Genomic DNA, 144,179 nt, shown 5'->3' on the forward strand with positions numbered 1-144,179 from the left:
GTAACCAAACATTTGATTTCAAACTAGCTAGTTATTATTGTGGCATTTCTTTCAATTTGTATGTAAAATATTGTAACACCTAATTTTAAGGACCAATTCTCACTATTAACTAGTTGCTTATTAGCATGCATAAGTTTATTATTAATTTTAAAGCACATATTAATCTGCATGACCATATTTATATTCTCTTAATCGTAGACCACATCCCAAGTTTACCAAACTACCTTATTAACTATCAATAAGCAGAAAGAAATATTTATAATGTAATGATTTTTTGGTTATAAAATACTAAAATGGCTCAAATTTAGCTTCCAAAAATCCCATAGCATGTTTTGAAAGGGATAACAAGCATTTCTGACAGAATCCCACAGCCGATTCTTCAAATTCTTTTGAAGTTTGAAAACATGTTGTTCACAACAGATGCTCTAAGAACAGCATATGACAAAATAAACTAGCTGGAACTCCAGTCGACCAAAAACAACATCAATCTAACAGGATACATCTTGAGATTCAAAACACAGGCACTGGGCCACTCTGCCATAATATCTGATGACAAAAAGCAGCCTATTTGTCTCTAAGACACAACATGAGCAGTTCGACATCAAGGGGGAAACCAGATGGAGACAATTTTACCATAAGGTCTCTTTTAATCTTAGGACAGAACCACAAAACTCTGGATGGTGGTAAAAAGCAAAAGGGGCTCAAGAAGTTTGTAACAGCTTCCACATTATAATTTTGTTGTCTTGTTATGTAACTTAATATAGATTGAAACCTATGAAAAGCAACACAGAATTATTCTTATGACAAAGCATCCCCTCGATCTAAAATAGTTTGCCGAACAAATAGTTTCCACTGTCACAGACCAAACAGTGGAGAGTGTTATGATGATTGCTGGCGATTGTTTATCTGCAAGTAACCTGGACATCTCACCATTTGAGTCACAACTATTAACACTGGAGTAAAGTGATGGATACGAAATGGATAAGGAACTTCAGAGTGATCCGCACCATCTCTGCGGCTGTGGACGGGGACACCGGGGACAGCTCTCTGACGGACAGGAACAAAGATATCCAAGAGGGCTAAAAGACAACAGACGAAGTAGATATAACTTGCATAATGCATATACAAAGAAGTATTCAACATCTCAATCCAGTATGCGTATCTATAATTAACCAAATCCATACAAAAGGGACAATCTTAAAAATGTACCAATGTCATATCTAATGGTATTTATTTAAAAAAGGAGAGATAAAAGACATTTGAAAGCAGATGTTTTGAATGCATTTCAATGGTTTGAAGTACATTTTGAAGTCCATAATAAATATAAAGAGGTCATAAGGTCCAGAGACCTCCATGAAGACGGAAGGTGACTAAGCAAAGTTAGTTTCTGACTTTATTTATAATTACAATCTCATGTTTATATGTGTGGGTCAAAAAATTATTTATATGTTTTGATCCATTGGCTCTAAAAAAAAAAGTTATCAGCTTAAGTCATTTGTGGATTAATGCGTATTGGAGATGTGAACCGTTTCAAACTATTCAATTCGATTTGGTGAACTGGTTCAAGAAGATCCGGTTACATCGAATTATTCATTCATGAACTGGATTCCACAAACTGCTTTGTTTTGAACTCTCTCACAACATACATGGAAGAGAAGACAATGCTGAATAAAGACGTAGTTTTTGCCATTGTTGGACAAAAATGTATTTTCGATGCTTAAAAATATTCTAACTGACCCTCTGATGTCACATGGACTACTTTGATGATGTTTTTCTTACCTTTCTGGACATGGACAGTAGACCGTACACACAGCTTCAATGGAGGGACTGAGAGCTCTCGGACTAAATCTAAAATAACTTAAACTCTGTTCTGAAGATGAACAGAGGTCTCACGGGTTTGGAACGACATGAGGGTGAGTCATAAAAGACATAATTTCGATTTTTGGGTGAACTATCCCTTTAAGTCTCCAATGATCCAATTAGAAGTGGTCAAGTAAGCTTAACTTAATCAAACCAGCACTGCATTTGCATTTCCATTTTCCAATCCATTCTAAAGCATCCCAGACAATAATAAAAGACCGCCCACTCCCCTGTCAATCAACCATTTTGCTAAAACAAGGGCTCTGTGTGGCCAGTTATGTGTGGCTTCGAAAAGTCCAGTTGTTTGTGATCAGATCATCCAAGACAGATGTTAATCTGTTAGCATTTTCCTGGGCTTAAATTTCCTTCAAGAAGTTCCTCTTTTGGACAGTCTGAGTGGGCTTGCTTTTTCAATGGAAGAGCAGGCCGTCAAAGGTCCTCCTCGGCATGAGCTCACCCACTATAAGGGAATAAGGGAAACCACAAGCACCACTGGCTGCGATGGGGTCGGTCAGACCCCGCACAAAGAGAGAGCCTAGCTGGACGGCCCTAGGGTCCACAACAGGGCTCTACATGGGGGAGGGATTATAAGATGATTTAAGAGAAAAAAAAAACCCAAAACACAATAGTTTGTAAAGGTGTATTCAGATTACTCCAAAAAAAAAAAGATAAATCCAGTCATTCCAAAATTCCAAATGGTACGGAGTTTCATTTACGGGTGAAAATGTTCCCCAAGCAGATTTCGATTGTGTTCAAGTGGGTTATGATCTGCATTGACCAGCAGAAAGTTTCTTAGTTTGAAAGTGACTTCTGTGTGACACTTTTGCTACACTATTGACAATAAACAATATACCTTTTTTGTAATGCTGTCAAATGATTAATCGCGATTAATCGCATTCGAATTTAAAGTTTTTGTTCACAAAATATATGTGTGTACATTGTATATTTATTATGTATATAAATTTATATTTTTATATTTTTATATAGTTTATATTTTAAATATATTTATATATAATATAAATTATATTAATATGCATATATACATGTAAATACATTTAAATATTTTCAAAATATATGCTGTATGTGTGTGCTTTTATATATACATAATAAACATACACAGTACACAAACATATATTATGTAAAAAAAAAAAACTTTTATTTTGGATGCGATTAATGGCGATTAATCGTTTGACAACACTACCTTTTTCCCTACAAAATTTTTATGATGTGACCACACCTTACAAATTTAAAAACTATATTCCATGTCTTTCGAAGTCATGTGATATCTTTGTGTAAGAAACCAGCACGATTAGGAGTTTCGAGTAAGGGTGAGTTTATTATTTTAATTGCTAAAGTTACCAGCACATATTTTGTCATGTTCACATTAATTACGCAAATTCGTTGTGATGGACAACAGAAATCTGTTTGGTTTGAAAGTCACTTCGATGTGAGATGTGCTTAATGCATCACTACATTATCAACAAGGGAACTTTATTTTTATCTAAAACCCAATTTTTCAGGTCTCTTCCAGAGTAATATGATATCTTTGAGTGAGAATGAAAACTAAATGCAGGTATTCAGTACAAACTTTATTTCATGTTCGCATATCTGTCACAAGTTTGACCAATCGATATTGGTAGGCACATTTCTCGTAACCAACCACAGGGCTTACCGCAATTGAAGCAGATGGACGAAAGAGAATGTTTCAACGTACGAAATACAAAATCTCAATTAATTAAATCTAAATTTTCCCATTGATTTTAATGGATTAAATTAATGGATCCATTATGCTTTTTTGGCAGTGTTTACCTGACATTCCAGCTTTCATATGGAAAAGAGCAGCTGGGACATTCTCCTAAACTTCTCCTTTTGTGTTTTAGCGACGAAAGTAAGTCATACAGGTTGGAAATTACACAAGTTAATGATTACAGAATGTTTATTTGTGAGAAAACTGTTCCTTAAAACCAGTTTTTTTAATTAGTTTGGCTTTTAATTCACCACACCATTAAATCCTATTGTGTTTTTCAACTCAGGTTGCAGGAAGGCAGGGTGTGACCCTGCAGAGCTCACCTGAAGTGGCTGTGTGAACAAGGGGATGTTTACAAAAGCCCCAGCCACCCCCCCCCCCCCCCACACACACACACACAACCAAACTGTCCGCTGGTCACCTGGTCCCTCGCCCCCACCCCACAGGAGATAAGAGACGGACCGATTAGCTTCCGTGACATCAAAACGTAAAACTGGCCTGCCACCTGCTCTGCTCTCAAACACAGCTTAGACTAAAGCAAACAAAAGGGGAGGCTGGAGATAAAGCCGAAGTGACAGCAGCGACCCTTCCAGACGCACAGATTGAGAGCCAGGCCACTTGAAATATTATGCTGTTTACACAGGCCCTACTTCCTCCTCAAAACCATGCCTCTTCAGAGAAACGAGAGCATTTCATAACATTCACTTTTATGCATAAGGTTAAGAGAGCGGGATGAAGTAGACCGGATTTGATAATACCACTTAAAAAGACACGTAAAAGTCTTAGCACCTTTAAAGCCACTAATTGCTCAGTGTGGAAGTCAATAGGCCTCGGGACAATGCTGATGCCACCCTGCTGCAGTAAAGTATAGAGTGGGACAAAAAACCAGAACAGCAGCTGCTCTGCAAGCATTTCAACAGTGAACAATGAGAGCTGCTCCAGCCAGATGCCTGAAGGACCGCTGGACCCCCTGAGGACACGTTAATGGCAAACTACAGCCTTGTGTTCAGGCTCTGCACCTGTGCCATACCTTAATGCACATCTGCTCAATGTTACTACTGTAAACATTCACGCATGACAAGACAAGGCTTGTCTGAGTCTTGTGTGGTATTTCAATGAACTTTCATTTTTTTATTTACTAAATAAACATTGTGGGCTGTGTGTGAAACCAGCAGTTGAAGGGTTGGGAATCAAGAACAGATCCTGTTTTTCAAAACTGGAATTGAATGATTTGGATCTGCTAATGGTTCCTGAATGGCTGCATTCATCCAAACGGATAACTGTATTGAAGCGCTTGTACTAGTGCTCCACGCACTGTTGCTGAATCTACAGGACAATGGTTTGTAATTGTATGGAATTGAATGATTCTTGCTCTGATTCAGTGTATGATGGACTCGTTAGACTTGTCCAGAACTGCTCAAAACTCAATAAATAGAAATGACTCAAAAGTGTTTATGGTAAGGAACCAGTAATAGAACTGAATCACATGAAAACGATTTGTCTTAAGTGTTTCTGAAAAATAAAAAGGATCTAGCTCTGAATAGAACTGGTTCTCACAAATCAGTCTCAAATTCATACATACATACCAGAAACGAAGTCTCATCAAGGCTGCGTTTATTTAATCAAAAATACAGTAAAAACAGTAATATTGTGAAATATTATCAACATTTTAAATAACAGTTGTCTGTTTTAACATATGTTGAAATGTAATTTTTTCTGGAATGCAAAGCTGAATTTTCAGCATCGTTGCGCCAGTCTTCAGGCATTATTGTTTTGCTACTCAAGAAACATTTCTTCTTATTATTAATGTTGAAAATAGTTGTGCTGCTTAATATTTTTATGGAATCCACGATACATCTTTTTGCCAAGATTCTTTGATTAAAAGAAAATCCTCTGGGAAATCCTCTTGTATTTTGATCAACTGAATACGTTCTTGGTGAATAAAAGTATGATTTCTTTCAAACAAAAACTGTATTTAAATATATACGAGTTGGATTGTTTCTCAAAATGACTACAAGAATGTTTGAATGTTTAAACTGGAATAATAAAATGCAATAACATCCTTTACAGATGCTGTGTAGTGGCATCCTTAGCTTGCATTTACATTCCCTTACTATGACAAAGCAACACGGGGGGGACACAGATTAGACGGGGGTAATCAAGCAGCCCCTGGAGACTCTCCTGCCATCTGTCTGCCTCTTACAGCCTCCTAATACACCCCCCCCCCCATCCCTTTTCACATTTCAGGCAGATGTGACAGTGTAACTCCCAATGGGAGACAACAATGGCGTGTGTAACAGGTGCTCCCATCACCCCATGGCACATGGGAGGCAGGAGAGCTATACACACTTTCATCTGGACAGCGGCAGGCTGTCGCCGCCGCGCCTTCAGCACACACACACACACACACACACCTCTGGGTCAGCAAGTAACCCGACACTGGTTGATGTGCGTGCCCTCTACACACACAATCCCTCAACGCTATCATTCATCGCCCAACACACTGTGGGCAACACAACCCCAGGCATATCACTTCACTTGAGCCACAACATAAACACTTGGGATCATATATAAATAAATACTGTGGCCAAAGCGTACAATAAACATTCATCACAAAGCCTAAAAGATACAGAGTCAGTCTGGGTGATTGAAATGATTTGCTTGAACCACATTAGCAAAAGTAAATAAACATGTATCTGTAAAAATACAAATACAACTTAATAGTTCATTTGTATTGTCAACAGCTTGGCGTTTCTCAAGTCAAGGATGAGATATGCATCAGCATTTGAATACAACAGACTGGAGGGATTCACACCAGACGCGAAAAGGGCGGCTGTAGACACAGGAGGATCTGTAAATTAGGAGGTGGCTTGCTGGATGTCTCCCAAGAGGCTCTAATTTGTCCCTCTATCATCCATTATCTGCGCGGTGGGGAGGGCTCTCAATCCAAGCGCTGAGAAACCACAGGCCGCCCTTGGCAGCCGTGTCTGAAATAGCACACATAGTAAGCTTAAATTAGGGTGGGAGCTGAAATAGCCCTGTGGTCGCCGGCGGGGACGACTCGGAGCCTGTCAACAGAGCATCGCTCTCAGGTTCAGACCACAATTAGAGTCGTGTTAGAGAGGAATGTCGCAAAGCAACCAGAAATCATCCCTCCAGTCTCTTTCCCCAATTTTTTTTTTCCAAATAGCTTAAGAATATGATGCATCTCTCGAGTAAAAGGACTCGATCTGTTGCATTTCCATGCATGATTTGACATGGCTTACAGTGTTTATCATCTAATGTAGCCATTTTAGATGGATAGTTTACTCAAAAATGTAAATGTTGTGTCATCATATACTCACCATCAAGTTGTTCCAAACCCATAAGACTTTGGTTAATCTTCAATATACAATTGAAGATATTTTTTATAAAACCTGAGAAGTTTTTGTTCGTAGACTGAAAGCCTATTCCATCAAATCTTAGAAGATCCACAAGGGTCATAATGACCTTTCGAAGAAATATGATCATTTTATATGATGAACATACTATTTATTTTTTGTTATTCTTAATTTTGATCTTTTATTAATATACAAACATACTGTACATACATAGAGCACATCAACACAGAAGCCTGTGCATGCCTTTATGCCTTTTGGGTCTTCTAAGTTTTGGTTGCATGGACTTTTAATGGAGGAACAGAAACCTCTCAGGTTTCATAAAAATATATCTTCATTTATTGAGAAGATTACCCAAAGTCATACAGGTTTGGAACAACACGAAGATGAGTAACTGATGACAGATTTTTCACTTTAAAACAAGGCTTAATGTTCTGAAACTGAAGGGATGGTTCATCCAAAAATGAAAGTTTTCATATTTCATATTTCATTTTGTTCATATCGTTCCAAACCTCTATGACTTTTTCTTCTATAGAACTTAAAAGAAGATATGCAATGCCATATAATGTTGATTTAATAATTAATTTATTTTCATTTTCAGGTGAACTACCACATTCACTGTTCCTCACTGGTGGAATGGTTTTCCCCAATCCCAACCCTACCTGAACCTCTCGCTAATTTTCGAGAAGCAGCTTAAAAGTTCCATAAACACATAACTGTATTCTGCTGATGCTGACACTGACTCAAATTGTTTTATTGAAATTTTATACATATACATTTATACAATGGTAAGTGATGAATGAAGTTACATTCCGTCACAACAGAAGTCAGGTTTAGTGGGAGGAGTCAAACTCAAGTTTGCACCTAGTAATATAACCAACTGCATAAATGGATGTAATGTAAAAAAAAAATAACACACATGACCACTATTGTTTTCTAAAAGACTCAGTTAAAATGGGTGAGCATATGAGTGTAAAAGCAATTCTTTCAGACAAGCAGAGGGATCTGAATCTGACACAAACAGCTTAGATATGCATCTATGTCTTCCAGGGAAAGTGCCTTGCCTAGATCCAGGAACAAACAGTGTTTTTATTCAACAAGCAACCTGTGAAAATCACACTCGAGTATACACAACAAGCATCAAGTGTCACCTGTACACAATGCAAGGGTATCTGAGCTGCCTGATAAGGACTACACACAATAAACAGCATTGAAGAGACACTGCTGAAACTCTTTTGAAATGCAAACAGGCCACATCATTAATAAATAAAGGCTAACGGAGCATACGTGGTGTGAAAGGACCTGAACAAAGCCATTTGTTTATATTCCAGCGAAAACCTCAGTGGTCCGTGGCATCGATGATGAAAAGTTTAAACACACCTGAACGGTGACGTGGGCTACGAGACAAATCACAGCAATCAAAGCACTGTCAAAGGGCTTCAGTAAACTCATACAGGTCAGAAAACACCTGATGTTTGGACTGCTTTCACCTCTGGGTCCATCCTAAATTACAGAGCCATCAGACCACTTCCAACCCGATCTCATGGCAATTCGTACATTTTTCACAAGGTGGCTTATTCGTATGAATTCGTACGACCACACTCGTACAAACTCATACGATTGTTGCCAAATCGTACGTATTTTACGAGTTGCAGAATTCGTATGAATTTGTACGAATGACCTACACCTAACCCCGCCCCTAAACCTAACCGTCACTGGGGTCGTTTAAAAATCGTACTAGTGAGGTTGTACAAATTCGTGCGAATAAGCCACCTCGTAAAATACGTACGAACTGGTCGTGAGATAGCGTTGCCACTTCTCTGTCTTTTGACCCAGCTCAGAAATAAATTTCAAAATCATGTTGAAAGCTTTGTAATGCAGTGATGAAATTAGCAATGCAGCAAAATGCAGATCAAACCAAATGGCATTTTTATTTTTATCCCATCTGTGTAACGTGATCACTGCGGAAATTCAAAAGAGCAAAGAGAATCCGTACACTTGAAAACAGAACATAGATTTCTTAAGATTATCAGAGGATTATTTAAGGCTGAAATACATTTTTCACATTTAGAGGCATCATACGGTAAATGACTGAGGACTAGACTTTCAAGTTGATAACAATAAATGAATGCAGTTAACAATAAATCAATGCAGAAACGAATGTCTTGTTGTAAGGAGATGCATGACGAATCAAAACAATATGTGATTCTTAAAGAGCTCAAAATATTAACTATGACTGATATCTTCAATCTAGATGGAATTATTTAATAAAGCTACAAAACCATAGTTGGTGCCCTTCAAATACTACAGGACATGATTTTCTCTGGAATCGGTCAACTCTGACTGGCTTTGACATTCGGCAGTTAGAGTAAACACATGCAGACTGCAAATCAGGGTAAAGGTTATGACGAGCAAATATGTAGAACATAACTAATGATATACGTCGATGGTTGAGAGCTTTTGGAGTGAGTCCTTCAGAGGATGTCCTGCAAAGACGAACCATTCTTTGACTGACACAGTGTGACCAGAACAATCTATAAAACAGAGAGAGCAGTCAGTATAAACTGAGAGTAACAACGCAAAAAATCCCTTAAAAGCGGCACAGACAGGGCATTTGTGCAATAGGCTTGTATGTTAAGAAATAATTTGACTGACACAGCCTTTCCAAAATTACAGTGTAGTCTCGAGTGTTTGAAATCTGATATGTTTTGTCCCCTTCAGTCTGGCCCTTCTTTTCAACGGCATGTTCACCACATATTTGCCCACACCACAAATATTGGACAGAAACAAAACAATTCCCAGAATACCACAGAGCAAAGGAGATTTATTTTCTGTTAACGGCACAGTAAGAGGACAGCCTACATTTCTGTACATCAACAAAATGCCTACGTTAAGGAAAAATACAAATCATATTTAAATTAAATCTTGTTATTAAAAATTGCCTTTTTTTTCAGTTTAAGTAATTGTAGTATTAAAAATATTATATTTCAGTTAGATGCCAAAGCAGGATTTAATTCCCATGAATAACTTATATGTAACATTTAAATTTCATCCCATCTTTATTTCAACAGATGAGTTTATTTAACAACAGCAAACACTGCTGGGAAATATTTGTAATACTTTTTTGTAGACTACTTTATTTATAATGGAGAAATCCACATTAGATCGTAATGTAAACAAGTTATATCAGTGGCAAACAAGTTACAACATAACAGAAACGCATCATACATGTTACTGCACTCCACGACTCCATCATATAACACGTTATAGATCAAGAAACCCCCTGCCCTTGTGTGCTTTTCCATCGCTGCCTGAAACAAGGAAACACTTAGCAAAAGTACAAACAAAGCCATGTTATTTCTTGTGGGTCTGATGCTTTTGTTAAATACAGTGGGGTCCAAAAGTCTGAGAGGAAATGTTTCCTTTTTGCATTTTCTCTCCTTTTATTACTATTTTTAAAAGACAAATTACATTATCAACCAAACTTCTAAATGTCAATATACCATAAAAATTCCATAGGGTAAATTTTAGATCTCATATTTTCAATGTGTCCTCAAACTTTTGTAGCCCAAACGATTTCATATGATGCATTTTTACATGTCTTTTTTTCTCACTCATTAGAATAATTAAAGTAATATGAATAAACATTCTAAAAACACTTGTGTGTGTGAATGCTTGGAACTTCACTGTTGCAGTGACGCTGTCAGTAAAGATATTGGAACACTAGTCCTTTATCACTTAAAGGGGTCATAAGATGCGATTTCAAGTTTTCCTTTCTCTTTGGAATGTTACAAGCTGTTCATGAATCGATACAATCCCTAAAGTTGCAAAGACTAAAGTCTCAAACCCAAAGAGATATTCTTTATCAAAGTTAAGACTCGTCCACAACCTCCTGAAACACCTCGTTTAAACACGCCCCCACATGTCTATGTCACTATGTGGGATGATTTGCATAACTCCACCCAAATGTTCACGCTAAGAATGAAGGCATACATTTGATTCTCGATGTAGTATTGTTGTTTTCGGCGCCATGTCGTGCAGACACTGTGTGTTTCATTGTGAAAGTGAAAATACTTTGTTTGCCCTTTCAAAAGAAGACACAACTAGAAATCAGTGGTTAAGTTGTATTTACAACACTGTTCCAGAACAGTTCAGCCCAAATATTCATATATGTGCAGTGCATTTTACGGAGGACTGTTTCCTGATCCTGGAGAGAAGACTACAGTGCTGCCGCTTCTGACTCACAGCCTGTAAGTACGTTTACATATGTAAAGGATTTGCACTGATGATTCAAACATGAGTTTTGAGCAGTGTAGAGTAGCGCTTGTTGTTTGTCATTTTTTCCAATCACAAACACAGACATGGTTTTATGTATATGCAGCGAGATGCAGCGCAACGCGTAAAAAAGACAGTATAAGTCATAATAATCAGTAATTATGTCGCCACTAGTTGCAACAAATGGCTCGTTTGTAATGGGTTTTATTGTTTTTGTCTTGTCGCACAGGTGTTCTGACCAGGACATGCATAAGGGGCATAACATTTCAATCACATGCTTGATGTATTCAGACAATCACAACACACTGGATAGCTGGCCAATCAGAGCACCAATGAGCTTTGTAAAAAAAATTATGCGTTTCAGAAAGGCAGGGCATAGAGTAGAAACAATAAAGTACAGTATGCAGAATTTTTTTTTTTTTTAAACCTTAAAACGCATAAATTCATTATAAATTTCATATATCAAATATTGAAAATCAAATATTTCATTACACCAAATAAACAAAATAATGTTCTTTTTAGCAAAAACGCTCATATAAGAATAAGGACACTTATACTTGAGTACAGTAGGTCAACCCCTAATCTGATATGGGATTATTTTTATTGGTATTTTAATTAATTAATTAATTAATTAATTAATTTTATTAAAATTAGATGTGATAAAAACTTTACATTTAAGTTTAGCTTTCCCCTCTCCACATTTCAGTTGTTTATGCTATGAATCATACCTGCATAATATAAATAACAGATGTGTTGTCACATTTGGCCAACGCGGGATTTCAATGTAGCCTACATGAGCAGCACAAGTTTTGGGCCAATTATTGATTTTTCTTCCTCTTTTAACCAAAGTTTGTCACATAAACAAAACCACTCCAGGGAAAGGGGCAGATGGTCCCTAAAGGACGATGGCACGCGACAGTCCTCAAGCCTGTTGAAGGGTTCACTCACCCCTCCTGCTCTCTCTCTCTTTCTTAGCCTCGCGCACACAAACGCACGCACGCACGAGCAACACACTCAAAACTCTATCAAGACTGTTAATCATATTCAGGACAATAGCTCACGTACACCAATACAGTCAGCGGCAAACAACAACAAATTAAACTTAAGTAATTTCCTAGACTGGATGCATCTTTTTCGCTGTACGTTGTAATGTTTCTTCTTGCTTGTTGCTGCTTTTTTTCCTGATAATGAATGCGCCACCCGAGCCACGCGACACATCCATTGTTATTTTAATCAGTGCAAGTCCTTGCTGCGTCATGATGGGGAACCTACTCTTACTATGGTGTGTCCTTTTCCTGAACACAACATAAGTATTGACATGCATGATGCCATTACACTTTCATCACCTCCGCGTCTCCTGTTGTGTATATATGAGGGGTGAAAAAATCTCATTGAGCATCATTCGCGCTTTACTTAATTTGACCGATCGATTCGCAGACACCATCCCACAAGACGTCACTGCTCGTGTTCCCACGGTCACTTACTGCAGCTTCCCTAACCATATGGCCCAGCAGCGGCATTCATGTGCGCGCTCGTGCTCCCAGTCTCGTGTGGAGAAGTCTGCGCGTGCGCGGCTGCGCGGTGCCCGGGGAGGCAGTAGAGACATGCAGTTGTGATGTGAAAAAACGCCATTTGGTCGAGAGCAGATGGTTGGCTTGGGGGCTGTCCGCGTCTTCAGAGAGAGTCCCCGAGGGCTCCCCTTGTATTCAGAATCAATGAAAATTAAAGCGCAAAGAAAGATGAAGAGTCAGACCTCGAGTCCAGGCTTTGTTCGTCGCGGCTACTGGTGGGCAGGAGTTAAAGTACAACAGCCCCCTATAGAAACACTTAAGTTAAACAGTCTCCCCATAGTCCACCTTCAGAAAAGAGGAGGAATGCGAGAAAGGAGCTTTCTGCTTGATTTAACCAGGACAGAATTGCGTGGCATAAATTATGCTTGAAAAGAATAAGCGAAGTGGGCATAAATCTGAGGGCTTTTCAGGGACGCTTTGCTGGGGTAATCGGGAAATGTGTGCAACGTCAGGTCAAAGAATTGTGGGTGAAAGTGTGATGATAGCTGTGTGACACGGTTCCGCTCTTATTTATGGCCAGTGGTTCAGTAACTAACTGATGAGTGTGTTGCTATGACACCTGTCGCACTGCAAGTAAAGGATTTCTTCAGGAAACGCATTCGATAATTAAAAAGGCATTTCTGTATACTTAAACTAGGAGTTAATTACTTTATGAGCAATTTTCATCAAGTCCCAAAACCGATCACGCGCACTAGTGCGCGTAACTGCGTCACTGATGCACCATTGTTGCATTCCTCTGGAGCGGTTTTAATTAACGCGCTAATGAAGACCACCCTCGCGCATCCACACAAACAAACGCTCGCGATACAGAGCGTAAAAAATCGAGATCTGGATTCATTTAACAATATGAAAGAATAAAAGAACGCATCGGGAACTTCCTCGTCAAATTAAACGCAAAATAATTGATAAAACACCAAAACAACAGAAGCTGCTAGGTACTTTTGTCAGGGATGACGTGTAGAGAGGGGAGCTCTTTCTCCCCGCAACATTGTGAGGGGAGCAGGTGCTGTGGGAATTACCATACAGCTGAGCACAGAGAGAGAGAGAGAGAGAGAGAGAGAGAGAGAGAGAGAGAGAGAGAGAGAGAGAGCGCTCATTCTTCCCTCACACAATAACAAAGTGCCTTAATGACAGCCACGCGAACGACACACACCAGTACCGCGGTTACAATCCAGTTTAGAGAATTTACAGAGTCACCAAAACTCAAACCACTGAAACGAAGTGTTTTAAAACACTGAGAAGGTTCATTCTTGCTTTACAAGACCTAATTATGTGAGGCACCCAATTATTGTTAAATCTGAAAATCGTTTGTGAAAGTTAAATGTTACGGAAAAACCGGTTAACTGCAAGTTACCTTCTCAAAATTGTAAATATTTTATTACTGATATTTATTTATATAAAAAAATGAATATCATTTTACTGTAAAATATGTTTTCGTGGTAGACCTTATTTATTCAATTAAGAAATATTTATACACACGCATAATCACGAGGCAGTTATCTAAAATAGTGAATGAAAATAATGATTGTTTGTTATTCTGTTTTGCTTCTTGTTATTTACTTCATGTTTGCAACATTTCGGCCTCCTATTTTTATTTATTTATTTATTGGAGCATATTTTACAGTTATATACATTTTAAAATTTCAAATTTGTTTGTGTAAACATTATACAATGACTTTTTAAAATAAATTAATCCAAAAACAGAAAAAAGGGTTAGCACCCTAAAACGTGTTAATGACTATTACACGACAAAAGACACATCCAGTTTTCCTTATGAAGTCATGATGCAATGAAAAGCCCAGGGGAAAAAATACTGCACTTTTGTCCTGTTATTAGGAATGCGACATTCCTGCAATGTGTGATGCAATTTGTGGTTTAATGTCAGAGTGGGATGTACAGGATTCTCAAGGTTGCTTATTTTCCTCTATGCAAATTAGTCTCTCTCTCTCTCTCTCTCTCTCTCGCTCCCAGTGGCAAAGAGTTGCACATTTTACAGCTCAGTGACCATTTGCCGATATTTTTTTTCTTTCTTGGGGGGTTGGGGGTGGTGTAGATTGAAAAGTGCTCCTTTGTGACAACCAGAGCCAGATTGGGGAGTAGCTCATTTGCATCTCATTACCCTAGCAGGCGCTGCCTGTATATAACCGGCTGCAGGAGGACTGGGACATTAAACACGCACAATCCAGTCAGTCTCTCACATGGAAACAAGAGCACGGGAGGAAAGTTTGGATCATTTCCAGCCATTTGTATAAACGGGAAATAACCGATAACCGTGCGCCTGGGGTTTCTGCATTTTTTTTTTCGGCTTCCTAAAGAATCCGCAAGTGGACTGCAAACTTTTGACAACTTGGAGTAATCATTTTCTGAGGGAATTTCCTGTTCGTCCCCCTTTTGTGCATTGGGGTTTCCTCTTTATATTCGTATTTGGGATTTAATTGCTTGATTTATTTATTTATTTTTTTAACCAAGAGGGACTTTGATGGGCTTGCACGAGCAGATTAAGTGAACACAGAGCATCAACCAGAGCTGCCTCCCACTGAGTGGAGAACTTCGGGTCTCAATGATTTATTGAGACACGGTCTCATACAAGTGCCTGGCCCGTGGAGCTTAACATAGTTCAGATCCTCTCCACCATGGGACAACTTATGATAGCTGCTTTGCTTTGTCTCATGATAAGCCAGGTAATTAAAGCGTCTGTTTTAATGTATCTGAGCAATGATCTCACAAGAGATGTCTGCTGCCTTGTGGTGGCAACTTTTAGTAACGAGTCCAATTTCAATTTCTTTCCAGGGGTTCTCTTCTGGGGTTTTCGAGTTAAAGTTGCAGGAGTTTCTTAACAAGAAAGGGGTGTCAGGCAACGCGAACTGCTGTAAAGGATCCGCGTCAGATACTCAGCAGTGTGAATGCAAAACCTTTTTTAGGATTTGCCTGAAACACTACCAAACCAATGTGTCTCCAGATCCTCCATGCACCTACGGTGGCGCAGTTACACCAGTGCTCGGATCAAACTCCTTCCAAGTTCCCGAGAGCTTCCCTGACAGCTCCTTCACTAACCCCATCCAGTTCCCATTTGGGTTCACATGGCCGGTGAGTAGATTAATGTTTAACTTTTATACATTATATTTTATATTTGGATACATATGTACGTTTAACTGTGGTTTATAGCATGTTTAACATATAAAAACCTAAAATAATGACGCATAAGGACTCAGGATGTGGGTATTTAGTGGTGTTGGCGGGGTGGGAAAAGTCACATTCCCTGGGTTGGAATATAATTGTCAGCTCAGTGTGAAATTCCGAAACCTTTCATTTTACTGCAATAAGTAAGTGTGAAATGGGCGAAATGAGGCTTGAATCCCCAGTGCGATCACACCTCAAGCCCTTCGCATCTCCCGTTATATGTAAAACAGCGGGGAGGTGTGGAGGAATGCGCTTCCGCTTGTCGATTAAATTCATATTAACGCTGCTTTTTTATATTTCAGGGAACTTTTTCGCTGATTATCGAGGCGTTGCACACCGATTCCAACGACGATTTGTCAACAGGTAAGGAGAAAATGCAGTGAATGAGAGAGAGCGTTTTAAGCCATCACTAGTGTGCGGCAACGAGATAACGCTGAAATTAAACCGTCCACAGAAAACCAAGAGCGTCTGATCAGTCGTATGACCACGCAGAGGCACCTGACCGTGGGAGAGCAGTGGTCCCAGGACCTCCAGGTTGCTGGGAGGACAGAGCTGAAGTACTCCTACAGATTCGTTTGTGATGAGCACTACTACGGCGAGGGCTGCTCGGTCTTCTGCCGCCCCCGAGATGACACTTTCGGCCACTTCACCTGCGGAGAGCGCGGAGAAATTATCTGCAACTCCGGATGGAAAGGACACTACTGCACAGAATGTAAGTAGAAAAGGATATATAGCATTATTTTGCCTGCATTTGAAAAGAGTTAGTGCGCATGTTTTCGGTGTTTCACAACAACAACAAACTTCGTCGCTATGGTTGCAACAGGCGTTTGTGTGATTCAAATGAGGGACGTTGACCAAATAATGGCACGCGTGCCATAGATTAAATGTAACGCCTGATTGGTTACTTGGCAGAGCGCTCGGCGCTGATTGGCTCAGAGCGGTGAGGTATTGTTGGAAGGGGGCAGCTGCAGAGTGAAGGTAGACAATAGAGCAGCTGTCCTGCACTGGCACCATGTACACCAGCTGTCCACCCTTATCTGCGCCGGCTCTGGGTCGTTATGGGGAGGGGGTTGGATGAACAGAGTGAAAAAGGGGACTTCTGACCCACAGTTAGGGGAGAAAGGGGCTTTTGTTTGGGAAGCTTTTGTATAAGTGCAACTGTGTTAACTAGAGTGTCCTTCCAATGGTAGTGAGAATTTTTGTTGTTGTTGTTTTGTTAAAAAAGTAGCTTGGTAAAACCGGGCTGTTACTGTACTGGAATAATAATTGTGTCAGAAAAGAACTGGTATTAATAAATACATCTTTTTTGTATAGCAATCTGTCTTCCCGGATGTGATGAAGACCATGGGTTTTGTGACAAACCTGGTGAATGCAAGTAAGTGAAATGAAGATGGTGTAAGTGAAATGAAAGGTGTTTAACACCTTTTTTTTTTTTTTTTGATCACGACGGAAGCTAACAACATACTAACAGTTCCTCTGTGATGCTTTTAGATGCAGAGTGGGATTTAGTGGGAAGTATTGTGACGACTGCATCCGCTATCCGGGGTGCTTGCATGGCACCTGCCAACAGCCATGGCAATGCAACTGCCAAGAGGGTTGGGGAGGCCTCTTCTGTAACCAAGGTGAGCCTTTGACACCGTAAACTAAGTAGTTGATCAAGTTGTTGGAGTTGTCCATTGACACTAGATGCAGCAGGAGACTAACCCACATGTTTTATTATGTGTTGCAGATCTCAATTACTGCACACATCACAAACCCTGCCAGAATGGGGCCACTTGCACCAACACGGGCCAGGGAAGCTACACCTGCTCATGCAGACCTGGCTTCACTGGGGACAGCTGTGAGATTGAGGTCAACGAATGCTCTGGCAGCCCGTGCAGAAACGGAGGCAGTTGCACTGTGAGTTGCAGCAGATGTATTTCATTCTCTGTGTATGACTTGAGTTTTTTCAGTGTCATAACTTCTCTTCAATCCTTCCTTGGATTTTAAAGGATCTCGAAAACACCTACAGCTGCACATGTCCTCCTGGTTTCTATGGAAGAAACTGCGAGCTGAGTGCCATGACTTGCGCCGACGGCCCTTGTTTCAACGGTGGACGCTGTGCTGACAACCCTGAAGGAGGATACTTCTGTCAGTGTCCCGCGGGCTACGCTGGTTTCAACTGTGAAAAGAAGATTGATCACTGCAGCTCCAACCCTTGCTCAAACGGTACTTTGAATGCTCCCATTCGAACGCCTCAAATGCTCACTGTGGGTTGTCTGAATCCGTTGTCTCATGCCTTCTGTCCTACTTCTTCTCCTCCAGGGGCTCAGTGTCTAGATCTCGTGGACTCGTATCTCTGTCAGTGTCCTGAGGGTTTCACTGGAACGCACTGTGAAGACAACATCAACGAGTGCGCCAACTATCCCTGCCAGAACGGCGGCACGTGCCAAGATGGACTCAACGACTACACCTGCACCTGCCCGCCTGGATACACAGGGAAGAACTGCACCTCTGCTATCAACAAATGCGTCCACAACCCATGCCACAATGGTGCCACTTGTCACGAGAGGGACAGCCGCTATGTGTGCGCTTGCATCCCGGGTTACGGAGGACGTAACTGTCAGTTCTTGCTCCCAGAGAACCAACAGGGACAAGCCGTTGAGGGAGCCGACAAAATATACTCTTATGATGAGGACGATGGCGGGTTTCCTTGGACGGCGGTTTGCGCTGGGATTATATTAGTGCTTTTAGTCCTGATCGGCGGCACCGTCTCGGTCGTCTACATCCGTCTTAAGCTACAGCAGAGGAGCCAGCAGATCGATAGCCCTAGTGACATCGAGACCATGAATAACTTGACCAACGTCTGCAGCCGAGACAAGGACTTTTCCGTAAGCGTCATCGGATCCACGCAACTGAAGAACATCAACAAGAAAGTGGACCTTCAGAGCGACTCCGCGGGCGGGGAAAAAAACGGATTCAAATCTCGTTACTCGCTAGTGGATTACAATCTTGTTCATGAGCTGAAGCAGGAGGACGTGGGAAAAGAGGACTCGGAGAAGAGCGAAGCAACAAAATGCGAGCCTCTCGATTACGACTCTGAGGAGATGCACAGAAATCATTTAAAAAGGTAAATATTGTTGCGTATGGATTTCGGCAACTAAAAATGGCCGTTGGGTGTTGTTACCCAGTACTAAAGTTGCTTCTTTTTATTTTCAGCGATCCTTCAGAGAGGAAACGTACAGAATCTTTGTGCAAAGACACAAAGTACCAGTCAGTCTTTGTTTTATCAGAGGAGAAGGATGAATGTATTATTGCAACCGAGGTAAGTTGAGAACCACGCTTGCAGTCATGAGAAGTTAAGCCCAGTTCACACCAAGAACGATAACTATAAAGATAACTATAACGATAACGATATTAGTGTCCACACCAGCGAACGATATCGTCTGTTTATTCTGAGCGCACATGCGTCTGCCACTTTAAATCCTCGAGCTCGTTACAGCAGGATTTATTCTGATTGGATGTCATTGTTTGTATCGTTCATCAGCTGGAAAAAAAATCATTCTGAAAATGATTCCAACGATATCGTTTCTCTATGCCTTTATCGTTATAGTTGTAGTGTGGACTCTGCTATTCTTTAATATTAAGAACGATTTTTAGAACTATATCTTTATCGTTATCTTTATAGTTATCGTGCTTGGTGTGAACGGGCCTTTAGTCTTCAAATCTAGATTTCTGAATGCTAAATTTATGCTGTTCTTGATTTAGGTGTAACACCACAACGGAGCTGTAGCTCGTCTCGTTCTACAGGGGGTTTTACTCCAGTAATGCTGCTGAAACCAGAGGGAAGGTTTCCTTCATGTGACTGCTGCTGTGAAACTTATGTTGAAGGTGATATTCAGAATGAGCTGGTTCTCAACTGAATTAAACACAGTGACTGCAGGAAAGGACGTTGGGCCATACTGGCCCAAGTTTGTTTCCCAGGAACGTGCCAAATGGACTCGCTGCACTTCCTGTAGGGACGGTTTTACCTCATTGCACTATGATGGGTTTTATTTTTAATGTATTTAACACACAATTGAATCGGATACTGTGTATGCATCTGCACTGACTGCAGTGTGTATCTGGAAGGTCTCTGATCATTACATGGATCAGAAGAGGGAAAACACTGCCATCAATTATGTTTGTGACTGATTTGTTTTTTGAAAGCTTGTATTTCTTTTATTTAAGCGTTATCTGTGACCGGCGTGTTTGTGGTTTCTTTTTTCGCGTGTGTGAAGTCTGATGTAATTTAAAATCTTTTTTCATTTTGAAAATTTGTCTATTGTAAATAAGGCACTTCGGGTCGATGTGACTGTTTTCTAATGTAAATGTATTTAAACATGCTGTCAAAATGTACAGGAACTGTTTTTATGACCGTTGCCCATGAAAAAAAAAAAATCACCTTAATATTTTTCCAAATAAATCCTGTATGAAATATCAAGAAGATATTACTGAGTTAATCTGTTAGCCATCTTTGAGTCATTCATCTCCAGAGTTATGTGACAAACTGATTATGTTTTTCCTTTCTACCTCACTAAGTGAGACAAAGACACACCCGGTATCACAAATTACAGCCTCGATCCTAGGCAGGATATTTTTGAAATGTAAGAGCTCTTTGACAAAAACATCTAAACCATTTTTAGCAAATGGCTTGGTTGAAGTTTCATTTAGGCCGACCAGCCATGCTCATTATGTGAATTACACAGAGAACACGAGCACTTCCTTAACATCCTAATGTGAATTAAATATGCAGTACTTTCATTTTTACAATTCAAAACAATCTGCAAGCCAAACTAGATATTTAAAGATGCCATTAGGTTTGTTTTGTTTAAGCAGACAATTGAACAGCTTTATGAAGTCATTCTACTGGTGATAGGACACTTCAATTAAAGGAAAACATAGTATTTAAGAAATTGCAATTCACGTGCAATGGCATGCAAAAGTTTGGGAACCCCCTTGCAGAATCTTTGAAAATGTGAATAATGCTACCCATATGCTTCCATACATACTAAATTTATACTATTTGTTATTTAGTACTGTCCTGAGTAAGATATATTACATGAAAGATATAGTCCACCAGACAAATATATATATATATATATATATATATATATATATATATATATATATATATATATATATATATATATATATATATTAAGCTAATAAAATTAAATTGCTGGAATTATTAAAATATTCAAAAGTTTGGGAACCCATGGATCTTAATACTGTTTGCTGTTACCTGGATGATCCACGACCCTCTTTCTGTTTTGTGATGGTGGTGCATGAGTCAGGTAACAGCACACAATTTTAAGAACCAAGGGTTCCCAAACTTTCGAACGGTGTTAAGTCTTGTGGACTAAATGTAATAAATCTTAAAAATTACATACATATTCTATGTAAAATATCTTACTCAAGACAGTACTAAATAGAAAATAACATGCATTTGGTATGATCTCTCTTATTTTGTTAAAATTATTCACAATTTCACAGATTCTGCAAGGGGTTCAAAAACCTTTGCATGCCACAGTACATTATACCATGCTTTTAAAAATGAGACAAGATAATCAGCCAACCATTTTTGTACAGAACAACTCTTAGAAACATTAGCAACTGTCAACTTACACTATGCTCCTATTTTTATTTCATAGATCATTTACCTTAATTCTGACTATGTTTGAAATAATATAGCAGCTAGGTTAAGCATGTCAGTGTTGATATACAATGGTCTAAAAGTTCAATAAAGATTGCTTAAGTTGTTTAAAAATGTAAAAAGTAATTAATTCCTATCTTTCTGTGTCTGATATTTTCTTTAGATCAATAACTGTGAAAGTTAGCAGTGACTTGAGCTCTATAGAATGTGACCAGTCTTTGGCTGTGGGTTCAGAGAGGATACATTCGCTGGTATTACCCAACTGTTGGACAGTTGCTTTCACATGCCACGCTAAGCTTTTAACTTAACTTTTTTCACTCGCACAATAGGATTTCGCTGAGTTGGAAAAAGTCAGGAGATAGGCCTAAATCAGCTCTTTTGTTTCTTCATTCAGTGTAGGCCTGACACACTGCTCGAATATCTTCTATCAGATCTTTTTCAGTTGAGTGTTTTCAACAGTGTTTGGTGTTTTATTCATTAGATAGGCTATAATCTCGGTTAAAAAAAAAAAAAAAAAGCACAAGAACATTCAGAATATTTGAATTCTATATGATCCAATGGCAAAAGTCAAAATCCATGATACAAAAAGATGAAAGAAATATTGAGAGAATGATTACAGTCAGAATCAGAATTGTTAAAGACAGATGTCAAATTTGTCATCATCCACGTTGCATTAGATACACTCATGCAGCAGTAAATAGTTCACCTAAAATGAACATTTCTTAAAAACTACTCACCCTCAGGTCATCCAAGATGTTTAATACATAATAACACTTCCTCCATTGAAAACTTTATTTATTTTATTTATTTTTTTTATTTTTGCTGGAGAATTATTAGCAATATTATGAATATTTGTTTCTTATAAACACACAGCTTTTCACATGATGTTAACTGATGGACTGGAGTGGTGTGGATTACTTGTGGATTATTGTGTTGTTTTTATCAGATGTTTGGACTCTCATTCTGACGGCACCCATCCACTGCAGAGCATCCAAATAATCCAAATAATTCAATGCTATATTTCTCCAAATATGTTCAGATGAAGAAACAAACTCATTTTGGATGGCCTGAGGGTGAGTACATTTTCAGCATTTTCATTTTTCACTTTAGCCCTTTAACCAGTTTTCTGAAATGTAATAAAATATAACACAAAGTATAGTGTTATAAAAAAATAAACATATATTAATAATTTGGATAGATTTACAATGTATGAAATGCACCGTCACAGTCTATCAACAGGGCCTTTGTTAAATCAAATATTGGTGTTGTCCAGGTCAGTGTACTTTCAGAGATCTGTGCATATATGACCTTTAACGATGAATAAAACATGCATTGTTTCAGTGTACAGTTTGTAATAAATAGTTTTGCACCTTAATGATGAAACCTGAAGGTCTAGGTGTTGTAAATGCTGGATAGCTCCGCCCACAGTGAAATCCCATTGGTCAAAAAACAAACAAACAAACAAACAAACAAACAAAAAACCTTGTGAAGCCAATCCTGTTTTTTCACTTTTTGTTCATTTAATTCTTGGCATGTTTTCTGTTTCTGGCTATATATTATATTATAGCGTTTCTATGTGCTGTTTAACCACAGACGCTTTGTTCTGTTCTGGTTATTATGTCTTTTATAAGCAGGACGCTACCATGAAGTACATTAACATGACAAGGGAAGATTTTCAGCTGAGCTTGGTTGTTTAAGTGTTTCCACGTCACGGACAGATCTCGTCACAGATTATAGCTTCTCTTTCTGTCGTATAGTCGCTGTCTCTCTTCTTTGTTCTGGGAAGCGATGAGTGATGGTAGTGTACGGCATGCCTCGCAATCGGCCAGTATCTGCAACCTTACTTCTGCTTGGCGTGGTCCCTATAAAGCTGTTTTCTGCTGCCAGTCCCTTCAATGGCAAGTGAAATTTTGACAGATTGCGGTGAGAGGGGAACACGAGCATCTGTAAAAGGATTTGGCCACAGGGATGACCCAACTTTTGTTCAGGCGTACTGGTCACCTGTCAGTCCTCACAATGCAGAGCCGCCCCCTTTCAGCTCTCACAACCTGGGCCCTTAGATCTCATTTGCTTTGGTAGAGAAGCGATTCAGAGTCCCTCAAGGAAAGTTTCGGGGAACAAAACGGTTTAATCCAGGACAATTGAGAGCAAACAAAAAGAAGTCAGTGGGTGGAAGAGCCACTGTTGGTACACAGAATCAGTGAAATGGACCAATGTGACATCTGGAGGACAACTTTCATCCTCTTCTATCAAAGCTATTCACCTTTTGTGGGCGCACATACTCAAACAGAAACTGCTTTAAAAAGTGAGCTTTTGCTGGATTCATAAAATTCAATAAAAAAAGATTTCTTTATTAAACAATCATGTGGGAAAGCACATTTTTGGATAATCTAGTAAATAAAATAAACTTGCACTTTGATTATTTTGTCATCTTATTTGGAACTTGATGGACGAAAACCAGAAGACAAAGGTTATTCATTACAAATTAATGATAAATGTGACTCGAAACAAAAACAGCGGCAAAACATAATGATTCACAGAGTAAAAACATTATAAAACAGATAAGGATTTTTAAATACAGCTAAATTCTGATTTGTTAAAGCATATTTGAAACACATTTCCAAATGAGACAATATATTCCAAGGGGTAAAAAAGTTGTATCCATGGGGAATGGTGTCATAAAATGTGGATTTTACAGTCAGGTGGATGAAGGCGAGCAGTTGAAGTATAAGAACGACTGCTGATAAGTAAGCTGATTTATTGAATATATTGAATATATTGAAGTACTGTACTTGCAGATAATAGAATATTAATGAAATAAAAAGACACTTAGAAGAGAGTACACCTTCTTAATACACTCAAGTGCTGTTTTAAGTGCTACTTGTCATCATTTCAAATTATAAAAGTTTTACTGTAAAATACATTTTAAATTGGTATATTTTAATAATCCTCTGTCAAGCTTTAAAGAATTACACTTTTCTGATATGTTGTACTTGATACAATGTTTGACTGTTGTGTTATTCAATAATACATTTCAAATGAATATATTTACAATTTCTAATTCTATATTAAATATCACTTTTATCAATATATGATAACATATATTTAAAAATGCACAACAGACATGTTTCAATAGAAACTGCATTATGTAGTTTTGCATGTAAGTATATTTTAGCATTTCACAGCATACTTGTAATTTTATAATGACAATAAAATAAATTATGAAATCACACATTAATTTGATATAAATTTGAACTATGTCCAAAAACACTACATTCAGTTTCTGCTTAAGTATATTCGTTTCAATTATATTATTTCTGAAATATATTACACTTTTGAAAAGTATGCTAAAATGTACTTTCTTTTTCACTTAAGAGTTTAGATACATATGAAGATGAACTTATTATCACTTATTATTATTTTTACCTGGAATGTGCATTGAAAAAGTAAATGGCCTGAATATGATTTAATGTTGATTTAATGCAAGTTTCTTATCTTGACTTGTATGGGGCACATATTTTCAAATTCCTTCCATCAAATGGTAGACTATATTCTGTCATATGGCAAAAAAAGGTTTGTTTTCATAAGCTGAAATCTCAGAAATTGTACACATTCTTCAGGACATGTGTCGAAATCCCTCCGCGCTAGAAAATCTTCAGGAATGTGTTCACTTCGAACATGTGGCGGTCCCATTGATGACATCTGACCCAAACATCTGACTTATCCATTGACACACGTTTAGCCAAATGGACCTTTTCAAATGTCAGCTATTTATGGAGTTCAAACTGGCTTTGGGTGTTTGTGCAAGCCACACAATGTGTTCAAATTTGAAGGTTTGATGAAAGGATTTATTTATCTTAAACTCTACCCAGGTAGGTTTAGAGGACACTTCCTGACCTTCTCCATTGGGTCCCAAAAGTGCCCCTTGACATTGCCCAGGAGAGACCACCCAGCCAGGAGAAGAAGTGCACCTCGGGCCCTGGAGATCATCAATCACTCTCACTCTCCATCAGGGACCCAAAGACCTCTTGACTGATGTGAACCCTGTTCCGAAATAAAGCCACTGATCTGGAGAGGGTGGCGTCTTTGTTTTTAAAACACACAGAAAGAGCCTTGCTTGTCACAGCTGAAGAAGAAAGCAGCCGCCAGCTTCACAAGCTCATTCACTTCTCGAAGGCAGCCACTTTCTGATAATTACAAAAACATGAATAAATATATGCCAAAAATGTGTTTTTGATGTTTTTCTGCTCACCAGCCATGTGTGTATTTGATAAAATTACAGCAAATCAGTTATATTGTGAAATAACATTACAATTTAAAATATATTTAATATATTTTAAAATATATTGTATTCCTGTGAGTGAAAGCCGAATTTTCAGCATCATTCCTCCAGTCTTCAGTGTCACATGATCCTTCAGAAATAATTCTGATAGGCTGATTTGCTGCTCAAGAAACATGATTATTCTTATAATTATATATATATATATATATACGTATATATATATATATATATATATATATATATATATATATATATATATATATATATATACATATATATATACATATACATATATACATATATATATACATATACATATATACATATATATATATATATATATATATATAATTATGGGTAGATAATAAAAAAAGAATTATGAACGAAATTCAAAATGTCATCAAAAAAAGAAAGTAATGCAAAATATTTCTGATAATAATGCGAACAATTGATAACAATTGATATCAGCGTATTAGAATGATTTCTTAAGGATCATGTGACTCTGAAGACTGGAGGAATGATGCTGAAAATACAGTATAATGACTAATTTATTAAAAAAGATATACAGCTATGCTAAATTGCAACATTACACAATATTCATGGTTTTTTTTTTACTGTGTTTTTGATCCAATAAATGCAGCCTCGGTGTGAGCATAAGAGACTTTATTCAAATACATTAAACAATAATAAATTATTCAACATTTGTGCCTTGTAGTGCATAAGTTAGGTAGGTAAGTAAGAAAGCAAGCAAGCAAACTAATAAATATTCTTATTAATTTATATATTTAATTTTGGGGATACAATTTGTCATTCAAGAATACCTTCTCAAGCTCAAAAGAGGGTTAGGGTTAGGCAATGTTCATGAAGTTTATTATTAGCAAAGTTTATTATTAACATCTGCTGTGTCTTCATATCTAGTCCTGTGGTGACTGGGGCATTGTGGACGATAAAGGTCAAAGTGCCTTTTAGCCCCTGCGCTCCTCTCTTCTCCTGGAAGGGTCATCATAGAGCAAGTATACATGATGCTGATGCAGAGACATGAATTAATAATAATAATAACAATGTGCAGCCCAGGGCAGGCATCACAGTCCAGTTCACATGCATTTCAACACATTCAAACATCATTTGACTGCATTATGCAGCAGCTTTATTATTGCTGCTCCTCACCAATTGTCTTGCATCGGCTATCAAAAATGGTTATATTATGCATGATATTGAAAAACAGATTGGCTGTCTATGATATGAAGCTCACTTCTGACAGTTGTTGTGTGGCAACAGGTCTGGAGGCATGGCAATAACTTCCTCTGCATCGTGGGAACTGCTTGTAGAAGACAATGATCGGATTGACAATGGTGCATACAAAGGCCACCTTTGGGAGAAACCATATCCCAGGGCATGCTGGGAAAGAGGAGCAATAGCAGCAGATGTTGTGAAGGCTACAAGCGACAGATGCCTCTAAAGCTAGCATTCAACTCATTCGAGTGGCGCACATATCCCAAGTCCAGCATAAAAAAGAATTAGAGCAGGGGGCGAATGCAACACACACACACACACACACACACACACACACACAAATAAAAGCAGAGGAGTTTCTGCTTTAAAAGACAGACAGCAGTAAATTGTGCGGGGATTGGTGTTGTTGTACTTATAATTGTTTCAGTGTGTTCTAAACTAAATCTATCTATCTATTTATGCTTTCATACATCTTTTCCCTCCATTATATTCTAGTGCCTGTATTGTGCAATATTTAACTTTCTTTGTTTTTTAGTTTTTTTGACTGTTCTTGAGTCCCATGTGTGATGGGTTATAATGGTTTAGTTCTTTTTGAGGAGTTGTGAGAGTATAGAGCAATACTCTTTGTTATCACAACCCTCTAAAATTAAATCAAAACTGAATGACAAAAAACACATTTAAAATCAGAGCCGAAGAACGATAGCTACTGGCTAAACAAAGCTGATCTATATTAAACAGGAAGAGAGAAACTGACACTTGCAGCTCTGCCTAATCCCAGGTCATGTTCAATTGGCCCTGGTGACATCTCTATTGGTAAGATTTTCATGGATCAAGAAAATAATACAGCTGAAGCCACCCAGTAATGACATTAGTGCCTTTAAGAAGAGCACTTCAATATGTCCACCAGTGCAGAAGATATAAATATGCATATGCAATATGCATTCTCCCATAAAGATCTCAAAAGCCATGCAGGAAAGACAAGGAGACACCAACAAATGCAAATGAAGAGCATGTGAAATGTAGTTGTCACAAAGAGTTAATAGCTATTTATTCTTTATGGCTGTTATGTGATGACGTTGGGCCTGTGTGAACCAAACTCAGGAGTCACAAGCAGCTGCTGGTCTTGAATATGAAGATCCATCAGTGACCTGTGAAGGTCACAGTATAATGACTTCAAGAGACTTCAGTTGAAGTATAACTCTCAAAGCTCAACCGATGGGATCTGAGTCTCACCGAAACACAGAAAGTCCACTGTACAACTCAAACACTTTGGCTTACCAGCACCAAATCAGTGTCAATCCATACGTGGCTTGCGATTGGCTGTTGAGAGGGGAGCAGCGGTGCACGACTCTTCTGAAGCGGCATCAAGCGTGATATGTGGGAATGGACAAGTGGACTGACGCCTGATTAATGGCCGCAAGCGCTGAATGCCTGCTCTCTTCACATGATAATCATTTCCAATGCCAGACGGGGAAAGTTGAGGATGGTAACTTTCAGAACAATGAATGACAATTCTTTAGAGCGAGGGACAAAGGAGGGAAGCCGGCTAACAGGCTCTTGCACAACACTTGGACGGATTGGGTGGAAGCTTTGTGTTTACAGAAAATGGCCATATAGCAACATGTTACTGTGATCCTTTTTACATTAGACTTTGTTTTCAATTCTTTTTGTGCTTATGAATAAATATTTGAGTGGACTGAAGCCATAACACGAGGATGATGGGTGTGGGATGGGACTCTTGGCCACAAACCATCAACCAAACTCAAGTTTAGACAAAGGTAATATATATAAAGTGTTGTTTTTAGAAGTTGGCGTCTTGTTACTTGTTGCTGTCTACCAGGGGACGAGCGTGATTTCACCAAGTACAACATGTTCCTGAATCAACATCCTTGTTGATCCTAGAACAACATTCCAATCAACCAATCAGAATTGAGATATAACTTTCAAGGAATTATCTGTTTTAGGCTTATGATTAGGATTAGGTGCTTCTACACTCTTGTTAATCAGTTATCATTTCCCACTGATTTTAGGAATAAATTATCGGTAGGGTTAAGTTTGGGGTAGGGATTGGGTTAAATCTATATTTTTGGACAATAGTGTTGATCCAGGAACATGTCTTACTTGGCAAATTCACGGCGACCCTAACCAGGGCAGTGAAACATGCACAATGTTCATCTAAATAAATATTTCTGATGTATCCTAAATGAAAAAGAAAATCCCATAATGCACTGCAACAAAGTAAAAAAAAAAAACCATCCAAAGAAGATTTTTGTATGTGTTCAAATAAAGGGTGCATTTATTTAATCAATTATACAGTAAAAAAAGTTACATTGTGAAATGTAATAAAGATAACTGTTATATATATATTTTTTTATATATATATATTTTAAAAACGTAATTTATTCCTGTTATTCCAGTCTTCATTGTTACTCGAGGACATAATACTAATATGCTGATTTGGTGCTCAGGATACATTCTTCTTCTTCCTCTTCTTCCTCCTCTTCTTCTTCTTCTTCTTCTTCTTCTTCTTATTATTATTATTAAAACCCACAAGCTGACCCTCGGACACGCTACACTCAACTAACGTTACATGACCCTATCTAAAGTAATTTTCACCTCTTTGAAAACTTTTGTTTTCCTCCTTGAAAAAAGCCATCATGGCAGCCAAGGAGCACACGATTGCACTGATAAGTCTACCGTGCAAAAACGCAACACGTTTTTATTTTATTTTTTTATTAATGATCTTCAGTCTTCACGGAACTTCGCGGGGTTTAACCAGACAGTTGCACGAGTTCCATCAATCAGATACATCACTGTGGGATTGTTTAGGATTGTGGGTAATGAAGAACTTATCCAAGACATCGTGAATAAAAGGCATTTATCTCAAAACAAGGTTAGTGCCCCATGAAAATTTGCCATTTATATGAGCTATTACTATAGCTAAGTACAGCCGTAGCTGGTTTTAAGTCTACCATGTATGGTTACGTTTTTATGGCTTATACCCCAAATGTCAATGCAGAAATTGTAATGAATTTTTACTTCCAGCACCAGCTGTGGGCGGGACTGTGATGCTCTATATGGGATACATAAATGTTTTTTTTTTTTTCATTTTTTGGGGTAAACTACTCTTTTAAGATACTCCCTTACACGATGATGGCAGCAAGGCAGTTGACTAAATGAACTCACTCATTTCCTCTTGGTCTCTAGGTATCTCATCCTCTCATCCGGTGTGTATATGTGTTTGAATGTGACTAGTGAAAGAGCGAGCCGAGGCCTTTTGCTCCAGACGGCCTCCTCCTCAGTCCGGGCCGCAGGTCTACAGGCTGCTCCAGCACTACAGCGAACAGATGGTGAGCACAGCCCTATAATGGGATGACTAGCACTGCACCATCCCTGCCCTGGTAACTGCTGGCCTGTGCTGGCATTTTCTCATCCTCAACCCCCTCCCCACAGTGACGGCAGCTCTGAGATCCAGTATGCAAATAAGCAGACAGAGAAGGCCTGCTTTCATCTAAATATGAAAAGAATGAGAGGAGGCCGCTCACAGGGAGACTGAAGAGCACAAGGGGGGCAGGGCCCAATCTCTGCTCCTCCCTACAGACTTCATTGTGACAACACAGACTTAGACTAGACACAGTCAAACACATTAAAACAGTGACGGGTATTTACAGTCGTTTCCCAAACGTTTTATTTCGGCATATTTAGCATAATCGTAGTGTTGTCTGGAAACAAAATACATAAGATTTGCTGCTTGCAGTATGACTTACTTTCAAGACGTCATAATACAGGGCAGATTTTATACAATGACAGTGTCAATGCATCCAAGACAAGAAAGAGATAAAAACACACGCAGTGACATATTTGCCAAACTGCACATCTGAAAGTCTAAATCTGCTTTTAACAATCAGATCAATTACAATTGGACAGGAATTTGTCATAGCTCATACATACATGCATATGAACATATACACTGTATATACAGTATGAATGAAACTGAATACATTTATATAGTTATGCAACGAAACTGAATCAATACAGAACTTTCTTGAGCAGTATAATGACACCATTGACTTGATAGAGGTTCTTTACAGCAGAATTTGAAATGTTATACTATTGTGAATCTGCTGGGAAACAATCTGTATTTTATAAAGTGCTTTAGAAATAAAGCTGACTTTCTGACTTGGCATGTATGCATACTCAGTGTGTGTGTGTGTATACGGTATATATTATTGCTGGGCAATGATATTATTTTTAAAATCAAAGATTAATCACATTATTGTCTCTGATTAATCGCAATTAATCACATTGTTATGCACAAAGCTACAAACTAATAATGCATTCAATGTAGTGTATTGTGCACTTTTTTCATTTAAAAGTAGGCCTAATACTATATGAACGTGTAATAACATTAGGTTTGCCTTAAGGTACTCTCTCCCTAAACGTTAAACGTTCTTACATAAAATGTTTTGACAGTGTACCTAGAAAAGTTTATTTCATATTCTGGTTCCACTTTTGAAATCTCTAAAGTTTAATTTTGAATTGTTTCACTTCTTGCAGGCTGACAAACAGCAATGCTTCCTCTTGTGGTAGAATAACAGAGAGTTGCTGATTAAGATGGGTTATGCTGAGAAGTGATAGCAGACGAGCAGTGTTACTGCTGCAGGAAACTCTGCCTGTTTCCTCCCTTGAGTCCCAGAAACACAGTAAAAACAAAGTCATTGATTTGTGTATGGATAAGAAGATCATCATTTTACACCCAAACATAATGCATGCCTGCTTTTTTTACATCACACTCTATTTAAAATAGCATTTTGATACAGAAGATTGTTTGAATCTTCCTAAGATAATGCAACAGTGCTTGTGTAAAACTCACTCAATGATAAAATAGCAAGGCTGTCGGTGGTTGCCAGGGTGTTGCTGTGTGGTTGCTAGGGTCAAATGGCCCATCTCAAAGTCTCCATTATGTTCAGATGTTCAGTTTATCATGCAGGTGAAAAGTAGTTGTCAACCAATAATTTTTTGATGGTTGATACTCATGTGTTGATGCCGATGACGTTGGTAAAAATAACATTATTTTGTGTATTTGGTTTAATGCACGCAAACATTTCAGCAGTTAACATAGGCCTGTGTGTCCCGTATTTCTGTCGACTGAACCAGATGTGCCATTAATTATTAATTTATCAGTCTTTTGCATGCCAAAGTAAATTTCTGCATAGAAAGATTATGCCAAATAGAAGCAGAAAATCATGCTATAAGCACTTTCATAAGATCGCGTTAGCCTACAACAATTAATTTGTTGGCTATTTTAGAAATGTGAATACAACAAATTCATGACATGGGTTAAAAAAAGAGGCTAATAAGTAATTCACATATCAAACAAAATTGCGTTGCAGAAAAATCCTTTACATGCTAAGTTATTCAGAAAAAAGCAAGTTGTGGGGAAGTTATGGCCTAACGGTTAGAGAATTGGACTTGCAATCGAAGGGTTGTGGGTTCAAGTCTCAGGGTGGCAGAAATTGTAGGTGGGGGGAGTGCATGTACAGTACAGTTTAACATAGCCTATATATGCCATTATAACTTGTGTTTAATTTTTCAATTGTACGAATTATAAAATAAAACGCAAATTATAATTGGGCCTGTTGTAGGATTTTCCTTATTTTTATATTTTAGATATCCATCAAAATGACTCGCCAACTACTTATTGGATGTACCTTAAAGAAAAAATAAAATAAAATGTAAAGAGAAATGCACGGATTAGTAAGCTAGTTATTTAAAGCTTACTATATATATATATTTTTTTTTTTATCAGGTCTGTGACAATTCCTGTTCAAACCGCAAAAGCAGAAAGCATTTGTTTTCTTTATTTTATAAAAGCACCACGTGTTGTTGATATTGTGAGTGCACACAAATAAAACAAGCCCCTTTAAAGTTTAGAATGCGATACTTCTCTCACCTTTATGAACAAAATGACTGTGTATTAAGTTGTTTCCACTGTTAGAAAAAAATGCAAGTGATCGCGCATGCGCCTCCATGTCCTGCAGAGCGCCCTTCAGCTCTAACTCTCCACACAATCGTCTAGGTTAAACATTTAAACTAACATTGTGATATGCTTGAACTGTTTTATATCTATAGATTTTATTTTAGGAAAGTCATAATGATTTGAGAAGGCTAAATTGATCAAACATATAAGCAACAACAACATCTAATGGACAAAAAAATGCTCCAAACATTTTTCTAAATGTACTTTATAAAAAAACGAAACAAAATATAATCACTTTCTTAACTATTCACAAACAGCTTGTAACACTCAAAAGAGAAAGGAAAACTTGAAATTGTATTGCATCATACGACCCCTTTAACAACACATACATAATAATTTGTGAAATTAAATTGACATTAACAGTTACATAAACAGCTGAACTCTCCTGTCCTCATCTGAATCACAAAGAAAAGGTTTATGCAGTCTACAAATGCAAACTTCAGAAGATCTCACAGCTGGACTCGCATGTTTGCAAGGCCTGTGAAATTAAGTGTTTATTCGATTTTCAAAGATTTGTTTAAATGATTTAAATGTTTACTGAATGCTGACTGTAGATGAGAAAATATTATAGGTTTTACCTTTCTATTACTAATAATATAAAACTTTAATGTGTACCATTTGCTCTCTTTGTTCGACAGTTCTGTCTAATAATTTATTAGTCAAAAGTGTTAAACAGAGCATTAAAGCCACGAACCAAATCAAGCAGCTATGAGGAGAATCACAACATTACAAATTATTATTTGAAGAAAAAAAATTAAATGAAAATCCGACAAAAAGAAAATGCTACAATAATGTGTACTTAATGGCTTTAGTGAGAACTACAATCCAATGAAGTGCTGTGATTGACATTAATTGAATATATAATGATGGAGAAATATAAAATGATTAACTATTAAAGTATTAACTTAAGTTGTTTCTTGTATCTTTAGAAACAATGTATTTTAAGTTCATTGTTCAAGTTCAAGTTTGTTGTATTTTAAGTGTAGGAACCTCAATTATATAATTTGCGGTGCTTCATGGGAGTGGGCGGAGCTAAATATCTCTTGGCGCGCTCTCTTTGTTGTGTCTGACTGGTGGAATATTCTTTACAGCATCATGGGTAATGTAGTTTTTCACCACAAATTCTGCTATTAAACACAATTACATATATCTATATATAAAAAAAGTTGAATTGATGTGAAAAGATGAGTTCAAAAAAAGAATGTACAAATGTTTATCAGCTATTGTTAAAATCTATTTCCCTAAGAAAAAAATGAATGGACTTTGTGCTTCCAGAACCCGATTTTTGTGTTCTATAGGAGCTCTGACCAACTGGTGCTGCCAAATCAGTGCGGCCAAAATGCATCGACATCAGCCAAACCAAAAAACGCATTGGTTTATACGATAATTAAAAAAGGCCAAATATCCTTTTTCGGTCCACCACTAGTAAAAAATCACAAGTGTGGTCACTTAAAAAAGTAATAGCACCCCTCTTCTCAACTAGCTGCTAGATTTGAGGTATTCCATCTGTAGTTCAAATTGTGTTGGACAACATCAGTTTTAAATTGGAGGTAGTGTTAAAAGAGCGACAGTTTACAGAGAGAGGAACATGCAGCAAAAGCAGCAAGCTTTCACTGATGGCAGGGCACCTTTTGGTATGCGACCTTCCCTCTGCGCTGACATTCTCCACCAGGCCGAAAACAAACAGTCCCATCACAAAGCAGCACTGTCAGAGCAGATCAGCCTGCCACGTTCCCCAGCCCAGCCGTTTGTTCTCTGGGACCTCTGCTCGCTGTCAGGAGGGATGAACGTTAACGCTCCCAGAGGTCCGGCGAGTGCCACTGACAGGGGGTTTCTGCCTGCCCTGCCTAATGGGCACAGGAGCTGGAGTGCCTCTGCGGCACAGGGAGCTCTGCATGCCCGGATTTGTCATTTGTAAGATTTAATTTGTCCAAGAATGAGCCGGAGTCAGAGGTCAGTCGGTTGGAGAGCCGACCTGCTGACAGGTTGACCGTTCACATGGGGCTAATGAGAGCAGCTCGGCCAAGTGAACGGAACAAAGGCAGACGGATTACATGGACTCATTTGTTGACTGGAATCAATAACACCGGACTCACATTTCCTCCTATACTCAGCACCAGAGGACTCTATTCACAGAACATCACACACAGGCTTTTTCAGCGCAAGTGTTACACGCATATTTTTTCACTCTCTGCACGCATGGTGGCTCACACGGCAGTGGGCGTCATCGATTTTATGGCTCTTTCCACTTGGGTTGCAGCATTGTCAATGGCGGGCATAAGTGGGGTCCCCCTTTTAAGTGCGTCCTTCTTTTTCCACTTGCCCACTCACTATTTCAGTTTAGCTTATTTTCTTTGGCTACTGACCATCACTAACAGGCAGATGACAATTGAGCCAAGAGCAACAGTGAAACTAAAGTCATCAAACACAAAATGAGTGTGTGACCTGAATGAATTTATGAACAAATCTCTCAAAACCTGTTAAGAACATGTGGCATTTCATTTCAAAATCAAAAGGAAAAATAAAGTATATTATAATAAATAATGAATAAACGCTTTTACATATTTGAATTAAAAAGTTTTGTTTGCATTTTAAATGTAAATTTTCAAGTATTTTTGTTTGTTGTGTTTTTTGTTGTTGTTGTCATTTTTGTTTTGCTTTTGTCAAGTTTTTATTTTATACATGCATATAATTATTGTTAATTTTTGTTTATTAATATTATTTAAATGAAAAGGAGAAATGCATATTTCAGCATTTTTAATAAATTTTTCATATATCTTATTTCAGTTAATGTTTATTTTATTTAAAACAACAAATTTTTATGGTTTTAGTTTAAGTGAACTGTAATAATCCTGTAATAATCCAAACAACATACCTTTAAAATAATAAAAATTATAAAAATGTTATTTGTTTATCTGAATGCCATGTCATTAACTGACATCAATGAACCGTGAACAAAATATTTTCTTTAAATCTCAGAGGGACTTCAATACTTATTTTATGTCAAAAAGGTTTGGCTGACAGAAAATTAATCGCGATTAATCGCATACAAAATAAAAGTTTTTGTTTACATAATATATACATGTGTACTGTGTATATTTATTATGTATAGATAAATACACACACATACAGTATTTTGAAAATATTTACGTCTATATTTATATATTATAAATAAATATATTTACTATATAAACATAATATTTTTTTCCTGAAATATATACATGCATGTGTGTGCATTTACATATACATAATAAATAAACAGTACACATACATATATTATGCAAACAAAAATGTTTATTTTGTATGTGATTAATTGCGGTTAATCGTTTGACAGCACTAAAAAAAAATGTAACTAAAACTTCTCGAATTCTTTGTGTGCGCATTTGTTCCAGAGGAATGCCTCTGATATTTTTTAGCCTGATGAGGTCTGGCTCAAAGTTTTACTGAGGAAGTGCATCAGGACCTAGAGGAAGCCCTTGCCAGTATCCGCCCTCTATCTACTGCACAGGGAAGGGGAAAAAGAAACGCTAATGTAAACACAACCACAGCCATAAACTGTTTGATTGAACCTGACACAATGTAGAGAGTGTTTACCTTTCACTCGTGAATGGTGATTGATTTTTATTTGCTTTAATGACATCATTATTTTTGTACTGTTGTTGCTCTCCTGGTCTGAAACGAATGTTTTTGAATCAGAAAATCATTTCAACAAGCCGAACCATGACTTCAAACCTGAACACAATGAAAGAGGAACTGAGAAATGCTATCTGGGCTTTTAGAGGTCTCGCTGCTGGTAGTGTTCAGCAGGCTTCACTTCACAGCAGGGAGGACTTCACCGTGCCAGCAGTGTGTGCCAGCATTGTCAGCAATGTCAAAAAGAGAAAGAAACGGGGGGGAAAAGACAAAAGTATTATCCTGACTGACTCTGGGTAAGAGTTTAAAAGCATAAAAATTCCAACAAACAATGAGCAGAAATGTGTGATTTTTTTGTTTGCTCAGGATTAGTGTTATTGTCACCGAACTTGTGCTGCTAAGTAGTTTCAAAATGCAAAATAAAGAAAGAAAGCCAAAAATATCATCTTGAGCTCTAGAAGCTAATTATTTTCCATATACTACAAAAACAAAACTACACATATGCTAATTGTACACTGTAAAAAAAAAAAAAACATTTTAAAGTTGTAAATAAAACTATTTTGTAATGCATGTTTTATACAAGAGAGTACCATTTCAGTCTTACCTCAATTTCTGAGAGAAAAGTGTTTCAAAGCCATTTTTATTCCAATGTACAGTAAAAAAGTGTCTTTTGTGCATGCCAGAACTTTACTGTAATAATACATTGGCAATGTTTCAGGCATTATGGCATATTGGGGCATCTAAGTCACAAAACCTTTTACTTGTTTTCACTACAAATCATAAAATGATACATAATTATATTAAAATTACAAGTATTTTTATCTGTTGGGAGTACTAAACATGTCCTACTTAAGAAACTCTGATGATACACCCATGTGGAAAAGGTGCACTTAACTGTATTGAATGTGTACATTCATAATAATGTTTTGAGCAATAAGTAGCATACTGTAAAATTAAAATATTTATGTATTTTTTTAATAATCCTTTGTCATTCTTTAAAGAGATACACACGTCATGACGTGTCGACTGACTAACAGACTTAAGTACATGATTATAATTTGAGCTGTAATTAAAGTTAAATATTTTATTTCAGATTATTTGGTGTACTAAACTGCAACTTCAGCATCACAAATGTGCAATTACAAATATATAAATATATAAAATGCATGATTAAATTAAAATGTATTTCAGATTGCTATAAAAGCTTTTTTAGTACATTCAGCAGTACACTTTTTTTTAGTTACATATGAGGATGCACTTAAATGGGTCAAAAAGTACTCTTATGATTGTGTAATTGTATTTAATATGTAAACTATAATGCATTTTGTTTGAATTGCAAGTAGCATGCATTACGTATCACTACATTCAAATCATTACATTCTGTTCACACTAGGCATATTCTTTTAAAGTATATAATTTCCTTATTAAGTACTCTTTTTAGGAGTATGCTACTGTGTACTTCTCTTCTTGAAGGGCATGCTAACAGAATGTATCGATCGCAGACATGTTTTACTGTTTTCTATCTAGTGACCGTGTAGTGAAGTACAGAATCAGTGGCATTTGTCACATTTAAGAGGAACTTCCCTTTCTCTGATGGTATGTGAGCTTCCAAACCACTGGAAAGCACCCAGACGCTAATGTGACTACTGGAGGAATGCATGTTGAAAATGGGTTGAAAATAAGTTTAAGGAAAAGACCAGCTTCCTAAATTTCAAGGCATTAGTCATGAAGTCCAACGTGTACATATTATTATCATGGATTTCAGATTTAAACATCCTAAATGTTGGACGAAATAAACGGTAAACTAAAAATTAACTGGTTAAATCTAAATTAGCTGGTTTTAATCAAGGCAAAAATATTATTTAACACAACTGATAAATAAAACCTAAATAAATAAAACCTGATAAATACAACCTAAATCCATTAATTTATACCAACAAACCGGAATTTTATGGGTGTAATCAGGAAGAAAGAAGGTGACAATTACAGGTCACTACTTTGTGTATGAAAACAAATCAAGTGATTTATCACTTTACATGTCAGTCATGTGGTCTGTCCAAGTGACTGGTTCTTTAACAAGCTACAGAGTGGAGCAGATTTATCTCGGCTATATGTACAGTACATGAACAGACTGCAATAATGTGCATGGATAGATGTCTAGAAAGCTGCACATTTCCAAGGGATTTTCCCCCTAACGGGGGTCTGCCCAAATAATGGGTCAGGAACAAGACAGTTTCCTTGGAATCTGTGCCCATTGACAATGAAAAGAATGAGCCTTTCCTTACTGTGGCCATTTCCCTCTCACATCCTGAGACCACCCTTTCCATTCCAGGTTTGTCACAGATTTAACTCTTTCTACCCCCACCCACCCACCTAAAAAAATTAAGTGAAACAGACAGACAGCTTTAAGAAGTCTGTTATTCACTAGTACTGTCAATATATTAGACATATATTGGCCAATATTGACTATTTATTGTGCAAGCTCATGTTTAATGTTTTTACATTCAGATTTTTTTTTTTGCCATAATCTGCCACTAAAATCAAACCTTTAAAACAATTGAATAATACCGTTGAATTAAATCTTTAGCAAAACTCAGAATATTGTGCCTCAGTGGTTCACAAACTGTATTTCAAGTGGTCCATACATTAACTGACTGATAAAACATTAGAAATAAAAATATAAATAATTATAATTATTATAAATGGCAAAAACGGCTTTGAATAAATAAACTTGTTAATCAGTGAATTAGCTGATTATGTTAACATTTTGAAAAGCAGGCCAATGTTAAACTTGGAAAGCCATATTTTTATTCAATCAAATAATCCTTCAGTTATCATATCGACGGCTCAATAAGACTTTTATGCAAACACTAATCAGCTCGGCTGAGCTCAACCACAATGAAACTTCGATCTGATGAGGTACAGTATGTTTACATGCACTATTGTTTTGTCAATCCAAATGAATCTGATCCAATTTTAGATTCTGAAATTCTGCTCATATGAACCTAAATGTTGCATGCATGCAAATCAGACACAAGAAGTTAACAGGGAATTAACTTATAGATCAATATTCCTAGGAAATGTTCTTATGAAAATGTTGCCAAGTTATTATTCCCATTATTACACTTTTTTTTACATTACATGTCACCCCAAGGCCACATTAACTGCAAATTAGATACAATGTGTGTAGAATGAGCATACACACATATTGGATTGAAAGTTAAATAGTGAAAATCGTCTTTGTAAATCAAAGAAAAAAAAAAAAAGAAAAAAAAAAAAAGCCTGAAACCTGACTTGAAATGGTGATGAAAAAAAAAAAAAAAAAAAAAATATATATATATATATATATATATGTTTTTTCAAATAAATTTCTTTTCATGTATATTTTTTCAAACATCTTTGTCCTGGTGTCTTCTACAGAAGACAGCATAAATTATTAATACAATTTATTTTTCCCCATTTATTTATCATGCTCACAAAACTAATCATTGTTTTTTTTTAATGGTCCTCTAATGTTTTTTTTTAAGTTTTTTATGGAGAACATAATTTGTACATAAATGCATGATCACAAAAAAAAGGTCTCCACCAATGATCTCTTTAAACAATGACCTACGACCTGTTCTTTAATAAATTAAATATAATAAATATATAAAAAAACTTCAAATACATCATTTTAATAATTTAAATTTTAACTATTTTTAACTTTTTATTTTAAATAATAACTTTAAAATGACAACCCTAATATATCTATATATCTATATATATCTATCTATCTATATCTATATCTATATATATATATATATATATATATATATATATATATATATATATATATATATATAGATATATATATCTATATATATCTATATCTATATCTATATCTATATATATATATATATATATATATATATATATATATATATATATATATATATATATATATATAATATTGCTCTTTTGAGTTGAAGTACAAAAAGTACACAAAACAAAGTTGTGTGAATTCCTGACAAAGTGGGAGAAAACATCTTTTGGAGCAGGTCCCACTCTCTGGTCAGTTTGCTGGAGCTGGCTTTATAAAGTGGACAGTTTAATGAAGTAGCAGGCGAGGGAATGGTGGGGACAGTTCTCCGCGCACAGATGGCCCTTTGTAACTCCTGACACCTGCCAGCTGCCTGCTCTTCAAACTGATGGTGCTGGGGGGAGAGGGACAGCCTCTCTTCTAAGCTGCCTACAGTGGCTGAGGTTGACCCCCTAACCCCTGGTGTCAGACAGGGCCAGCCAATGTTTTCTCTCTTCCCAGTGGGTCTCCAGCTCTTGTCTATGCTCCTCACAATCCTTGCAATGGCCTGGGATCCTGCCTGTTTTGGCAGCCCTTTGTAAATGTGCCGAGGATTAGATGGCCCGTGTTTCTGAGTTCATTATAGACTTGATGAATCAGTTCTCATAATATGAGTAATACTGATGCTGCCATACCAGCACACTGCAAAGAAAGGTATTATTAGACATTAGAAAACAGATCCTGGATGCTGATTTGTCATGCAGTATTTTCCAGTTGTGCTGACCCCTGTGAAAGTGTGTACTTGTGGCATACTTCAAATCTTTAAAGTATACATAAAAGAACGTATTATTGAAATAAAAGGCCACTTAAGTGAATGCTCTCTGCATTTTTAAATTGTTTTATTTGTAATGTGAAAAAGTACATTTGAAATCATTCTGTGATAACAGTCTTTTATTGCATTTTAAGAAGGAACTTGCTTTGCAAATTGTTGCTGACGTGTTTCTTAAAAGGATGTAGCACAATGTGAATGAGTATGTTTTAGTCTGACTGTTACATCTGACACCTGGGACTGAGAAAGATGGATTGCTGTTTGCAAGGTAAATTGGGTAATTGCACTAAATGGTAGAAAGTGTTTTCCTTGGCAAGTGTTTGCTGCTTGTTTTTAGATATTTGCTGAGGTTTGCTGAGTGGAATCATTTAGAAGAGGAGATTTCAAATAGTGTGAAAGTTACCTAGGCAAATGTGGGTAAAGTACATAAAGTAGGTTTAAGTAGCACTGAAATGTTTTTAGACTGCATTTAGACTGCAAAAACAAACGGTAATATTGTAAAATACAATTACAATTTTAAATAACTGTTTTTAATTTGAATATGTTTTAATATGTAATGTATTCCTGTGATGCATTACTCCAGTCTTTAGTAATCATTCTAAGGGTACGTTTACATGACAAGGATAGTTCACTTACACACGAGATCTAGTGACTGAAAAAGAGCTGTAGGTAGAACTTGATAAGTTACTTTTTTTAAGTTTAATTTTCTACTTTTTTTAGATAAGTTTACTCTTGGCTTAGTATAGCTATTCAGAATTACTAACTCCCAGAGTGCATTGCGGCATGAATAAATTATGCAAATGCTTTGTTTTACCGTTTGTTTTTGTTGTTGGTTTTTTTCAATTTCACAAAAAATGTCTCACAAAAAAAAAAGAGAAAATAAAATGGTTATTGATTAATTAAAAATAATAAAGTTTACTTGTTATTCTTGTGTTTTGCGCACTGAATGATGAAGTCTCTGTGTGACTCAAGCATGGTCGATTGCAACAAATATTCAAGATTCAACTTATATTTGACACGGACAAGTTATATGACATACAACAAGCAGTGAAATGGAGGTCTGGCATAGTCGCATAGTCTTTTAGGCTGCAAAAAAATAATTTAAACACACAAAATATATACCTAAGATGATGTGCAGAGATGTAAACAATGTGCAGCGAGGATGAGTTGCATAGCTAGCTCATCTCAAAAAAAGAAAGTGCAGTGTGCAGAGAGTTATTGGGTAACCCTACACTACCATAGTCTCTAAAGTGCAGTGTGTTTAATGTCCATGTTTAGCAGTCTGATAGCATGAGGGAAGAAGCTTCTTCTGAGCCTCTCCATTTGTGCCATCAGACTGCAGAAGCATCTGCCTGACTGTAGCAGATTAAACAGTGGGTTTCCAGGGTGGATGGGGTCTTTGAGGATCCGAACAGCCCTGGATTTACCTCTCCTGGTGTGGATGTCTTGCAGAGAAGATAGATCAGTTCTGGAGATGCTCTCAGCTGAGCGCCGAGCTGTGTCCATACCACGGTGAAATGCCTTTCAATAGAAAGTCAATATACTTTCTATTGCCCCGATAGTTTCCAGGTGAAACCTTGAATTTTCTGTGTCTTAGGTGGTACAGTCATTGTCTGGCTTTTTAAACTTAAGCTTGAATGTGATTAGTCCAGGTCAGGTCCTCAGAGATGTGTACCCCAAGGTATTTGAAGCTGCTCACTCTATAGATATTATGGCATTATATCAACCCAAATAAAAGCTGGGTGTTTATGAAAAACAATAAAATTGTAAAAGATCACTAATCAACATGGAAAATAGGCTAACTAATGATTTAATTAGAAGTTAGTTCACCTTCTAAAAGCAACCTCATAACAAAAAAAGTTTAGTTTAATTTTAAAATCACCATTATAGTGATTAGTGCTCTCTTTGGTTGGGCTCTTGGAACCTCATTTATATTATTATAATTCTCTTCCTATTGATGCAACAATGCAACATGAAATCACAGTTATGTGGTTTCAAAGGAAGGGAAGTAATACCCTTATAATTATTACATTATTACTTCCTTTTCTCAACACCAATGCTCCAAACTCCATCCCAGTAGCAGAATACACACCAATCGCCATAAAATATCTAAGAAAAAGAAACAGTTGGCATGTTACTTTGCAGTGTAAAGAACACTAGCCTTCGCATATACAGAACATAGACCGAGCACATAACATGAATCCACAATCTGACATTTTTATAGTTTACTTGGAAATAATAACACTACTGTTTTCAAAAACTTGAAAAAAAGAAAACTGCTTTAAGGCGAGACACTGCAGGTGAATAGGGCAAAAAAAAGAGAAAAAAATTAATAGTTATCACCTTACTTACCCAGTTGATTGATTACATTGATTATTGCAAACATTTTTTGTATTACAAGTTTTCAAAAATGTTATGTTTAAATATGCAAATGAGATGAATGAAATATGTGCTAATTTGCATAAATGTCTAGTACAAAAATCTGAACACTAGATGAAGTCAGTTTCAAAATTTTTGTTTATTTTTTTTGACATATTAGAGTCAAATGTTTTTACAGAGGGAATTCTGGTTATCTTTTTTTGTCACTCCGTAATTCAGAAAATACTTTGAACAGCCAGAAAACAATATATTTTCACAATTTTGGGGGGAATAAAATGTTGTATATAATTAAGGAAAATATATATGAACAAATCCCTCTGTAAAAACCTTCAGAAAATAGACAGGAATAAAAATGTCAAGTTTGGTGTGTGTAAGTGCTACTGAAGTGGAGAATTATAGGTCAGTATTGAAGAAAAAACTCATTTTGAGAAAATGGCCTTTAAAAATATGTATTGTAATTGAAATCTATTGACACAAACAGATAAAGTGCTATAAAAGAAACATGTCTTTTGGATGTTTTCCTTCCACTAGTTTGAAAAAGCACTTTATGAAAACCCAAAAAGCCCAAAACCACAAAATTGACAGGTGCTTGGAAAAACAGTGTTTTTGCCTGCAGTGTCTCACCTTAATACGTTTTCAGCTGAAAATGTTGTCATTGTCTTATTATCGATGTTTAATACAGTTGTTTAATACACTGCTTAATATTTTTGTAGAAAACCGTCCATAATCTATTATTTTTCAGGATTCTATGATGAATATGAAGTTTGTTTAAAACAGAAATGTTTTGTAACATTATGAAGCAGCAGATCTACAAAGACAGCAACTGTCCTACTGAAAAGTGCCTTATTAATTACTGTAAGGTAAATATATTATTAAGCAGAGTATTGAGTCTATGCTATATCAGTTGTGAGTCTGGTCTCCTGTGTGGTTCTCATGAGGAATGCTATTAGTGTCACGTGTGTTTGTGCTGCTTGAATCAGTCACTTATGAAGTTCAACTACTGAGGTTTGGATGCTACTGTAGTTATGTGGTCAGCTTCCCATACAAGGCATTGGAAAGCTAGTTATCCGTTTCGGTTTGCCTATGCAATAAAAACACTTTAGCTCCAGTGAACTACTGTAAATTTCATCACAAGACTGCATTTCATTAGCAGAGACTGGGGATCTTTCAAAATTCAGGCAAAAGAGAACAAGAAGATACGCAGCTGGCCTAACAAATGCATTGCAACCCATTAAAAACACTTTGAACACCTTAGCAACTGCATAAAGACACTCTGAAAACAACCCACAGCATTGTGGCGACAAGTTTTACACTCTTGTTTCACATTGCATTTACATGTATTCATTTAAAGGGTTAGTTCAGCCAAAAATGAAAAACTAAGCCATAAATTACTCACCCTGAAGTCATCCTAGATGTAGACTTTCTTCTTACAGATGAATTCAGTAGGAGTTATTTTAAAAATGGTCTTTGATCTTTCAAGCCATTTGATGCAACTCAGTGGATGTTGCACTCCATCAGTCCAAGAGAAGTTTAATAAAAAGCTCATCCATTAAATAAAAGTGTCTCACATGGCTCCAGGCGATGAACAAAGGCCTCTTTAACCCTTTAAGCAGATGCTTCTTTGTTCTATGAAGTCAATGCAAATACTTAAATCTAGTTCCTAAGATCGATTTCCAAATATACTGGAAAAAAATAAATACAACTGAAATAATAATAAAATATAATAAAGTAATAACTACAAATCAGCAGCACATTAAAAAATAAGCAGGCAAATGGATAGTTGTGCCATTTGTGTGAACACATATGGTGTTTGAATGAAATGTAAACCAGCATATAAACATTTGCTCTCGTTTATGTTCATGAAGATGCTGTTACTCAAGTGCCTTATAAGATTCTGTTGTATCTTTTAAATATTTACTTTGCAATGTTCACAATGAATATTTATTATTCCTATAATGTCTGGCGATTATGTACTTTTATAAATCATGACTAACAATATCATGCATATACGATACTTTACAAAAGTTTACCATTTTGGCACAACTCTACATAAACAGTTCGTAACGGTTCAAAAAAACACTTTTCCTGCTGGCACATGAGGCAGGGTGAGATCCCAAAGGATGTGTGACAGGCCAGAAAGATGTGTCTGAGTCTGTAAATACTGGCTACTTGAATTACATCTTCAGCACATGAAGGGCTGGGAAGTGATGTCAGGCCCACAGCTGTCACTGCTGAGAAAAAGAGAGCAGTAAAACATGGGCTAAAAGACATAGGGGCGAAACTTTACCTCATTAAGATTCGTTTGATGCATGAACGCATGGAAACACGCAATGATGGAAGAACCAAATCTTCTATCAAGAGTCATTTTAACATCATGGTAACACAGTAGCTGTCAAAATAAAGTTGTTTTACTGGAAAATCAGATGAAAATTAAAAATATTTAAATATTGAAGAATTATACCTGTATTTGTATCATCAGTAAATTAAATATATTTGAATAATAATCTCATTTAATTACAAATTACTCATATATTAATACAACTTAGGTAAAACATTGACGAAATATAATTCTACTGTTAAATATAACTCTACTATTAAAATGGCTCATATTTTTACTATTCCATATGTAGTGTTCAAAAGTTTGAGGACAATAAGTTTTAAAAAATATATATTTGTACTGACCAAGTATACATCAACTTAATCAAAAGTGACAGCAATGTTACAAAAGATTTCTCATTTTTATTTTTATCTACATTAAAATTGAAAAGTGTAATGATATTTCATTATATTACTATTTTTTCTGTATTTTTGTTTGAATCAATGCAGCCTAAACTGTAAATTATGGTCATTTGTTTTCTAAAAAAAAAAAAACATAATTTTTTACTGTAATTTAAAATAAAGAAATTTTTTTTTAAAATAAAAACCATTTAAAAAAATTCCCTGTATGCTAATTTAACCTGATTAATAAATTTGTAGTAATTTTCTTTTTCTTTTTTACAAACAAACAGTAAGTAAAAAGAAAATAAAAATACAGTATATATATATATATATATATATATATATATATATATATATATATATATATATATATATATATATATATATATTAATGAAAATTTCTCTAGTTTACATTTTTGAAGTCACACCACCCTGTTGGCCCAGATATAATGAGCATGTTTAATTACAGAAAGATGCAATTTTTCATGTAAAAGTTTCCTGCAGCTCTTCACATGTCACCTACCAATGATGGAGCTTTTGTGGAGAATCCCAGTGTATAATGGTTTGGGATAAAAGTAGGACGGGTGATAATGGATGTGGCTCTTTTGCTCCTCTCAGAAGGGGAACGTTTAATCATTGGGCTTCTATAGGACTGCGGTGTGTTGCCAGAGACAGCTGGTTAGCTGCATCCTTTTCTGCAGATCCCATCATCTTCTCGCTGTGGGTCAGAGTAAATGAGTTCTCCCAGAGGTCAAAGGTAGCGCTCCCCTTCCCAGGAGTCCACCCAGCCAGAACAACATTCCCTTGAAACAGGAAGGGAGGGCATTGTCCATATGTTGTCTTCACTCACAGGGCACGGACCTGTTAGGCTGTGACGTTCAGTTAAGAACTGTGAGGTGTTTGAATCCATACCTTTTAGGGAAGTTGAAATGTGATATGACATTATTATGTCAGCCTTTGTATCCTGAAGGATAAACTTGGCAGAAAAGCTCAAGTCAGTATCCATATGCTGGTTGAACAGCCAAAACCAGGCTCTTTTTCAAAACCTGGTGAGCAGCCATTCTGCCGACTACCTACATAGACATCCTGTCCGTACAATAAAAGTGATTTAACACACAACCCACATCGGCTTTTTCCATTCATTTTCCCATTGGGATTTTAAAGAGTTATAAGCCATAACTAAAGCAAACAGCTGAGAGGTGAATCACAACATTATAAACTGTGATTTGTAGCAAAAAGTATATGTAAATCAAACAAAAATACAAAGACTTTAATTAGGAAAAGAACTACGATCCCATTAAAGGGTTACTACACCCCAAAATTACAATTTTGTCATTAATCACTCACCCCCATGTCGTTCCATGTCATTCCCGTAAAAGTTCAGTTCGTCTTCAGAACACAATTTAAGATATTTTGGATGAGAACCTGGAGGCTTGAGACTGCCCCATGGACTGCCACATAAATAACAGTGTCAAGGTCCATTAAAAGGTATGAAAAGTTATCGCCAGAATACTCCATCTCTCCATATATATACCAATACTCCAATACTGTCCATATAACTGTAAGCTGCGTGTGCTCTTCTGTGTCCTCCGCTCCACAAGGAAGCGCTGATTTATTTAAATCACAATCACAATCCTTGTGGTGCGGAGGACACAGAAGAGCACACGCAGCATGATAATATGGAGTAACCAGAGCAGAGCATTGACAAAGGATTGAATAAAGTCATTATTTTTGTTGTTTTCTTTGCTTACAAAAAGTGTCCAGGTCGCTTCATATAACCCAGATTGCATGTCTGATGGCAGATGGAGTATTCTGATGATGACTTTCCATACCTTTTAATGGACCTTGACACTGTTATTTACTTGGCAGACTATGGGAGAGTCTCAAGCCTCCAGGTTTTCATCCAAAATAACTTAAATTGTGTTCTGAAGACGAACAGAGCTTTTACGGGCTTGGAACAACATGGGGGTGAGTGATTAATGACAAAACTTTCATTTTGGGATGGAGTTACCCTTTAAAGGGGGGGTGAAATGCTAGTTTTCACTCAATATCCTGTTAATCTTGAGTACCTATAGAGTAGTACTGCATCCTTCATAACTCCAAAAAGTATTTAGTTTTATTATATTCATAAGAGAAAGATAGTCTGTACCGATTTTTCCCAGAAAAACACGATCGCCTGGAGGCGTGAAGTGTGGGCGGAGCTAAAGAGTCACGAGCGCCAGTAGGCTTTTGCGTTGAGGGCGTTTGGAAGCTCTGACAGCTGTGAAGGCTGAAACTGAACGAGAGCAGCAGCAGCAACGACTCGCTCCGAGCGGGGCTCGAACCCGGGTCTCCGATGGGAGGCAGACGCACTAACAAGGAGGCAGAGATATTTGAAGCAGTTTTACTCACCACCTGTGGTTCCAACACACAATCGTCACCCTTTTTCGTTGGGATTGCATCATCCTTAAGAAATAAACGATACGCAATCCGTCGTCAAACTGGGCTTTGTTTGTAAAACAAGCATTTTAGAAATGCAGGGAACAAACACAAACACTTGCACAACTCCGTTGATGCTCTGTAAAAATAAACTCCATCCACTGGTCCCTTAATGCTGTTTCTCTTTTGGTAATCTGTGCAGGGTTGTCTTGCACTGGCAACCATAAACACACTCCTTTTGTGACATTTCGTGACGCTCTCGCTCTGATCAGTGAACATATGTTGTGCTCTCATTGCTCTGCTATATGGGAGCGCGCGCTCTTCCGGGAGAAGTGCCTCAGGACCCATATAAGGAAATTCCGCTCCATCTAACGTCACACAGAGCCATACTCGAAAAAAACTTTCCGAAACTTGTGACAAACCGGAAGGAGTATCTTTGGAACAGAAATACTCCTTCAAACGTACAACTTTATTTTTGAAACTTTGTCCATGTTTAGCATGGGAATCCAACTCTTTAGCAGTGTAAAAAATTCAGTATGCATGAAATAGCATTTCACCCCCCCGTAAGCATTGCGAATGATAATTCATTAAAAAATATCAGATAAATATAAAACTATTAAAGATTAGATATATATAAACAATATTTTTCACATATATTGCACAAATTATAGTAGGTCTGTCTTTGAAGGTTATCATCAGATGAGTTATCATTAAAAATCAAATCACCTATATGGAGAAAATGAGTGGTAATTTTACTTTCGGATCCCAACTGTTGCACTTTAAGCATAAAAATACACAGAACACACAAATAGTAAGTAACTTTTTTTTTTTTTACTACAGGTGCTGTTCATATAATTAGAATATCATCAAAAAGTTTATTTATTTCACAAATTCTATTCAAAAAGGGAAACTTATATATTATATTAATTCATTACACACAGACTGATATATTTAAAATGTTTATTTCTTTTAATTTTGATATTTATAACTGACATTTAAGGAAAATCCCAAATTCAATATCTCAGAAAATTTGAATATAACTTAAGACCAATTCAAAGAAAGGATTTTTAGAAATCTTGGCCAACTGAAAAGTATGAACATGAAAAGTATGAGCATGTACAGCACTCAATACTTAGTTGGGGCTCCTTTTGCTTGAATTACTGCAGCAATGCGGCGTGGCATGGAGTCGATCAGTCTGTGGCACTGCTCAGGTGTTATGAGAGCCCAGGATGCTCTGATAGTGGCCTTCAGCTCTTCTGCATTGTTGGGTCTGGCATATCGCATCTTTATCACAATAACGCAAAGATTTTCTATGGGGTTAAGGTCAGGCGAGTTTGCTGGCCAATTAAGAACAGGGATACCATGGTCCTTAAACCAGGTACTGGTAGCTTTGTCACTTGCAGGGGCCAAGTCCTGTTGGAAAATGAAATCTTCATCTTCATAAAGCAGGAAGCATGAAGTGCTCTAAAACTTCCTGGTATACAGCTGTGTTGACCTTGGACCTCAGAAAACACAGTGGACCTACACAAAGTCCTTGGCAATGCCTCTGGGCAGCTATTTCAGACTAACAAGACCAGGCTCCTATCTAAATGAATGGGCATAGAGTCAGAACTGCATTTTCACTGGTCACCGGGACATAAAAACTACATGTATAGAAACGGCAGTAAAATATGAAAAAAAATTGCTGAAAAATGTTGATGACTTTTCCCAAAATAAGGTTTAAAACGCCTTTTCCCCCACATGTTATACTTTTACTATGCATGCACAAGGGTTCCTCAACTGTGCGCATACGTCAGTGGAACCAGACAATAAGCTTAAATGTTTTCCGGCTTGACTGTTAAAAGCCGATGATTGGCTTTCAAGTGGGAGGGGTGGGACATGTGTATACAACTGCCATCTTTGCCATTACAGGTTTTCCTTATATAGTTGTATTGAGGATTGAGGAAGTGGCATGTCTCTAATAAATTGTCTCTGGTCAACACCAGCAGATGACATGGCACCCCAAACCATCACTGACTGTGGAAACTTTACACTGGACCTCAAGCAACATGGATTGTGTTCCTCTCCTCTCTTCCTCCAGACTCCGGGACCCTGATATTCAAAGGAAATGCAAAATTTACTTTCATCAGATAACATAACTTTGGACCACTCAGCAGCAGTCCAGTGCTTTTTGTCTTTAGATGCTTCTGATGCTGTCTTGTATATGTCTGTGCGTAGTGGTTCTTGAAGCACTGACTCCAGCTGCAGTCCACTTTTTATGAATCTCCCCCACATTTCTGAATGGGTTTTGTTTCACAATCCTCTCCAGGGTGCGGTTATCCTTATTGCTTGTACACTTTTTTTCTACCATATCTTTTCCTTCTCTTCACCTCTCTATTAATGTGCTTGGACACAGAGCTCTGTGAACAGCCAGCCTCTTTTGCAATGACCTTTTGTGTCTTGCCCTCCTTGTGCAAGGTGTCAGTGGTCGTCTTTTGGACAACTGTCAAGTCAGCAGTCTTCCCTATGATTGAGTAACCGACAGAACTAGACTGAGAGACCATTTAAAGGCCTTTGCAGGTGTTTTGAGTTAATTAACTGAATAGAGGGTGGCACCAGGCATCTTCAATATTGAACCTTTTCACAATATTCTAATTTTCTGAGATACTGAATTTGGTATTTTCCTTAGTTGTCAGTTACACATAACTTACACATAACACACTAATAAGCTTCTAATATCCAAATCCGTTAAAGGATTTTTAGGCTGCATTAATTATGTTTCGCACCCCCGCCACCCCCCCCCCTCCCCCGACTGAGCCTGCTTTCCCCCAAAGTTTTTTCTCCATTCTGTCACCGATGGTGTTTCGCTTCCTTGCTGCTGTTGCCTCTGGCTTACTTAGTTGGGGTTTACTTCATTTCCAGCGATATCGTCAACTTGATTGCACAGATACTATTTAAACTGAACTGAGCTGGATGATGACATCACTGAATTCAACGATGAACTGCCTTCAACGGAAAATTTAGTGTTTACTATTGTCATTTGCATTATTGAAACACTATTTTCCCATTTAACACTAGTAAAGTTGCTTTGATATAATCTGTATTGTTAAAAGCGCTATATAAATAAAGGTGACTTGACTTGATTAGTGTCCGTCCACTTTCTCAGCACCCTTGGCTCCAGGTATTCTTCCATTGACTTTTTTTCATAGGGATTTTTAAAAGTCTTTATTAAAGAATCAAACCAACCAGCTACAAGGTGAATCACAGTTTCTGAAAATAAGCAAAAAAAGGTAATTGCGATCATTCAAAATGACTTTCCCTATGGAGAAAATGAATGGGGTTTTTACTTCCAGAGCCTGAATATTGTGCTCTGTTGGAACGGAGCCCTAGACTATCAGTTGCTGCTGGCCTGATCGAATGAGCATCAGTACCAACTTGAGCTTTAACATCTCCAAGTCCTTGTTTCGGCTGCCATTCCCCTTCAGCAAGACAAGCGTGCAGCCATGAACAACATCACTCCTCACCCACCAATATCACTCTCTAGAGAGTTTACTCTGCATTATTGTTAGAGTAAATTTTATTCAATTCCATCAACAACTGGATTCAGCGGCAATGTCCCAGAAGCAAAGAGATGGAGCCATTTCTATTGTGACGGGGCAACAGGTGAGAGGCAGGTGCCCAAGCTACAAGCCCACTGCTCAAATATGAATGAGTTTCTCCGTTGTTTAACTGCTGTCTTGTGGTTAGAGCAGTTTTAGTGCCAAAGAAATCGAAAACCCGGGAAAGTATTTATTGGCCATCTGTCCACTCAATATTCATGGAGTAGAAAAACTGTTCATTTAAACCTAATGGGGTTAGTTGTTTAAATATTGATACTCGATCGCATGATGGGAGGTGAACTCTTTAAAATGTTGAGATCTTTGAAGTTTGCATAAAATGCAAATTCACCCTATGAGTTTTCTTAATGATCTAGTGGTTTATTCATCCATGCATAGTGTGTGATTGATTTAAAAAAATCTTTCTAAATGTCATAACTTGATCTTTTGACTTCTCTGTATAGTGACATATTCCTGACTTGTCCAATCATTTCATCCACTGAACTCCACCTCTTTAGTACATTTGACCATAACTCAAATCTCATCGCATTTAGATCTGCCTCTTGTGAAAAAGTGTGAGTTATTGGATTTAATGTGCTCTCAAGATTATTATTATTTTTTTTAACTGTAATTGCAGATAAAACAAAATGCTACTTCAGCATATAAGAGAGTTAAACACTTTTTTTTAAGTGCAATTCGTAATAATGTCATATTAAGTTTTTAAAGAACTTTAGAATCATGTTTTAATAATCATTTGTCATGCTTTAAAATAGTACTCTTATTTTGATGTGTTGACATACTAAAGCACATTTAAAGTACTTGATTAGAATTTTAAGTGCAGTGTGCTATTCATTTAAAGCAGGGCTGTCGGTTGATTACAATTTTTAATATAATGAATTAAATGTTGTGGTGATTAATCTAATTACACAAATTGAATCTGGTTGTGAAAATACCCCTAAAATATAATTTTAAAGCCATTATTGTGTTAAATGATAACATTAAACTTTAAAAATTAAGCTACAGTGCACTTGTAAATCCCATACAGTGCACTTTTAAACCCATTGCACTTGTGCAATTTTTATCCTAGCTGCTAGTTATCATATTATATTAATACCAGACAAAAACTCATAAGGTGCATTTCTGCTCCAATATATTAAACTTAAGAAACATTTCAGGCTACATCATTTCGCCCCCGCTTGTTTGTTAACAGTCAACTGTATGAAATATAAGATGAAGATCATATCTGGGGCGAGTGCGTTATTTGTTAAAAAATACAATCCGTTATTTTTTTCATAACTAATTAATTGAATTAACGCGCTAAAACAACAGTGCTAATTCAAAGTAAATATATTTTAAGTGCACTAAATTAAATTTTGAAAATGTGTTTACTATATTTAAAAACATGATAAGCTTTGATATAAATGATATTTAATTCAGTTTATCATACATACTGGCCCATATATCCAGCAATACACTTTAACCATATTTCAAAGAAAATAGCAATCATTATGAATTTACATACGAAGATATGTTCAAGTCCTACTTTGTAGGTTCAACTAATTGAAAGCAATTACAAATATTATGCAGTGTCCAATGACATTACATTCAGTTCAGACTTATTTCTTTAAAGCACTATGTTTCTGTAATAAGCAAGTCTACTCCATTTAAAAATACGCTGAAATGTACCATGCAACCAACATTTCATGAACTGAACCTCCTCACTTCTTTTTGATAATCTGTTTCCCTCGATACAGAATAAAAGATCCATCACCTTCTGTTGCGTGCACCTTTAGGTCTGGACAACTCTGGATTACAGTAAAACAATTTGACATTAGCCAACCACAGCCATCCAAATTATCATCATCATCATCATCATATCCTATTATTTCTAAGATGTTCTGAATGGTTTTAGCGTGTTTCTATCCAGTTTCTAGGGGGTTGCTTACTAGACCAATTTCATAGTACTTAGGATTGTTGGTTTATGCATTTCTCAGCATATGGGCCTTAACAAACATTTCCAACAATTATTATTATGTAGGTTAAAAACCAGCGGCTATGTAAAATCTAAGTCATAGCATTAGTTATGCATTTTGGTATTTATTCTGCATTTGAAGTCTTCGCATTGAAAATATTCTTGCCCGCAGGATATTATGGCTTGACATAATTTGGCTAGTCCTAAAGCCACAATTGCTTATAAACCCACCGAATGCACTGGGAATTTGTGTAGAGGGTTAAAGAGCTGGATTTGTGAATCATGTAAAGGTTAGCCAGCTCCAAAAGAGAGGGTCGCTCTTCTCATGCACCGCATTTGAACTCTGTGACTCTTTTAAATTAATATGCATGCGTTTAGCAATTCAAGGAGGCACTTAGGCCTATATAAAAGGCTATAACTGATTTTTAAGAAATATAAGAGAGAAAGGTTATGATATAAGGTTATGGTATAGGCTTCTGAATGTTAGATGCCAGCAAAAAAGGCAAACACTGCAATGTCCACTAAAACTAAAGTAGCTAAATGATTTCAAATTCATATCTGCTTTGACCCAATTGTGATATTTGGATAAGAAAAAATCTTTTTATCCAATGCATTAAGCTAGGCTTCATATAATGTGCTCGGAACCTGAAAACAGAGTCACTGCGCCCTCGTGTGGATGGGATCAAATATCCAACAGCTTTAGAAAAGTGATCCGATGGTGTCTGGATCTAGTTACACAACACAAACTCCAAACAGCCAGACATCACCAGTGACTCGGTCAAAACAGAGCCCGACTGCTCAACGGAAAGCTGGATCCTTTGTGACGAGGCTTTCACAAGGGTCTCTTTTCCAGGTTATCAGGTGTCAGAGCAGCCGTCGCACCTGCTGCTTCTCTGAGGACCTCCACGGGGCATCTGCTACACAACACTAAACACCGTCTCATTAACTAGACGGGGAAAAATGCTGTTATGGTGTAGCTGAAACAGGCTGGGCCTCCTGCTGCTCATTACAACTGAATGAGACGCTGCATAATGACTGCAGCAGGACATTTCAGCTCTGAATCCTGACTGTCCGTATGAAAGAGTGAGGGAGAAATGTCTAGCATGACCACAACAAAACCAGTAAGACACACACAAACACAAAATGCTTTTTCAACTTTATTTTAAACAAGTTAACAATACAAAAAACCTTATGTGATGCCGAAACAACTGTTTATAACAACAAAAATGTAAATTACAAAAAGTTAATGCAACATTAAAACACATAAAGGATGTCAAATAATATAAAAATAGAAATTAATACCAAAGTGAGGTAAAAAAATTGGTCGACTTTTTGGATCTCATTTAGATTTTTTGGGTGTTTTTGTTCCTTTCTTTTGAGGTGTAGAAAACTCTTTGTTGCACAAATCACAGACCCAGCAACCTGAGAGAAAGAGAGAGAAATAATTATAAAACAGTAAGGAATACTGTTCAGGACACATTTATCTCCAACTTCTCTTCTAAACACTCACTAGCAAAAATACAACACTTTAAAAAAATAAAAATCACATTATAACTAATTAAAACTCACCTATAATAATAATAATAAAAAATAAATCTAAAAAGCCCTCTGTGTGTGTTCCTGGGTGATAGTCGCAGTCTCGGGGGTTTAGTCTCAAGACAGTGACCCTCAGTTGTCAGATTAACAAATTAAGATACATTTTTTAAGATTCAATTTTTATTCCGAAACGGTGCATTAAATTAACACACACACACACACACACACACACACACACACACACACACACACACACACACACACACACACACATCAAATAAATTTAGCCTTGGAGAGCATAAGAAATTTATACAAAAAAAACTTATACAACTTATCCTGCACTTGCACAAATTTTTGTCCAAACAAATTCTCTCTATGGTAAGAATGTCTGGAACCTAATCTCGGTCTCTAACCTTAAAGCGATTAAAAGTACCAAATAATAAAAAAACCTTATTGGTGAGGTAAGATTTCACCTCAGCTTAGCATTGTAAGTATTCATTCATGCATGCACATGAGGGAGAAGGCATCTCCGAGCCTCACCCTGAGGAATGGAGTCCATGCCCACACAGAAGGTGTGGAAACCTCGGTCACACTTGTCACAGAACATCATCTCCTCCTCATGGTGCGGCTGCTGGCACACGGTGCACGTCTTGCACTCCATGCACTGCCAGGGGTACATCTTGATCTGGGACACCAGCTCCACACTCATGTCCAAGCAGGACGGGTGACCTGGACACAAAGTCAGGCCTCTCATGATATACGCACAATGTCACACACCACAGAGCCTCAACATGTAGTGAAGGAACAAACATTATCAGGACATATTACTAGAAGATTTTCATTCAACAGAAGAGTCAGGAAGAGTTTGGACTTACCGCTGTTCTGGCACTGGGAGCAGTGGATGAGAGTCTCTGGTTTGCCTTTCTTGTTGGCCTCCTTACCCTTCTGACATATGCCACATATAGCATTGGGAATGACCTTAGGCTGCAAGGGCAGAGTAACGCTATAAACGCCAGGCAACCAAGGTCATACACACCATCTGATTTAATGCTTGAATCAAAACCACTATGAGTTTTAAAATTAAATTAGTACATATACTACAGTAAATTGGATGCAGCTGCTTAAAAGGTATTACAATAGCCTAATATTTCAATTTTAAGAATGGTTAATGCATATAATGTATAAATACACAAGCCAAAAATACCAAAAACTTTAATTAAATAAAAAATAAAAATGTCACTTAAATCAAGATAAAAGACTACTGTTCAAAAATTCTTTTTTTTTTAAATTAATATTTATTCAGAAAGAAAACATTAACTTGTTAAGTGATAGCAAGATACATTTATAATGGAATGAAATATTTTTTTATTAAAATCGTGAGTTTTCCACAAAATTATTAAGCAGCAAATCTTTTCTTTTTTCTTTTGTTCAACACTGATAAAAATAAACGTGTTTCTTGAGCAGCAAATCAGCATATTAAAATGACTTCTGAAGAAACATGCCACACTGAAGAAAGGAGTTACGTATATTAAATAGACAACTTGACATTAGACATTAGCATTTTCTGTATTTAATCTCATTTATATTTTTATTCTTAATTGTAAAAAAAATGCAGCCTTGGTGAGCATAAGAGACTCTTTTCAAAAACACACACACAGACAGACACAGACAGACACACACGCAGACACAGACACACACAGACACACACAGACACACAGACAGACACAGACACAGACACAGACACACACAGATAACCCAAAGAAAAGTGTTTCACCACAGTAAACAAACTGGCAGAAGAAAAAGAAGTGTAACAAGTGCATAAAGCACACAAAATAGAAACTGTTCGTGTGCTACTTTCATTCAGCGCTCACAGTCATTAAGAAATCTCTCTACAGTCTAATTTCTTTAAAACCTCTTTATTCAAAAGGTTACTCTAAATAATGACATGTCTAAGGCCCTACCATAAAAAATAAAAACAGGCCAGTGACAACATTGTGGAAAACCAAACTAAAGGTTTCCAGACGCAGGCCATGGCTACAAGTTAAAGACACATTTAGATGTTAGTGAAGCTCACAGTTATGATAACAAAAAGACAAAATCCTTTCATTCGGTAACAGCAGGAAAATTCCAGCTGAACTAGGAGTATGACATAAAATATGAAAATCACATAACAGGAACAAGACCATTTAATGTGGTTTAACTACAAACACTCTTAACAAGACTCGAGAGATTGCATGACAGAGGGATGGAAACAACACACTGTCGAGTGAGAGCTGTACCTACCGTCTCCTAAATAAATCAAGACTGTCATACGTGCTGCAGTGATTTAGGACTGAAACCCCACACTCACTCAGAATACTGCCTATTCTTGTCTTTAAAAAAGTGAAACGTGTGCAACATTCAAAGAATGTTTCGACCAGTAGTATGCTACACGGTCACATGACCTTCTAACATCACACATGAGTGTAGTATAGTTATCATCCCTCAAAATAACGGATAGCATTCTAAAGTGAATTCCATTTTATGTTTACAAAAAAAGTTCAATTTCATTCTGGAATTCATTAGAGTTTAGAGTGCAGTGCATTGTGGGAAATGGAGTGCACTGCAGTGGACTGGCAATGTAGCAGGTCAACCTACTGTGCATACTGCTGGAGAACAGACGGCTCACGCTTCCTGAGAAACACAACTACAAGGAAAACTAGTAACGAAGACGGGGCTAAAATAAGCCTCTAGCTGGGGCGTATTTTTTAATAATAAAATATGCAAACATTTTTTCCCCTCAAAAACACATTAGATAAGAATTTACTTTTTCAATCAAGAAAATGTAAACCATCTGGAACAAAACCAAAAAAATTCACATATTGTACAAAGCATAATTTAAGTATGCAGAACTGTAGCTCAAATGCAAGCATATGCAGGCAAGTTATTAAATGACTTCTTGCAATATAACACTGCTAAATTATTGTGCATTGTAATTTACTTCGTATAAATTTTGTTTTCCTTATTTTCTAATGTGAAAAGGTAAACCTTTTGTTGATCCAGCAAGCATTTTGACAGGAAAAAAAGTAACTTACATAATTTATCAGAGTAAAACACGGATATCAAGCATATTTAAGGTGCCCACAAACTGATATTCAGTTTGACAATGTTATACCAAACAATCGTTGATAAGAGAGTAAAGCAACTAAAGGATAAATAAAGCTAACTTTAAAAGTGCACTCAGTACGTTTGTTTAACTGTTAAAGGCATAATTAAAAGGATCTATAAGGAAAAGTTTCTTCATTTATTCACCCTAATGTTGTTCCAGACTTTTTGTCCATAAAATGGAAGTCAGTGGAAACCAGAACGGTTTCCCAGAAGTCAGTCAATCAAAGTTTGAGACTATCAGCGTGGATTAATGACATTTCACACCAGCTGGAGGAATTATTTTTTAACGTTTTGCGAAGACGTATGATAACTTCATATGGTGCTTTCATTTATTTATTTTTAATGAGGGGAACTGTTTTGCTTACAGCTGCTGATAAATGGAAAAGTGCTGCAAACGTGCTTGGTGCTTCTTTTATTGCTTTTGCTAGTAACTTGGTTGTTTTGCAACACCCAGCTGGTCATGTGACCTCAACATTGTGGCACCCATAAGACGACGACTTCGTCCATATAGAACAGGGGAAAACATTACTGAGTGCACCCTTGATATTTCTTCAATTGTTTCATATCTATGGATTATTAGCAGTTTTTTTAGTGTTTAGCAGCCAAATGAAACCGCTCACATGCCCTTCAGCTTAACCGACAGGCAGGTGGAGAGATAAAGAGAGGTATTTTAAGCTATATGAAGTACTGTTCATTTTATGAGGGTATTTACCTTCACAAGTGCAACACAGCAAAAAAAAAAAAAAGACAAAAAAAAAAAACCTAAACTAATGGCAATGCCACACAAAAATGTTATTGCTCCAAAGGTCTGTGCAGAACACAGGAACTGTCACTGGGTTTCCTGGCACTGAAAACAAATGAGTGCCACTCTTCAAAGAGAAGATAAGTTCCATTTACACGTGCAGTCCCGATCTATGACCAACCGGGGGGAGAGTGTGTGTGTGCGTGTGTGTGTGTGTGTGAGAGAGAGAGCGTGTGTTTGGACCATGTACTGATGATCAAGTCAGAAGAAAGAAGACTTCTCTGCTGAAAGTGCTGGAAAAGACGAGTGGCGAAAAGGGGAGAAGAGAGGTGTTGGGTTATTTTAAAAAAGATCAGGGGCTTTTTTCTTCTACCTTGTACCCGGGGACAGATTTGTGTTGGACGGTGCGAGGAGTGGCGTCTTTGCTCTTGACTTTGGACTGAATTCCACTGTCTTGGCTGTCTCCGTCTGAAGTGTTTCCTGATGAGCTGTCCTGTAAGTGAATAAATATCTCAATCATTTAATACACTTACTATCATCCACGAGTCATGGTTTGCTTTTCGGATTATGTCAAATCTCAAAAAGGGACCGCTTTTCATGATCCAATTTATTCATAATAGTCAAAAGCTCTACTACTATAGAGTATTACTCATATTTTGAATTAGCTAGTCTTTTTAGATTTTTTTTTTTTTTTTTTTTTTTAGAAGTACTTTTGTTATGTGTTATGATGTTATCATTTTCATTCGTTTTTTTTATATGTAAATTTAGCTTTAGTTCCCTTTCAGTCGGTCACTTTCAACGTCAAGTCGGTGACCGACGAATATGGGATATCACTTCGATAGACCAATCTACTTCGAGTGTAAACTAAACGAGCCAATGCATATTGGCATGCAATTATTGCATCCAGCGGCCGCTGATCACTGCGTTAGTATAAGAAGGAATAAGAAGGTAGCAGGTGCAATGCATTCCAGTTTTTCGCTTCGGAGCCGAGCATTAGTATCGCTCTGCTCAACTGTGTCTGCTGTGAACTACGAGTTCAGCACGCTGTCGGAAGCTTTGTGTGTTGGCGAGACGGCGCTTCAGCGGCGGTCGTTCCTGTGTCGAGTGGATAGCACACTTCAGGCTGCACTACCCCTGTCGTGTTGAAAGCGGCCATTTCCCCTGTGCGCCTCAGCACTAAAAGAGCATTTCCTGAAGAGCAAATTTCTCTAAAAGAGCCTCACGTAAAGAGCCGGTATCCTCCTGTGTTCTCACCTCAAACGGGTAATGGCACTGAGAGGCCCCGGTTAGTGTCAGCTTGCTAAAACTACTCCAGAGTGTCCGTACTGTAGACCCTGTTGAGATCCTCCATCACCCTAGGCAGCTGGACGCGGCGGAACGTCCGGTGCCAGGCCTTCATGATGTATCCGTGAGAACCATGGAAGGGTGGGTTCCATATTGAGACCTAAGCGGTACTCGTATGTGTATATAACCCAAGAGGGTTTTTAATCAACTCAAATTTCTCCGCATACTCCTAAACGGATGCTATGTGTGTATTTGCCTCCGAGACCTCCTTCCGGAAGGATGGGGCTTCCGCAGTGTCCCAGTTCCAAGCGGACCGGGTACGTTTTCCCAGTGTTATCCAATCTAACCCAGTGAGGTAGTGCTTTGACAACAGTGAGTGGAGCTACTTGTTCTGAGCCCCGGCCTACACCTAATAGGGTCGCAGGTGGCTCGCACAGGGCACTGGAAGCGGCAGCACCCATGGCGCTTTGATAGGGATCCCATATTCGTCGGTCACCGTCACGTCCCGTCGCCATGGTTGCTGTACCGCCACTGAGCTGCCGGGTCCCCGGCTAGGCTACTCAGCGAAAAACTGGAATGCATTGCACCTGCTGCCTTCTTATACTCATGCAGTGATCAGCGGCCGCTGGATGCAATAATTGCATGTCAATGTGCATTGGCTCGTTTAGTTTACACTCGAAGTTGATTGGTCTATCGAAGCGATATCCCATATTCGTCGGTCACCGACATGTCGTCTCCGTTCCCTCCTTCAGGGAAAGAAGGTTACCATACGTAACCGAGACGTTTCTATTTCCGTTTTAGTCATTTTAGCACTTTCACTTGGAAATGTGTCCATAAACATTCAATATTTTGCAGTTGCTTTAGAGACACTAAATTGCACTGGACTGAAAACTATAGACTGAAAATCACATTTGAACTAACTAAACCAACTGTGCACTTTTATAAGTAACAGGCAGTCACCTGAAATCAACTTACAGAGGAAGCTTTATTTTTTCTGCCGTCTTCTTTCCCATCCTCACCTTCATCCGAATCCCCATCACTGTCCAGGGCAGGCAGCTCGGGGTCCAGTGGAGGCTCGTACAGAGCCGTGTTCAAAGGCAAGTAGCGGAGCTCATTTGGAGAGTACCTACAAACAAAAAACCCAGTCAGAACGCTGAACGAATTTAAGGCTTTCGTTTCGTTTGTCTCCAGTACAGTGATGGATGGTTTATTACGGAATCCACCTTTTGTAGTACTCTTGGAACTGGCCAGGAATGAGGGCGACTGGGTATGGACCGGTCCTGGTCCTTTCTGGAGGGAGGATTCTGTATCTTCCTTGAGGCACCTGAATAATCTGGGGGTAAAAGAGAACAAGTAATGAGACCTGGGAAAATAAGTGTGTTATCAAAATGGTTTAATGGGGTCTTTTATTTCTATTCTTATTGCTTTCATTCATTTCAAAAATGAAACATAGCGCTATCCTATCCATAGACCACAAAATAAATGGACACAGTGACAATTTTGTCCCGTTGCTTCTATGGACTCTCTATGGGTTTCTCCCTTGACTTTATGCCTCCCTCCACCCCTCCCGATAGCCTCATAGACGGTAAAAGATTGTCTGCAAGCTTCTCCTCCTGTCCATATGGTAATTTCTCTACTGCGTGACAGAGAGTCGCAGGTTATGATGCAATCGTTAGACTATTTTTACAAAAACTGCTTCTACGGGACCATAACGTAAGATACAAGGTAATGGAGCCTTTTATACATTTTCGTGTTTCTTAAGAAATAATGAATGGACAAATGGAGTATTTAAATGCCTCAGATGTAAAGTTATTCGCTTGTCAAAGTGACGCCAAAATGAATGGGAGTCAATGGAATGCTAACAGCAGGTGGGGGTCCGCTAGCCAATGGCGGCGCCCAGGGGTGCTTCAATAAAATCTGAAACCCTGCCCTACTGATCCTGACTGAGGTCTGTAAGTGGATGCTCAGGAGTTGGGGTTAGCTGCCAGGCTATTGTTAAGCCGGTCCTAGGGTTTTTTGGGTGGTACAACAGTTTTACATGCATTTTACACACCACAGTAACAGTACACAATCAGATTAAAGAACATGAGCACATCTTACATGTGTTTGAAGGTCAAAATAAGCCCTCCTCTCCTCCATCCGCTCTCGGTTGAAATTACTGTTGAATTCAGCAGCTTTTTTAGCTGCTTTCTTGATGTAGTCGGGCACTTTACTGGCTTCAACTTTTTGAGGATTCTGTTGCTGCATTTGCTAAAAAAAAAAAAAAAAAAAAAGTCTGACCATTAGGACTAACATACTTTTAGCTAAGTTCAACCATATTGGTCATTATTACCACATACACCAGCCTTTACTTAAAAAAAAATATAAAACTCACATACATATATATACATGCATATATATATATATATATATATATATATATATATATATATATATATATATATATATATATATATATATATATATATATATATATATATGTGTGTGTGTGTGTGTGTGTGTGTGTGTGTGTGTGATTAATTGCATCCAAAATATAATATTCTAATGTGTGTATGGAGTATATTTATTATGCATGCATATATAAAAGACACACATAGCATATATTTAGATACTATTTACATGTATTTACGTGTATATATTTATATAAATTATATCATATATATATAAATGCATTTAATATATAAATGTCAAATATTTATCTTAAATGTGTGTGCATTTATAGATACATAATAAATATACACAAAGTACACACACATATATTATTTAAACAAACTTATTTTGGATGCGATTAATCATTTGACAGCACTAATATATAAATTCATCAAAATAAATAAAGCTAAGCATTTTTTGATCAAAAATACAGTAAAAATAATAAGTAATATTTTTTAATACAAACAATTCAAATTTTAATTAATTCCTGGGAAGTAAAGCTGAATTTTCAGCATCATTGCTCCAGTCTTCAGTCACATGATCCTTCAGAAATCATTTTGATATGCTGATTTGCTGCCCAAGAAACATTTCTGATCATCATCATCATTACTTTTGATCAATTTAATGCAGCGGTTCTCAGTTCCAGTCCTCGCCCATGCACTTTGAATGGAACATATACGCTCGTGTCGAACTGCAATCATGGAGGAATATCCTGTGATGTCCACTTCGCAGGGCACTTACGTTCGAATAGAACAAACGTCTGAAGCCATAAGAGAAACATACAAAATGTGCAGAGCAGTGGCGCGAGGACTGGAATTGAGAACCGCTGATTTAATGTGTCTACGCCAAATAAGAGTATGTATTTCTTTAACAAGAGTAATATCTAAAGCCAGTAATAAATAAGAGAGTGTGTCCCTCACCGCACTCAGCGTGCTCACAGAGTACTCTTTAGTGATCCTCTGGCGCTCTCGCTCCTGGAGTATGACAGAGTACTCCGCATGTTTGACGGGATACTCCTTAATCATCAGATCAATCACTTCATCACTGCGCAGAGCAGTGAGGCCTGACGGAGAAGCGACGGAGTAAGAATAATAATTACAAAATAATGATTGTTTTTGTTTGTTTCACAGATTCAAGAGACGGAAACGAGAAAGACTGCATTCTTACCCAAAGTGCACTGTGTTTCTGTAATAACATTTTGTTCTCTCAGATAAAGTTTTTCTTTGTGAGACAGGTCTCTTCTTTCCAAATCTGGTATGAAGTAGAGAAGAAAAACTTTGGGTGTTGGGACAGTCACAGCACAATACAGAAAGTCTTCTCTGTCATGAGTAATTAAATCTGAAAATCAAACCACCGTTTGACCAATAACGTGAATACCACTCAATTAGATTTTTCTCTGCAGACCGTCAGAGGCTCATCGTTCATACCTGGATATTTCCGTTTGAATGAAGTGACTCCTAGGTACTCGCTCACTTGTTCCTGTAACATATAATACTCCCCTGAGTCATCTGGGGGCCATTTGTATTCAGTCAGATTCTCAGCAGGAAAGTATGTTGGTCTGTAATGAAATAGCAAACCTCAATACACAGTAAAAGAACAGAATAAAGATTCAAAACATTTTCAGTGAGCCAATAATTCCAGGAACAGGTGACTGTACTCAGTCAGAAATACATAACAGGTTATTTTTACCCTATTCATCTGTGGTCTTGTGTTAAAAGGGATTTGGCGGTCAGCGTGGTATAATGTGAAGAGTGTATGATGATCTCTTACCCCTGCTCGTGGCTGGAGGTGTCACAGCTCCTGGAGCTGTCTCCGGAGCCCATCCGCCGTCTCTTGGGGGCCTGACTACCATCACTGGAGCTCTCCTCAATGTCATCCTGTTGGAGGAGTCACACATTTCAATCTGGATTGAGAGGTATTATGTTAAGAAGGGCTATTATAGCTACGTCTAAAGCCCATTAAAACATACTATCAATGATTGTCAAAAAATACAAATAGGAAGACAGCTGGAGTCCGTTTATATGGTTTATTTGTTTAAAAGTATAATTACTCAGAACATCGTCCGTTCATCTAGATATTTAGCTTCATCGGCTAGCAGGCTAATAGTAAATAAACAAAGGCGACTGATGCTCACATTCACGTTGATATAGACGCAGTAACTGAACAGATGTAAACTTCCCATGCTAGAGTGTTATAACTGTGGTCTGTGCAACAAGATGTAGCCGCGAACACCCACACACCTTCACAGACTGCGTCCCGGGAGTCGCGGGATTGCTCTCGCACGGTCTCGGTGACAGAACCGCTGCCATGTTGACGCTCCGCTGATCAGAGAGCGTCACAGTCACAGTCCGACCGGAAACCAGGAACGAGACGAAGCGTTCCGAACACACAAACACACACAATATATATAATACACAAAATATTAATACATTTTAATATTTAAACAATTAATATTGGTAACAATTTTTTTTATCTATATCCCTCTCTTATTTACATTTTATTTAATTTTAATTGGAACGATTTATACTTACAGGAAATATTTGTTATGCCTTTGTATTATTATTATTATTATTTTAATAGACAAAGCATTAACTTTTTTATTTATATCTTATGATAAAACCTTTATCTATCAATTAAGGCTTAATCAATTAGACTATGTTTGTTGCTTTTCGAACTTATTATTATTATTATTATTATTATTATTATTATTATTATTATTATCCTCTTGAGACCCTGTGGCCTCATATGAGGACATTATATTTTTGTGAATTTCTCTGAGTCTGTTCATGCCACAGTTTTAGATCTGGATGTCCTGTACAGAGCACATTCAGGGCTTTTCAGAGATACCAAATGATTGGATGTTTCACATGACCACTCCCTCTCCTTGGTCATCAAAATGTCTGAAATTAATTTAGTGACACTCTTATAGAAATATGATAATATTTCTATAATATATTGTAGTTATCATTTAAATCTGTCTAATTTTTAAATTCTGTGTCATAAATCAACATCTCAGAAATATGTTATGGGGTTTCAAATCAAAATATGACTTTCTGTTACTAAACAGGACATTGATTTCATACATGTCCTCAGATGAGGACACCGGGACTAAACGCATGCTTATGACGCATTTTTGGAGACATAACAAATGAATAGAGAAAGAAATTATATTTCAATATTCTATGAAATATTATATATTATTATGAAAATCTTGACAATTATTACTCACATTATTACACTTCTTTTTTCATTACATGTTGCCCCAAAAACACATTTATATGCAAATTAGATTTAGTTTATAGATACATTGTATATAATTAGAAAACCCATTAATGGTAATTTTACACACATTTTGCAGAAAGAAAAATGTTATACTGAATTATTCTGTTATACCATAGTTGAGAATCATCTTTATACAAAGTTTGGTAAAAAAAAAAAAAAAAATCTTGAACATTAAAAATGTATTGGTGATTTAAAAAAATCTATTGTTTTTGCCTATGCATTTTCATTCATGTCTTTTCATTTTTTTTTTAGAAATTGAGTCCCGATGTCCTCTGCCGAGGACATAACATAACTTTATAAATGAAATGCATGAATGCAGAGCACAAGGCTGCACTGGGAAATCCTGTGTGTGATGCATGACATGCAATGTGCATCTATGCTTGCAAAGTGAATGAAACTGCTTTGCAGCATTTCACATCATGATAGACCCACTGTCCTCACATGAGGACATCTTTTTTCTGGGAAAACTACTTCCTGTACAAAAACAAATTTTAGGTATTATACTTATTAGGTCCTACATATCCCAAATAGCAAGAAAAATTATAAAATGCACAACAGGCAATCTCTCGGGTTTCAGGAGGATATTATTAATAATAATAATAATATTATTATTGTTGTTTAGCATGAAATACCGTCCTGCACTCCCATTTCCTTATGACCTCCTTGCCATTTGCTGCCCAGCACTGTTAATGTTTTTAATGTCTTGAAACAATTAATCTGTTAATGTTTAAGATTTATATTATTTTGTAATATCTTAAGTATTTTTTTTACTCTAATACCTATAGGTTAGAAGTTATACATTATTGAAACTAAAGGGCAACATTGATTAATGATTTCTATAATTAAATATTATAGAAAATAAATGACATATAACGAGCTTTGGGAAATCTGTTTACTACGGTGACGTTTCGATGATTGACTTCTCAACTGTCCAATCGCTGACCGCTTGCAAATTGTATCAGCCAGTCCAAACGCAGTAGGCGGGGCTTGTGATAAAACGGGCTGGATCCGCTCGCGCGAGCGTCTCTGGAACAGGAAGTGAAACCTGCTGCGGCTGAGCGCTTGTAGCACTGTGTCCGACTCCGAGAAAGTTTGGCTGCCGCTGACGGCTACGGGGCTTTTGAAGATGGACAGCCAAGGAAGAAAGGTGGTGGTCTGCGATAACGGAACAGGGGTATGTCCGCAGCTCGAACACCTGACATTTATTTTTGTCTCGTTCAACGTTAGCTGTTTTGAGTAAAGTTTAATGAGACCAAGGCAGACTCCTACCAGGAAGTAAAGAAAGCTTAGCGCATCTGTGAGGAATGTCTGACAGCTGCAGTGTCTTTGCCCTCTTATTCTTCTCGGTGTTATCCGACACTAAACTGATTTATATTCTATATTTATCCTGTTTAAAAAAAAATAGCGTTCACTTATTCCACAGACTGCATTAGACACTAGCAGCACAGTTCCTGCTAAATGTGCCTTGATTTGGTTATATTGTCCTCATATATATCTATATGATAATATAAACACAGAGGCACGAGTAAACATTCGTTTATGGGTCGGTTACGTGACCATACATCGATCTCTTAGCTTGCTAGCTCGCTCCAGTCATTGCTACCAAAACAAAATATTAAAATGAGTTTTGCGTCGCTATGGTTACAGATACTCTATGTTATAGCTGTCTGTTATGAAGTCATCCGCTTGCTTTGATAACGCTTTGCATATTTCAAGCACCGGGTAATGTCACTTCCTCACCTCGCCGATAGAAAGGAGTGTGCATCGAGTTTCAATAAAGTTGGAGGACGCTGGTCTTTGTGGATGATACAGTTTTAGTCAATATATAATAACTGCCAGAAATAATTTGCCCTGGAACTTGGGGGCGTGGTCATACATCCTCACGTCTGGTTATCCTCATGTTTGGTTAACGGATGGCGTGGACTGGTTTTCACTCGGGAATCTGGAAATAATGTGGATTGGGGATGTTTTGGTTGTGTATTTCAAGTAAACAGCTAATTTGTTGAGGTCAGGGCAGCCAATGAAATAGAGCCATGAGGCAGGCTCTGAAGGAAGTGATGTCACCCGTTAAAACCACAGCCTGCTCAGAGAACGTGGCTCTACTTGACCGACAACCAATAAATGAGCCTGAAAGCCTTCAGACCATTTTTGGAATGTTAATACAAGACACAATAGATTGAGTTTAATGCAAACAAGTAGCTGTTGGGGATGATTCATAGAACAAGTACAGACAGTAAAGGATGAAACCAGTCAGTTAAACACTGTTCTGAGCTGTGGATGGGAATTACCATTAAATATCTTAAACAATATGGGATGTTCAGTGCACAGATCATTTGTTGTTGCAGCAAGTCTGAATTAAATAAAAAAAAACTATATTTAAAACAGTTAAACAAATAAACAAAAAAGTCCCCAAATACTAACTGAAGTAAAGAATGCTGCAGAAAAGAGACCTTAAACAAGGAAACCCGTTGCTGGCCTGAAATAACATCTGTGGTTAACACGAGCTCGAGATATTTTCACATTTTATTCTTCAGCATAAATTTCATCAGTGATACCATACTTGGGTTTGTTTTTTTAAAACTCACTTGAACGCCAAGGGTCTTATAGGCCAGGGTTCAAAACACCTCTTTTTATTTTGTTTAAGTTTGGTTGAAAGTCTGCGTGAGAGACGTGGCTTTGGAGAGTGATTTCTTTCAGGGAGGATGGGGTCTTATGCTTTCAAAGCCTCTCCGAAATCGCCTACACTACCTTTAAAAAAGGAAGTTGTCAACAGGTTACTAAAGGGGACTACAGAGGCTCTTGGTGACATTAAACTTCAGGAAACCTCATCTACTCACTAGTTTGCCTCATAGCCTCATTGTGTATTTATACCCATGCTCTTGCTGTTTAACTCAAACTTTTATATTTGAAATGTATGCCTTGTCCAGATATCCACTTGAGAGCCTGTGCGCGCGACAGGAAGTAAGTGTGCAAGACTGTTAGTGTATCCCATCATGCATCATGTTGTGGAAATGAATCCAGAGAGGTCACGGAAACCTTTACGGTGTAAGATAAATACTACTAATAATTAGGTGTTAATATAATTTGGTAGTAAAACCAAAAATCAACGTTTTATTGCTGCAAAGATTAGTATATTTATTTTGTACAACATTTGGAACGGCTTTTTATCATTTAATTAAAATTGTCATGTTAGACGGACCGAACAGACATTTAGAAGTTGATTTTAAAATTAAAATAATGCTATGTTCACTTGCATTTTTGTGTGTCAGGCAATGAAAAGTTTGACACACACTTGTGTTCTTCATACTTGAACACTTGGACCAAATACAGGAAGTACATCAGAAGTAATCAAGTGCAAAGACCGCAAGTGTGGGTGTTTGGACAAGGCTAAAGTGTTATATTGCAGTATATTTCTTTTAAGACTGCTGTTTGAGCTTTTTTTTTTACATCTGCCAATTGCATTTATACTTCATCATTATTCATAAAAGTTGTGTTCATTTGTGAAGATTATAATGATGAAAAAATACAGATGCACTGGTCGACAACCGTAAATAGTGACTGGACATTTTTATTTATTTTTTGGCTGATATCTGTTCCAACCTTGCACACAAACTGCATTGCAGTCATTTCCCAAAATGCCATTTGTGTGGAAATATTATGAAGAAAGCGGAGAGAATACATGCTCATGCTAAAAACTGGAATCAGTCCATTTGGTTGTAAAAAAAAATCATCAATCAGAATCAGGCATGAAAAATCATGATTGGCACATCCCTAATGAACAAAATATATAAGAATCACAAACTTTTGTTGGTCACAAAGGTATTTCATTGCTGTAATAAATAAATAAAAATCTGTAAAACAAATGTTATGCTTTTTCTTTTTTCTTTTTTTTAAGGAAACCATTGTGAAGTTAACTTCTGTATTTTCAACAGCAAAGTGTTGTCCTTATGGCACTCTTATTATTCTGTTTTATAAAGCATATCTCACATTCATATTAAAAACCTGTAAATAGGAGAAAATGTTACATTTGTGATTTCTAGGCTACAAAACCTTTCAAGGTCATTGAAAAGTCAGGAACAAATTTTATGAATAAATAGTTTTTATAATTATGCTCATCTGTAAAATGTTTAATAAGCTAGGAATTGCTATTTGTGAGTAAAATCTAATACTAATCTAATACTTTTACAAGTGTTGGTAACATAATAAGTGGGATAGTGTACATCCAGTAAATCCATCATCCACTTCGCGTCAGTGTTTATTCTGTGATCAAAAATGGCTGGATGTACATTATCCAATACTTTATACATAATAACCCCTGCATCTGTGGACCGTAACATTAGCCAGTCATTAACATGTGTTTAAGAAGTCAAAAATTCAGTTCTGTTTTGCTTTTGTCTCTCTCCCTCTCAATCATTTAGTTTGTGAAGTGTGGTTATGCCGGATCCAACTTCCCAGAACACATCTTCCCAGCCCTGGTGGGCAGACCCATCATCCGATCCACAACTAAAGTGGGAAACATTGAGATTAAGGTGAGCTCCACACTCACACTATACCTTCCACCCGGTCAGATTAACCCCTTGGAGTCTGTTGTGGCAGTTTCTGAATGACAGTGTTGGTAATACTCTAGATTGATGGGTTCTCAAAGTTATTATCTTAATTGTTTTAGCGTAAGCCTTCATTCTCTCCTGTTTACCTTTTTATACTTGCACTCTTTCCTTCTTGTTCTTCACATGATCAAATAGAATAACAGAAAAATGGTAAGTGCAGCCTGACGTGTGTTGTGTTTAACACTGACTGCCTGCTGAGGAGAGTGTATTGCACCATGTATTTCAGTGGTGTTCGTGAGGTTGCGTATTATTGAGCTTTGATTTTCTTTTATCTAGTAGATTATCTAATTCCTTTTAACCTGGGCTGGGTGATATGGCCAAAAGAGTGCATGTAATTCTGTTAGTGTATTTGCTCTAAAATGGGTTTAAGAGTTTGTTCTTTTATTGTTTCTCAGTAACAGGATTATCATTTTAACCAAACATCTGTTGTAGCAACTGAATTCAGTATGTTTAATTACAAGAAGTAAAATATTAATGCAGATAATAAAATAATCAAGACATGTTGTCCACTAAATGAACACAAGGATAATTGATTTGTTTGTTTGTTTATGCATCATACAGTACAATAGCATAAACATAATTTTTTTTTTACTTAAAACATTTTTATTAAAGCATTTTAATATATTAAAAAAGGCCACAGTGAAACAAAATGTTTTGAATCGGTTTACTAATTTGGATACAACCATTCTAATGAATTAAAATGCAGTTTTTTTTCTTAACCCTTTAAAAGGCAAGACCATAAAGAGACATTAGAAAACCTCTAAACTGTTAGAGATTTAACGTGATAAGTTCTTTGTGTTTAAAAAAAAGTTTTCTTGTAAATGTAGGTGCACCATTCAGAAGTGTACAGGTAATAGCTAGTATCATAACCAAAGTTTAAACTATATTGAGTAGTATTCCGTTGAACGGCATATGCATTGAGCAGTAATAGGAATTTGATGTGAATTTTTAGTAAAATGTTTAAAGTTAAATTTGAAGTTGATATCACAAATGTTGTGGTTCCTGTGAGATTTTGTTTGGGCACTGTACCATCAATAAACTCTGGGTTACACCCGAACTCTAGATTTTTCTGATGTAGTTTTTTTTTGTCACTAAACAATCAGTTTCTGTCACAATATCACTTCTATAACAAAGCAGTCACTAAATATGGAATATTATATTATATATATTATATTTTCTAAAACACAAGCCACAAAATCTCAATGTACAGGTGCTGGTCATATAATTAGAATATCATCAGAAAGTTGATTTATTTCACTAATTCCATTCAAAAAGTGAAACTTATATATTATATTAATTCATTACACACAGACTGATATATTTCAAAAGTTTATTTCTTTTAATTTTGATGATTATAACTGACAACTAAGGAAAATCCCAAATTCAATATCTCAGAAAATTAGAATATTACTTAAGACCAATACAAAGAAAGCATTTTTAAAAATCTTGAAAAGTATGAGCATGTTCAGCACTCAATACTTAGTTGGGGCTCCTTTTGCCTGAATTACTGCAGCAATGCGGCGTGGCATGGAGTCGATCAGTCTGTGGCACTGCTCAGGTGTTATGAGAGCCCAGGTTGCTCTGATAGTGGCCTTCAGCTCTTCTGCATTGTTGGGTCTGGCATATCACATCTTTATCACAATACCCCATAGATTTTCTATGGGGTTAAGGTCAGGTGAGTTTGCTGGACAATTAAGAACAGGGATACCATGGTCCTTAAACCAGGTACTGGTAGCTTTGGCACTGTGTGCAGGGACCAAGTCCTGTTGGAAAATGAAATCTTCATAAATTTGCTTGTCAGAAGGAAGCATGAAGTCCTCTAAACTTCCTGGTATACGGCTGTGTTGATCTTGGACCTCAGAAAACACAGTGGACCAACACCAGCAGATGACATGGCACCCCAAACCATCACTGACTGTGGAAACTTTACACTGGACCTCAAGAAACATGGATTGTGTGCATCTCCTCTCTTCCTCCAGACCCTGGGACCCTGATTTCCAAAGGAAAGGCAACATTTACTTTCATCAGAGAACATTACTTTGGACCACTCAACAGCAGTACTGTCATTTATGAAGCAAGTCGTTTCTGACGCTGTCTGTTGTTCAAGAGTGGCTTGACGCAAGGAGTGCGAAGCTGAAACCCATGTCTTGTATATGTCTGTGCGTGGTGGTTCTTGAAGCACTGACTCCAGCTGCAGTCCACTCTTTGTGAATCTCCTCCACATTTTTGAATGGGTTTTGTTTCACAATCCTCTCCAGGGTGCGGTTATCCTTATTGCTTGTACACTTTTTCATCTTTTCCTTCCCTTCACCTCTCTATAATGTGCTTGGACACAGAGCTCTGTGAACAGCCAGCCTCTTTTGCAATGACCTTTTGTGTCTTGCCCTCCTTGTGCAAGGTGTCAGTGGTCGTCTTTTGGACAACTGTCAAGTCAGCAGTCTTCCCCATGATTGTGTAACCTACAGAACTAGACTGAGAGACCATTTAAAGGCCTTTGCAGGTGTTTTGAGTTAATTAGCTGATTAGAGGGTGGCACCAGGTGTCTTCAATATTGAACCTTTTCACAATATTCTAATTTTGTGAGATAATGAATTTAGGATCTTCCTTAGTTGTCAGTTATAAACATCAAAATGAAAAAAAAAAAATAAACATTTGAAATATATAATATATTAGTCTGTATGTAATGAATGAATATAATATACAAGTTTCACTTTTTGAATGGAATTAGTGAAATAAACTTTTTGATGATATTCTAATTATATGACCAGCACCTGTATATATTTATATTTTGATTTCATACCCCTAAAAGGGTGACGTATCCCCTGAGATTCAAACATTTAAAGACAGATTACAAAAAAAAAAAAAAAACATTTAATTCATACAATTTCAGTGTAAACCTAATAAGCTAATGATGAACAGTGGCTTTTTAAAGGGGTAGGTCCCCTCCAACATGTGTAAATATGTGAACTAGATCCACTTGTAGCAGAGGATGAGCAGATTTCTCACTACGAGCAGCCATGCAGATTTAAATGCTTGCCAGGCAAAGGGTTAAGTTTGAATGTTAGCAAAATATATTGTTAGTGTCTGATATATTGCTGAGCCCTACTTCTAATTTGTGTTGTATTTCTTGTTCTGTGTGTGTATTGATTTATGTAAAATGCCATGGGGAATGAATCAGACTTTCTCACTAATGTTTAGGTTTTTGCATAATTTGTTTTCTTACTCCAGTATTCACCACAGTGCATTGCTCAAAGTGCTCTTACGCTGCACTTTGTCTTCTGTTTCAATGCGGCAAATGTCTTTCACAGAACCTGGCAACTATTCAGATCCCAACCAGACATTATAGCTTAATTTTCTCCCCCTCCTCCGGTCCGAAATAGATTTAGCAGAAGTTGGCCTTAAGATGCAGGAAAATGTCGATGTCTCTGTTCAACGTCTTTTGGCCTCTATACTGTTTGAGGAACTAGAACTAAACCACTTGGCTCTAAATAGATTCTGATGTGTCATAAAAGCTACTTTGGTGTTCACAAGATATTGTTTCACACACAGAGCTCCTTTCAAAAGTCTTTTCGAGAAGCCTGCATTTCCCATCTCAGATAAACAAAATGTTGCTGAAGCTGTGCTGTACCCAGGATGTGAGTCAGACAGATGAAATTTAAGGACAGCAGGGCTTCATTGAAAACACATGGCACTACCAGACACATCCTGTAACCGTGCCAAAGAACACACAGTACTTGCACACTCCATGATAATCTGTGCATTTAACACCCAGTCCTTCATTCAGGGCCTTGCTAGTTATTAGAGGTATTTGCATAACTGGTAACAAAGCATAAACTAAAGGGTGAAATATGCTACACAACTCCTGCCCAGATTTTTCCCCAATTTGCTGTCTGTCAAAGCCAGTCTGTGGATTTTGGGCAGTCAGAGTTAACAGATTTCAGAGAAAATCATGTCGTGGATGATAGACACAGACTTCAATTTTTAGCTTCATAGAGCCAGAGAAGATCAGACATGAGCTAGGTTTAAAACAAATTGTTTCATTGGTCATGCACCTCATAGCAACAAGGCACATGCTTCTGCATGTTTGTTCTCCGAACGATTTGTAAGTTGTTCATTTAGTACGTTTAGTGGTTTCCTCCATTTACAAAGTTGGCAAGGGTTTGATGTCTTGTTTAAAAACCTGTTCTGGTTTTAAAAGCCTTGTAGTGTATTTCATCCTTAAAGTTTAGGGGTTTAAATAGAGTCTTAGCATGAACTCTCAGAACAAAGATAAGTCTGAATTATACAAAAGCTAGTTTGCAGAGTTGTATTGTAACAGTGGAACTAATAGAGAGATGCTCTCTGTGGTTTAAATCTTGTGACGAAGGGCCCTTTCACAACAAGAACGATACTATAATGATAATCATTACAAAAACTATACACATGGATTATTAACATGTTTATTCTAAGAAAACGCTGCAGTTTTGTTTTCTGCTGCTTTAAATACATTTAGGTGGATTCTGATTGGCTGACAGTGTTTACAATTATTTTTGTAAACGTTATTCCAAATATGTCGTTCTTCTGTGTCGTTATTGATATAGCTGTACTATGGGTGTCCCAATTCTCATAATTAGAACAGTTATTAAAACTTTACAATAATCACCTTTGAATGGGTCTTTATGTCAGTGCTAACACTGCGAGCAGAGAAGCCTGTGAATGAAAATGCATGGAGGTCTGCTGTTCTGTGCATGCTGGTTCTACTGAACGAGCACAACATCTGTCCATACGCTCATCTCATCCCAGCGGCTGTGTTTACTGTGCTTGAGCTCTCCATGAGCCGTAACATGAAGTTTCCTTGTGCCTCAAACTGTAACTCCGCACAGAATGTGGATCAGCTGTGGCAAATCTGGGACATGAGATTCCCGGTGCCAGCCATCTGTTGTGGAAATGCTGATGCTGGGCTGCCACATTGAAAGGTTTTTGGTGGATACTGACCTATGGTTTCATCAGCATACCTATGAAGTGAGGTGGTTTTTCTAACCTGTGACCTGTGATTGTTTCAGGATCTGATGGTGGGAGACGAAGCCAGTGAGCTGCGCTCAATGTTGGAGGTCAACTATCCCATGGAGAATGGCATCGTCAGGAACTGGGATGACATGAAGCACTTATGGGATTACACCTTCGGTCCCGAGAAGCTCAAAATCAACTCGCGTGACTGCAAGATCCTCCTGACAGAACCTCCCATGAACCCGACCAAGAACCGTGAGAAGATCATAGAGGTGTGTAGTGAGAGCATACATGTTAACCTCTCCAAGTCATGTTTCACCACATAATCCAAAGAAAAGGTAACAATAAATTATACTTTCCATAATGTCAAATGAAGATGGCCCTTCCAAATATTATTTGCATATTTCTGGTGGTTTAGTGCAAAATTACCTCTATAAGTGTGAAATCTATGCGGATTGGAAATGTCACTAAAAAAAGTTGTAAGTATCTTATCTGGATGATACATGATACAAGTTTGATCATACAAGTATGATACAAGTTTGGCCTATCCTCCCAAAAGTTTGGACAATTTTGGTGCCACAAACTCTGAATATACACTACTGTGTTGTAGCGTAGCCACATATGAAGAGACATATGTTGGTATGATTAATCGTATATTGTCTACATATATTATGTTATTGTCTCCCTTCTGTAAGTCATTACTCCATTGTTACTCGGTCATTACCCTCATTGCCAGGCGCCTTATCGCCCTGCAGCCCAAGCCTGGTCTGTATCTGGATCGGAGACCTCCTGGAAAAAAACTAGGTTGCTGCTGGAAAACTAAGCCTTTTTTTTGCACAGGCCTATCTTAAGGGTTAATGGTCCCACCTAGTGATCAACTGTAAAAAATAAAAAAAAAATACGCATTTTCCCAAAATATGGGTCAAAATAAGATTTGTCACCAAAAATCATTCCATTAGCTCAAACAAAGAAAACGTTGTGGCCAAAACAAGACTCAACTATACCCTCTAGACATTTTTTTCTGATGTAAAGTTGGGCATTTTAACATGGGGAGTCTATGGAAATGACTCCCTTTTGCAGCCAGCCTCAAGTGGCCAGTCGATGAACAGTTTAAGCTACTTCCATATGGGCTTCACCAGAGAGAAGGGGAGGTTGGCGCTTGGTCCTAACACCCCAGTGATGGGGAAGCTATACTGACAAAAAGATATGTTAAACCGAAGTCCTGACTCTTCTGTGGTCATTAAAAATCCCAGGATGTCTTTCGAAAAGAGTAAAGGTGTGACCTCGGCATCATGGCCAAATTCAGCCATTGGCTTACTGAGTAACAGTAGTGTTCAATACACTATATGTAATACTTTATTTCTCATAATTCAACCCCAAAATCAGTGCGAAAACAGATGCTTTATTTGAACACTTCACACCAGACATGAGCAGCAGAACTTTAACAGAGGGAAAATCTTTTTGATTTGGGTCTAGTGTTCTTATAGTCATTTTTCTTCATGTTTCTTAAATTCATTTGACTTTGTGTTTGTCCCCCTGTCCTTTAGGTCATGTTTGAGACATACCAGTTTACAGGTGTTTACATCGCCATCCAGGCTGTTCTGACACTCTATGCTCAAGGTGATTTTAAACCTCAACATGTTGAGTTGGGAAGCATTGTATTGTACCTACAGTAGTGTGTCAACTATCAGTGCATGGCTTATTTCAGACACTGTATCAGTATCTGTCTGTTGTGCTACACCCAGGCCTGTTGACAGGGGTGGTGGTGGATTCAGGCGATGGAGTCACCCACATTTGTCCTGTGTATGAGGGCTTCTCTCTGCCCCATCTTACAAGGAGACTCGACATTGCAGGACGGGACATTACACGCTATCTCATTAAGGTACACAAGATTTCAGTTTACATGCTTCAGCTTCTAGTTTAAAATAATGTTAAGTATATAATTTAACTTTTTTGATTTCCTCATTTGACACATCAGAGCTTAGATGTCCCACATTACCATAAAATGCCCTATTCACACATTGAAACAAACCCTTTGTATTATTCAGTCCTAGAGGCCATTTAAAATTGCCAAGGATTGCTAAATTGCAAAAAACCCATGGTTTAGAGACATGCTTTTTAAGAGTTTAAAGGGATAGTTCACCCCAAAATTAAAGCTCTGTCATTGTTTCCTCACCTTCAAGTAATTTCAAACCTGTATGCATTTCTTTCTTGTGCACAACATGATAGTTTGAAGAATGTTGGTAACCAAATAATTTATGGACAAAAAATACATTAGAAGTCAATGGGAACCAAAAATGTTGTCATCATTCTTGGCATCACTTTCATGTTCCACAGAGAAAAAAAAGTCATTTAGGAATTGGCCCGAGGGTTTTGGAATGTTTTGAGGGGGAGCAAATAGTGATAGAATTTTGCATGAACTATTCCTTTAACTTATTTTTAACTGGAGGCCTGCATTTTTAGAACGCTGTGTCATGCGCGAGAAGCTCTAGAGTACAAGACTGAAACACATTGGTCTGTTTACGCAGAAAAACAGTGCAGTGGAATGAAAAAGTGCATTCTGTTTGAACCGCCCTTTAGACTATAATTGTGACATGTCACCTAAAAAGCGTTTTTTCATACTTTCTGGAAAACATAAGTTGAAATTGTATTGTATTGCATTGTATTACTGCATTATAAACATAATAATGGTGTGGCTCATGTGCCTCTCTCGTTCAGCTCGATGTTTTACGTGCTTAATGTTGATTTAATTTGCAACATGTTTCAGATGATGAAAAACATGACTTATATTCTGTAAAATATGGTGAATGTTTTTTTCTTTTTTGCCACACAGTTGCTCTTGCTGCGAGGTTACGCCTTCAACCATTCGGCAGACTTCGAGACGGTGCGCATGATGAAGGAGAAGCTCTGCTACGTGGGATACAACATTGAACAGGAGCAGAAGCTTGCTCTGGAGACCACCGTATTGGTGGAGTCCTACACGGTCAGTTTGATCTGACACTAGGAGGAATTTCATGTAAAGTTTAATCGCGAGCTTATGGAGTCAAAACAGGGCCACATACTGTATACTTGGAAAAGAATTGAAGTATTGCAAAAGAAAATCAAGGATTGCAAACAAAAATAAAAAATTGCTAAATATAAATGAAACAGCGCAAAAGCAATGATTGTTACATATTCAGCATGGCTATATCTACTAATTTATTTGCAACGCTGCTTTTATTTTGAGTTTCAGTCAAGTTTGAGCTCGCGATACCCTTTTCCCCTTTGCGCTTTACGTTTCTGCGCATCTCACTTTCTGGCACTGTTTTGTCATGGGGGTGGAGTCAGGGGATGGGGGTGTGCACAACAGACCTGGGCACGTTGTTTATTTTTCTCAATGTGCACATGTTTATAGCATTAAAATGTCTATTGTTTCATTTTGTTCACTAAATGTGTATGAACCGTGTTTGTTTAAAATCTCTTAACATGTGGGACGACGCCAGTGCACAGAAGCGCTCTTTGTTTTCATTCGTTCAGAGTCACTGCTAGTTTTAATGTAAAAGAATGCAATCAACTTCTTATTTTCATTTGCAAAACTTTATTTTCTTTTGCAGTACTTCAATCCCTTTGCAAGTATATATGGCCCTGTTTTGACTCCATACAAGCGTGCATTCTGAAAAGGTGTTAATGGCCTGCAGGGTGAAAGTATCCTTCTCTCTGAGATGTTCAAAAGTTACACTTCAAATGTTACAGTGAGGCAGAAGTTTTTCTGGCTGAGGTTTTTAGTATGTGGTTTCACAGATTTCCCGCCGGGGCGCAGAAGTGTTCTGTGTTTCCATGGTAATATGCTCTTCAGTTTGGATTTAGCAGCAGGGAAATTCTTCAGTCTACACTTGAGACCACACTCTGCTGGATTCTGATTGGCTGCTGGGTGTGTGATGAAACAGAGCGGCCTCAAGGGGGCAGCGCTCGCTGACAAGTTGTTCAGAGTAGTGCTCATCACACACACTGTGCAAAGTTCCTTCTTTACTTTGAGTTGTTAGGCATGGGTGTTGTTTTTCTGTTGATTTTCTTTCTAAAAGTCTTCTTCAAGAGAAAAAAGAAAGAATCAACTGAGCAATTTTTGAAACAAGGAAGGCTGTGTGATGTTGGAGTTGTTAACCAGCATGTAACATCATTTCCTGCGTGGCCACAGCTGGGAAGCTCTGCATTTCCGACCTCTGGACATCCTCAATGGGCTCTTTATGTCCTCCCACGCACCCGTGGCCATTTTCTCATTAGTCATCAGGGTTTTGCTCGGCTGTGTGTTACGCTTCAGACCTGAGACTTTGCTCTTACAGGAGCATCTCAAGATCAAGGTCGATTTGAAGGAGTGAAGCATGTGATAAGAAACCAGCCAAATGTTGACACGAGGTGTGGTTATTTACTCACAGTATTTTACAGCAAGGTTACTTATCATAAATCATAAATACTTGCTGAGGTCCTGTTGCCACTGTACACTGTTTAATAATGCAAGTCACATATCACTTTTAAAAGAAGTTAATAGTTTTATTCAGCAAGAATGCATTAAATAAAATAAATGTGAGAAAATGTTTTCTTTAAAAAAAAATACATATTTAAATTCACCAGAGAATCCTATATATACCACAGTTTGCACAAAATATTAGGCAGCACAGCGGTTTTCAACTGATAATCACAGATAATAGTAAAGAAATTAGTACTTTTATTCAGCAAAGTGATCATAAAAAATATTTCAAATAAATGCTTTTTATTATTATTATTTTTTTTTTCATAAAGAATTCTGAAAAAAATGATCACAGTTTACATAAAATGGGAAGCAGCACAACCGTTTTAAACAGATAATGTTTCTTGAGCAGCAAATCAGCATATTAAAATGATTTCTGAAGATCATGTGACACTGAAGACTGGAGGAATGATGATGAAAATACAGCTTTAATTAAAAAATAAATTACATTTTAACATACATTCACATAGAAAACAGTTCTTTTAAATCGTAAAAATATTTTACAACCTTACTGTTTTTAATTAATTTTTGATCAAATAAATGCAGCCTTGGTGAGCATAGAAGACTAATTTATATTATGTTTTATAAAAAATAATCATGCAGTTTTGGGAAAACATGAAAGTTGGTGATTTCTTTAAGGAAAAGTGATCTCTAATATTGTTCATTTATATCGCAATACCTGGTATTAAACATCCATGTTTACTATAAAAAATAGTACTATGAATTTATGAATTCCAACACTGACTTTAATTTAATACTCAATTATCAGAAATCTAGTCTAATGGCTTCTTTAGGGAACTAGACATTTTATACCAGCAGCAGAAACCTCAAGTATGTTGTGAACTTTGATGTATTGGCATGCTGACTGGTTTAAAGCCTTGATGTTTTTATATTCTCTGTTCTCCAGCTCCCTGACGGCCGGGTTATTAAGGTCGGAGGGGAGCGCTTCGAGGCCCCAGAAGCTCTCTTCCAGCCGCACCTCATTAACGTGGAAGGGGTCGGAGTGGCCGAACTTCTCTTCAACACCATTCAAGCAGCAGACATTGACACCAGGTGAGCTCCACTTCTCCAGTAGCTGATACGACAAGACACAATCTGTCATCTAAAGATGGTCTCGTCACTTTAGTAACGTCAATGGAGCTGACTGTGTGTTGTTATCAGTGCTTCCCTTCTCTCTGTCCCTCAGGTCCGAGTTTTATAAGCACATTGTTCTGTCAGGAGGATCCACCATGTATCCTGGTCTGCCCTCTCGACTCGAGAGGGAACTGAAACAGCTTTATCTAGAGCGGGTACTGAAGGGTGATGTCGACAAGCTCTCGGTAAGTCTTCCAGTTCTGTGCACACGTAAACATGTCACCCTGCAGACAGAAATCGCCATGTTGCATCTAAGGTATACTAACAACTCCGTAAGTAGGGCTGTGTGATCTAGTGATTATTGGCATAGATTTAGCAGCATTGTGAAGACTCAGTTTACATCAGGGTAGAGTGGGTTGACCGATGAACCACAACCTGAGGAAGGATGTTTATAATTACAAAAGGCCTTTTACTTGCCAAAAAAGTGTGAACTGTCAGTCAGAAAGCTGAAAGCATGTAGTAGATTACAGGTTTTTCAGTAGTGCTTCGAACATGTTGAGCCTTTGAAATGTGCTTATCAAATACAATGCAGAAGGCTTTGTAGGGTTTAGCTGGGAATGGGATAGAAGAGTATACTCATATGTGTCGTAATGCCTCCGGTGCACCAGCAGATGGGGCTGCATCATACCCCTAAACGGCCTCGCTTACACAGGACGCCCCATACTGCCATACAGCCGAGCCCCATCTCATTTAAAACCTGGCCACTGGCCTGGAAAAGCATTTTGGGGAGCCTCAGAGTGGGCTGCATGTCTGCCCTCTATATATAGATGATCAATTACAGATGGTATGCCTGATAGGGTCTCTGTCTGTCCCCAAACTGTGTTTAAGACTTTACACGAAGGCCTCCGTGAGACCCTTTCAGCCACCTGTTTGTGGCCCGTTCAGGGTCTGAGAGGCTCCGCATGCGCTGCGCACCTCATTATCCTCGATTCAAGTCGGGACAGTGAGCTTTTTATGTCTATTAAAGAGATCCATTCACAGTGTTTTTTTCTGGTATGTGGGTCAGTGTCCGTTCTGTTCCCCTCCCCTGAAATTCTGTTTGATACCCCCATAGAAATTCAAGATCCGCATCGAGGACCCTCCCCGCCGCAAGCACATGGTGTTCCTGGGTGGGGCGGTGCTGGCTGACATCATGAAAGACAAAGACAACTTCTGGCTGACGCGGGAGGAGTATCAGGAAAAGGGCGTGCGCGTTCTGGAGAAGCTCGGCGTCACCGTCAGATAAACCCCCGAGACCCCTGCGTCTGTCAGTGCATCTATTTCACACACCCTTCTCTTCTGTTGTGCCGCTGAATGGTGTCATCGGGGGTGGATTATGAAGGGGACGGGAGGTTTAGTGTTGTTTTGGTCCTCTGTCACTGCACTGACACATGTTTAGCGGAGATCGGCTCATTCCTGCTTTGCGATCCATTTTCTTTTCCCTTTCTTAGTGACAATGTTGGTTATAAATATAATTCATATATAATACTATTCAAAAGTGTGGGGTTGCTAAGATTTGTGAAATATTTTTGGAAGAAATAGTTTCGTCTCCCCAAGTTATTTGACGAAGAATACAATAAAAACAGTAATATTGTGAAGTATTACGCCATTATATATTTTTAAATATATATATATTTTAAATGTAATTCATTCCTGTGATGCAAAACTATATTTGCAGCATCATTCCTCCAGTCTGTAGTGTCACATGATCCTTCAGAAATCATTTTAATATGCTGATTAGCTGCTCAAAAAACATTTCTTATTATCAATGTAAAAAAAAACGGTTTTTAATATTTTAATGCTGTTTAATATTTTTGTGCAGACCATTATAATTTTTTTTTGAAGAAATTTTGTATTGATGTAAAGTCTTTACTGTTACTTTTGATCAGTTTAATGCATCCTGCAGTATATATTCATTAATTAATATTAATTCCAAACAGTCTTGCAAACTTTTGAACAGTTGTGTGTACTTTAAATGAGATTAATAATGAAAATCATATTTAGTTAATTTTTTCGTAGTATCAGGATTAAGTGAACATGGATGTTTTCAATTATTTCACCACTTTTAACCATTAAATTAGAACTTATTGTTTTTACCTTGTACCCGAGTGCTGCACTTTTGACAAGGGGAGCTTATTTATTAAGAAGTGTGTGTGTGTGTGTGTGTGTATTTAAACTAAACATTTTATTTCATTTTCCATCCTGCTAGTCTTTCGTAATATCCCTCGAAACTAACGAAAGGCCAGTTCCTCACAGACATCATCTCCAGGAAGTGACATCATTTTGGTGGGAAAACAGCAGCACATGCAATATTAGAAAAAAAAGATGAATGGATTCTGTGATGTTTTGTAATTTGCGGCTTGTAACATCCTGAAACACGTCCACTGTTTGAACTACAGAAAATTACAGAAACCATATGATCTGATTAAAATCACACACACACACAGTCAACTATTAAACAGTCCGTGCCTAAGCACTGGTTAACTTTAGCTCTTTCTTTTCTACCTGCATCTTTTTTTATGTCCTGTCGTTTGTCTAAATAATTCATTTCAAAGTGTCTGAATTCTGAAATTGCTTTTTATTGTTACTGCATGACAGAAATGACCCAATCAGTGATGAGCTTCCAATGGTTATGACAGGCACCATCATCACTTCTGTATTACTGCTAAGACTATTGTGAGCTGTAATGATCACGACAGGTTGTCAGTCCGGTGACAGAGACACAAACCTGTTATCATCGCCATTTTTTGTTTTCTTCCTAGAGGAAATAGCGGTTCTCCTCCAGTGTTACGACTGAAACTGAGCAACCAGAACTTATCAAGGTTATTTTGAGTGAGGTCAATGAGCTTTAGCTGTAGCTGAGGGAAGCCTTTCTTCTGTTTCTGTCCGTCCCGTCACTGTGTCATGTGCTGGTCCAGAATAACAAGTGCTTCTCGCGTTACTCTTAAGTGTTTGGCCTGAGAGTCTGTGGGATTTTTACTAATGTATTTATCAAGCAGGCCGGTCTTCTGTAGGTCTGCCTTTGAAAACGGTTTGAGCACACCACAACATACTGTTTCAACTCAAGTTTTGTGTTGCTTATATATCAAGAAATATATATTAAGAAGATGGGATTTGTTTTGATTCCATTAATCCCTATTGTTGTTATTATTGTTGTTGTTTTTTTACTTCATTATACATTTTCTCTTGCAGTGCTGTGTCTGGCTTAGATTAAAATAATAAAAAATCTTCTGCAATATCTGTCGGACAGTAGCTTTTATTGAAATAATTTGATAATAAGGGATGCTGTTTTATGTACCTGGTTTCGGAAGTATATCAGGTGTAGATTATATCGTTTTGGATCGATTATTTATGGACATTCATAAAGTACATAAAAAACATTGATAATTGAGTGTTCTGCATCTTAATTGTCTCGTGCATATATTAAAGGCACCATATATTTGTCTGTTATTATTTTAAAAATGTATTCTTATCCAGTGCCAAGCTCAAATTACGTAAGTGGATCTTCTCTCTCTCTCTCTCTCTCTCTCTCTCTCTCTCGGTCATAGCATAACTGCTGAATGCTGATTTAAATAAAGATTGTGATGTATACATCGCTTGTGATTTGTTCCTTTTTTATCACTCTCTAATCCAAAAAGAGGACAGTTTAACCTTCTGTGAATGTTTTACCACTTTTCCGGTGATCAAACATTTGCTGTAGCCACCAATGAGTGCTCGGGACAGTCAGTGCTGAAACGTCACATGATCGTGAGGCAGTTCTTATCTTGAAGTATGACTGAAATCACTGTAATTGTTGATCGGAAGGTAGTTAACAATTGTCAAGTGTCCGAAGCAGTGTGTATGGCCTGAAAAGCACCTTCCTGATTACTTTATGGCATCTGAGATACTTTGATAAGATTTCCAAATGATGCTTATTGGTCAACACTGGCAGTCCTTTCTGTAAGTCGTTGTGTAAGTGTGTAGTATAAAGTGATTGGATGAAGAATGCTTTAAGGGAGCCCTGATTTAAAGTGATCAGTGAGGAATTTGGTGAACGTAGCCCTCGGGTCTCAAAATGCCTCTCTAGCCCCTTGATCAAAGCATGTCTAATCCACAGCTTTCCCTCCGAGTCAGAAGTTACACAGATAAGGAGTCTGCGCTGTCCACCTTTGACCCTGTTTACACTTTCCAGAGGAGTCGATGCACTGAAGTAGCACTTGAAAAACCTTTGTTGTTGTGTAACGTTAGGAATCGTTGCTCACATATAAGGTGGACAACACAGAAAAGATAAATCCCCCCCCACCGCTGTGCTGAACAAAAAGACAAATTCAGAAATATTTGGAATCAAAGTCATGGATAATGACCAGTTTATGTACGTTTTTGCTGTAACTAGCATGGCCTGTTATTTGAAGACAGTTCAGTTATATTATTATCCATTCACTAATTTTCTATTTTTACTGAAGATCAAGACCAAGCACATCCGTATCAAATTACAGAATCACTGGGATCCCAATTTAAAAAAAGAATAATTAAAAACCACTACAAATAAAAATCCTGAAAGAAGACATAACTTTTTTAAGGCCTAGAAAAAATTTCTAAGCCTTAATAACAAAGTCATAAATACAGTACAAAAGGGGTTTATGTTTGCCAAATATATTATTTTTATATGAAATTCACAAAAATCACGAGTAAAAAAGTGCTGCATGACAATGAAAAAGTCAGATAGCATAATATTTTTTATCTTTGAGAAAACGTTTTTTACTAAACACATTTGTATAGCAAATAGTTTTGAGTTTGTTTTATTAAATTTTTACTTTGTGCTTTGTTTCTTTATATATATATATATATATATATATATATAGTTTTGCCTCGTTTTTTTTTGTTTTTTTTTTTTGCTTTGTTTTGTTTGCTGCTTTGCTTTTTATGTTTTGTTTTGCCTTGTTTTTTTTTGCTTTTTTGTTTGCTCGTTTTGGTTTTAGCTTGTGTGTGTATTGCTTAGCTTTTTTGTTTTGTTTGTGTGTGTGTGTGTGTGTGTTTCTTTTTGCTTTGTTTCGTTTTGTGTGTGTTGTTTGTTTTGTATTTTTATTTGTGTGTGTTGTTTTGTTTTTTTTGTATGTTTTGTTTTGCCTTGTTTATTTGCTTTGTTTCGTTTTGTGTGTTGCTTGTTTTATTTATTTTGTATTTTTATTTGTGTGTTTGTGTGACAATGAAAAAGTCAGATAGCATAATATTTTTTTTATCTTTGAGAAAACTTTTTTTACTAAACACATTTGTATTGCAAATAGTTTTAATTGAGTTTTGTTTTATTTAATTTTTACTTTGTGCTTTGTTTCTTTATATATATATTATTTATTATATATTATTATTTTGTATTTGTATGTGTGTGTGTGTGTGTGTTGCTTTGGTTTTTTTATGTGTTTTTTATTTATTTGTTTTATTTTTGCAATTGAAAAGGGGTCAGCTTCGCATTCCATCTCCTTGAAAAACTAAAGCATGACGGTTTCTTGTTAGTAAATGTGAGATTTATCCAATATGCGTAAGTTGTAATGCCACTTCTTTAAGCAGCAGTCCAGCCAGACTTCCGTCCCTCAGTATGAGGATCTGTAAAACGATTCCCACTGGTTTGAGAGGCGCTCGGCTGCAGTGTGACCTCATCGCTTCCGCCCTTCTTCCTCCTCCCCCGCGAGCTGCTGCTGCTGCTGCTCGATAATCCAACATGGAGTAATCAGAGATGGGGCTCGTCGGGGCCACCCTCAGCAGCAGCGACGCATATCTCATCTAAGAGATCCTCGGAAATACACGGAAGCGCTCAAACTGTGGGAAACTATTCGGGAGGATCTGGTTTAGCCTTTTTGTATTCCAAGAGCTCCCAGGTTTTCAATAGCAACTGGTTAGAACCAGTGAAAAAAAAAGAAGAAGAAAAAAAAAGAAAAGAAACGAAAGACCCATCAAGACGGAGACGAGGAGAGGAGAGCGCGCAGCACGGACACACGCTATAGAGGGATTATTTGGAAAAGAGTGGCATAAAAATGACGAGCGAACAAAGTGCACCCGCTGTGGGATTTTTTTGTAGGTGAAACGAGAAAATGATTGAAGAAACACACCCAAACGAGTAAGTACCTGGAAATAAATGTCTGTTTTTGGAGGGTCGTTTTTTGTTCTGCACGTTTGTTCACATCTTTCACGGCGCGAGGCACAAGATCGCATCTGAAGACGGAGCTGGGAAAGTTTGGGAATCTGTTTTGCGTGGAAATGTTGAGTGGTATTGTCAGGGGACGGGGGGATCATGGGGCCCTCGTCCGGAGGAGGAGGAGGGAGATGGAGTGGGGTGGATCGGAAACATTTTGTAAAGGGATCTGATGTTTGAAAGGCCCTTCCTTCAGCATTCCTCTGTGTTTGCGCGTCACATGTTGTTTTGCGCAGCAGAGACATTGTGTTTGTTTGTTTCTTGAACAGTTGAGCTTGCGTCAATATATTGACTAGTCATAATAACCGAAATGGTTTTATTTTGTTGGAAGTGTGTTGCAGTGGTTGTATTTACCCGCCTTTTGTTTGTTTTTGTGTTGTTTTTTTCTCCTCGTCGGGCGCTTTGAATCGTCCTCATTTGCATACAGTGCTCCATTCATAAAAACAGCATTTGGCCGCGTGACAAAGCGTTATAATTGTTACTCGGGCTGTTTAGTCTCCTCAATTGGGCCTGAAAGCGCTTGGTTAACCCACGAATGTTAACTTACGTCGAATAATAAGTGTTAAATGCAGTTTTAACCACAGTTAGCCGACATATTTTCGCCGTATGTTTTTGTTTTTCGCCGACGCGACGGTGGGCTCTCGTTTAGGCCCACGCGTTATCCGTCATGTCTCCAGCTTAATTTCCTAATATCGCGGCCCTCCGTGACAGAGTAGCTGTCACACGTTAACAACAGTGTCCTGGCGGATGAATCGGAGTCAGTCTGCCAGGGCTTGTCCGACGGAAGGGCGAAGGGCAGAGCAGTTGTTGTTTGCGCTCATTCATAAAAGCTGTAACCTCCAGCCGCTCCATTCATGACTGAAGCGAGCGTCTGATACAAGAGTGCAACTACTCAACGAGTTACAGCTGCTCACCAAGAGTATTTATAACAGTTCCTCCAAAGTAGCATATATATATATATATATATATATATACTCAGTGTTTGCTACTACAATAAAATAGCGAGAAATAAACGTTTATAACGAGTTTATTCACGTTTTTTTTTAATGTAAGGGTTCTTGCATGAGTAGTTATGATGTGTTTACCTTTATTAAATTTATACCAAAGTTACTCTGCTAATAAAAAAAACTGTGTTTTTTAAAGTAGGGCCCACTTATAGTAATATTATATTATATCACATGTTATATAAAGCCTACTACTACACATTTAAACCAATCATTTGATACAATACACTTATTTAGTACATGCTTGTAGACTATATATATATATATATATATATATATATATATATATATATATATATATATATATATATATATATAAAACACCTGCATGTAATTACATTTATTTACACTGTCAACCCATAACCCACAGTTAAACCTAACCATACCAATAAACCTGTCCCTAATCATAACCATATCCCACTTACATATCAGCAAGAGTTTTTTTTAATTTTTTTATAGAATATGAACACAGTAAGTAGAACATTGTAACAAACAACAACAGCAACAATATTAATAATAATATGTATTTTACTTAAGAAGTTAAAGACATTTAATCTAAAATGTGACCCTACAATACAACTGTTATGGCCACTGTCATCAAAACATAAAATGAAACGAGTCAAATATTCCTAAAGCCTGTCACACTTTCGTATTTCAGTTTGATTTTACAGTAGTAAAAGTAATTAGTTACATGTTTATATCGCGTTATTTAGGGCCTTGTTCCCTAACAGGATGAATGTGATCATAGCACTCAAACTCAGGAAGTCCGGTCATGTCAATGGTATTGATCATCTCAGTAATAATGTTTCCAAACTAACATTTGACTCTGCCAGTAAATAGTGTAGAAGAAAGCAGTGCAAAATGACTTTCAGAAAAGGTCATTCCCAGTCCCCTTCCCTGTGCAGGAAAAATCGATTTCAGATCCTGGTTTTCACTCTGACTCATAACAGCCCTGGCACAGACCGTGTGTCTGCTTTAAATAAAACTATTACTCTGTGTATTGCTTTCTGTCTGTGGATGATTATCCTTATAGTTTCTCTTCAGTTCCTATAGTTTGCTCTCTTTCTTACATTCTGTTTCTGTTACACAGTCTAATTACAATACTGTTAGAAAATAGCTTTAGAAAATAAAAGCTTCTAACTTCTTTTCCCAGCTTGTCTTATATTTTTTACAGCAATAATTAACCTTAATGCCTTTAAAACGATGAGTCCTCAATCTAACAAGGGCAAGCTCAGCCCTTTTACAGCTTTATGTCTTTCTTTCTATTAATTTGACTTAATATTGGTAATGTTAGCGATTTAATTCCCTTTAAGAGGATGTTGGACTGTATTGATTTCCCAGGCTTTTGTCTGAAAATGAAAAAAAAAGAGCTTTACTTAGTCTAAATCTGCTTATGTTCTGGGCGGGTTGTGTTTTTTGAAGTGTTATAAACCGAGGATTGACTGTTAAGCTACTGTGACCAGAAGTGCATTTCCATTGATTTAACTTTAAAGGGATGTCTTTGTATTGGAAGTGAGCTTTTGATTCTTGTTCTGTGAGTAAATAATGTTACACAGATTAATCTGATTTCAGTCACATTGCACATGCACTTCACATAACAGCATAAGTTAAGACTTAAGACTGACTGAGTTTTGCATCTGCCATTTCATTTCAGAGTTCAAGTGCTTTTCTTATTCCCTGTTATCAGACGACCAGCGCTTCTCATGAATATGTTTCACATCCTGTGGAAAACACACAAGGGCCAATTGCTCCTGCCCGATCTTCCAGGCTGTTATTTTTTTATATTTGATTGTCTCCTTAAAAGTTTTCTTGGTCGAGCCAGGTAGTAAAATGCGATGGTTTATTTGTGAAGGCCACTCTTCCATAGCTCCCAGTCCTCAGGAGAATGAAAGCGTTGTCAACTTCTCACCCCTCTGTGGTCCTGCTGAGAAGGGAACACAGATAGCTCTTCTGTCGCGGCCCAGACAGGAAGCCATTATCTGCGCTTTATTGAACCTGTTGTTCTTTTTCATTCAATCAGCCCTCCCCTCCTCCCGAAAGGCATTGCAGAGCCAAATGAGGTCTTGTGAATTTCACCGCTCTCATATGGAAATGTGCATGTGTCCACTGGAAGCACAAGTCCTTTTATTTCAGTGTGCTCCTACGGTCCAGTGACCGGCCATTCAGAAATGAGGAGAGTTTTTGCCAAATGTCAGAGTCCAGTGTTAGTCCAACCGCCAGACTGAAAGTGTGTTATCTCTAAATCAGGATTCAAGCTGAATTCAACATTAGATGCAACGGGACACCTGGACATGAACAATAGCTTTGGTATTACTTGCCATCATTATTTGGCTTTCTTTGTGTCCTTTCTGGCCTTGAGGCTTGGTTTTCCCCTTCTTAGGTTGTGGATGTAGTTGATATGACACTTAGAGCAGTTCTGTGGCTGAATAGCGCTATATTGTGTTTGTAACCATATGTTTAGGTGTGTTGTTAGGTGTCTATTTATTTATTCAGAAAAACATTGCAAATGTAATTCAGGAATTTCTCACAGAAAACCACCATGCAACTTCGACAGCAATCTTTTAATTAGCTGATTTAAAAAAAAAAATATTAGTAAGGTTGTCAGATGGTATAACCATTAGATTCAGAAATTAATAATAATAAAAAAACTTGAACATTTTAATTTAAAACTTTTTTTTTTTAAAACAGTGATTACGAATGTAAACTGCTAAATGAGTAAGATGTTTTTTATTTATTTTTTTCTGGGTTATATTTTGATTTCTTGATGATTTTACCACTTACTTCAGTCTTCATTGTCACATGATCTTTCAGAAATAATTTAAATATTTTTTTAGAACTACGTTGAAGACAGTTGTGCTGCTTAGTATGCTTAGATGCGTTTTTTTTCTGCATAGAAAGTAAAATAAACAGCATTTATTGGAAATCAAATTATAACATTATAAAAGTCTTTACTGTCACTTTTAATTAATTTAATGCATCCTTGCTGAAGAAAAGAATTAATTTCATTTAAAAAAAAATGAAATAAAAATACAGGCCCTAAACATTTGAACAGTATAGTGTGAATATATATGTCAGATGGTCGGATTTGCTACTGTTTCACAGCTGTTTTTTTTTTTTTTTTTTTAGCATTTCACACTATGAGCTTTTTGTTTTTTAGACACCATGTCAGATTGGTACTAGTTCTGCTTTTGACACATGCCTCAAAAACAGTTTAGGACAATGGATCAGTCATGAATCTGTGGGTGAGATAAGCATCTTGAGCTTATTAGATATTTACATGAGAAATAATAATAATAAAGCATGTAATTTCAGTAACACAAGCACAGAATTTGCACAAAACTCCCTAATTTAATAGGCTTTTCAAGATTAAAATTCCTTCATTGTAATGCCTGAGGTGTACAAAATAGACATGCTTTAAAAAGAGAGTCTTGTTTCCTCTTCCCTCTCTTTTGTAGTTGGCTGTAAGTAGAGCCAGGCAGGGTTACGCACACCTTATCTTAGGAAGTAACAGTCTGCCCTTATCAGGTTTGGTGCAACTGTTTAAGCCACCTTCCTAAAGAGGCGGAAACCACGCTGCCCCACATTTATAGATTTGCTTTTCATATCTTGCTTGGTTTTTTTTGTTTGTTTTTATATGTGTGCCTTAGGGTGCCTTTGTTTTACTAATACAAATGGTTTATAAACTGCCCAGAGTGTTCAGAATATGCACGAAAGCATACAGTGTGTAAACAAAATGACACTGAGCTCTTTGCATGAGGAAAAGACTTAAATTTAAGTCATTAATCGCACAAAATCACTTGGTTTTCAAGTCTCATTCACGTTATTCATGCCAATTCTGTTAGGAGTCAATAATGTCAAACCAGGCAAATCTTCAGATTTTCTCTTTAGCTTCATATGCTGAGAGATGTGCGAACTTCTGTGTCTAAATGAGACCGAAAACATGCATTGAGCAAGTAAATAAGGTCTATTTTGATTCATAGTGTCTTAAACCATTTATTGAACTGATTACTTTTGTTTTATAAATGCAATGAGCCACTTCAGGAAGGACTTACATATACACCTCTCACACCTGGTAAAATCACTTATAAACGCATGGCCTGGAGTGGCTTATTGCTTGAATAACCAAACCTAAATTTCTTTTTATTTGATCACATTTTCCTATAAGTTTGAGCTGGAAGATATTCATAAGCAGAGAACAGCGCAGCACGCTGTTGCTGATAGAGAGGCTGCACGATTGTGTCCCATCCCCCAGAATCCACGTGTTTTCCCTAAAGAAAGAGCGAAAAAGACTCTACTGACTGCACTAAGTGTTGCAACACTCATGTGATAAATGTCATGTGTTCACATGTCTCCTGAATGTCCACTGCACCACTGGACTGAATAGCGAGGACAGACTGTATTCCTGTCCACATTCCACTTTCGTACAACTATGATGCAATTTGGTGCCCGGAAGTTTTTTTTTCCCTTTCTACATCGAGAAAGTTGCAAAGAAAAACAAAATGTGGGTTCCAAATTGAACTATAATGCAGTGTGCAGTTCTTAACAGTTGTCCGGGATGCATCAGGACGCAATGACAAAGTCTATTATTCTTTATACTTTCTGAATATTCACATACTCTCAGCCATGGCATTTGACTATGCCATAAAGTCTGGTCCACATTGCAGCTTATTTTGGTCAAGAACCAACAATTTAGATAAGAAACAATCTGATTGACATGTAGAGCAATGAACTAGTTTACTTTAATGTGTCACTTAGGGTTTTTACATATAGATTATACTAGGAATGCACTTTTAGGCTTTTTTTGGGGCCGATATCGATTTTAACAAACACTTATTAGCCGATACCGATATTTGTTACTTCTTGGAATCAAATTGTATCTGTACAATAAAATGGTATTGTATTGTTTATATCAGCAAAGTTCGAAAACGCTTGCGTTAAATTATACTAGCAGTCTTATTGCTGTATCATCAAATGATTTCTAATAAACATGGATTGATTTAACATTCAGCAGGCCTACATAAATACAACAGAACAAAGACACATGAATACACAGTGCTTTCTAGGTAGATTTCAGGTTCAGATATAAAGTTAAAAAAATTAAAATAACACTTCACTGTATACATTAAATGCATATTAATCCTTCTTTATTGTAACATTTTATTATGATTAATCTTATTTTTGTATACATTAATATTTTTGTAAGTTTAAATGTATGAGATCTCCTTTACTAAGGCGGGACTCTTATTTTAACATGTTATGGGTAATGAAATCATGCAGTTCTTCGGATTTAAAGTTTGTCAGCTTATCAGTACCCTCCGAAAAGGGCATGAGATCTGTATATATTTGTTCAATTCGCTGTATGTTGATGATAAATCAACTGAGAGAGAGAGTTTAATGTGCACTTCTCGTGCTGTGTTTTCATTAGCTCTTATGGTGATTTTTTTTGGAGTGAAAATGACACAATAAACTTAATAAAACATCGGTAAAGTTTTGGTTACAAAAGTTACAAAAGTTATTTAGTCAAGAATAGTGTGCGATCTTTTGTCTTTTGTTATTTGGTTAGCATTAAAGTGCAGACTGCAGCACTAGGACAACAGAAATTATACATAAATTATACAGCTCAGTGCCTTCACACAGTTAATTAATAAACCATCGGTTTGGTATATCAGCCTTTTCCCTAATATATCCAATATGCCAATGGTTATATATTGAGGAAAAATTGGCCGATAAATATCGGCGGCCGATACATTGGTGAATCTCTAGATTATACATATATATTAATTATTATTGAAACAATACATCAGCATCAATAAATTAAAGTAGTGATGCAACAGTCATGGCAAATGGTTTTGCAAATAACAATGTGGCACAGACAGCAGAAATGACTAAAATGGTGTTACAATAACACTTTAGAAACGATTCAGAATTAAGAATGCTTTCAAAAATAACTATCCATAAAGATAAAATATAGATACAATCAAATTCATATACTGGTGTAATTGTGCTGAAAAAATAATTCTGTTTACCATAATCATTAAAAAAAACAACAACAACACTTCAAGCAAATTCATCCAAAGGAATTAAAGTGCTGTAAATACAATAAATGTATTAACAAGATCATATATCTGAACATTACCAGGTCTATTTTAAATAAAATATATAATTGGATTGTTTCTTCCACACCAGCATATGACGCTAACTGAATATATATATATATATATATAATGTATAATATGATACAAATATGACGATTTGAACTGTTCCAGCATCTAAAGTATGTTAAATGTTGATAAAATAAAAACAGAGGATAATATACTGTACCTGGTAAAACTGGTTGGAGTTCAGATTTCTTTCAGTGGAAAGAAGATGATTGATTCATTTCATATGTGAAATTCCATATGCACTATCATCATTTCATTAAAAATATGATAAAATTGGTGTATTGTTAGAGCAGCGATTTATTTATTTTAATTAATACTGAAGTAAAAGTGCTGAAGTATTTTGAACTTTTTGAACTTTCTTTTCAAAGAAAGAATTTTGTCTTGTAAATGTTTCCAAAGAACATAGAAATTACATTTTAAATTCAAATATCAAATAAAAAATTCAAATACCAAATAAAAATTCAAATAGAAACAGCTTTTTTTAAATAGTAAAAATATTTCACAGTTATTGTACTTTGTATTTCAATAAATGCAGCCTTTGGAAGACCTCTTTCAAAAACATAAAAAAAAACGTACCAACCCTAAACTTTTGAATGGTAGTATAGGAACTAAAATAACATTATGCCTGAGGCAATCGTTTAGACAAAAATAAACATTCTGTCATCATTTACTCACACTCCTATTGTTTTAAACCTGTATGACTTTCTTCTGCAGAACACAAAGATATTTTAAAGAATGCTGGGAACCAGTTTTGGTGACATTTGACTTTAGGTGAACTTCCCCATTCATTGAAGTAGCAGAAATGGTTTAGGATCCCCTGGGTGTACACGAAAGTTTCAGTGTATATATTACTTATAAACAAATCATAAAAGATGGCTGCTTTTTAATGGCCCCCAACGAAGAAACCAGTGGGTCCTGGTTTAAATTGTTAACCCCTCCTAGTAAATGCAAATGTCTTTCTCCATTGATGGCTCTCTTTTATTCATCCTCTACATTAGATTGAACAATGCTACACCGTCAAACAGCGCTCCGGACCAGTTCTCCTGTTCACACTGATTATTGATGGTTTAGATATAGGTGTTTACACAGCGTATAGTCAGCTCTTGCCGTGTGTGTAGGTGTGTTGTTTGATGTAGAGGGGCATAGTAACTAACTGCACTGGTTCATGTTCGGTTGAGCCCACACCCTGTGCATGTGTGGGTGTTGTTGGTCGTAGCTGTAGCTGGAGGTGTAGGCGAGCTGGAGCTTACGCTGCTTGGAGATTATATTCTCTGCAAGTTAGACCGCGAGAGAGAGAGAGAGAGAGAGAGAGAGAGAGAGAGAGAGAGAGAGAGAGGGAAATCTGTGCTGTAGGCCGCCGGCTCAAGGCAGAAATGGCTGCTTGCGGATGACTCATACTCCAGCACTCAGAGTGTTTGTCAAGGAGACTGAATCATACAGTGTGTGAAGAGGAGGCTGGAGCTTTCTCCCTGCTTTCTGGACGCAGACATGCTCGGTCTCCGTCCTTCTGAGTGCGACCGTGAGACGCTCGCCCCGCCGATGCCGTGAGCGCTGCCGATAGATACGCAGAGATGATGGAGAGCTGCCGGTAAGCCAGGTCGAGGCAGGTTTTTCCGGATTGTTCTGTTGTCATGTGCCGTTCTGCTCTGCGTTTGTCTTTCAAGGGTTGCCATGTCTTTGTATAAAACACAAGGTGCTGTTTTGAATGGCAGTAGTGAGGTCCATGTGGCATCTTCAGTTTCGGTTATAATCTGATTCCAAAATGATGCACAATGCATCTCAGTTTTTCACTGGGGTGCAAATTCTGTGTAGAGATTTAGGAAGAAATATGTCTGCGTTGACTGGTCGATAGGAGTGGAAGAAGCAGCTTTGATCAAATCAGAGGCCGCTTTCACTCTATGTAAATGAAATGCTGCATCTTAGCCATCTTAAATTTGGTCATCGTTTATGGATGTGCATAAGAATGATCAATGTTGGTTTTCTTTATGTTGATGTTTTAGCATTTTTGCAGGGCTGTACATGGCATGGCACTGGAATGTTTTATCCTAAGCTTTCCATTGCCCAGCAATATTAAAAATTAATTAGAAATTTTGGTTAATCTGTTTTTTTTCTGTGCCCACACAAACCCCACAAATCTAGCTTCAGTGACAGGATGAAGAATGTTTGATTTATGAATCAGATTAGCACAAGAGATTTTGTCTTTTGAATTTTAAATCATAAACCAGTGCGCATGTGATTTAAAAAAAAAAAAAAAAAAAATCACAGTTAAGGGGTACAGTGCTGGTAAAACCATGATGGGATGGTTCACCCAAAAACTTAACTTTGTTGTTAATTTACTCACCTAATATGACCTAATGTTTTCTGTTTTTGTCGTTTAATTTGAAATTAATTGGGAGTAATGTTCCCAGCATCTCATGAAGATATGATATTTGGCCGCAGGAGAAGATTGCTGATTGAATTCATTTGGAGCTGTGCTGTCATAATTCTCTGAGTCGTCCATTGTTGATCTCACTGAGACTCTGGGAAGAGGTGGCGACATATCATTTAAAGCCTTGAGAACGTGGACAGTTCCACATTGTGCGGAAACCATTGTGCCCTATTGTGAAGCCGGTGCCCCCTGATGCTAATCAAATAGACTAAACTATGGTGACACATCCGTCTATCCCCAGTTCCTCTATGGCCTGCCAACCTGCACGTACACCAAAATACCCATTCTGTAGAAAGTTTAGCCATTGTTACTTCTGTAAACTGGAGCTTGTAGACCTTCATCTTTGAGGAAACCCAAAGTGGGTGTTTTTGCTGGCTCTTTAGAAGGCACTTAAAGAATCCCAGTGGCTTTCTTTGACCTTTTAATGTGGTTAGTTTGGAAATAGATACGTACTATTTGTTGATTTGTGTCAAGGTCATCTTTGGCTTGTCTTTTTCTCACTTCCATTTTAAGGTGAAGTGTGTAATTTCTGTGGCACTCGCTCAGACTTTGTTTGAAGTGCCTAACCATAATACAAGAGAGTTTGGGGAAAGTCAAACTGTTTATCCAAGCAATGGAGGATGGGCCATTATTTAGAAAACATGGGGAATCTTCTTGAGATTAAATACAATCAACGTAAGAGATTTTGTTTTGCTGAAACGTTCATTTAGTGTTGGTTCCCCTCTGAAATTCAAAGTCTGTCACCATTCGCTCACCCTCATTTTGTTCCCAACCTGTAACGATTTCTTTCTTTGGAGGAAAGCTGAACGCTCTTTTCCATGTTAGCATACAGCGACCAGTGGCTGTCAAGCACCATCAAAGTATCATAAAAGCGGTCCATTTGCACAATAATCCAAGTTTTAATAAATCATTTGAGCAATAGACTGGAATTTTTTTGAGAATTTATTCATTTTAAATGTCAAATTCGGTCATCATTTACTCCCACTTACGTTATTCCAAACCCTTAAGACTTTCATACAATTGAAACACAAATGAAGATATTTTTAAAGAAACCTGAGAGATGTCTGTCTTTCCAATCAATTCCTCCTCAATTATAACTTTGATGCTTTACAAAATTATGCAGTATTAATCAAGCAGTCTTCTAAAAGAGACATGATCGCTTTATACGATGAACGGATTTAATGTAGGTTTTTATTATGTATAAGCATTGATCAATACAAGTCTTGGTTGCATGGACTTTCATTAAAAATGTTCAAAGTTCAATTTAGGTCTTATTGGCTTTGAACCAAATGAGGGTGAATAATTAATGTAACTTTTAGTTTTTTGGTGAACTCACTCTTTGGGTGAATTTATTGACTTAAAATCGAGTTGGAACCCCCTAAATAGGGTCTAGGATTGCAAATGATGTCGACGATAATTTATTTAGCCATGCTACCCACGACAGAACTACACACATGTTCACTCCCAAAGAACTCTTTATTGTTAAAATATTAGTAGGAAGTCAGACACTTGTTTACATGGTTGAGTGCACAATGAAAATGGATGGGGGTTGTTTCTTTTCTTTTTAAATTTCCATTGTGATTCCTTCTAAAAGACTATAACAATTGAATGAACACATGTGATGCAGCTGATGAATGGAGGCGCAACAAGGAAGATGGTTGTGTTCAGGTTGGTGGAGTTTCACCTGTGTTGCGCTCAGTGTGTTGTTTCTTGGCTGCTTATGGCGGGGTGCGACGCTGGCCTGACGCCCACTGCTGCACAGATGGGAGAGAGGGCGCACTGAGACACCTTCCAGCCTGGGATGGCAGCGAGCAGAGGGAGTCGTGGCTTTCGCCGCCTTCGTACATTCTGTTGTGTGTGTCTGTGTTTGTATATGTGTGCACGCACACGCTCCACATTGTGTCTGTTAAATGGCTGTAATTCTATGACCCTACCCCCCCCCCCCCCACCCCCCAGAAAGCCAGATGGTAGATGTCCCAGCATGTTAAAGAGACATGCTAAATATTCTGAGTTATTTACTTGGAAACGATGACCAGCTAACTGTCACTGGTAAAAGCAACTGCTTAACATGAATGGAGTGAAATCTGTGGATGTGTTTGAATCATGCAGGTTATATTTTGGATGTCCATGGTCATGAAAAGGGACTGTTTTTAGTAGTTTTTGTTCTAGTTTTGTTTCTTTGGCTGTTTGCTCTTTGGACGAACTTGTGTAGACAAAAACCAGTCTGATTACATAACTCATCCAAAATGAAAACAAAATTCTGTTATCATTTACTCACCCTCATGTTATTCCAAACCCAACCCAGGCAATGTGGAAAAACGTGCTTGTTGCAGCATTTCTGCAAAATGATGTTATGATGCTTTTTGCATGTTCTGCAACACTTTCAATGTAAAATGTCTAGTGAGTGGTAGACGTGCCGGTATTCGGTAATGCGATATATCACGGTAATGAATGTGCACAATTTTGTTATTGTAAGTACTTCTAAATACCATGAATAATTATTTATAACAAATTATTCAGAATTTTGAAGTCCATTTTAAGAATATTTTTCCAGTCAACTGGTAAAAATGCACAACACTGCCGTAAACTGTTTGATGTAAACAAGCACGCATGAGAAGCACATGGGGAACTCACGAGAGACGCGCTGAATGAAAGCACATTCACTCTCTGACAGCAGGTGGCGCCAAACTGCAGAAAATGCAGCCGTTACCCATGAAACCCTATAAATAAAGCAGCTGCGCTATTTTTTAGAAAGTATTTAAATAGCCATTCAGATTTGTGGATTTGCCAAATACCTAAATATTTAGATTTAATAGGCTATTTATTTTCAAACTTTTTTTTTACATTTTAATTTGGATTACGACATGCCCTGGATATTGTTTGAAAGTGTTTTGATTCTTTATTGTTCATTCACACTTAACATTAGTTTACATTAGTTAATTCTTAGGTATTCCAATATTTAACAACATGTTGTGAAAATCGTAAGTTGCAACTTTGTCATTTAATGAGCTAACATGAACCAAGACTTATTTTTTTTAACAAAGATTAATAACTTCTGTAGCAAATGTAACTAATTCTTATTGTGAATGTTAATGCATTAATTAAGGTTAACTAATAAGGACGTAGTGATACCTATTGGTTTTAGTTCTTTTTCACTTTAATCTGTGTAAAACGTTTAACTTTATATATTTTTCTGCATTGCATGGCTATTTTTGTTATAAATTTCAGTACAATATGGACCTGCTTATGTAAAAAAAAAATTGCTATGGTTAATAAACAGTATTGTGGAGCCAAGCAAAATAAGTCTTTATTAATAATATGTGTGAAGAAAAAATTTAAGTTGTAGGTGTTTTACTGCAACTAGTGTTTATTTTTACTGGAATTTTAATTTAGGTAGAGGCGCGTTCCATCGATGAATCGAAGTTGTCCAAACCGGTTTCTTAAATCTGCCTTTAAAGAAATATATATATAAAAAAAAAATCCTTATCCAGTGCTCGTGAACGACTGGAAAGGTCATGGAAATTCATTGCTCAAACAGCGCAGGAATATTTAGTTGTTCTCAGATTTTGTTCAGTATACTGTAGCGTGATTTTGACGTCTCTGTTTGACTGTATCAGATATCCGAAAGAATATGTAGCTAATGCAAAGAGTTTTAAAATAAGATGATGATTTAAAATGCCAAAGATGTAAGTTAAAAAACAAGTCTCCTGTTATAGATGTCTAGTGTCCTTAGAAGGACATAAGAGATAAACAACAGGAAGCAACAATGATATCACACAGGAAGGAAACAGCCGTCTCTAATTTTAATCAGACGTTTCCTCATTACATTCACTGACTATGATAAGAGTGTGTTAGAAATAAAAGAGAAGATTTCAGTATCGTTTTGCATAAAATGAGTGGGCATGTTCACACTGACAAACAGTCCTATTTGCACTTATATTTCTAATAGATATCTCACCCATTCACCCTGTCGTGCCCTCTTGCACTCACCGGAGTGTAAAGGGGTACGATCTTTCAATCGCTATGAGGGAAAAACGAGGAAAAAGGGCTGTTTTTTTGTAAATTTCCACATCACAGATGGATGGAATGAGTCACTCTCTCACACACACAGACATAAACACTCACACATACTTCAGTGACATTTTCACTCGCCTTTCTGCGTTTAACATCCAGGTTTTATCATGCGTTCTTTTTTAGACCTGTTGTGAGAGAGCTTATCAGTAATATTAGCAATGGTTTTAATGAATATACATGCACCAGTCAAGTAACTGGTATTGGACATTTTGGCTTGACAAACATTGTAGATTTCCTTAATGTTTACTCCAAAATCAGCAGTCTTGTTAATGATAAAGAATTGTTTTTCGGGCTGTAATTATTATTATATATATGTAATATATATATATATTACAATTTATGGTCTATATATGCACACAGACACACATTTTTAATGCATACAGTAGGCCTAACCTGTAAGTAAGATTTATAACACACACACACACATATATATGTGTGTGTGTGTGTGTGTGTGATATGTGTGTGTGTGTGTGTGTGTGTGTGTGTGTGTGTGTATTATTACTGTAACTAAAACTATAAATAATAAAATAATATATGTATATTGTATGAAAAAAAATCTAAACTGAAATTTGGCAACCAAGTGAAATAAGTAAAATTAGTATTACTGAAATTTCTAAAAATGAAATTACAATTAAAACTGAAAATTAAAAAATTAAAGTTTCATTTAAAAATAGTATTTAGAGTACTTATTAAAATGTTAAATACTATAACAGTGTATAAATGATACTAAAATAATGCTGTTATATTATGCATGCTTTTTTATTATGGGTTTGAGGTGAAATATGACGTTCTTGAAAGATCACAGCTCAGTATCATATCCGTATCATATATCGGACAACATTTTCAAGTGTTTGTTCAGGTATTGACTGACAGCTTTTGGTCTCCAGTGCCCCAGACGTGTGGTGTGAAACAGCTGCAGCTTAGACAGGATTCACCAGGCCTCCGCTCGTTCAATTATGAAAAACACCTCGTTTTATTAGGATTTGCATTTGATTTGGTTTTAATTAGCTGCTGATATTGAATGACTGTGGCATGGAGACAATCCCCTGGCCTGGCTCTCGTAGTGTAAGTACATTAGACAGTGCTGCTCCCACAGGACTTCCTCCCTCATTCATTCTGATCCCACAGACAGCATTTCTCTCTTTCTTTCCACTAGAGGAGCCACATCTACGTAGGCCCTGGGCCAGTGACTGTGTATAATAATTACAAATGGATGATGGTTAATACCCGGCCGTATTGTTGCTGTGGTCTATGCCATGGCTCAGTGTGTTGTAGATCAAGTCGTATTCTCTTTCATTAGACAGAATCTGCTTGGATTGTTCTAGATGCATGCTTTTCAATTCAACATCACGTCCCAAAGGAAACGTTTATTGCTTAAAGGTTGCTCTACTTTTGGGATATTTCATTTAAACATCGGCTTAGTCTCAGACTCAGTCAGGACAATAGAATTAAGATGTAATCGGTGGCATACTGTTTACTAAATGCAAGTATACTTAAAACAGTGTACTATAACCCAAAACTTATCAGGGCTAAACTAGCACACCTTTGGCAAAAAAAACTATTGCTTAGTGTAACAATAATAGACTTTGAGGCTGTTTAAGTTTATGAATCTACACTTTAAAATATACTGTCAGCAAACTAATAGTTTAATAGTTAACGTAACGATCATACTGTTTATTTTTTATTGTGGAAGAATTGTAAGTTAAATCAACCAAATGTATATCTGTTTCTGTGCTGATTAATAGAAATGTGTGCAAAAAACAAAAAAATAGTAATTTTGATACGTATATCTCTGGCAAGTGCATAAAAAGACTGATATATGCGGTCTCATTTTTGGTTTAAAATATGTATGTATTTTGTAAAGGTAGGGTTGAGATAAAATGGATGTGGCAGATGTGTGCAGATCATTAGGTCTGAAGAAGAAATGTTTGATTTCGTGCTCAAATCTCGGACTTTTTATTGCAGACTTGGCGATTCTGAGCCAAATTTCCTTCAAGGCAAGTCAGTCCACTTGGCAGCCATCATGGCCACACAGTTTTCTGTCTAACCAATAGTCTTGCTACAGCTCCTGTCTATTTGAATGGAAAACTCGAATAAATTACTGGCTGGGTCTGTTTTTCAAAAACGCCAATATTATCTGATAAAAACGGGATAGCTTTGCTTCTGTCTAATGTGCATGTGAGATGCTGCATTTATTCTTTTCACTGATTCCTTTACTCTATTGAGTCATTTCCTATCCTAGAAATCCTAGAAAAGACACGTCTGAGATCTAAGAAGTTCATTTGCTCGACGTCTCACTGCAGTCTCAAGGGAAACGTTTGAGATCTTAAAGAGACTTTTCTTCCCTACTGTTTGTTTAGGAGTCCGAGGTTTGAGGGCTTAATGACGAGTGTGAGCGTTCACACGTACACGAGACCCTTTCCTTCCTCTGACTCTTTCTATTGATCTTGAGACGTGCCCTCACCTCCTCACCCGTCCGCTCTCCTTCTGCGGTTAATTATTGAACACGCAGCTCAGGTTACCATATAAGGCTGACTGCTGGCGTTCACGGCATCACAGAGGAAGAACGCTTGAGTTCGTCTGGAAGTAAACCTGGCTCGAGTCTGAGTGCAGATGCCTCTAGGGAGGACTTTTTTCACATTGATTTTAATTTAGCTTTCTTGTCCTCTGGCCATGTGTAACACTGTGAAGATTGTGAGCTTCTTACTGACAGGCCGTCTTGTTTGGCCTGAGGTGTTGATGCTTGATTTCCCCATTGCTATGTCTGACATCACTGTGTAGAGCAGCAGATGAATGGAAAATACACAGCTGGATTTAGAGCACAGCTGGCCAGCGCGGCTGAAATATGATGTTGTATTAATTGAAATAAAATGTTTTTCAGTGATTAAAAAAAAGAAGTATTTATCGAAACTACACTAGTATTCAAAAGTTTAAGGTCAGTATGTTTTATGTTTTCTTTTGAAAGTGAAAAGAAAAGTGTTCGAAAGTGAGGGTAAAACTATTCATAATGTTGCAAAAGGTTTCTGTTTTAAACAAATGCTCTTCTTTTGAACTTTCTACCTGAGAAATAAGTAGCTCCGCGAAATTATCAAGGAGCACAAATATTTCAACATGGATAATAGTAATAAATGTTTCTTGAGCTTCACATCAGCACATCAAACTGATTTCTGAAGGATCATGTGACGCTGATCTGGTGTAATGATGCTCAAAATACAGCTTTGATCACATGAATACATTTTTTGTAATTATTTTCAAAAAGAAAACAGTTATTTTTAATTTTATTTTAAAAATATTTCACAATAAGACGTCAAATACAGTACAAGAATGAATCAAGGCTTGTTTTGAAGACAGTTTCTCACTTTATGAACAAGGACGATTGATATTCAATCCAATTTTATTAAGACTGTATTATCCCAAATGTATGTTTACTAAAACATTTAATGACACCTGTTGACTGCTTGAGAATATTTGATAACGTAAACGAATCCTTGTATTTTTTGAGTTTTGAATCGGAAAGAAATGTTATTAACAACGCGAGGGTGAGTGATCACAGAATTGTAATTTTTGTGTGAACTTTCCCTTTAAAGCCTGCGGTAGGGAACTTTTGACGCTCTAGCAGTTAATAAACAGAACTGCTTGCGTCTTGCGGAAGAACATCGTAGCCGGAACTACTTCTCTCTGTTTATGTCTATGAAGAATCACAAAGGTACTGGGTTACTACGCTGCGGTATCCCCGAAGCAATCTAAAATAGTCACAATATAAACACTTATTATAGGTGCACCCTAGTGATTCAGGACAAGCTAAAAACACGGTTTGGAAAATGGATTCATGGTGTACTCGCTAATTATATACATTTTTCTACATTTTGAACACAAACAAAGTTACGGACCGCAGCTCTGATTGGTTGTTTCTTACTGGGAGCGGTCCGTAACTGCAAATGGCAATAGGACCACTGGTTTAACAAATATGTAAAACATATATTTTTACAAAAGTTACCTACTGCAGCTTTAAAAGAGAAAAACGTTGCAAAACTAGTCTTTATGGTAATAACTAGTATTAAAACCATCTTGATTTTTACAGTGTATTTTTGATCACCAGCAAATTCGTTGCAAATGCATTGCAAATGTTCCTCAGGTGTCTTTGAGAATTAAACTTTCTCTTTCTCTCTCTCTCTCTCTCTCTCTCTCTCTCTCAGTGACAGTTACATTGTGCGCGTCAAAGCGGTGGTCATGACCCGAGATGACTCGAGTGGGGGATGGCTGGCACAGGAAGGTGGGGGCCTCAGCAGGGTGGGCGTCTGTAAGGTGATGCCTGCTGAGCTGACCGGCCGCAATGACTTCCTCATCCACGGCGAGCGCCTCAAAGACAAGCAGGTGTGGCACCAATACTCACAGTCTTCCTCCCCAGGAGCTTTTAGGAAATCAAGCTGATTTACAACCCATGCTGGGTTCTTTTCCAAGTCAAATCTGGTCACGAATCCATTTGTTATGTGATTTGCAAGACTTTCCTCAGGCAGTGACCTCTAGCAGAGCAGAGCAGCGGCAGGCCGTGGGCTCCGTCTCTGATATGTCTCACTTGTTTTGGCTGGCAGGTGATTTTGGAATGTTTCGTGAGGAAGGATCTGATCTACAACAAGGCCACGCCCACATTTCACCACTGGAAGGTCGACAACAAAAAATGCGGCCTGACGTTCCAGAGCCCCGCCGATGCCCGTGCCTTTGACAGAGGAGTGCGGAAAGCCTTGGAGGACATAACGGAGGGTAAGAACATCGAAAACAGTAAAACACTACTTTGAATTCAGACCAAACACATGTAGCCAGGATTAAAGGGGCGCTAGATATCTTTTACACAGATGTGTGTTACATATACATATCTTTCCAAGAAAAATAGTTTTAGACCTAAACACACACAAAGTACTTTTAAAGTACCTTTAACAAGTTTCTTTAAAATTCTGCACACTCACATATAAATGAAGACTATTATATAAGTGGGGTCTCCCCTCATGGTGGCAGCCATCTTGAGGTCACATGACCTGCTTATTTAATTACTTACTTTAGTTTTGCTCTTATTATTCATAGGGGTGGCTATTGAGAATTGCTCCGAAATATCCAAGAACCGTGGAATTAATACAACACACTCAACAAAAAAGCTGCTTCTTATATAGTGCATGAATACTGAGTTTTGTTCTCTTTCACATCTTCTTACACGGGAAAGGACAAATACACACAAAATTATGTCAGAATATCCTTGTAAACACAGACAGTTTACGTAAACGAGAAGAAAGAGGATTCACGTCTGTCAGTTTACTGGGTCCATGCATTAGGTCTTAAAGTGACAGCAGCCTAAGGGCCGTTCACACAGAATGTGATTTTGGGTCTAAAATCATGAGAAGCAGTGCTCAGATGCTCAGCGCAGAATGCCTCCTCTGTCATGTTGCAATGAAATTAATCAGTTGCAAGGCCAAAAGCTTGCAATGCTTGCCCGCCTCCGGGGTCTTCTGATTGGTCCACTGTTTTGGAACTGACATTGATGAGCAGCGCTTCACGTAATTTGAAATTCTGTTAACTTGAATATGCATCTTAAAAACGCAGCAATCTTGTGCAGCAATCATACATGTCCGTCTAGCACAGCGGTCAGCAACCTACAGCACGTGTGCTAACAGTGGCACGCTGAGGGATAATCGATGGCACGCGAGCAGTAGGGAAAACTGCATAATGACCTGAATTTTGAGTTAATAGTAGTCATAGACACACAGCCTGTTAGGAGCTTTAATCACTATTAAAGTGTGAGAAATAACTTGCGCTAGTCTACGGATGCGCGTGTGACCGCTGCAAATACTAGGCGCTCCAGATCAAAGCCTTAGTGGTCTAACAGCGCTCGTCAATGTCAAAATGACTGAGATGGCCAATCAAATTAAAGTAGGCGGGGTTTACTGTTCACAGAAGCAGAGTGTGTAGCATCAGTTTAACTTTAAAGAGAGCGATGTAAGATGAAGCTGCAAATCATTTAATATTAGTCAACTTTTAATAATACGCTTTCCGATAGAAATGTTAAATGACCAACAGCTATATCCAGTGATGACAATTTTGGCACAGTGGTTAACCAGACAAATATTAATTGGCACGTCATGTCAAAAAGGTTGCCGACCCCTGGTCTAGCACATGTTTACATAGAAAAACAATGTAAAATAGCGCATTGGAATGAAAAAATGTGTTCTGTGTGAATGGCCCCTAATAATACTGTTACTTTCTGATATTAATGTTAATCAAAGAACTAAAGAAAAGGAAAATCACTGAATGATTTTCACTGAATAACTTCTGTAACTTTAATAAGGATTAATCTTTATTTTATTTATAAAAATAAAACTATACAGTGTTAATTTACATTTGATTTCACTTTCTGTATCTGAACTTTTAGTTGTATTTATTTGTGCTACTGCTAGTTCATGTTTTGTTTTAGACTGTTTACATGTTTTAATGTTTGACATCTATATTAGTTAGTCTAGTTTATTTTGTTGTTGTTATATTTTTGTTGCCATAAGCAGAAGTTCCTTGTGTAAGTGTTCTTTAGGCTGCTAATTTTTGTTTTGTAGGCTGATGAATTTTGATATATATATATATATATATATATATATATATATATATATATATATATATATATATATATATATATATATATATATATATATGATGCAAATGCAGTTACATATTTTACAGTCTTGAATGTGCTGCAGGACTGTGAATGAACTATAAGCAGCGATGTGAAGGGTGATGCGCTCTGGGAGATCAGCATAGAGTTGTGTTTCATCCATCCATCAATCTTTTACTGTCTCCTTGTCAGTTTCTTTCTCTCTCCAACCTCAAATACCACCATTAACTGACAGGATATGTGAAGGTCTGTCAGCTCATGTCTCCTGTTTGTGTGTTTTATTTTAGGTTCCACAACTTCCTCTTCAACACTCCAGAACGAGGCTGAACTTGGGGATGATGATGTGTTCACAGTAAGTGAAGCTTTAGAACCATTTTTTAAAATCATCATATTGTCCACTTGCAAAAAATAAACAAATAATGAAATAAATAAACTTCCCAGCACACCTGGAAATGAGTAGAAATAGAGTAAAAAGTTCTAATTTCAGTAGCAGAACAATATACCATTAAATAATACATTATTTTACATTATATATATATATATATATATATATATATATATATATATATATATATATATATTTTTTTTTTTTTTTTTCATTGAACCTACATAGATTTAAGTGAGTACAACAAATGCTATCAGGGTCAATACTTTGATAATAAATATAATTTAAGTAACACATCTGAAATATATAAATATTTAATAATATATAAGTTCAATTTAAACACATTTGAAATATAATAATAAATTAATATAATATGATGATTATCATAACATTTCATTATAATTAAATTTCTTTAGAGCATTACAGCAATGAGAATGATATATTTTGAATCACAATAATAAGATTTGGGGACAATTTTTTTTTTTTTTTTTTTTTTTTTACATTAAATAAATAAAATAAAAACATTTGTGAAATTATAAGGTTTTATCTGACATTTTTGTCAAAACTGAGCTATTCCCATATTGTTATTCTGTGACAACGTATTTACATTATGTGATAGATTTTTTTTATGTTGTATACATTATAGGATTTTTATTTAAAAAACAATAAGGTTCTATCTACACAGTCAAATAGAATTCTCAATATCTCAGAACTACTCAGAATGCAGATAGAACTTTCTAATTCCAAAGGGATGAAATAGTATTTTCTTGCTCCAATAGTCTTTATTTTGTACATATTTTATGCGTTGTGGGAATGAATATGGCCAGCATGTTGTTGTTGTTGTTTTTTTCACTATATGTTCTTGACCTTTCGTGAGTTTCCCCCAAACATATGGGATGTGTAGTTTTGTGTTATATGTGCACTAAGGGCATGTACATTTTGAAAGTAATATTTAGTAACTTCCTCTTCCCTTTAGCTTACATGTCTGTGGGTTTGGTTTGAGTGTGTGCGAAGAGTCCCAGAATAGGCTGAGGCCTTGTCATATATTTTCCCCGTGGAAAGAGACAGGCCTTTGTTTTTTGAAGATGGTGGATATGATCGAAGCGCAGGCAGGTTTCCTGTGGCACTTTCCGAGCAGTCTGTGTCGACGCTTGGCTTTTGCCCACTCACTGTCCTTTTGTCCCAGTCACAGGAGACCTGGAGCAGGGGTCAGATGATGACTTCCTCCCCTCCCCAGTAAAACTATCATTAGCAGCTGCTTCCTAGCTAACTGCCATCCTGATTTACTGCCGCCCAGGGAAGGAGGGGGGCGCGCTCAGGGGAAGCCTCATGGCTCCTCTTTCACTCGCTGTCTGTCTCGCTTTCAGGCCAAAAGGGTAGACTGCTAAGCCAAGGACCCCGAGCTTGAAAGGAAACTTAATCCAACGCTTCTTTCCGTCCTGGAATTTATGCTCTTCTTGAGCTGTTGGGCCCATCCTTGCTTTTCAGAAAACAGGACAAGATTAACTGCCAAACCGTTTTCTTTTTAAAACCTACCTGTTTTGCAGGACACACACACTTATTCTGTGGATCGAAAGCGAGTGGACACGCTTTTCCACGTGAGGTCGTTGTGACAGTTGTTGGGACGGGGCTGGTGTTGGTGACCTTTCCTTATATTCCCGCGTGAGGCAAGCGGCCGCAGACAGCAGAAATGCGGGTCTGGATTTACAGCTCGGGCGATTATGTCGAGGGGAGTTGTTCCTGTGCTGGGACGTGCATTCCTCCTGATGGTTCCTCGTGAGCTAACCTATACTTAACCTCAGCTCCTTTTAGCTCATTCAGATCAGAAAAGGACTCGCTCTGCGTCTCTGAACGCAGGGTGTGTCACTCTGGGACGCCTGGTTTCGGGATACTTGTGCTCACACAACACCTCAGTCTAGAACTGATCAGAAAGGTTATTTTTATATTTTTCCAGTAATTTCAACCAGACCTCCAAAGTAACCAAACATTTAAAGAAGCAATTTAGAGATTTTTTTTTAATCATGAAAGGATGAATATTTAATTATTTAGCAATTAGTTAATAATGAATTAATCATTTTTTATGCATCAATGCATACAGATATAATACACAGTATAATACAGCAAAACACAATTAGAATACTTTTGCACATCATGGTTTCATATAAATTATTGTTTTTAAAAGCATTATTTATTTATTTTATAATGCATACTTGAGAAAGCCAACATACTGATGTTGTTTTTTTCTTTCGAGACTTGAAAATTTTCTGATATATTTTTCTGGCTGAACTCACTTTCAGAAGCAGAACTTAGTAAATTAGAGTATTAAAAGAAGTAAAAAAAATTTTTTTTTTTATTTACTAAATAAAAAATTATATTTAACATATTCATTTTATGCACCAATTTAACTATGCATACATATAAAATATATAGTATTACATTTATAATATATAGTATTACATTTATAATACATAGTATTAATAATACATCATTAAATGTCATAGAAATTATTGCAGTATTGATTAATTTTGTTTCACCAACAGAAAAGAAATTGAACGAAAGAATAAAAAAAAATAATATAAATATTGGATGCTTTAAACAGAATTAGACAGAATATTTTCTGGAAGGTAGGTTTTAATTGAAATTTTAATGTATTTAAAAAAAATTTTTTTTTTTTTTACATCATCATAGTTTTATATGAATTATTATTTGTAAACACATTACATTCTATTGATTTATTGTATTTTATGTGCTTGAATTTTCTTTTGAGACTCAAATTTCGGATATATGTTTTCTAACTGATCCCACTCTCAGACGCTGAATTCCAAAGATGTCAAAATTCCATAGACTTACATTGATGGACTGTGTAAGAGATGAGCACTAAGTGATTCACGAGCTCCAGAGGTCATAACGACGACACATAAACCCATCACAGCGTCACCCTACACCATGATTCAAGCAGCGCTGCCTGATGATGCTCAGAAATGTCAGAACGGCTAGAATGAGTCATCAGTTATGTGGAGCAATGAGTGTTTTGTTTGGGATTTTCAGGAGATCTTGGGTGTACTCATCATTCTACACACAGAACGAAACTGGTCAAATCAGCAAGAAAGAATGATGATGACCAAGGTAGTTTTTGATGGACCTCTAATCTGAATAGCCATCATAGTGTTCATTTGTTCAACTTTATGCTATAGTTTGCATGTAAAGGAACACTTTTATATAGCGATGCATTGGCAAATACTGAAATTATTTTTCTTGTAGCTTTAATTTTAAAACATTAAAATAATTAGTATAGAGTAAGGAGTGCTGGCTATTTTGGTTGTGTAGTGTGTGTGTGTGTGTGTGTGTGTGTTGAGGGAACTATATAAATGACAAAACACAACTTCCTGTGCAGCAGTTGGGCAGGATAAGGCTTTGCTGTATAGAGAGCTCCCAGCCAGGGCCCTGGAGGATGCTCAGAGGAAGTGGGATGGGGAAGACTAACAGTTCTGGGAAGAGGGGGAAAAATAAGGTGGAAAGAATCAATGCTCCTTTATGCAAGAGGTAGAAAAGCTTTATTCTGTTATCCTCTCTGGTCCTTAGCAGCACTGGGCATCTGTGTGTGGAGTATGTGTACGCTAAGGCTCGCAGCACTAATCACAGCAGTGGAAAAGGTACCGGTGCCCTTCCACCCTCCGGGACGCCTGCCTCAGACTCAAGGTGGCTAATTGCAGGCAATTTGACTTGGAACTCAATTAGTTCCAGCACATTTTTCACTCCCTGGATTGTCTTATTGAGGAATAATAGCTCAAAATGCCATAAAAACATTGTTGTCAGTGGTTTGGAGTCCTATAGAGAATTAAAAAGCCTTTTCCAGATAGCATCAGTCATGCACGTAGCCGAGCACATGCTTACTGTATAGCCAGGTGTTTGGTGCGATCAAATCTGATTGCTTGCAGTTGGCCTGAGCAGCAGGAAAGCTTTTGATGGACAGCAAATCCCGCTATGCTCAGACCAATAATGCTAACTGCTAACCTGTAAAGCATGCAACCCTCAGGACACGTTCCTCTGGCTAAACAAACAGCTATCCGAAGACCCTAAAGCTCCCGATATACTCCTGCTGTTGCTCTTTTTTGTTCTGCATGGTTTAGAACACAGTTTGTTTAAAATGATGTTACACCGGTTCATTCTTCTCTTAAAGTGCATCTAAGCTTTAAAGCCCAAAGTGTACTTCTGTTTTGTTGCAACACTTGGGCCAACTATATGAGTTGTGGAAAGATTATGAAATATGGTTGCATCACACACATAATGAGAATCTTTACAGATCGTCCTCTTTCAAGACTCAAACATGCACACACAAGATTTGAAAATTGTGGCTCATCACACACTACAAGACATTAAGGGTATGACTCGGCTTAGCTCAGATCCTTCGCATTCGATCCTTTGCTGGCTTTGCTTATTTAAATCTAGCGGTTCTGTTGTGTGTGTGTGTCTTAAGTTCAGTGACTCAGGTAGTGACGATTCTAACCAGTCAATCTGTGATCAGCAGAGTTTACACGTCACGTTTTGGTAATGGTACGTTCACTTGGAACCTCAAATGAGGTGGTACTGAAAAAGTATCAGGTACTGTACCCAGTGGAAACCCCCCAAAAGTGAACCGTACCGTACCAAACCATACCGAAAATACCGAAAACCTAAATATCTAGCATGTTTTTGTGCCTGTGACCAGATCTGAATGTTTAGGATTCAATCTGAAAACGCCTCACATTACCAGATAATCTGGGCCTTACATCTTAACCAGCAGAGGTCCTGAACAAGATTTATTTTTATGTTAAATCGGTCCAAAACTCCTGTTGTTTAAAGACACCCTAGCGTTCATGCAAAGACCAAAGTATATATTGTACTTAAAATTTTGCAAGAACAAAAACCACTCTTCCTTAAAAAAATAAAATATTAGCTTTCCTCAGTACTGTTTCTACTAAGTCCATTTTTGTTGTTGCTTATGTAGTACTCAGTCCTTTCAATATGTTGTTGATGGCTTACATTATTGTTTCTGACCTCTGAACTCAGTTTTGGATTATGTATGGGTATGGTTTTGACTGCTGTTTCTATTTTTTGAGCTCTTCATGCTGGTTCCCTCTCAGCAGGTCTTATGGGGCCACATTAAGCTATGTCCAGTTATAGCCTGTTTATTGCTCAGACAGTTCTGGCCAGCCCATTTTGGATTGGTCTGTTGTGGTGTCGTGCCACAGGGTGGCCAGTCTAGGACTTAATGAACGGGGGCCCATTTGTGAAATTACCCGAAAGATTTCAGGTCCTCAAAGCCTTGCCCCCCCCATTATCTCTCCGCCCTCCCCCATCGCACCACTGATTGCACGTCATTAACAGGCCGGCATCGGCTCTGCTGCTGGGAAGGTATGCCTTTGAATCAGAGTTGGGCCACATGTGCCTTTGAACTCTCTGGTTATCTGCGCTACGCCACACATTTTAGCGCTTTTCGATAAGTCAGCCGATTTTTGTAGTGGGGGTTGGTGATTTACTTGAAAGTGCAATTTTTGGTACTTATATGCGCTTTCAAAATCCATGAGCTGCCTATCAAGTCAGCATTTTACTGCATCATAATGTACGTTTACATGGACACTTTTTGCTTCCATCGGAATGTATTCTTTCTGATTGACGAATCCGAGCATAGTGTTTACATGAACGCTGAATAAAGTGAACGGATTAATGTGTTTACATGTGACTTTTTTATTCTGATTGTGCTTTTAGTCCTATTACGATCGGATAAGTAGGGTTCATGTAAACGCAGCTATAGACATGTTTTTCACCTTTATTTATATAGCGCTTTAAACAAAAAACATTGCGTCAAAGCAACTGAACAACATTAATTAGGAAAACAGTGTGTAAATAATGCAAAATGACAGTCAAAGGCAGTTCATCAATGAATTCAGTGATAACATCATCTCAGTTCAGTTTAAATGGTGTCTGTGCATTTATTTGCAATCAAGTCAACGATACCGCTGTAGATGAAGTGACCCCAACTAAGCAAGCCAAAGGAGACAGCGGCAAGGAACCGAAACTTCATTGCATTGACAAGCGCTTATCTGAGAGGGTTATGAGATAGCAGCAACTTTAGTTTAAAAGAGTACAAAGACATTTTTATCGGTCATAAGTTAAGAAGAAATATAGAGCAGACTCTGGTCAAATGAAGATGAAGTTTTATGGGGCATGTGTCGACCTCCTGTGTTTGCGTACACCTCAAATGGACTATACTTAGAAAGGCTACATATGTGGTATTCAATTCTGGAAAGTATTATTAAAATATTTCAGTGCAGTTACATTGACTATTTAACCAAATATTTGTGTGTTATGTATTTAATTCTCAAAAGAGTGTGATACCATTATTTTAGCAACATGCTAACAGGCCATGATATACAAGTCAAAGAATGAACTGGCAGAGCTGAACATGGAAAATGCAGACCTCGGTCTTTAGGTTCCATTTGCTTATGATGCTGCCTCAGAAGGCATTAGACAGCAAGGCAGCTCACTAGTTTTTTATATCTATGTCGGCCTCATACTGATTGAGTACTTTGGCCCAATGTTTTTTAGACCTGCAGCGTAAACATTTGAAATGGTCTGTGTTTTTAATTATCTCCAGCAGTCCGGCCCCAGCTATCCTCCTAAACATATTTTTAAGTCATGTCGGCTCAGGATCTCTTGGCAGTACTTTGAGGGATGCCGGTGTTATTTTTGGCCAGCAGTTCTGAGGTCTTTGTATGAACACGATGGGGAAACCAAGTCCTGGCCAGGCTGGACTGGTACAGAGAGAGAGAGAGAGAGAGAGAGAGAGAGAGAGAGCCAAGGTGCACGGACATGGCCAGCCACCGGAGACTCCGGTTCCTCTCGCCCAGCTGGAGTTTAGCCTCTAACATGGAAAACTCAGTTTGAGTGGCACAACATTGCCATGCCAGTGCAGTGTAATGGTGGATGGATTCTACAGACCTCATGAATGACTTGAAAAACATGGTTAATGAAGCATAGTTTAGATAAATCATAGCCCTGTAATGCTAAAATAACATAACATACAACATATAATATAACATAACATATAACATATAATATAACAACATATAACATAATATATAACATATAACATAACATATAACATAACATATAACATATAACATAAAATATAATATAACAACATATAATATAACATAACATAACATAACATATAACATAACATATAACAACATATATTATAACATAACATATAACATAACATATAACATATAACAAAAAATATAATATAACAACATATAATATAACATAACATATAACATAACATAACATAAAACAACATAACATAACATATAACATAACATATAACATAACATAACATATAACAACATATAATATAACATAACATATAACATATCATATAACAACATATAATATAACATAACATATAACAAAGTAATGTGACTTATAACATAACAACAACATGGAACAACACAAATCTCACTTTCAGCTGCTCACACTGCAGGCACTAATAAACATACTTATTTGCTTTTAATCCACATATTTATTTGCCATATTTTATATAAAATCAAACTGAAATACAGTCTCTCTCATACTTTTAGCTATAACAAAATAAAGTAAAATTAAAATTAAACACAGTATTCCTATTTGTAATGAAATAGGTTTCACATTCTCAAACTGAATCGGGATGGCATTTTATTGGATACTGCATATATTTAAGATAAATTGTGAATAGTTTGGGTTTATTTTACCGAAAGAGAAAGACTTCAAAGATTTCAAATGTGAACATCTGCTAAAAGGGAGTTTTGACAACCTTTAGGAGTACACTAGCACCTCAAAGCCAACAGACATCCACCAACAACCAACATTTACACTTTTTTTTTCTGTCGATCGCTCACTACTCCAACAAGTTTCTTTTGGTGACATTTTGACATGCATTCTTCTAACCACATAAATCTTTTTAAAGCTGGGAGTGTGGGTCTGTGCTGTGTGTTGGTGCTCACACTCCACCTGGCAGGTGGTTGTTGAAGGCATCCGCTTCAGCCAAAGGAAGGATCACGTCCAGACTCTCAGCCACTAATCACTTCCCATCCGCCCAGCCGCTCTGTCTGTCTGTCTGTCGGTTTAGTCCACCTCCGCAGGCAGCTGTCTGTCTCAACCATTCTTATGTTTTGTGTTTAACGACTAGGCTGGAAACTTTTAGCTGGAGCTCATCCAGACAGAGAGCTCAAATCCTGCGTTTCTGTTCATACCTTTAAAGTAGACATGTGGCCGTTTCCATTGACCTCTTCTGACAGTCTCAAATTTACTTCTACAAGAGCCCCGCGGGGGGGCTCAGTAGCTTGAGAATATCTTGATTTTGCTCAGTAACCCAAGCACTGAGGTGTTCTGTAGGTCTCTCTGGTGATGTTATGGACCAGAGCTGTAGGTTTTGTGTGTGATGGCCTGTATCCCAGCATGCTGGAATCATTTTGAGTTCCTCTAATAACAGGGAGACTTCAGAGGTTTTTTACAGATCCTGCAGCCTGAGGCCTTATTTTTTTGTTTAATTGCACAGTGAAGTTGAGCCACGTCACGTCGGATTGACTGCACTGACGTCTACGTGTGTGTTTATGTGCAGTGTATGGCCGTGTGTGGTGTATTAATATTTAGCTGTGAATCAATGCCAGTCGCCCATGACGTCGTGGAAAACCGCATTTACTCGGAAAAACACCTGTCTGTGATCGGGATTGTCTTTCTGTCTTTTTCTTAAAATTTCCTGGACAGTGCATGCCCTGTTTTCAGCTCTTGTCTTTTTTTTTTCTTCCTGATGTGTTTTTGGAGATGGTTTTCATTTAGTCATTTGAGACTGAGTGTGTATTTTCTTTCTTTTGTTCTTCAGACTGCCACCGACAGCTCCTCGAACTCATCTCAGAAGAAGGAGCTCGCTACACAGCTAGTGGCCACCTCCACCTTCTACGAGCCTCATCCACATCGCTGCATTCTGCAGTACCGGCCGCCTGAGGGCTACAGCTTGGATCAGGTGCGTAAGGTGGAGGCATATAAGAGCTGGAGTCTAGTCAATATTTGCATTAATTAATCGTTTAGATCAGTAGGTGTTTCTCAATGTCAAGGAAGGATCCTCGGAAGGCAGTATTTCGAGGATGCTACGTCATCGACATCCGTCGAAGGACTGTTCCAATGTCGAGGATCCTCGGAATTTCAACCAATGACTGAATCCCTCGTTTGAAGAATATCCCATACACAGGAAAGGATGCATATGTGTATCCTTCACGCTCTTCACGCTCTCAAATCACCCACAATCCTATGCACGCAGCTTTGCTATCTAACGTTAGTTAAAAAAAAAAAAAATGTCGAACGTTAACGTAGTCGGAGCGTTAACGGTTTTTATTTACGTTACCAAACACTTGTTATAACTGTAGTAAATATAAGTAAAGTTTGACGTTTAAATGCCAGTACAAATTACTACCGTATTGATATTGTAAATTATACAAATACAAATGGTTAACTGAACCGGACCTGTCATTTAACAGTTGGTTGCGTCAACGGCAGTTCTCCAAAATAATTTGATGATACCGTTCACAGCGTTATTCAAACGGACCTTTTCACTGACGTAATGACGCAATTACGTGCACTTGCTAGCCATTTACGTGTTCTCCGTATGCTAAAGAGGAGTCTCTCACCTAGCCTCTGAAGGAAGTCACTTGGAAGGATCAGTCCTACCAAGGAAGTATCCTTGACATTGAGAAACGCCTACAGGTTCACAATTCCGGTCCTTACGCCCCCCAGCTCTGCATATTTTGGCATGTCTCTCTGTTAACACACCTGATTCAGATAATCAGCTCGTTAGAAGTGAGCACCGTGCATGAACTGTGTTCCCATTGACATGTTCCCTACACAGTATGCATGCTCTCTACTCCCTGAGCAGGGGAAATCTGTTGAAGTTTACTTCACTTCAGAACCTTTATTCACAGATCTGATTCCATTCAGTCCGAGGATATAAACATTTGATATTTAGATTTCATACTTTTTTCATGTCATTTATCTCCTAAAATTAAGGTGCACGTTTCTGCACAAGTTTGTTGTGTTTGGAACAACTTGAAAGTCTGGTAGTGTGTGATTCTCATTCAGATTTGAAAAACCGTGCCGTGTATTCCAGCCTTAAATCAGATTATGTAATGCGGAAAAGAAACACGTAAATTACATTTTCAAATACGTGACATTATTCAGTATTGTGAGGGACAAACAGAACTGCGTTATATGATCTTCTAGCCACAGTCATCACATTTATGCTCTTGTTTTCTCTTGCCTCTCAGAAGTTCTCCAGGAACCCCTTCCCGTTTGAGGATGAGGAGATTGTCCGAATCAACCCCCGGGAGCGCTGGCTGATAACAGGCTACGAGGACTACCGAGATGCCCCTATGCCGGACAAGTTCATCCAACACGAGGACTCTGACTCGTATGTTCACATCGCTAAGAACGAACCTTTAAAGCATGACTACAACTACCCTTATGTGCCCAGCTCTGACTTCAGCCAGTGCGATCTCAAGAGCCACTGCGGGGGCGACGGAGGCGTAGTGGCCACCCAGCCGCGGGTGTTCAAGCTCAAGGGCAAGCGAAGGAAAGAGGACGGGGAGCGATCGCGCTGCGTCTACTGTCGGGACATGTTCAACCACGAGGAGAACCGGCGCGGACAGTGCCACGACGCCCCCGACCCCATCCGTACCTGCATCCACCGGGTCAGCTTCATGTGGTGTGCCGACAGCATGCTCTACCACTGCATGTCCGACCCGGAGGGCGACTACTCGGACCCGTGCTCGTGCGACACCAGCGAGGAACATTTCTGCCTTCGCTGGACGGCCCTGTTGGGTCTGTCGCTGTTGGCGCCCTGTCTGTGCTGCTACCCGCCGCTCCACCTGTGCCACCGCTGCGGCGTGGCCTGCGCGTGCTGTGGAGGAAAGCACAAGGCTGTCGGCTGAACCCCCCGCCCGTCCCGAATGAGCCCTAAACTCCCCTCGGAACAGTAGCACTGAGGAGGGCAGGAGCGGACGAAACCGACACAGCCCAGTTGGCGCTTTTACTGTCCTTAACTTTACAGTCTCTCCTGGTTCCAGAAAACAATTCATGCTTTATCTGGCTCGACAATGTTCTCTTTTAGTTGTTTTTATAAATATGACTATATGTATATATATATATATATATATATATATATATATATATATATATATATATATATATATATATATATATATATATATATATATATATATATATATATATATATATATATATATATGCATTGTATACACTACCGGTCAAAAGTTTGGGACCAGAACGATTTTTTTATGTTTTTTTTTTACAGGGGTTTCTTATGCTCATCAAGGCTGCATATATTTGATCCAAAAATACACAAAAAAATAATATTGTGAAATATTATTATGATGTAAAAGAATGTTTTTCTATTTTAATATGCATTAAAATATAATTTATTTCTGTGATGCAAAGCTGAATTTTCAGCATTATTACTCCAGTCTTCACTGTCACATGATCCTTCAGAAATCATTCTGATACACTGATTTATTATCAGTGCTGGAACTGTTGTGCTGCTTATTATTATTTTTTGTAATACTTTTTTTTCAGGATTTTTTGATGAATAAAAAGTTAAAAAGAAGAGCATTAATTAAAAAAAAAAAAATCTTTTCTAACAGTATACACAATCGTTCAAAAGTTAGGGGTCAGTACATTTGTATTCTTTCTTTTGTTTTGAAAGAAATTAAAGAAATATTTATATTTTGAATAAATGCTGTTCTTTTGAACTTTTTATTCATCAAAGAATCCCTGAAAAGTATTGCATTTCGCAACTCTTGCCAACACTGATAATTCTCATAATAATAAAAGCATATTAGAATGATTTCTGTAATGGCTGATGGAAATTAAGTTTTTCATCACAGAAATAAATTATATTTTATAGGATATCGAAATAGAAATCATTATTTTGTATTGTAATAACATTTTGCAGGAATACTGTTTTTTTCTGTATTTTTGATCTAATAAATCCAGCCTTGGGAGCATAAGAGACTTCTTTAAAAAAATTACAAGTTTTACTGATCCCAAACTTTCGACTAGTATTGTTTGTGTGCGTGTATATATATATATATATATATATATATATATATATATATGTTCTTTTATTTCCCTTTTGTTGTGGATGTTTCGCTCGGCTCTTTTGTCAGGTTGCTTTTGGAGCCTTCATGTCATGCATTACTTATGCAGGTACTTTATATTTTTTACACTGATTTGACTTTTCGAGAACCTGAATCACTCGTTGTTTTTACAAGGTTTTGCGTTTGTCCGCTATGGCCAGCGAAGGGAGGAATTCGCTGTTTACTCTTCCTGAACAGCTCCGTACACAACCTGGCATTTCCATCCCAAGCCCTTTAACCGTTCAGAACAATAAGAGTGAGATTAGCTCGAGACACTAACCCTGTAGTCAGAAACGTCCATTTGTAGTGTGTCTGTGGGAGAGCGTGTGTCGATGCCTGCGTGTGTGTTGTAAAGGAACGAGAACATTGTATCACAGCATAGTATTGTCGTTATTATATTTAAGCCAAATTTACATAAGCTGCATCCAGAGTATATGTAAATACTGTATACTCCCATGTATATGTTTCAAATCGAATTATTGTAATCGCCTTCGACAGCCACAGCTGCGCTTCAGACATGGGACATTCTCCTTAGAGTTGACTTATTTTGGATGCCAGGGTGGCTTTTGGGTCTGATGCATATTTGATATCCAAAGACTATTTTTGTCATATTTATTTTCGCGGTCAATTGAATCACCAGCCAAAGGGAGAAAAAAATAAATAAAAAAATAGAGCGAAATTATTAGACTGTGGGCAAAACAGTACAGCCATATGGGGAAAGAGGGCTTTCCAGCGAGCCCGTGAGCAGTCAAACTGCACGAAAAATACAGCATTTTTGTCTTGAAAAACGAATTCTAGATATCCTCACAACAAAGTACTTTTTAGATTTTTTTATTTTTAAATATACCTGAATTTGGTTTAATTTTACCTTGTTTTTTATTTATTATAGATTGCTATTTGATTGAAACAAACCTCACACAATTTTCTTAGATCTATGCTTAAAACAAGAATCAGTTTGCCAGTGGGATAAGAAAAAGAACAGAAACCCAGGAAAGACAAAATAATACCTTATGCAGCTTTGCTTCTCTTATCATTTTTGTGTGTTTTAGGACTGTTCAGATATTTTTACTGGAAAACAAGACAAAAAAAAAAAAGAATTAATGAAATGATTGTATGCTGTCTATTTGATTTCATATATCCTCTGGAGAGAAAACACTAAAGCGCTATCTTTTTACTGACGGATGTGAGATAGAAAATGGAAGGAAGTGTTGTCTCAAAAATGTTTCCAGCTCCAGTCCTGTTCTCTCGAGAGAAATGAAAGGACACAGAAAAATAAGCTTGATTTTAAGGGTGCTTTATAGAGGGACGTTTGCCAAAACGATCTCCCATTTCTTCATGACAATAACTTAACGCCTTAATTTTTGAGAGGACATTCAAATGAATCGATGCAGTTCCTTAAAGAAGTGAAAATAGTGAAAAGATATTTTTCTATTATATAAAAAACAACAGCCCAATAGATAGGCCTTTCGTTTCAAAATAAGAAGTGCTCCAGTTATTTGCGGGAGTCGAATGGCATTGGTACAATCACGAGGTGGCTCATATGTGAAGGACTTCATATTTAACCAATCACCTTCCTCTGCTCATGCTTTGTCTGTATAAATCATTCACTGACCAAGCAGTGCTCTCATAGATGCTCAGTGTATGTGAGCCGTCAAAGAATGTACAGTGCATCAGATGCTTCTTCATCTTATATAAGCGTTCAGCCTCAAAACCATGTGTACATGATGAAACTCTTAAAAATAAAGGTTATTCAACGGTTTGTTGAAGAACCTCATCTCAGCAAGAACCATTTTTTATTTGGAGATCTTCACATTATTGGTTCAAAGATTGGTTCGGAATTGTATACTACTCCGACTAGTGCTGCAGTATATGGTTTGCATTTGTTTTTATGCATATTATATCCAAACAACATTTGCCAGAATTCGCAGTATGCATGTATACTATCCCACAATGCAATGAGGTTGACTCGACCATCAATTTTCAATCTAATAAATATACAATGAACACAAAATTGGATTCAAAAACATTTTCTTGAATTATGGTTATTTATCAAAGCAAATGTATGCAAATAATAATTAGCATTAATTAAGCAATGTAATGAGATGATTGTGAATGACGGATTGTTGTCGAATTACATTGTTTACAAAACAGTATTCAATTCCGAACATGGTCTCTGTATCTTCTGTTCTTTGAAGTGCTTCAAATTTGTATTTTTTCTAGGAAAGTCTATTTTTGTTACCTATTCTGTGCACTGTAATATATATATTTTTAATCAGTAATTCATGGCAACTTATGTTTTTACATTACTTAAACTCATCATATAAGTTGAAATTCAACTTGGTCTTTCAAGTGGTTAATGTAATTTAAGTGCAACCAGGACTTGAACAACCAAGTTGATTATACTTAAAAATTGAAGGCATGAGCTTTGAAACATTTAGGATTTAGTCTCCACCCCCTGTACTTACTATGTTCCCTTTGTTTTTTGTTTTGTTTTTACCTTTCCAAATTATCAAATGCATTCTGTGTAAATGTGCAGGTTTAGATGGAAAACCAACATTCAGTGTGACTTTTGGACCTTTTCTAAAGAGCCGTAGAGCTTAAAAAGGTTCATGTTGTAAAAGCCTTTATTTTTAAGAGTGGGGTGCTGCTGTTTGGTTTCGCTCTCAGAAAAAAAAGGTACAAAACCTGTCACTGGGACGGTACCTTTGAACCTTAATTTCTCCTAAAGAGTGTTATATATTAAGCGTACATATTATTACCTTTGAAAAGGTGCTGCCCCGGTGTCAACTTTTGTACCTTTTTGTCTGCGTGTGTTCATTAGTGTGGAGGCGTCGATCTCGCTCCCGTCGCTTCACTGGAGTCCTCTCGCTGATGGGTGGCGGGGAGGAAGCTGTCACTGTGTCCTTTCTGTATCTGAATATGTCGGCTTCTGCAATACCGCTGTCATCTGAGCTCAGAGAAGAGCTGCCTTTTATTTTTCTATCTGTGGTAATGGAAAGTTAACCAAAAGCAGTCTGTCCTGGTGCAACATTTACCTGTTAAAAAGTGCCTGAAGCATCATTGTAATCTATCTCCTTGTATACTAAAAAAGAGAAAAGAAACCGAAAAAGATCAAAAATGAAATAAACCCTATTGTATTGATCAGTTTGGTTTTTTTTTACGATCCAAATTTGTACCTCTGTAAAAAGCAAAAAAAAATCTATATCAAGTGTATGATGTACATTTTTTATTTCGTTTTCTTTTTTTTTTATCGTTTCTAATATGTATGATCAATGTAGCTCCTGCTTTTAGGATAAGATGGAAAAAAGACAGTACTTTGTAAATAGCAGTGGATCATCTGGGAGCTACATGACGCCTGTGCAGTTCTACATGTCTGTCATAGGTCCCAATAAAAATGAAAGAAACCAGTAACACGTCTACATTCCTGCTGTTTACCACGATTGCCCAGCGGCTGTTCAATTTAAAAAAAAAAAATAAAATAAAAAATCAATATGGCTGGATTTAGACTTATCATAGAGAAACCATTATAGTTTTAATTAATGTTTTGAATATTTTAAATATTTGTTTTATGTTTTCTTTTAATTTTAGTTCAAGTATTTTTAGTTTTTGTCAATTTTGTTAGTTTTTTTTATCCATGTAGTTTGTATTAATATTTTGAATTAGTTTTTATTTTTATATTTTCTGTTTTCATTTTAAAGTATTATTATTTTGTCATTTTTGTTAGTTTTTTTTTTTTTATCTGTGTAGTTTGTATTGATATTTTGAATTAGTTTTTATTTTTATATTTTCTGTTTTAATTTTAAAGTATTATAATTTTGTCATTTTTGTTAGTTTTTATCCGCCTAGTTTGTATTAATATTTTGAATTAGTTTTTATTTTTATATTTTCTGTTTTAATTTTAAAGTATTATTAGTTTGTCATTTTATTAGTTTTTATCTGTGTAGTTTGTATTAATATTTTGCATTAGTTTTTTAAAAGGTTTCAAATTTCCTTTTTTAATTTTAATTTTAGTTATTATTAGTAATAGTATTAGTAGTTTTTGTCGTTCATTTAGGTATGTTTTAAGTAATTTTGTTGTGTGTTTTTGTATTATTATTATTACTTTAAGCTTATAACGTTTTTGATTATTATTTATTTTGCTTTAATTTTTAGTTATTTCAGTAAGTCAAGTTAAACTAAATGAAAATTAGAAATTGTGTTATTATTATTATTATTATTGAACTTTATTAATGTTTAATTTCAATTTTATTTTAACTCAACTAACGTTTTTACCTATAGTTAACTTTAACCCCGCTTTGACCTCCTATGTGTCCCGTTGAACTCAGTGACATGTTGCCGTCCTTTAGCCATCAGTTCACCCATACGAACTGGTCATTGTTCCTCCGAAAGCTGTAATGAGTCAAAATTGCAGATGGACCACGTGACACTCTTCCCCGGCTCCTAATGTGCTGCTAGCCAGACGTGACTGCAGTGCTCACATCTGGACCCAGAAGCCTTTGAGCAGCTCAAACATGTGAGAGCCATACAGGACATTAAGCTGTTGCGCTCAGGATGTTTCTGAAAAAGCATATGGACGATTATCTGGCAAGAAAAGAGGCGGGAGAGAAATGTCCCCAAAGGCTGCTTGGTGACTGCAAATAGCATCAGCCTCCACATGTGCAAACATTTAAGATGTATTTTCTCATAATGAGTTCACTTTTTTCTTGCTTTAAAAGAAAGGAAGCAATTCCTTACCTCTGCTAAGGGCCCTTTAGCCGCTTTTGGAATTCTGATTGAAATACAAGGCCCCTAAAAGATCATCAACAGAAATAATTCAGTCTCTATGAAATAATATTGTTATATAGTATATATAGTTTTTATAATTAAAAAAAAATAAGCATCACACAAAGGAGGGTTTGGAAAAATGAATCGTTGAGCAAATAATTTGGGAGTTGTTGAGTAAATAAGGTAAAAATAAATGCATACTATATCATAAGTTACCATGTCTAAGACAATGAAAGTGTTTTTTAACCTTGCATGCATGTCAACCTGTTGTTGTCTACTCCCAACACCAAAATATGAACCTTTCATAACCCATAATAGGGGCTCTTTCATTAATTTCAGTAACTGGTTAATAGTAAAATCCCTAGGGGTGTGTTCGCGGAATGCTTTTTCCTTTGAGAAATGTGAGACAATGTGTAAAACCAGTAAATAGAAAAAAAAAAAAACAAGGTCTCAAGATGCGTTGAAAAAATAAAACAAAACACTGCACTCCCACTGAAAACAATTGAAAAACCTACTTTAGCCTCAGAAAAAAAAACTATACATATCTATGAAAAAATGCTTTATGCTTTAAAGGTTATTTTATTTATTTATTTATTTTATATAAATTTCACCGATTTTTCCCCTATGCAAAACTACTGTTTGTCATATTGTGCATATATAGTGGACTATAGTTTTACGATACCCGGTCACCGTTCACTGTCATTATGTGCAGAAACCATTATTTTCTTCAACATATCTCTGTTTGTGATCCACAGAAGAAGTCCTGCGAGTTTGCAATGACCTGAGTAAATGCAATAAATCAGTTTGGGGAATTATTCACTTGGGCTACTGTCGACCTGCAAACCGCAGTAATCTGCCTTCCTGTTTTTGTCAGGTCACAGTGCTGTTTGAAGAAGAGCATGGCGAGCTCTGAGCTTTCCTGTCTGCAGCTGCTTCTGCTCTTTCCTGTTTGCTTGTTTGGACTTGTTTCTCCACCTGTTGTTTGTCTCCTGCTGTAGGTGTTGTTTTTGGAGTCATTCAGGCGCAGATACAGCCGTTCCTGTCTGGACGCATCAGACTAATCTCATGCCACATTTCACCTCAAAATCAAAAGAAGAAAGAATAGGAAATTATATTTTGAATGATGAAAATCAAGACTTTTTAGGACCATTAAGATTTTTCCATTGTAACATTATTTTCCCTCCAATTGTCTTTACAAATTAATAAATGTATTTTTTTTTTTTTTTTATAATTTCTATTTTTTTTTCAGTAGCGATTTTCATTATTAGTAGTATTAGTATTAATACTGTTTTACTAGTATTAATCTAGTTTAAATTTTAATTAAATTTTCTTTGCTAACCAAGGTTGCATTTATATTTATAATAAAAATAATAAAAAACCTTCCCAACCCCTATTTAAAAACAGACTTAATTTTCTTCATGCAAATTATACTTTCTTATTTCTGTTATGGCCCCATTGTCGGCAGTTTCATATAAACTATTTAATCATGTCTTAGCTTGTTACTGATGACATTGGAAGTAATATTTCCCTGCTTTGACCTCAGTAAATGGTTCTTGTGTTTACTGTCACTCCCTCCACCCTGGTCCTTGATTGTGCCGTCTTTTATTTGTGTTCAACTTCCCTTTGACAAAGCAGTGTGGTACATGCACCAGGATGTTATTGTGAGCAGATAACAGCTTTGAGCCTCCACATCCTCTGACTGGAAGGGGAGGGGCGACTGCTTTCCCAATCCGGCCAGCTGAGGAAAAGCCACAGTGGGCATTGTCTCCACCACGACAACCCATCATATACACAGTATTGTGCTAATAAGCTTTAACTCACTGGCAATCACCCACACTGGCAAGTTTGGACACATAAACATCTCAAGTTATAACATTTGCAAAGTTCATCCCAGATTTTAAGGTTAGTTTGTAGCAGTTGTGCTTTGTTTCTGTTCTCTGAGCTGCAGAAACAGGTCATTGAATAAGATCTTTTGGATTTGTTTGGACTGAGGCCCGTCTCAGCAGGTTGCCATGGACAGGAAGTAAAAAGAGTCCAGATCCTGATGAAAGTTGCAGCCTAAAGGGAGAAAAGCTGGACTCCATGTGCTGACTTAACTTAAGTTGTTGTTCTGTAATCTTTCCCTTTCTTAGATGCCTTTAGATAATAGGCTTGTAAGTTTCAGTTTTAGGGCTGTATAAGTCATATTCATATTCAGGAACTTTATAAAATCTGTGGAATATTTCAGTTGCAAAAAAAAAAAAATTATTTATAGTGAAAACAGGTTCTTCAGATTATTATTTTTATATAAAATATTATTATTTTCAACTTAAACTAAAACTATTAAAAAGAAATTTGTCATTGAAATATAGTGGATTTTTTCTATGAAAAAATAAATAAAATAAAAAAACCTTGGCAACTAACTGAAATACAGTATGTTTAAGGTGAATCTCTTTCAAATTATTAACTGGAAAAAATACAAACCCGATTGCAAAAAGGTTGGGACACTGTACAAATTGTGAGTAAAAAAGAAATGGAATAATTTACAAATCTCAAAAACTGAAATTTTATTCACAATAGAATATAGATAACATATTCTTATAAAAAGAAGAGGGGATGCCACAGAGTGGTAAACATGGCCTTGTCCCAACTTTTTTGAGATGTTGATGCCATGAAATTTAAAATCAACTTATTTTTACAGTTCTGTTCTGCATGTACAAACCCGATTTCAAAAAAAGTTGGGCACCGTATAAATTGTGAATAAAAACAGAATGCTATGATGTGGAAGGTTCAGATATGATGATTACTACAATCTCTGTTTCTAAATTTTTCTCTGATAAACTCCTTTCTGATATTGCTCCACTATTTTTCACCGCAGCATTGGGGGAATTGGTGATCCTCTACCCATCTTGACTTCTGAGAGACACTGCCACTCTGAGAGGCTCTTTTTATACCCAATCATGGGACCCACTTTATATTAAGTGGCCTCAACTACTATGTACTTACATTTTAATTAATAATTTAGTACAATGTACTTATTGTGTACATACATGTTTTTACATTGTACTTATATTTAAAAAAAAAACGACATGTAATTACATCTGTATTTAATTTCTGCAATTACATTTATAATTACACTGTTGACCCATACTTTACACCTTAACCCACCCTTAAACTTACCCACACCTACAACCCTCACCCTAACCTTACCCCATCCCACCTCAATAGCATACAATTACAATATGAACACAATAAGTACATTGTACTTATTTTTTTATGTAAGTACATAGTAGTTAAGGCCACCTAATATAAAGTGGGACCCAATCATGTTCCCAATTGACCTAATAAGTTGCAAATCGGTCGTCCAGCTGTTCCACATATGCACATTTAACTTTTCCGGCCTCTTATTGCTACCTGTCCCAACTTTTTTGGAATGTGTAGCTCTCATGAAATCCAAAATGAGCCAATATTTGGCATGACATTTCAAAATGTCTCACTTTCAACATTTCATATGTTATCTATATTCTATTGTGAATAAAATATACGTTTTTGAGATTTGTAAATTATTTCATTCCTTTTTTGCTCACAATTTGTACAGTGTCCCAACTTTTTTGGAATCGGGTTTGTACATACAATGTACTTATTATTGTAATTGCAATAACTGGGTAATGACTCCTAACCCTGAACCTACCCATAAACCTAACCCTAACCTAAGTAGTTACCTTATATTATCCAGTACTTTTTGTAAGTACAGGTAAGTGCGTGTACTGTAAATTGAAGAGCAACTAAAACTATATAAAAAAATATGTATATATTTAACTAACTAAAATAAAACTACTTGACACTAAAACAACGTGACAACGTTTTAAGAACAATTCACTGGCAGTTTCTTTGGGGAACCCATTGATTATCACATGGCATCACTGCAAAAAGTCTGCTTGACTGAAATGAACAGTCCCTTGTTAAAAATATACTTTTCTAATTTTTATTCTTTTAAGGGAAGTGCAGAGCAAAAGGTGCTACACGCAGCCAGAAACAGCACAAGATCTGATGTACATTTATTTGATCATTAGCTGTTTTGGCATTGAGAAATAACAGCATATTTCTTACTTCCTCCTTATAACCTCACCATGACTGCTTGGACCAAGTTTCTGATTTCCCAATAGGTGTTTTTGCTGTGAAAAATCAGAACATGTTGTTTTTACAGCTACTAATTTTCACAGGGGAGGAAGTTCTGAAAGTTACAGTACATTTTTAAACAACAAACTCTTTTCTCAGAAGATCAAGGCAGATTGGACTCCTCATGATATGACCCCTTTAGACCAAAGCACAACTTTACTGCAGCACATTCTTCACTAATGGATGTGCCTCTCAGGTCATTCATTCTGAGTGGAGCAAATCAAGGATGGAGCTGAACTCGCTCCCACACTCCCTAGAATGCATGATATCATTCTTGGGCTCAAGAAGAGACTGGAGAAATCCTGCTGCATCTGAGTGCTTGCTCCCTATTCCTTTAATGTGTGTGTGTGTGTGTAAAGGCTCCATTCCCTCCCACCAAAGCTTTGCTGTGCCTTCCAGCCCAAAACCAGGGAATGATTATTAAAATAAAAATAATTGTTATAGAGACCAAACTCCGAGACCATCAAAGGGCTGCTTTTGATTCGATTTGGGCTTTGCAAGAGGCTCTGGGCTTGTGGATTTGACAGATCTTATTGGGGCCTAATTTAAACGGGCCCCAGTGTGTCTGCCTGCCTCCCTTTGTTTACATGGCTGAAATCTGAAACAAATGTGAACATGATACTCCCTGTCCTCTGCACAGCTCCACGCAGCCGCTCTCGCGGAGTCAGGAGTGTGCGTGTATTTACATGTGCATCCATTGTGTCTTTTTGATTGCAGTACTCGATCATCAGCATCTGCAAATACACTCTTCACAAGTTACAAACCCTCTCTGACCCAGTGTTTACTGATGTATTTATACAGGACCAGGAGAGCTAAAATCAACTGATCTCGACATCTCTGGAATGAAAAATATGATGGCCACTATGGGAGCATGTCTTTTTTGGTGCATCTATATTTACATCCATAAGTATATAAAGTGTTGCTTTGGTATCAAAGATGTATTGCTATATTTGCATTAAATAATAACCCTGCAAATATGTTGTGGGTGGGAATTAGTTAATTACAGACTGATCTTAAATCTTCCTTTTCTGTCAAAGTTATTAATATCCTCTCAGCTATGTTTTTTTTTTTTTTCATATCTTTATCTTTGAGGATTTCCAGTCAGGATTTAGACAGTATCATAGTAAATGAGTTAGAAATTACCTGCTCTTGTCACCTGATCGTGATTGTATCTCTCTATTATTACACTATCTTCCACAATATTATTTTGAAAAGACTTTAATTATGTTGGCATTGTTTGAATTGCATTGGCATGGTTCAAATAATGCTTATCTGACCGTCATCAACTTTTAGCAGTGAATGAATAAGTATCATATTGTTCACAAGTGCAGTATGGAGTACCACAAGGCTCAGTAACAGGACCGTTGCTTTACACATACTTTTATACTTTTGCTACCCTTGTTGGATATTATCAGGAAACATGGGAGAACCATGCCAGTTTGCAAAACTACGTATCAGAATTTGTAGTTGATATAAAAAATCTGGATGACTAGTAATTTCCTACTGCTAAAAACAGAGTTGTTAATTATAGGACCAAAATCCCCTGCATGTAATAATCTGGAACACTTGATGGCTGTGCTATCAATTCTTCGCCATCAGTTAGGAACCTAGGTGTGCTATTTGACTGATATTTTTCCTTTGAAACTCATGTTTTTGGCATTTGTAAAACTGCATTTTTCTATATCTAAAATACAACCTATGCACTCAATGTCAAACGCAGAAATGTTAATTTATGTGTTCATGACTTCAAGGATAGATTATTGAAATGATTTATTGAGTGGTTGCTCTGCACACTTAATAAACTGCAGCTGGTCCAAAATGCAGCAGCTAGAATTCTTACTAGAACCATATTAGCCCGGTTCTGTCAACACTGCACTGGCTCCATATTAAACATCATATAGATTGTAAAATCTTGCTAATTTCTTATAAAGCTCTGAATGGTTTAGCTCCTCAGTCCTCTAGTGAGCTCTTATTGCAATATAGTATATCTTCATTTCTGCTGTGATCTCAAAAATTTGGCCACTTGATAATACTTAGAATATCAATATCAACTACGGCCAGCAGATCCTTTTTCTTACTTATGCCGCTTTTCCACTGCATGGTACGGCACGGTACAGTTGACTTTTGGGGGGTTTTCCACTTGGTACAGTACCTGGTACCTTTTTTAGTACCACCTCGGTTGAGGTTCCAGGTGGACCGCTCCATTACCAAAACATAACGTGTTAACTCTGCTGAACACGATATATATAAATATATTTATATATACATTTTATCTATTAATTTATAATATGTATTCAATTATTTATAATTTTTCATTATATATATATATATATATATATATATATATATATATATATATATATATATATATATATATATATATATATATATATATATATATATATATATATATATATATATATGAATATATTTCACTTGTGGTTTTGCTCATGGGAAATGTTCGATATTCATAGTTTCGGAGCCAAAAATGAATGTAAGAGGAAGTTTTCCTGTCCGTTGTGCACATTAGGACGTCCGCTATGGTGAGTCGGTACAGCTGTACCGTGTGTTGGTGGGTCGGTCGTTCAGTTGTTGGGTCAGGCAGGAGGTAGGCATTGTGTGACAGCAGGCCATAAAGCAAACGTTTCCCTTCCCTCTCTATTCCAGGCACGGATATTGAGCCTCTTCCTCTGATGGTTCCTCTATTCCATGCCACATTTACATTTCCTCATTCTTTGTCCATCTGCCTTTGTTTTCTTTTTCACAAACTGACCCCCCCCCCCACCCCTCCTTTTTTTCCAGAGGTCTTTTCTGTTTTTGTTCTGAAAATGACTTCCTTCCTTCCTTTACAAGCTGACCCCCTGAGGCCGAGGGGAGGTGTATTTGACAGTCTGCTGTGTAATTACAGCCCTCTCTCTCCCTCCCATCTCAAACTTCATGCAGGCTCAATGAGCTTAACACGGATTCTTCTCATCTTGTTACTTGCCATTGTTTTAAAAAGATATAACGTTTATGTATATTCACATAATGTCTTTGTGCATGATACAATTATCTTGATCTTTTTCATTCTCACATTGCAGTCATCAAAAAAAAAAAACGAATCTAAGATATAAACAACTGATCTTCACTTCCAGAAGGTCACAAAAGTTTGGACACACCTATCCATTCTTTACTTTTACTATTTTCCACATCATAATAATATGAAAGTAATGAAAACTATGAAATAACAGGAATAAAAAGTAATTATGCAGTAACCAAACATACAGAACATGTTAAACAAATGAAACCTAGTTTATTGGGAAGGTTTGAGACCTGCAGTCGGCAGTAAGGCTGTGCTGTTGCTCAGGAGAGCAGGGCAACATCTGTGTGGAATTCATGCAGTGATTTTGCCACATCAAAGACTTTCTGCCTCAGCTTCAATCATGAACTGCTCTCCAAGCTCAACTGTGCCGACTGAGTTCATCAGCTGAAGTACAGACATTTCCAATTGTTATTTCCCAAAGTTTTCCACAAACCCTGCATCTTGGGAATAATAGAGGACATTATTTACCTTTTCTTCTTCTTCTTTTTAAAATGTTTTTTTTTTTAAATAAGATCAAGAGTATGCGTCCCTCTTAAAGTGGCACTATTATGGATTTTCGAAAATGACTTTTCATGCAGTGTGTAACACGGCTCAGAAAGGGAATTAAAACATCCTGCAAAGTTTTAAATCTGAAAGTGCACCGTGTATAAAGTTATTGTCTCTCAAAAGAAAGAGTTGACACTGTATCATTTAAACGAGTCATTTTTAAAACGAATCCCAAGCATTTCATGTTGACGTCAACATGAAACATTAGCATATTCCCCGCCCACTTGTTGGTCTTTTCCGTTGGACCTGAATGAAAATGCTAATTCATTCTTTGCCACTAGTTGCCGCTGTCGGAGCGGTAAAAATATTGTTTTCCCCGGTAACGATGTACACAAAGCAGCTCTGTGCTCACAAACACTGCTTTATCAGGCTTTACAGGCTCATGATGAAATTAAACTGAGACCAATCTCTGAAGATTAGCATCACACATAGGAGGGGTTTGGAAAAATGAATCGTTGAGCGAATCATTTGGGAGACGTTGAGTAAATAAGGTAAAAATAAATGGATATTATAAGACAATTAAAATGTTTTTTGACCCTGCATGCATGTCAATCTATAATTAGAGACTCCCCAAAACAAAATATGAACCTTTCATAACCCATAATGTGTGCACTTTAAATGGTAAATATATGATGATATGCACATTTATAATTTTATTTAGCAAGGATGCATATAATTGATCAAAAGTAAAGAGAGAGAGTAAAGAGACTTTGTAACTTTCTATTGATCGGAGAATCTTAAAAAAATCACATTTACATTACAAAATATAATACGAGTGAAGTAATGACTGTAATAATTATCATCACCAATGTTAGAGAAAGTTATTTTTAAAGTAATGCATTACAATATTGTGTTACTTCATAAATAAAAAGAATGCATTACTTAGTTACTTTTTATGGACAGTAATGCCTTGTGTTACTTTTTCATTACTTTTTGTCCCCTTGGCTGGACTTGCTTATTAAAAATGCAAAAGTTATACTTTTGTCAACTGTAAAGACTCTTTCACAAGTTAAATGAATAATCCTCACGCAGAAGGAAGTGCGTCTGGCTCTTCGTCTCACTCTCAATATCTCTCAACACGGGGACAGAAGAACTAGAGTTAAAATGGGTTTCCCCCGACACTGATCATCACCAGAATAAACTAGTTTAAAATATAATAAAATAGAAATCTGTTTTTTTTCTTTTTTCTTTTAATAATATTAAACAATAGTATGGATTTTAAAGTATTTTAGTCAAATAAATGGAAAGACTTTAAAAACTCATTTTTACGAGTTTTCTTGTGAACAGTAGTGTATGTATAACTAAGCACATTTTATTAAAATATATAATATATATTTATAGTGTGTGTGTGTGTGTGTGTAATATATATTTTATCAAAGTTGTTATTAAAACTATATCATTATAAATGATTTCTATCTGCATTTATAATGTATATGTATTCATTTATTTGTGAATTTGTATTAATTATATTTTACTTCTATATATTTGAATTTATTTATTTATCTGAAAGAAAGATTTGTACTTATTGTTATTTCCTAATTAAATTCAGATAACTTTATTAGATATTTTATTTAAATGCCATCATGTATACATAATTGAAGATTTATATATATATATATATATATATATATATATATATATATATATATATATATATATATATATATATATATATATATATATGCTACAAATCTGGGATATGCTTTATTCTCATGAAAAAGACAATTAATTAAACATATAATTCTTTTTTATTTATTTATTATTTATTTTTTATTGTTTTATATTGAAAAATTGGTTTCAGAATATTTCCAGGTTAAGTATTTGACAGTTTTCGTAAAACTAAAAAATAAATAAAAAATAAATATAGTGTTTGAGTAAATCATGTCCTTTAGCGCCACCCTGTGCTGAACATTGGTGCATACATGGACAAAGTGAGCAAATGAGCAACAACCAAACATTTCACAGAAAGTAATTAACTATTAAATATTGACAACAATAATTATGGCGTAATGGGGCAATATAAAATAATTTATTATCATAATGAATGACAAAATATTTTCCTGGCTTATTGTCAAAGGGAGTTATCTAATCATCTTTCAGTCTGGCTGTAATTGTAGTTAATTAATAATTTGATGATTTTCAGTTTGATTTTATTTGTTAATGTCTAAACTAAGAGAGCAATTTAACTTTTTTTCCCCACTTGAAACCACACATGATATTCCATCAACTGTTACCAACTGTTACGAACAAAACGTCAAACTAAATCACAGCGGAGTATATGCTGAAGAAAAAACAGAGAGGAGCCGGTTGAACTAAACCACACGTTCATCTGGCATGAGTGATGAAATGACACTGAGGCTGTTGTCATCGCCGTGTGTCTAATGTATAATTACACTCAGAGCTGCCCGCAGGGAAGTGAAGACTGGAAATATGTCGTTTGACTGGTCCCATGGCAACACTTGGGTCAGAGAGGACATATTTTTTGTTTAAGCCTTTTGACAGTAGAAAAGAAAGCAGCTTTGAGAGAGGAACTGCCAGGAGACACAGCATGCTATCACATGAAGGAGGACTTCATTATGCTGGTGCAGTGGGCCGAACAGTAACAGTAACCTTTGAAATGAGCGCTAACCTTTGGACTCTCTAATGCACACTTGTGCGCCTGTTTCTGACATCCTGAGGAATGCTGCTGCTGCACGGAGAGCTTCTGCTCTTCTGTGCGGCCTGTAAAACAACACAATAGACCTATCGTGTGTGTGAAGTGACATTTCACAGCACAGCTACACTGAACTTTTAAAGGAGCAAAGCTGTCACACAACGAGCTTCATTCACAAACTAGCGGAAGTCACAGTTATTCTGCACATGCTCAGTTAAATCCTCTCTCTGGCTGAGAAAAGAGTGAGATCACGTCACTATGTGAGAGATTTTTAGCCAAAAGCTGATTTTAAGGTGTCCACTGAACTTAAAAACAAAACAAAACCAAAAAAAAAAAAATATATATATATATATATATATATATATATATATATTAAAAGTGAGCTTATATAAAGTAAATAAACAAATAAAATTGGCTGAAGATGCAGTGTAAAAAATATGGTGGCAATGTTTTAAGTATATTTTACAATTATAAAGATATTGATTTATTGAATGTTGATCTTGAGCTACTTTTTTGTTTTGTTTTGTATCTTAAAAAGTATAAAAACTACTCATAACCACCATAATAATACAAGCTATTGTGGACGTGGTACGTGGTCTGTGTGTAAAACATGGCTTCATTTATTGATGGTGCATAGGGTCATACAGAAAAAAATGCATAAAAAATAAAATATAATCATATGCAAGGTGACTTATAAGTCTTATGGGGATGTCCTTCTACTCTTCATAGATTTTACTTGCAAAAAAAGCTAATATTTTACAGTATTTTACAGTGAAATTACATAATACGAAGTTGAACAATTTACAGATTTTCAGTTAAATGTTTTTTTTTTTCCAGTTAATTTCAAAAAATGTTGTAATACCATTTAAAGGAACAACAGAAAATACAGAACCATCGCAGCTCTCCCACGATAATAAAGTGAAACTTATTAGTAATAATTATAATAATAACAACTATATTTGTACATTTTCTGAAGAAGCATGTTTTAACACTTAGCTAATCGCTAGCACACTACTAGCATGTGTAGCGTGATGTTGTGTTTCCTGTTTGCTAGCATGCGTTAAAGGAGCAACATCCCCATGTTTCTATATGACACTTCTATCCAAATATGTCCCTTTTGATCTGTTTAAATTGAAGTCTATGGTGTGGTTGCTAGAGTGCTGTAAGTGGTTGCTAGGGTGTGGCTATATTACATTGGTCACTTGGAAAGAGAAGTCAAATAAGTGTGAGAGAGAACGACAGTGATTGCCTTATTGGCAAGTACCACTAATAATGACTACATATTAAATAAAAAAAAAAAATGTGAGTGGTGCTTGATGTGGCGAGACTTGGCACTAAGCACCAATACTAACACTAATCGTGCTAGCATCATGTTAACAACCGGCTAATTGTTAACACAAGTAACGTTGTTAACGTGAACTAAATATGATTATCCTGTTGCTAGTAAGATGCTCGCATATTTTTTTAACAGGATGTTAACATGATTAGCATGTTGTTAATAATTATGTTTATATATGTTGTTAGCCTGATGCTAGTATGTTTTTGCTATTGACATGAAGTTAGCAACATGCTAACATGATTATCATGTTGTTAACATGAAGTTAATATTATTAGAGCTTAGGTAAAATGCCTTAACCTGTTGTAAGCATGTTTTAGCACTTAGCTAGGTGATTCTAGCATGATTCTAGGTGATTTATCCATTCACTTGTTTCATGGGTTTTAAACAGTCAAAATTGCCTTTTGAGAAAATAAACAAATGAATAAACCTCAAAGCAGGTAAAATTAGGGCTTTTGCTGTCAAATATTCATACACACATCAAAATGTGTTAATATAATCTGAAAACTAATAATCTGAAAGAAATATATGAGGGTTGATAATGAATAACTGGCGCCAATAGGGGGAGACAGAGACTAATCCACAATACAGCAACAGATCCCAATACAGATCCAGTCAACAGTCGCCTATTTTATATATTTACTTAGATTTAACCTATATTTGTGAAAATAGACTATTTGTTAAAAAGTACAAAGGAGAGTTTAACTATTTATGAAAAGCACATTTCTACCTAATTAAATTAATAATAATAATAATAATGATAATAAATATACTAAAAAACATCAAAAAAAGAAAAAAAAAAAAAGAAAAGAAAATTACTTAAATTAAAGTGACAGTTATCAGTAAATGTTTATAAAAATAATTAAGAAATCTCACATCAGGGATTTGTTCACAGTCATGATTTAACATATAATAGGGAAAAATTAAAGGGGTGCTCATCTTATTACATCTATTTTTCAGTAAAATCAAATGTCAGATTTCCAAGATTATTGTAAGATTACAAGACATGTCTTCAATCCATTGAGAAGAGGAAGACTCCTGAGTAATTTTCTGTTAAAGCGGCAATACCTTTAGCCTGTATTAATCTGAAATCTGTAAGCTTGCACATTTATTTTTTACAGTATATTTCCAGTAAAACTTAAGCTAAATGTTTTTTAACTAACTTTAAATAATTTTAATAATATTGCTACCACTTATGATTTCTGACAGCTGATGTAATCATGTAAAAAGGCAAAATAAACCCCAACTGTAAGTGTAGCTGTATAGTACAACATTATCACTATATATATATATATATATATATATATATATATATATATATATATATATATATATATATATATATATATATATATATGATATGAATGTTAGCACAACATTTCTCATATACCAAAATATGGCAGATATTATTTTTATGATATAAAATATAAAACATTACAACTGACTTGGTTTAAACCGTACTGAACATTTAAAGAAAATCTGTTTTCTTAATACTCTTCTTGATACATATTTTTTTGGACTCAAGTCTAATAAAAGTTGTCAGATCATAAAGCAGATGTCACCTTGACCGTATTCACATGTTTGTGACACTTATAAGGTGCTGCTCTCATCCTCAGAGAGCTCAGTTTCAGTGATGTGTGTTTGTGGAGCTGGTGGCGACTGGCAGCGACTGGCAGCGACGGTGTGGAAATCAGTTTGACCCCACTGCATGGGAATCATGAACTGGAAAGAAGATGACCTTGTTTACAGCTGACTGCTGATAATCTGCCAGTAAATAAAAACTTATCCTATTCAAGCTTTTCATCCATTTTTTATTTTTATTTTTTTTATTTATGGATTGAATAAACATGGAATAAAAAGTTCAAAGTTTCCTAGTGTATGAGTGGAGGTTTTTAATGCATAGGCCTAACTTGTTAGTAAGATTTATAACACACACGCACGCACACACGCACACACACACACACACACCCTGGTATTTCTATTTTTATGGGGACATTACATGTACTGTATAGGCATAATGGCTTTTCTTCTGTACAAACTGCATTGTCTATCCCCTTCTCCTAGCCCTACACCAACAAATCACAGGAAACTTTCTGCATTTTAGGTTTTCTAAACACTTAATTTCATTTGATTCATAAGCTTGTTTCCTCATGGGGACCTAAAACATTTACTAATATTACTATACTTAGACATTTGTTCTTCATGACCTAGTGATTGCCACAAACGAGCGTCCCACACAGTCCACTCTCTTTCAGTTCCCCAGGGGTGTTTCTGGTTTACCTCCATGTGTTTGTAGAGGATGATTGTTACAGGAGCATAATCACCAGTGAAAGCACATAATCACAGCCCCCACTAACACAACACGGCCCATCCCAATGATTAATGACCACCGGGCTCCAGCAGGCCTGCTGGGGGGCCTCCAGTCACTTGTTTCATGGGTTTTAAAAGGTCAAAACTGCCTTTTGAGAAAATGAATAAATAAATAAACCTCAAAGCAGGTAAAATTAGGGCTTTTGCTGTCAAATATTCATACACACCTCAAAATGAGTTAATATAATCTGAAATCTAATAATCTGAAAGAAATATATGAGGGTTGATAATGAATAACTGGCGCCAATAGGGGGAGACAGAGACTAATCCACAATACAGCAACAGATCCCAATACAGATCCAGTCAACAGTCGCCTATTTTATATATTTACTTAGATTTAACCTATATTTGTGAAAATGAACTATTTGTTAAAAAGTACAAAGGAGAGTTTAACTATTTATGAAAAGCCTTGACGACTTTTATGTAGGAAATATAACCTTTGAAAATCTGACCAATCGCATGAGTTCATTGGCTTTTGCATGTCACGTGACCGATCATGATGACCTCCGTGGTTTAAACCTGAGGAAGCCTTTATGAAAAGAGTGCATATAAATATTTTTAGCTAACGGTTTGAATTTCTGCCTTTCACTCAAGCAAAGCTTGTAATTCTTTATAATTCAGCACACGACTCATACTGACCTATTGTAATAATACTTTTATGGTGTGTTTTAACTTTGCTGGAGCTTGAAATAACCAGTCCCCATCCACTTGGGGAAAAGAGCAGCAGGAACATTCTCCTTATCATCTCATGGTCCAGAAAATATATTCATCAAGGTCCATAATGACGTAATGGTGAGTGAATGAATTTCAGGAAATGATGTTAGGATCTTAATCATGTATTAAAGTCATTCTCCTTGGGGAGGTTTTTGTACTTGTGATGCATGTGGTTACATAAGTAGTGTTAGCCTTCAGTGAAATATGCGATGAAGTGATTTATAGAAGTGATTTATACAATAAATGAACACATCTGCCCTCAATAGTTCCCATTGTCCTGGATCACGCCTAGCTCAAACATCTCTTAACCTGTCATAAACTCAGATTGGCTTGTGTGAATGTCGCCTGCAGTTACTGCTCTGATGATTGATGGCATAGGCTTGGTGAAGGGATATGAACATATTTGTGTCACAGGTGAATCTGTGGAATGGTGTTTAGTGAGTCCTTGCACTTTGCACAAACTATATGCAAGATTTGGAAAGACTAATAATGTCTTGTTGGCCAGAAATGTGAGCATTGAGGTCAACATGTCAGTGCTAGATATACAGATAATAATAAATGCGACTTAGGGATTCTAGTGTACAGCATGTATGCTATGAACATTATGCAACCAGCAGGCTGCTGAAAAAGGCATTGTTGCACTCTACGGATGCATCTGAAATTGCATTCTTCTCTACTATACAATAGGTGTAAAATGTGAATGTTTTGCATTTACTGAAACATTTCCACACGGCGCTGTTCCAATTCTTTCAGGACTTCACAGCCTAAAGGTTTATCAACTAGTAGGTTAAGGTGTTTGCCCTCCTCTCAGCATGTTCACCTTGGTTTTCAAACGCAAAACACAAATCTGTTTACAGCAGCACCAGAAGTAAGCCAAAGACACTGGACCATTTTGAAAACAACCAACTGTGACGATGTGCTTCCCCTTAAGATCCTATTTAGAGGTGGTTTGTGAGGATTAAAGGGTTCTGTAGTTTTTATCTAGTATTTGAGCACTTGATCACAGAGGCGTGTTCTAATCCGAACGTCAATGTGGCCCCATCAGCGCAATGGCTCGAAGCTGCCAAGTGACAATGGACCACAAGCTTTATGTGTGCTATTAAAGTTTCGGGCTGCTCGCTTTGATAGCTCTTGTCAAATGTCTGATCAAATTCAGCCCTTTTTGTTTTGTTTTGTTAAGATTAGGTTAGCTTGGTTGAACCTGAATAGGTTTTGCTTATATGTATTAGTCAGAGCTGATTTATTGTGTGGGATAATGAGCTCTGGTTTGTAGATAAGGCTTTCTGTTGGTGACATGCTTAATGGCAATTCAGCTCAGAGTATCAGATATTACAGAATCGAACGACTGCGAGCGCACGTCTAAAACAGGATTATATCAAGGCTTCAGAAACCTTACCAGTGTGTTTGTGAGGCTGAAGGGTGATTCATATAAAAGAACAATAATTGGTGGTTAAATTGAAAGTTAAAAAAAGCATCTATTTGAAATAAAAATATTTTGTTAGATTATAAATGTTTTACTGTCAATTGTCAAAATGTCTTTACTATTGATTTAATGCATGATGCCTCCATACAGGAAAATCTCTCTCTCTCTCTCTCTCTCTCTCTCTCTCTCTCTCTCGCTCTTTAAAAAATAAAATAAAAAACACACACACGCATGCACGCACGCACACACACACACACACACACACACACACACACGTAGTTGTACGTTGTACTAAAACAACAACAGTATTTAAAATGTATCTAGCCAAATCTGTTCCAAATGGCAATAAAATATATCTTGTCTTAAAGGACTCATCGGATGCAAAATGCACTTTTGTATTTTGTTTGAACATAAATGTGTGTTGGCAGTGTGTGTACACATCCACCCTATAATGATAAAAATCCACCCATTGTTTTTTTCCTCCTAAAATCATTACCCTTTTCTCAAATCAAGCCGTTCTCAGATTCATGCCAGTGTGACGTCACACATACCCAGGCCCCTCCCACGACCGTTGATAGACATTGGCGTCCGTCATTAGTTTTATCACTTTATCACCTGAGTAGGGCTGTCACGATAACAAATTTTGCTGGACAATAAATTGTGCAAGAAAGTATCGCGATAAACGATAATATTGTCGTTCTAAGACCAGTTTCAACTAATATAATGATAATGGCATAATAACGCTTGTACACCTTTTCAAAGATCAATAAACTTTTCTTTTTTTATGGCAGATTCAGAGCAAGACATACCAACATGTTGACTTTGTGTGGCTTAAAATTAATTACTTTTGTATGTTATGTTTATATACCAGTTAGAGATGCTCATATTGACCATTTAACCACTAACCGAAAGTAAACATTTTGACCGATGAAGGGGCCGTTCACATATCACGTCTTTTTTTTTTTGCGTTCAAGTTCGTTATTTCAAATGCTGTATGCGTGCTCATAATGGAAGCGACGCGCTCGCAACGCACTAGTTTTTTCAAGGCCCGTCCGCACCACATCACTTGTGACAAAAAACATCCACAAGCAAATGAAAGGCGCTTTCCAAAGCTGGTCACCACAGAAAAGAGGGGCGGGGTGAGCAGAGCTCATTAGCATTTAAAGCTGCATAGAACAAAAAGACTTGCTCAGAAAAGAGCTGTTTTTGACAGGGTAACCATTAAGAAATTTACACTACCATTGAGAAATTGTAAAGGGTTAGTGTTACGGCTGGCTCGTAGACCGCAACATAAAAGAGGCAGACAACAAATTCTTTAACAATAAAGCAATTTATTATCGAACCAAATAAACAACAAAAGAAACTGACGTCTAGGGGAAAAATATGCACTGGAAATATTATGACTGATTTTCAGTTGTCGCAAAGCCTTCGCAAACTGACGGCTCATAAAATTAGAGCCCTGGTCAGACTGGATGACTCTAGGAATGCCAAATGTTGACATAAAGGCAGTTAAAGCTTTGAGAATGGATTTTGTATTGATGGACCTAACGGGATATACAGCTGGATACCTGGTAGATAGACACATAACTGTGAGTAGATATAAATGACCAGATTTTGATCTAGGTAAAGGACCCACGCAATCAATTTGCAAATACTCAAATGGTTTTGATATAGCTGGAATCGGTTGGAGAAGAGCCACAGGAATTTTCTGGTTTGGCTTACCAGTGAGTTGGCACACATGACAAGTTCTAATATATTTTGCCACGTCTCTCTTTAAGCCAGGCCAAAAGAACCTGCGTTGCAATCGATCATACGTTTTCCTCACCCCCATATGTCCAGCCACTCCATCATGAGCTAACCCGACCACAGA

General features: G+C 36.9%; 4 protein-coding genes across 7 annotated transcripts; 3 read left to right on the top strand and 1 right to left on the bottom strand.

Moving 5' to 3' along the window:
- The first annotated feature begins 14,955 nt into the window (after nucleotides 1-14,955).
- LOC128026508 (delta-like protein D) lies at nucleotides 14,956-20,475 on the top strand. Of its 2 annotated transcripts, XM_052613746.1 has the most exons (11): nucleotides 14,956-15,511; nucleotides 15,621-15,917; nucleotides 16,313-16,373; nucleotides 16,465-16,722; nucleotides 17,325-17,385; nucleotides 17,502-17,632; nucleotides 17,740-17,909; nucleotides 18,002-18,218; nucleotides 18,315-19,119; nucleotides 19,209-19,314; nucleotides 19,758-20,475. In XM_052613746.1, exons 1-11 carry the CDS (start codon nucleotides 15,464-15,466, stop codon nucleotides 19,761-19,763), a joined length of 2,160 nt encoding a protein of 719 aa, XP_052469706.1. In that variant the 5' UTR covers nucleotides 14,956-15,463; the 3' UTR covers nucleotides 19,764-20,475. The 2 variants fall into 2 exon arrangements, with proteins under 2 accessions (XP_052469706.1, XP_052469705.1); XM_052613745.1 differs by lacking the exon at nucleotides 19,758-20,475 and having other exon boundaries at nucleotides 15,005-15,511; nucleotides 19,209-19,323.
- Nucleotides 20,476-55,685: 35,210 nt separating this feature from the next.
- On the bottom strand, nucleotides 55,686-68,887 carry LOC128026509 (PHD finger protein 10). Of its 3 annotated transcripts, XM_052613748.1 has the most exons (13): nucleotides 68,703-68,887; nucleotides 65,921-66,001; nucleotides 65,451-65,557; nucleotides 65,108-65,238; nucleotides 64,848-64,931; nucleotides 64,601-64,743; nucleotides 63,351-63,500; nucleotides 62,474-62,583; nucleotides 62,226-62,376; nucleotides 60,340-60,459; nucleotides 56,953-57,061; nucleotides 56,618-56,806; nucleotides 55,686-55,963 (listed from the first exon to the last, which is right to left on the bottom strand). In XM_052613748.1, the coding sequence occupies exons 2-13, from the start codon at nucleotides 65,987-65,989 to the stop codon at nucleotides 55,881-55,883; spliced, it is 1,446 nt and encodes a 481-aa protein (XP_052469708.1). In that variant the 5' UTR covers nucleotides 65,990-66,001; nucleotides 68,703-68,887; the 3' UTR covers nucleotides 55,686-55,880. The 3 variants fall into 3 exon arrangements, with proteins under 3 accessions (XP_052469708.1, XP_052469707.1, XP_052469709.1); XM_052613747.1 differs by lacking the exon at nucleotides 68,703-68,887 and having other exon boundaries at nucleotides 65,921-66,070; XM_052613749.1 differs by lacking the exon at nucleotides 68,703-68,887 and having other exon boundaries at nucleotides 65,815-65,961.
- Nucleotides 67,991-85,763, top strand: LOC128026510 (actin-related protein 2-B). The gene is made up of 9 exons (XM_052613750.1): nucleotides 67,991-68,136; nucleotides 71,381-71,491; nucleotides 76,612-76,827; nucleotides 78,103-78,175; nucleotides 78,301-78,437; nucleotides 79,389-79,538; nucleotides 81,967-82,112; nucleotides 82,246-82,378; nucleotides 83,248-85,763. The coding sequence occupies exons 1-9, from the start codon at nucleotides 68,089-68,091 to the stop codon at nucleotides 83,416-83,418; spliced, it is 1,185 nt and encodes a 394-aa protein (XP_052469710.1). The 5' UTR covers nucleotides 67,991-68,088; the 3' UTR covers nucleotides 83,419-85,763.
- A 2,071-nt stretch (nucleotides 85,764-87,834) lies between these two features.
- LOC128026511 (sprouty-related, EVH1 domain-containing protein 2-like) lies at nucleotides 87,835-120,270 on the top strand. The gene is made up of 6 exons (XM_052613751.1): nucleotides 87,835-88,263; nucleotides 106,202-106,379; nucleotides 106,598-106,766; nucleotides 108,942-109,006; nucleotides 117,942-118,082; nucleotides 119,377-120,270. Exons 1-6 carry the CDS (start codon nucleotides 88,238-88,240, stop codon nucleotides 120,037-120,039), a joined length of 1,242 nt encoding a protein of 413 aa, XP_052469711.1. The 5' UTR covers nucleotides 87,835-88,237; the 3' UTR covers nucleotides 120,040-120,270.
- The last annotated feature ends 23,909 nt before the right edge of the window (nucleotides 120,271-144,179 follow it).

This window comes from Carassius gibelio, chromosome A13 (genome assembly GCF_023724105.1).
Source record: "Carassius gibelio isolate Cgi1373 ecotype wild population from Czech Republic chromosome A13, carGib1.2-hapl.c, whole genome shotgun sequence".
Classification (NCBI taxonomy): domain Eukaryota; kingdom Metazoa; phylum Chordata; class Actinopteri; order Cypriniformes; family Cyprinidae; genus Carassius; species Carassius gibelio.

Bases quoted from the DNA above. Each gene is read 5' to 3' on its own strand.
- LOC128026509 (XM_052613748.1), bottom strand. From the start codon at position 65,989: ATGGCAGCGGTTCTGTCACCGAGACCGTGCGAGAGCAATCCCGCGACT. The intron at 65,239-65,450 runs GTAAGAGATCAT...ATTTCATTACAG, and splicing joins ACCTCCAGCCACGAGCAGGG to ACCAACATACTTTCCTGCTG. The intron at 63,501-64,600 runs GTGAGGGACACA...TTTTTTTTTTAG, and splicing joins CTGTGAGCACGCTGAGTGCG to CAAATGCAGCAACAGAATCC.
- LOC128026508 (XM_052613745.1), top strand. From the start codon at position 15,464: ATGGGACAACTTATGATAGCTGCTTTGCTTTGTCTCATGATAAGCCAG. The intron at 17,386-17,501 runs GTAAGTGAAATG...TGATGCTTTTAG, and splicing joins GACAAACCTGGTGAATGCAA to ATGCAGAGTGGGATTTAGTG. The intron at 17,910-18,001 runs GTGAGTTGCAGC...TGGATTTTAAAG, and splicing joins GAAACGGAGGCAGTTGCACT to GATCTCGAAAACACCTACAG.
- LOC128026511 (XM_052613751.1), top strand. From the start codon at position 88,238: ATGATTGAAGAAACACACCCAAACGA. The intron at 106,380-106,597 runs GTGTGGCACCAA...TTTGGCTGGCAG, and splicing joins AGCGCCTCAAAGACAAGCAG to GTGATTTTGGAATGTTTCGT. The intron at 109,007-117,941 runs GTAAGTGAAGCT...TTTGTTCTTCAG, and splicing joins GGGATGATGATGTGTTCACA to ACTGCCACCGACAGCTCCTC.
- LOC128026510 (XM_052613750.1), top strand. From the start codon at position 68,089: ATGGACAGCCAAGGAAGAAAGGTGGTGGTCTGCGATAACGGAACAGGG. The intron at 68,137-71,380 runs GTATGTCCGCAG...TCAATCATTTAG, and splicing joins TCTGCGATAACGGAACAGGG to TTTGTGAAGTGTGGTTATGC. The intron at 78,438-79,388 runs GTACACAAGATT...TTTGCCACACAG, and splicing joins TTACACGCTATCTCATTAAG to TTGCTCTTGCTGCGAGGTTA.